Here is a 142,100-nt window from a genome sequence, read left to right on the forward strand (position 1 = left end):
ATTTGACGGGTTTTTTAACTTGTGAGTTGATCTAGCAGGGATTAACATGGCCTTCATTACTCTGCTGCCTAAGGTTGAAGCTCCCGTGGAGATCAAACACTTCCGGCCGATCTCATTAGTACACAGTATACTTAAACTTATCACCAAAGTGCTGGCCAACCAACTACAATTACACATACCATCGTTGGTCCATAACATGCAGTCAGGTTTTATCAGAGGCCGAGCTATTGTCGAAAATTTCGCTCTTGCGTCTGAATTGGTACAATGTGCACAAAAAAGACGGTTGCCTTTGATGATCTTGAAACTGGACTTTTAGAAAGCTTTTGATAGTGTGAGCTGGGATAGCATTCTAGCTGTGCTCTCTCACCGAGGCTTCGGCGACAAATGGGTTGCCTGGATTGATCTTATCATGCGTTCCGGACAAGCAAGGGTACTGATGAACGGGCAAGTTGGGGAGATCTTCCGCTTCAAACGAGGCGTTCGCCAAGGTGATCCACTGTCTCCATACCTTTTCATTTTGCTGGCCGACGTTCTCCAACGTATGTGCTGCCAGGCTTTTGAGCAGGGGCTGCTTCTACACCCACTTAATGCAACAGGCTTCTTTCCTGTATTACAATATGCGGACGACACACTAATTCTGCTCAAAGGTGAACTCTCTCAAGTTGCAGCTATTAAGAATATATTACAGGCATTCTCGGACTTCTCTGGCTTGCAAATCAACTACCACAATAGCACTTTCGTCCCAATAAACATGGACGCTCAACTTATTTCTCAGTCTGCCGCTTTACTTGGCTTCCCCATTAGTGCAATGCCATGCTACTACCTTGGACTGCCGTTATCCATGAAAAAGCTATCGGCACTCTCTCTAATGCCGGTGATACAGAAGGTGGATCGTCGGCTCGCAGGTTGGATGTCTACTTATCTTTCTTGGGGTGGCCGCCTTACTATGATCAATGCAGTTCTCTCTTCCATTCCGAGCTACTACATGGCAATTTTAAAATGGCCGAAAGAGAGCATTGACAAGGTCGACAAGCTCAGAAGGAACTTCTTATGGAAGAAATCGAACTCAACTGCTAATGTTGATTGCCTTGTTGCCTGGGATAAAGTCATTCTACCAAGAGTCAATGGTGGTCCGGGCGTCCGTGACTTAACAGCTCATAATGATGCTTTGTTATGCAAATTTCTCAGTAAGGTTTTGCAGTCCTCTGATGTTCCTTGTTACACCTGGTTAGCACGGCAATACACATCAAGAAATATCTCTCATGTCTCTCGGGCAAGCGACACACCAACTTGGAAAGCGCTAGTTCATTACATTCAACTTGTTCAGGATTCCACTGTGTGCACGCTCAGGAATGGCTCCCACATCTCCTTTTGGTTCAATCACTGGTTGCCGGATGGAAGATTATATTCAGTTTTCTCGACACTCTTCTCCTATGCGACACACCGCTTCTCCACGGTTGCCTCACGATTCTCTGGGAGTTGGTCCCTAAAACTCCATTCCCACTTATCGGACACTGCAATCAGAGAGCTCCAGAACCTACATATGAAGCTACTGAACTTTCAGCCGGTTGCCTCTGCGCAAGATGTTCGTACTGCTTCTTTGAGCGGCAAGCCTGCAACAACCGCCTTTTTCTATTGGCTGCTCACATTCAGAGGTGTTATTTGGGGTCCAAGTAAGTTCACGTGGCATTCGGTTATCCCCTTAAAGCACAAAGTTTTTCTCTGGTTAGCCTTCCATGGCCGTCTAAACACAAGAAACAACATGATCAAGAAACAATGGAAGAATATTGATCACGGGGACTGCGATATCTGCCCGGCTACTGAGAGTATTGACCATGTTCTACTTCGATGCTGCGATGCACATTACCTCTGGTCTGACCTGGACTGATCAGCCAAGCATCTCGCGCTAGTAGTTCTTACTCCTTCCTAGAAGAACAAAATGAGCAGGACCAAAACTGGTTTATCTTCTTTGCTGCGTGTGCTTCAAAGCTCTTGTTTGCTCGTAACATGCGAGTCTTCCGGAATGAACATATCCCAGTGCGCAACATCAAGCAAAACATAGTTGACACTCTCCGACTTTGGAGCTTTAGAACTAACAAGATGCCGCTCAGGCTCTACCTAGCTCAGTGGGGAGAAAGTATTTCCTGAGAATTACTTGTTTGTTTGACCTATCTTTTTCCTATTCTTCTTCTTTCTGACCTGTTTTTTCCGGGTCCTTTTGTAACTCAAACTCGACTCAATTCTGAGTCTTTGGAATATATAGGGTAGACAATTGTCTGACTTCTTATCAAAAAAATAAGTAGAAAGTTTCTACAGTTTTAGCCTATATATCCATCTTGCTGCATACACTAGATCCGTTCTTGGTGACCACATGAGTGTGGGGAGATGTGGAATTCTATGTCTGCTGGGTGTAGCTAGCTAGTTGAAGATGGTAGCAGAAGAATTATTAACCCAGTTTGTTTGGATGGCATGTTAGCTTGAGTTGTATCGTGTGTTTTGTTCGCTTGACGGCTTATAGTGACTTGGCACTCTTTAATAATGAATGACTTTGTGCATCAACTATATATTATAGAAATACAAAATGTATTTATTTTCATAGAAAGAAGTTAACCGAAACAACCTGGCCCAGACCTAATATTGTATCATCTACCCACGGATTCACCCAATAGCTCGATTCAAGTATTCAACCTGCATGATTAGTTTCAGGACAGTGGTGAACACTGTTTATCGTAACACCTAGCAATTTTTCTTGGAGGTGACCTCTCATTTGGCATATATTTTATTTTCTACACGGGCCAGGTCTCTTACATGGCTAGAGATCAAATCAACTTTTTTATCCAATCAAGGTGCCGGTCAAACCTCCTTGTTAAGTGAAAAATGAGTCAAGGGAGAACCTAAATGAAGTAAACGGACCTAAGGTGAAGGAGAATGACGACTCAAACACAAGATCACGATAAGAAGAAGTAGGATAACCCTGCGATAGTTTTTGGAACTATACCCTCCTATATATATTTATGATCCCTCAAGGCCATCCATGGCAATTTGTCATGGACCATTGAGATATCATAGAATTACCTTTTACAATATATGGGTGTGTGTAACTCATTCACTTGACCCCCATGAAAGAAACTCATGGAATGAGCCTAGAACTTGTTTGAGTTATAGTCTCAACACTCGCGCTCAGAAAGAGTTGTTCGGTCCAAGGTCAAGGGTTGAGCCTAGAACGACTTTGAATGCTAGGCCTAGACATCGGGAAAGTTACGTTTGGCTCGAAGTCGAGTGCAGGCAATCAAGAAATAGTAGAGGAAAACTCTCGGCTACTGGCCCCACTCATCAATTGAGTCTGCCGAATATATTCAAAATATATCGTCGTGTCAACTTGTCACTTGTATACTTAGAGGATATTTTGTAGTCTCATCTTGCTTTTTTTAATTATTTTTTAGTTAATCACATCTCCAGTTTCACAAAAAAGTGAAGCTATGAATGTCCCGCTTCACTAAATCCATGGAGCCGAAACTGAGCCGTACCAAACACACCCCAAAGTTTCCTCATCTGTTACACCTACCACACTACCGTAGGTAGACTAAATGTGATGCCAATTAACTGCACTAAAAGATTTAGAAAATGATCCCTAATCTTTATTTCTTTGAGCTATTTTCTTTCCATGCACGTTTATGGGGCCACATCTGGTTGTGTGACTGAACATCTGTCCACCCTTGTGTACATTATTCTCTGAATATTTACATCGTACATATGCGAGTGTACGTTAAGTAGGCTAGCTGTCAGAGATCGAAGGACGTACGGATCGATCGAGTACCATGCATGCATGATTGGTGCGTGTCCTGCGTTGGTTGCATGCATGCATGCAATGCTGCAGTGCACCAATAATTAAGAAAAGCGCGCACTCGCGTACGTTTACGTCGACCCTTATATCTGCACGTTAGCTAGCTTACTGAAGTGTCGGCGCCCAAGCTACCTAGCGAGGGAATTAGTGGTGCTCCGTGTGCTTGCATGCATGCATGCATGTGTTAGCAGAGTTAATTAGATCGATCTCTTATCATTGCATTGGCATGTTCCGAAGATCCAGCGGCCGATAGATGTTAACCTATATATCTCCAGCATTCACGTGCCTTCATGCATGGTGCATCCGTCAGCTGGCAAGCTAGCTAGCTTCTGCCTGCACGCATTCAGTGTCATCTGTCCTTAATGTTCGATCATATCCGTTGATGTGACGTTTAGCACCCAGATCGAGTCTCAAGGAGATCAGAGATGATGCCAGTCAGACCATAATGTTAATTCTGCATGGCCGACAGTTAAGTTGGAATGATTGTTAAATAGTTCGCAATTATCAGCGCAAACTGTGAGCAAACTGTACGCCGCAGCTAGCATAGCACTCCTGCATGCAAACGACACGATGGATTAATATGATTGCATTTACAGATCGATCACACCCCTTTTGAGGCCGTCGCAGAGTGACCCGGCCGGCCGACAGATTTTCAGAAATCCACGCACGCATGCGGTGGCTCCACGTACTCGTAGTGTACTTGCGCACGGCGTACATGTATATGCACAAAAATCTCTCAGTTACGTGCTGCACGTGCACAAGATAATTAAGGGCCGTGCATGTATAGTACGTACTGCATGCATGCATGGGCTGGTGCTCGTATAGTACTTGGTACGTATGTATACCTGCAAATGCATATGATGCACTGTAGGTACGTACGTGTTGTTTGGGTGACGTCGGCGCGCGGCGCAGTTTATCCATGCACCATGCACATGCCGTCAGGGGCCGGCCGGCCTGAGCATTCGGCTGATGATTGTGGTTGTCGAGGGAGCGATGCGTGTCGATCCACGCGTGCGACGACCATTTTTTTTCCACATGAGCCCGTTTGCTCATCATAGCTAGAGCCTAGAGCCATGTGCTACCGATGGTATGTACACCTCCGTTGAATGACTCAAATTCGTCTAGAAATGGATGTATTTATATACTAAAAAATTTCGACACTTAATATGATACGGAGCGGGTAGTACATCTAGACTGAAGAGCAGTTCTTCAGTTCAAACAAAATCGAGAGCAGGCTCTCATTTTCGTCGGAATGTTACATGCTCCCTCCGTTTCGAAATGTCTATGTATTTATATTTGGATTTGTCTTAAATCAGATTTTATCAACGAGTTGACTGAGCTTGTAAGAAAAACACCAATGTACTCCCCTCTATTCCGAAAAGTAAGGTGCATATTATTGTTCCATAAGACCAAGGCGTCTCTCTGCTGAGTGAAAATCTCCAGAGTTTAGACTATTTTGCTCCTCTGCACGCTGTAATCGAACGCATGCAATGTCTGTTTAGTTGCTACCTTAGGCAACATGCCTGAGAATGGCCTGAGTCCATTTCATAAATTGCCTGGTCAGGCACATGCAATATAGAATGGTGTGTTTGGTTGCTATCCTGGGCAGCATGCATGTGTGGCTAAAACTCCAGTCCTTGTTTGGATGAATTATCTGCCTGTGATTACATTCACCACTTGTTACATGTGGTGAGGTTACCCTTCATCATCATTGATAAATACCAATACCAAGTTGAACTCACATTTTCCACATAAACATAAATCAACACATAGGAAACTAAAAGGTGCTATCTCCTCTTAGGACTATTGTCAAATATATTTTTATATTGTGCTTGTTTGGTGTTACATGTTGGTGTTTTATCTACAAACTGCAACGAAATCAATAAAGTTTGTGAACTGAAAGTAGCATAGATGGTTACGTTTCTTTTGGTGTAACCAACCCATTCAGATTAAAGTCTTACTTTGACATGGGCATTCATTGATCTGAATTTATTTCAGGATTTAATCAGCAATATTCTTTCGGCGGTTTGTGACGTACACATCAATAGCGAGATGCTTGTGCACGTGGTGACTTCGTAAACTCCAATATCTGCTAGCTCAATCCCTTGAAGGTGCTCATATGGGTAGGTAATGTGTTTATGATTTCTTCAATGAAATCAGAGGGAGCGCCCTAAAAAATAGGGGTAGACATGTGTGTGTCCATAGGGTGACCGTATGTGCATGGTCGTGAGACTCTACGTGTACTGTGTTTCTTGAAGTCAAGGTTAATAAAATTTGATCTCATATGTATATGGAAATTAAAAAACAACATGGAACATCTAGCTAGGTAGCATCCACCGATCGAGCGTTTGTTAGGATGCAAAATGATCGATCTCGATCGTGTCGGCAATTAACATATTCACGGGCGCAAAGAACACTCTTATACGCGCCACGCCATGACTGACACGAGTGCCTAGCTAATCTGATTAGTGCCAACAGGGTCCTTCGATCCGATGCACATGAATGCATCGTGGGTGCACCTAACTACCAATTAAATTGATCCGGTACCAATGTAGTAGTAGCATCTGTAGTTTCCAACTCATCGGCATGCATGCCTGACCCAATTTGAACATGCAGGCATAATTTATCCTAGTTCCATATCCACGATTTCAAGGACGTACTGAGCACATTTTTTGGAAGTTCTGGCTACCCTTCAAAGCTAAGATCCCTTTTAGCGTCATTTTCCCTAAAGATAGGCTTGTTAAACGAAATTTATCCTAGTTCCATATCCACGATTTCAAGGACGTACTGAGCACATTTTTTGGAAGTTGTGGCTACCCTTCAAAGCTAAGATCCCTTTTAGCGTCATTTTCCCTAAAGATAGGCTTGTTAAACGAAATTTGGAACGGCGGTATATAAACTTTGTACATTTTGTAATGAGAAAAAGACGATTTAACACCTCTTCATATTGGTTGTACATCATTTTGCGTCCATGTCGATTGGTTAAACAATTGGGATGGGAGTATGAGATGTTGTTTTCGCAACTCAGACGAGAATAATCTTTATAACCTTAATTTAACATACCACCGCCGACTGATAACACTAATATGTTTGGAACTGGCTTAATGAGTTGTTTGATGGGATGGGAGTTTCGCTTTTCTGTTGCGCCATTTGGAATTGCCGAAATGGCATTGTTTGCCGGTCATCTACGTACCAAGGCTACCCACTGGATACACCTTTGTTCTTTCCTCCTCCCTGTGAGTCGGCGAGAGCTTTTGGCTATCGGATGCAAACTGTCTAGAGATGGTGTCTTGGGATATCTTGAACCGGACTGGCTAGCAGTGTACTAATCATTTGCAGTGACCAGTGATACATAGACTTGCTATGTTAGACTTTTTCGCTGGCTATTTTTGGTACCCACATGCTCTGTAATCCATGATATTGTATGACATGTGTTTCTATGACTGTGAAATAAAGATGGTTGCGTGCATCGATTGATCATTGGTGCAAAGTCTGTGTCTTTCCCCTTTTTGAAAAAAGAAAAAAAAAACCACGTAGTTACGTAAAAGTTTGCTTCTAAGGAGAAAAATGATAACAAAGAATAAGATGACTCTTCAGAAAGGGCCAGCTGGTTATATACTTTTCTAGATTCAAGCTCTGGAATTGACTTTACTGTGAGTTTGTTCATTTTTATTTTCTCTTTGTGTTGAATCTTGTGTACTGACCACTTAGGAGACACACACATTGCACAGTAGATGTATACAAACAATTGTATCAACCTTAGATATGCCATATGCCCTCTTGAGTTTTGCACACACTGGGATTTACCAAATATAACGTAGGATTTTTTTTTGTTGATATACTACAAAGGGGTCCCTACTATAAAGCATGCATCATATGTGAAGGTATGGACATCCAAAAGAAAAATAGGGCCATTGTGTCCTTTTACTTTGCACAGAAAACAAATTGGCAAAATTTTTGCATCACATTTTTAGCATAGCATAGCATGCCTTATAATAATAACTTATTGGAAATACTCCTGCACGGCTGTTCGTGTTGGACAGGTATCGCAAAAAAGGCTTGCCTCGATTCCTTTTCTCTTCAGCGTATATCGACTCCTCCACTCCGTTGTGCCCCCGCACTGTCACCTCTCCTAATCCCCGTGCGGTTGGTTCTCTCCTTTCATCCCCTCCTCTCCTAGCGGCAATCCTCTCCATTCGTCTTCACCTTCTAGCTCCTTCTCTTTTCCTTGATGATCTAGTAACTCTTCTAACGTGAGGGCCGCTATCTACATCATCAAGTAGTAAGGGGTGCCTCTCCAATCAGGTTATTTTCCTCCACTGGCCACCAACACTAGTGCTGCCACTGACCTCGACCCCTCGATGTTGTCGAGAAATCAGTCATGCTCTGCCCCTCCCACCTTCCCCTCCTCCACATTCCTCTCACTCGAGCGTCTGGTCCCTAGCTTCTTTTTGAAAATGGAAATTTCTTATTAAGTATACTGATCTCAAACGTTCCGAGTGATACAACATTGAGTATCAAACTCTAGGCCTCTCGAGCACACGTTACTGCTAACAACATGTAGCTTGCAGCCCGGGTGTACGTCTGGATGTCCCAGGTAACAGTTTTCTTATTTCCCTGCTTTTCCAGCATGACTCCTGTACAAGACCAACACGGCCATGGAATGTCCCAGGTGTTACATGTAATGCTGTCTCATGATTGAATTCAAAAAAAAAAAAAGGTAAGTCTCTTGGTACAAGACCAACACGGACACAAAGTACCACCAAAGTTCGCTGATCAGATTTCTCATAAATCCATATATTAATCTATATAAAATGCGGACACATCGATCAATGCGATTTACTAGAGATCTATTATGTATTAAAAGCAATATGAGAAGTACCGAGGGAGGCTCCACATTGATCCACATCACCTCAATTATTCTGGGCGTTGGATATAAGATCTAACGATCAATATTTAATGAGTGGGGTATACTAGATAGGCTAGGAATAAAACATTAAATTGGTTTAAGGCCCACAAGGCCCAGTATGATATGATTAATGATAATTAAGTTAATATTTATTTTTATTGTACCAACCGAGTTAGTTGATTCATATATTACCGACTTTTCGACTAAATTTTCCATTATTTTTCTACACACGTCATGAAAATATTAATTACTAATAAATATCTCCACAATCTATTATATACTAAAATCAATGTGAGGGGTACCAAGAGAAGGCTACACATTGATCCACATCACCTCAATTATTCTGCGCGTTGGATCTAAGATCCAACGATCAAGATTTGATTACTTGGGTATACTAGATGGGCTAAGAATAAAACATCAAATTGGTTTAAGGTCCACATAGGCCTACTATGTTATGATTAATGCTAATTAAGTTAACACTTATTTTTATTATGCTAAACGAGTTAGTCGGTCAATATATTACCGATCTTTCGACTTTATTTTCTATTATTTTTCTGCACACGTCATGGAAATATTAATTACTACTCCCTCCGATCCATAAATCACCCATTTGGCACTAAGTTAGTACAAATTTTGTACTAAGTGGGTGACACTTTTTATGTATCGGATGGAGTAATAAATATCTCCACAAACTAAAAAAATGACTAAGTCTTATCAAAATTTAAATCCAAATATCTATAGAACAAAAACATTAAATTCACATTATGATTTATTGTCATTATGAAAACATATATACTAATATAATTTAGCACGCACATAATCTATGAGTGCAAACAATTGATCCATCAATTACTACTCATCTGAACTTTAATTTAGTGTACGGATGTTATATCATGTGTAATCAACCATATCAGAGAAAGACCAGAGATTGGTAGGTGATCTGAAGTTTCATTACAAATACTAAACTAACATCAATTACAAATGACCAGTCAATATATAATAGAAGCACAATACGAGGTTTTGGAGAGAGAACATCACGTTGATCCAAATTATCTATTGTTAGTTAGATAAGTATGGGCTAAACACGACCTCCATTTTCCCTTTTCAGCGATTGTTAGTGTGATCAACAATCTCAGGTAAAAACCAGTGGTTGGTAGGTGAACTGAACTTTAATCACAAATACGCTAATATAATCTATAAATAATTCAGAAATCTGATGCAAAAGTCGGTCCACCAGCCGACACTAGATTTAATATTTAGTTCTGCATTTCGATAGAAAATCACATATAGATAAAATATTGTCTCACGTCTTAAAACATCACTTGACTGTATATAAATTTTACTTTTTATATATTAAGTTGATTAATTCTGTCTTTTTAATGACCAATTATATAAATAGTATGACAATACATAACTGCGTCAGTTAGAAAAGCTAAGACGAGTACACATCTTTCCGGCGCAACGTAGGACTAATAAGGCATGCATTAGGGGACATGCATGATGCATCCTCGTCAACCAAATGGAACGATAGCCTAGCTATCCCCAGATCGATCGGTTGCCTCTGCACATGCAGTAGCACTGGTACTTGAATGTCTGAAAGGACGCACGACTGCATGTTTAAATTATCCCCTATCAATGTCATCTACTTGAATGTCTGAAAGGAGTACCTGATTAATTAATCATCGGCATCTGTGCACTGTTAACTCATGTTCCCGGCCGGACGACGTAAACCTTCCAGCCATACCTCGTAAACTATCATTTTCCACGAATTATTGAATGTGTTAGACTGCAATTAACGTCACTAGTGCCATATACACACACACACTATAATAGTATGGATAAATTAAGCACCGGCCATATATTTTACTATAAATTTAAATTCAGAGAGCTCTAACTTTTCAAATGCAAAGTACTCTACAAAATACACATGTATACTTGTAAATCCACAGTTGTAATGGACATGCATATCTTAACCAGTCGCAAGGGCGCGTGCATATCGTTTGGCTAAGTATGGGAAATTAGGATTAATTAAACATGAGATCGATCTGCGCAGCTAGTCCTGAGAATCTATAAACTAGGGGGTTCATATCGACCTTGTCAGGGTAGCCACGATCTGTTCTGCTACTTATGTGATTCTGACATTCATGTATGATACTTTCTCAGTCCAACAAAGAATGTCTTAACTTTAACTAAATCTGAATGTCTCTATACACTAAGTCATGTTTAAATACATTCAGATTTTAACAAACTTGAGACATTTTTTGTTGGACGGAGAGAGTATTAAACTATGTATATATGGAGTTCGATTTAGAATAATTAAACGATAATTAAACGATTGCCTTTTTATTCATGTTGTATGCACGTGGAACTGCATGTAACAGCTACGGTTCAAGGAAGAGTGGGCGTTAAATAATATACACAATAATATGCTTACCCTAGATAATGTGCTTACTGCCAGTCTGATATGGCTCAAGATCTATAGTTAGAGAGGTTTAGAACATACATAGTTCATTATATTAAATGTACATTACATCACTACTCCAGAAAACCCCTCTAGTGGCGGTCAAAAAAGGGGTTGGTGGTGGTGATCATGCCTGTCACCAACTCTGCGTCACTGGAGGTTTTAGTATCGGTGGCGGATAAAATACCCGCCACTGCTGTACTGAGATCACCAATGGCGGGTAAAATACCCGCCACCGAAGACCTACAAACCCCCACTGTAAATTCCTCCAGCACCACCCGAAAAGTGCGTGGAGTACATCAGTGGCGGGCAAATTACCCGCCACTGGACATTTCCAGTGGCGGTCTTTGGCCACCGCCACTGGAAGGTTCCAGTGGCGGTGGTGTATAACCGCCACTGGTACTATTTTTCCCCGAAAATAAATAAATGAATTATGTATAAAAATAAATATTCCTGTAGCACAGAAATAGCAGAAATACAACACATAGCAGGAATACAACAGTATAGTATACAACACCAAAGAAACAGAATAGCAGCAAATATATTACAAAGTTCCACACGAGTTAAACATTCAAGTCACATGCATGTATACAAAGTGTTTGAAAGAATAAGCCACAACTAGAAGTGTTCCACACAATTTAGCCACTTTTGGCGACAATCCCGCCCCCGTAGTAATCCCCTCTCGATTTGAAGACCTCCTTGTTGAGACTTTCGCCGATGTCCTACTGGGTCTCGTACACGAGAATTTCTGAGTTGTGCCCTAACTCGGCGTTGGCCAGAAACCAATTCCTCACTTCTTCGAAGGTCTTCTTCCCCTTCGGCTGGAAGTTGTTGATCATCTGCTGAATAGTGCTCGTGCAGTAGTAACCACAGTAGACGGATCCTTCAGGCTGTTGCTCGCAGGGGAAGTTGAAAGTGTGCCTGAGGGGAGCGTCACGATTGCGGCTGAAGCTAGGCATCGCGTACCATTTCACCGCGTCGCGATAGGCTGCGTCGATGACATATTTGATCGGCTCAAAGTCGCGTTGTGCGGTTCATTCCCCTTGCATCGCAGAGGATCAAAATATGTGACCCCTCCCATATGTAGTCAGATGGCGATTGTCACCCAATGGTCGCTGTTTCACAAAAGGACGCATATTGTATTAGCCAAATAATATAACAAGTAAGTCTTCCGACGAAAAAAGATGTATGCATTCACGCGAATTGAAAACACCTTACTGTAGATGGTACAATATCAATACAAAACGGCGGTCTTGGTGCTTCAACATGAATTGAGTGAGGTATTCAATCGCCAACCTTCTACTTTCGGTCAACAATGGGTCTGGACCAAGCAAAGTGGCGTTGAAGAGAATGGGGTCAGCGACGGCCATCCCATATTGCTTCACCCTATAGGCCTCCCTCGTGTAGTGTACACACCACGGTCTTAATATGGCGACATCGAAAATGATGTGCTCGGTCCGAAACGCTTCCCGGGAACCGAAGGTCACCGGGAGCGTGATTCGCCCCATGGGCTGCACCACTCCGGGATTGATCCTCCGGAACGAGTCGGTGGGCTTCATCTGCTCCAGGGAGAGCTGAAGCTTTTCCACCAGCTTGGCGGACAGTAGGTTGAGGCTTGCCCCGCTGTCCACCAGTACCTTGGTCACCGTCATGTTGTTTATGATCGGCGACACTACGAGGGGGAGCACACCTGAACCCAAGGGACGGATCGGGTGATCGTATGAGTTGAAGGTGATCGGCACATGCGACCACCTCAACGGCTGCTGCACCTCCACACTGGGGAGGAGGGCGCAGACCTCACGCGTGAGCCACTTCACGGCGGCGTGAGACGTGAGAGCATACGCTCCCCCGTGGATGCAGGCGATGTCGCGAGGCTCCTGGAAGCCGGGCTCGTCGGCGTCGGCGTCGCTGTAGACATCCCCGTGCTGCTCAGCGTGAGGCTTGTCGCGTCCCCGGGGAGGCCGGTCCTTGCCGCCGCGGGCCTGACCGCGACCCCCTGCGGGTTCTCCTTTGTCGCCACCGGCTGCGCCCGGCCTGCTCCGCCGCGGGGGTTGTTCGGGCGGTCCCGGGAGAGGTGCCCGATGTCCCCGTAGTTGAAGCAAGCCCCGGCAGCGCGGCGCCCCTCGGGGCACTGCTCGCGCTTCTCCTTGATGGTCTGGAGAGTTCGGCAGTCCTATGCATCGTGGGTGGCGTTGGTGTGGATGGGGCAACGCGCGGCCGCTGCCGGCTTGCTGCCCGATGCTCCTGCCGCCGCCGCCTTCTTGGCGGGCCTCTGGGGAGCCCCCGGCAACGCGGCACGAACTTGCTTCCCGCCGGGTTTCCTGGATCTCTTCTTCCCGGAGCCCTCTGGTGGGTTTGCCGCTGCTTTGGCGGCAAGCTCGGGCGCCAAGCGCCCTTCCTCAGCCATCGCGCACTTGTGCGTGAGAGCGTAGAGATCCCTTGTGGTCCGGATCCGGTGCGTGTTGAGCTTTGCACGCATCTTCAGGTCGCGGACGTTGATGGCGTACGTGTTAATGATGGCGGCCGCTTCCACCTCAGGAATGGAATAGGAGAGGTTGGAGAACCTGTTGGTGAAGTCCCGCAACGTCTCCCTCGGTTTCTGCACAACCGTGTGCAGTTCCGCCATGGTTCCCGGACGCTTGTAGCCGCCCTGGAACGCGTTCACGAACTGCTCACGCGGGTCAGCCTAGGAGGCTATGGACCCGGCAGGCAGGTTGAGCAACCAAGTCCTCGTTGATCCTTTGAGGACCATCGGGAACCAGTTGGCCCCGACCTTGTCGTCGGCGCCAATGGCGTGCATGCCCAACGTGTAGGTCAGGAGAAAATCCTTAGGGTTCACGGTCCCGTCGTACGTCCCGAGCGTCGGCGCTCGGAACTTGCGAGGCCACGTCACCCGGCGCAGCCGTCCTCGGCACCCATGGGAGCATCCTCTTGCTCCTCTGGGCGCGGGCGTTCTGCCTCACGCTGGTGCCGGCGCTCCAAGCGCGGGCGGAGGTCTTCCTGCTGACGGGCATTCATGACGCCTCGCGCGTCACCCCGTGTAACGGTCGGTGACGAATCCGAGGACCCCACGGGATCCTCGCCTCCTTGCCCTCCCAGCAGGGGAGGGTATTCTCTGTGCCCCGAGATGCGGGGCGCGTCTCTGCGTCCCGGGTTCTGCCCCCGGCGTGAACCAGCCGGGGCGCCCTCGCCTTGCGGCAGCTGGGCGACGAGTGCAAGGAGCGCGTCTAGCTCCGCACTCCATGTTTCATGTGACGGCGTGCCTTGCAGTGGCTCGTAGCGCACCATGACACGTGCGGCTATGATGTCTACCGCTGGAGTCTGGGCAGGAGGCTGCCGATTCTCCGACCGGCTGCCCTCCGCCCTTTCACTCGGTGCCCTCAGGTGAGTGGGGCGAGACTCCGTCGGCGTCGCACGCGACGCACTGTGCTCATGGCGCAGGTGAGTGGATTCGCTGGCCGGCGGGTGCGGCATTATGGCCGCTCGCGCGGCTGGCTCAGGCGCTGGGAGCCGCAGGCGGTTGTCTACCGGCGGCCGAGGAGGTGGAGGTGGCAGCTGCTGTTGCTGCCGTGGAGAGGACCCCTGATCCCCTTGTTCTTGTGACGCGCGCGCAGCGTCATGGGACCGGGTGCGCATGGCGATAGTGGCGCGCAAGTCGGCTCGAGGCTCGTCTGCCTTCTTGGGCGGCATGGCGAGCTAGTCGTTGAAGATGTCGTAGGCGAAGAAGCCGGTGTTGACGACGAGGACGCCGGCGGTCATTCGAAGCTCTCTGCACGCACCCCTACCTGGCGCGCCAGATGTCGGAGCACGGTCTCCGGCACCGGGGATGCCGAGCACCGACTTTTTGGTTCGGTGGGGGGAGAGGGGAGCGTTCCAGCGATCGCCGGCGTGGTGATGGACACGAAGTGTAGACACAAGAGTTTTACCTAGGTTCGGGCCACCCGGAGGTGTAATACCTTACGTCCTGCTTTGAGTTGTATTCACAAGTTTGACTGCGTACAGCTAACCCGAGGAGTTCCCGGGTTGGCTACTTAGGTGAACGCTGTGCTATGTTCTACTCACTCAGGTTCCAACTGAGCTGAACCCTTTGACCGGTGGCATTGGTCCTCCTTTTATAAACAAGAGGATACCACAGGTGCCTATGCATGCAGGGTGACACGTCCCCTAGACACGTGTCACGGCTGTATGGAATACAATTTTACTCATCCGTGCTGGACGCCATGCAGCGCCCAGTCCACTGTACACGGTAGAAAAATGGTTCGTATGGTAGTCGCCCTAGCTTTGCTTAGCAAGACTAGGCCTGCCGATAAGACTCCTGTCAGTGCATTAAATGCACTGCGCCCGCCGTCTTGTCTTGTCTTCACTGTTCTGCGGGTCCCGCCTGCATGCCCGAGCGTGGGTTGCTGGGGTGCACCTTCCCGACTAGCGCACCCGCTAGTTGCCGGGAGGCGTTCCTTCGGCTTCCCGGGACCGGGGTTCCCGGAGGCATTTTGTACCCGGCCCTTAGCTTTAGCTTCACTAGAGGGCGTCTCATTGAGGTAGGCTTCCCAGGCTCGTCGCTTCCCGGGAGTTCTTCCTGATGGGGTTCGTCACTGGCGACCCACGCGTCCCGTATCAGTGGGACTCCGTGGGCCACTGGTACGACAGGGTGTCTCAGAAGCAACTTCAAATTCGGTTTATTTCATCCAAAGATCAACTTGCAGGTATATTCACAAAGCCTCTCCCCACACCGGCGTTGGAGCATTGTAAACGCAATCTTAGTCTTGTTGATCCAGGCTAAGATTGAGAAAGGGTGTTAAAACTAATTAGAGATATACTAATCTAGTTAGAATCCTAACTATATAAGTTACGGATAGAGTTAGACTTGTATTCAAACTGTAAGTTGTTGTTATCTCACTTGTATGGAATATATAAGGGAGAGAGGAGCCGGCCGATTGTGCTGTGCTGATTTTCCCAGTAAGCCAATCTCCTCCGATCCATTGTTTTTCAGTTCTTGCACTTGTCGAAAGCTCACCTAGCTGGCTGCTTGATACTGTGCCTGGTTGCTTTACCTGCGTGCAGAGGAGGCGCTGATTGCCAGCAGGCAGGGGCAGGTTGACCCACACGGCGTGCTGACCAACTGGGACGAGGTACCCCTACTCCGGGCGGGAAATCTTATATCGTACACATCGACAAGTCCTCCATGCGACCATGCCGCCGGAGCACAAGGACCACCGCGCGTGGTACTCCACCATCCTGGGCTCCTGGTGTCCGTAGCAGCAGCCAGCAGTTCGCCGCGGAACGTCCGTGATGCGCCGCGGCAGCTATACACGTACGATACAGCGCTCCATGGCTTCGCGGCCACGCCATAGTTGCCAAGTTTCCGGGTCGAACGGGTCGAGGGACGGGAACGAGGGTCTAGAAACGGTGTTGGCCAAAACTAGGGAACGGTCAGGGTATACATCTCTGGATCGACCGATTCGATAGAGGGACTCGATCCATAGGATTTGGGGACGACGACTCGGAAACGATTAGCCATAATTAGGAAACAGACCATGCCTAATTTCATTGATTGATCGGTCCTTGCTTGACTGCAGCTATGATTGGAAATCAACCTTAATTGCCAGCAGTAGTTTCCTTAATCGGTGCTTGATTGCATGATTTCAGCTAAGATTGAAAACGAACCTTAATTAATAGGTCTAGGATTAGGAAACCTTCTTCACGCCCCCGCTGTACCTCGTCGAAATGGCTCCTGCGCAGAGGCGCGTCTCGCCGCTCGCTCGCTCGTCGACCAGATATACGGAGTCGCGTCCCGGCCATCGACTCATGTCGTCCTGCCCATCGACCCCGACCCTCGATTCGGGTCGACGAATCGGATTCACGGGACGCGGCACCGTTCCGCGTTCCCGGCTTCTCACCACGCTCTCCACCCGCAAGCTCCGGGCGCTCCGCCGCACGCCGGGCGTCGTCGCGGTATACCGGGATCGCCGCGCCAAGGTGGCTCTGATACCACGCGCTCCACTGACTTCCTCCGTCTCAACCCTGCCACGGTTGAGTAATTTGTATCCACTAGCTGCATCGCAACAACTCTTTCTTTACTATATATATATATAATGATACACATGTTCGGATGTATTCTAGAAAAAAAACCTGCCACGGGACTGTGGCAGGCAGCCAAACTGGGCGAAGGCGTTATCATCGGCGTCGTCGATGGTGGAGTGTGGCCCAAGAGCGCCAGCTTCAACAACAACGGCGCATGTGAACCTGGCGGTGACTTCGACCCCTCCCCGTGCAACCAGAAGCTCGTCGGAGCGCGCTACGTCAACAAGGGTTTGGTCGGTGCGAACCCCAGCGATGTCCTCTCCGTCAACTCCACACGCGACACGGACGGCCACGGCACGTACACGGCGTCGACCGCCGTGGCAGCGCCGTGCCCAGTGCTTCTTCCTTCGGCTACGGCCGTGGCACAGCTCGTGGAGTTGCTCCACGTGCCCATATTGCTCCTACAAGGTCAGTTGGGCCGAACACACGGTGCAGATGTCCGACGTCCTTGTCGGCATGGATGCAGCGATTGCGGATGGTGTCGACATCATCTCGCTGTCGATGGGCTTCGACAATGTGCTGGCCATTCGCAGCAATGGAGCGTGGCATCCTCTTGTCTTGCTCAGCCAAAAACAATGGGACGAACCTCGGCACCTTGCACAACGGCATCCCTTGGGTGCTAACTGTTGTGGCAGGCACGGTGGACCAGCAAATGTTTGCCAGCACCGTGCGTTACGGTGATACGGCTAAGCCGGCACCACGTGGTATCCGGCGAGTGCGTGGGTTCTGGACACATAGTTGGTCTACGAAGACACTTGCAACTCAACGGCTCTGTCAAATGTGACATCGATTATCATTGTTTGTCATGACACTTCGGGATGGTTCGTCTTTCAGATGGGCACCGTAGCCCGGTCCGGCGCCAGCGGAGTCGCCGTTATTAATCATGCGACGACAACGTCTCACCTCTTGCCTACCTAAACATGCCAGTTCCAACCATTATTAATCAAATCCAAATAGGCACCAACGCTGCTGAAGTACATCAATTCAAGCTCGCATCCGGTGGCCACCATGATTTTCCAGAAGACAATTCTCTGCACACGGCCACTGCCAAAGGTAACCTCCTACTCGTCCCGTGGCCCTTCGCCAAGCTTTGATGTGGTGCTCAATCCGGATCTAATGGTGCCGGGAGACGCCATACTCGCTGCCAGGGCGGCCATCGGTCCATTGACAAAGATAGTTGGAATTGATCTTGGATCCGATTTCGTCATGACGGGGACATCGATGGCGTGTCCACATGCCATTGGCGTGGTGGCCTTGCTGCGCGCAACACACCCCAACCAGCAACGGCGGAGCTACGAAAAAATTGGTTACATATTAAAAAAAAAGCTATACCAAAAGAAGGTATCTTAATATATGTAATATTACTACAAACAAAAAAACCTATACCAAAAGATGCTACCTTTGGAGACAAGAGATGTTCAGGATTACATACTTGAATATTTGATACTACAAGTTAGCACTTGATTCAATTCAAATAGTTGAGTGCAGGGACAGAGATGGGGGAGGAGGGGGGGGGGGGGGGGGGGGGGCCCCCGCCCCCCCACCCCCCAATCGATCTTTTATGATATTTAGTACGGAGTATTGGATATCATGACCGCGTGGTCAGCGGTATGTCAAGGATTTCGAATACTACGATCTTGCTATCCCAATCAATTGCCTGTGGGCACATGGTGAGCTTCATGAATACTCCCTCTGTCCCTAATTAATTGGAGCCGGTCTTTTTGCAAAAAAAAACCTGTAAATTTCTGAAATAAACCTGCAGTCCATATCTTCAATTAAACGTGGACTGCGCGTTAATTTCGAAATTTTACATGGTTTTTTTTGCAAAAGTTTCAATAATAGAACGTGTGAGATTTTGTGAAAAAAGCCGGCGCTAATTAATTTGGGACGGAGGGACTACTAATCAAGGATATCTAATTTTTGCTACCTAGAACTATTTAGCTATGTTCGACAGGTTATGTAAACTTTGACCATGATATCTTGTCACTTTAGCTCGGTTATGATTAACGCCGATGTGTATGGATAATTTTAACTGCGTGCGCTAGTTTGCTTCTAGAACTTTTGCAGAAAATTATGGCTGGCAAGGCTTGATTGCAATTGAAACTGACAATAAACCATGCACAGACCTGAATATCGCATTCACGCGGCCACGTTTCCTAACCAAGTTTGGCCGGCCAGTACAAGATAGATCCAAAGCAGCCTGACGACAGGGTCCAAAGCTCCAACAGTCCCCATTGCATCAAACGGCTGATGCCTGCACATAAATTCTCCAGCTTCTTCAGTTCGTGCCGGCCACCAGATTTGTTCCTAGTGCGGTGCAGGCCAAACCTCCCCGCACTTTGAAAGAGGAGCGCCCATGTCGCACTCAATCCCGAATCATACGACAATTTTGCTTGCTGTACAACAACGCATGCAACCATCGCTATGCTAGTTAGTCCAAGCCGCCAATTCACCCCTTTTTGCAAAGACCGGCCCGGCGGCCGGGCTCGCTGAAACTACTTCCAAAAGCGCCCAAACTTTCAGACCTCTGAGATGCAACTCAAGAGTTTGGTATCTACCTTTACATGCTGCTACCTGAGCGAACAGTATTAGCTGAATGGAAATTTTTGCTGCCGTCGGGGTGATCGTCCCACGCTCAAAATTGCTACTAGTAGCCAAGCAATTCAGGCACTGGCACTCAGTTCAAGGCAAACTGCAACCGAAGAACTTTGCCTTTTCGGGTTCCCGGAGATCGGCTTATGATGATACAGCTACAGGGTTACATAATTCACCTTGACGCCTTGCTACTGTCAAGAACTCAAGATGCATATTTACTGTACTACGGGTTACCCACTGTACTACTGGCCTCTAGCTATGCAGTCAACTGCGCTAGTGTACACCTGGAATTGCTCTCCTGCCTGCCTTAATGCCTTTGCTAAACTGCGTGCACCACAAAGTTACCGCTATCCTCGCCGTCATCATCACCCCACCTGCCGGAGCTCGACATGCTCCTCCGCCGGCTGCCTTTCTTCGCCTCCAGAAGCGGCGTGCCACCGCCGTTGACGTAGTCCAACTGACACGCTTGCGCCTCGGCGTTCGACATCCGGTCGCACCGGGTGAGGTGCTGCAGGACCTCCTTCATGGACGGACGCGTCGACGGGTTCTCCCCCGTGCAGATCACGCCGAGGGTGAAGACAGCCAGGATGTCCGGCAGGTAGGCCGGATCACGGATATGCTCGTCGATGGCATCATTGAGCGGAGGGCCTTTCTGGTACCGTCGCCACGCCCATTCCGCCAGGCAGAAATCGGCACCACTGTCGTTGGCGACCTTGCCGGTCGTCAGCTCCAGCAGAACCACCCCAAAGCTGTACACATCCACCTTCTCATTCATCCTTGGCCTGTGACCATATTCTGCAAGCAATTTGCATCCGGTTAATTACCAATGCTGTCAAGTTAATTAACATGGCATACGAGTTGAAATGATACTAACTGAATTTGAGGGTGTCTCACTCACCTGGGGCCATGTACCCGAACGTGCCACCGATGGCCGACACAGACTCTGGCTCGCCGAACTTGACGAGCATCCGGGCGAGCCCGAAGTCAGCGATCTTGGCATGGAACTCTGGGTCAAGCAAGATGTTGCTGGTCTTGATGTCCCTGTGGACGATGGACTGCGCGCAGTCGTGGTGCATGTAGCTGAGCCCCTTGGCCGAATCGATGGCGATGGCCAGCCTCGTGGGCCAGTCCAGAGGCGCCGGCGCGCCCTCACGCTCACGGTGGTGTAGCCACCGGTCCAGGCTGCCGTTCTCCATGTACTCGTAGACCAGCAGCTTGGCGTCCGTGCTGGAGATGCAGCAGAGCAGCTTCACGATGTTGTTGTGCCGGATGTTGCCCAGCACCTTCACCTCTGACTCGAACTCCTTGTCGTGCTTCGCGTCCATCTTCTTTGCATTCCATATCTTCTTCACGGCCACCATCCCGCCGCCACCGTGCTCTTCATCGCGGCCACGGGCAGGGAGGTGTATGCGGTACACCTTCCCGGACCCGCCGCTGCCGATCACATTTTCTTCTCTGATGTTATTGAGCACGTCGGACTCGGTGAAGCCCACATGGGTGAACTGCGTCATCTTCCAATCGGTCACGTCTTGGCTGTCTTTGCGGCGCCGGAAGAGCAGCCACGCAATCCCCACGCTGCCGATGAGCACGATGGCCGCGAGCATAGCGAACAGGATGATCAGGCCCTTGGAGAGCTCGTCACGGGCAATGCTGCCGCATGCCGGGAGGCCTATGCCGGAGTCATGTTTGGTGCAGAGCCCAACGTTGCCGAGGAAGCTGTGCTCATATGCCGCGATCTGCAGCGAGAGCGGCACCTCGCCGATCAGCTGGTTCGACGACATGTTGAGCAAGTTGAAGTTGAGGTTGCTGAAGTCTGAAGGAATGGCACCGGTGAGTTCATTGTGGGACAGATCAAGCAGCGTCAGGGACGGAAGCAACCCGATGCTGGAAGGCGGAATCGCTCCAGAGATCCTGTTGCCGCTCATGTTGAGCGAATTGAGCTTCTGCAGCAAACTGACCGATGTCGGTATGGAACCACTCAGTCTGTTCCCGGCAATTAACAGATCAGAAAGGTTGGCAAACCCGCTCATGTTGGCCGGCAGCTCCCCGGAGAGCAGGTTGTTCTCTGCCTTGAACACGTGCAGCCCGGTCGCGGATGTCGGGAACGAGCCGGAGAACTTGTTGTTCCCCATCTCGATTCTTGTGAGGTTTTCGGATATCTGGGCTGGCAGAGCACCGGTGAAGCCGTTGTTCTGTATCATCAGCGTGGTCAGCATCGGAAACGACCACATCTTGGCCGGGAACTCGCCGGAGAAGCGGTTGTTGTACATCATGAGGTTATTCAGCAGGACGCAGTCGCCGAGGCCCGCCGGCAGCTGCCCCGAGAAGTCGTTGTTGAAGACGACGATGTCGTAGAGCTTCCCGTTGGCGCAGAGCGACGCCGGGAGAGGGCCAGAGAGGTTGTTGTTGCACACCTCAAGGTTGCCCAGCGGCGAGTGCTTCCCGAGCTCCTTCGGAAGCTCGCCGGAGAGCTTGTTTTCGAACAGCCGGATGTCCTTGAGATTGGGGAGCGTCGCAATGCTTGCCGGGATGGTGCCGGTGAGCTGATTCTTGTACAGGAACAACAGGGTCAGGTTCTTGTGGTTACCGAAGTCTTCCGAAATCTGCCCCGTGAGCCGGTTCGTGGACACATCAAACTCTACCCAATTCGCCGCCGCGATGCTCCTCGGCAGCTCCCCGTTGAGGCCATTGGTGAAGAGGTACACGAGCTGGAGCTTCGGGTGCCGCCAGACCCACGCCGGGATCTCGCCCGTGAGGTTGTTCGTGGACAAGCCGAGCACCGTGAGCTCCGTGAGGCTGGAGTATGCCTCAGGGATCTCCCCGGTCACGTTCATGTTGGACATCCAGAGGTAAGTGAGGTTGGTCAGCTGGGCAAACTCCACGGGCGCCGGCGCCGGCTCGAACGCGTTGAGGGCGAGCGTGAGCTGCTGGAGCCCCTTGAGCTCGCTTATCTCGCGCGCGGGGTAGGATCCCGTGAACTGGTTGGTGTCGAGGAGCAGGGACTTGAGCAACGGCAGCCTGGCCACGGCCGGGGGCAGGACGCCGCTGAAGTGGTTGTTGGATAAATTGAGGTGCTCCATGGCCGGCGAGAGGATCAGGTTGATGTCGTCGGGGAGCGCCCCGTCGAAGGCGTTGTAGGAGAGGTCGAGGAAGCGGAGTTTGGAGCAGCCGTAGAGCGCGGCGCCGGGGAAGGCGCCGGAGAGCTTGTTGCTGGAGAGGTCGAGCCGGGCCAGGCTCGCCAGGTCGCAGAGAGACTCTGGCACCTTGCCTGTGAGGTTTAGGCTGGGCAAGGTTAGCCCAGTCACGACGGCGCCCTGGCAGGCGACGCCGGTCCAGTTGCGGCAGTGGTCGGCGTGGGCGGCCGGGTCCCAGGACGCGAGCTGCGAGGGGTTTCCCCAGGCATTCTTGATGGCTAGGAGGCTGGCCTGGTCGCCGGTGGTGGGCTGGGAGAGCGATTCGCCGGCGAGGAGGAGGAGGAGAAGGGGGAAGAAGGGATAGGTGTTGGACATTATTTTTCTCCCGAAAGCTGACCCGACCGAATGCTGCTGGGCTGAGGTGGGCGAGAGTGACGAGTGGACGGAGGCTCATATACGTGTGAAAAGGTGGAGGTGCTAGTCAACGAGTCGTCGGTCTTCGGCGTGGGGGCGAGCGCGCGCTGCTCCTCTGTGGTGGAGATGGAATGATTTGATTATCGTCCACCGAGTCATAGTCGATCTGGTTCTCATCTCTGTCTGTTAGTGAAGAACAAGGCCCAGCTGGGCTTTTTTTTTCCTTCGAGTTTTAGATGACGATTCGCTGCCCGGCATGCGTGATGGATTAATGTGTGGTTTATTTAGGAGGGTAATTGGCAAGATAGCAAACTGGTCACATGACATTGTTGCTCGTTGATAGATGGGTTAGTACTTGGGATGGTTACAATTGCACGAGTGTTTATCAGGAGCTGGTTAGAACAGGCAAAAACTCGCGGTAAGCTCGTATAGATGGCATTGACTCATTTTTAGTACTTTATCATCCATGCATCATGTAGATCTTACTTCCTGCGTCCCACGTTAAGTGTCTTAAAATTGTCCAAATATGAATGTATTTATGTTTAAAATCGTCTACATACATCTAATAAAAAGTCATTTAATATGAGAAAGAGGAAATATCTGACAGTGAAAAGATTTTTCTTTTTTTTTGTGTGTGTCCACGTCTAGCCACATCATTTAATTAGCAACTCGTAAGCAGCATCTGCTTGTTTAGTCATGCTGATTAGTTTGACGTTGTGGATAGGATAGAGTTTCAGAAGGAGAGGGAGAGCGCGCGCTATTGGCCAGTCTTTTAAAATTAATTTCTCCGTCTATAAAAGTGTGGTCAATTTTATACTAAGTCACTACAAATTTTGTACTAAATGAACGATACATTTTGGATCGGAGTGAGTACAGTATATCACCGACTCTTCGGCCACACCGAAGATATCATTCAGTTAGCTCAGTTTGCAATGACACGCCTAATCCATCAACTGGTTAGTTCAGTTATCTGTTGGAGCAGGTGAATAGGTGATCGTTCCAAGACGAAAAAGAAGGTTCCTTCAATTTTTGCTCGCCAGTCGCCATTGCCAGTTCATCCCCATGACTTGTTTGCCGTGCCGACCTTACCTTCCTTGGCACTATGCACGTCGATCAGATTTGTAGAGCCTACCCTGTGCTGCCACTGCTCCCGAGTTGTTTAAGAGAGAAAAAGATTTCATTTGGTTCGATTGATATTTCAGTGGTGATTTCCTTTCAAAACAGTAAATTTGACCAGAGATATCATTTTCGTCAGTTGGTTGAAACCTGGATCGAGACTATAATCCTATTTGGCAGAGCTGCCTTTTCTATGAAAGAGAGTTTTCTGCCGAAACCCGCTCGTTTCATCACGGGGAAAATGCACGTGTTCGCTTTCGATGATCGGTACACGCATGGTTGAGTGACTTCAAGGAGATTACAACGCGATCTCTCTCTCAAAAAAAGAGGAGATTACAACGCTGGGAGAGCTTTCTTTTCCCATGGCAGTCGAGTGAGCTCCGAAAATGCAGTGGTCACAATTCACGCGGCGAATTTTGAGACCAAGCGGCCATCTCATCTAGACGCACCCGTGTGAAATAAACATGATCACGGATTCACGGTTCAAACATAATCCTAAGGAAATAAAAAATGGTTGGGACAGTGAAACCACCAACAGGACAATGGAATCAGGAACGGAGATTATATTTTCAACGTTCGGTTCTGTGCACGTTCACGTTGCTTGTTCGAACGAGTACATCGACGCTTCCAAGGAAAATCAAAAGTGGGTCATAACTGCCGGCTGTCGAGTGCACGGGTCGCCATGCATGCGAATCGAGCGTGCTAAATAACAACGGGGAATAGCTGGCAACAACGCTAGCTACAAGTTCAGTGCATCGAATCTATCCGTTTTACTTTTAGCACTCGTAAAGCTAATAACCGGGGCCCGAACACCTGGAAGAGGAGTCGCACTGTCAAACTTCGGTTGAAGACGATACATGTGGATTATCATTCTTATATTGTTTCTCTTTTTCAGTGGGGCTCACCAAACATTAACTGACACGAACTTGAACAAATTAAATAAATACTCGGCGCGGGGGTCCATGATCAAAGATTGCCATGGACTCAACCGGTCGATGCTCGCGTCGATCTTAATCTACCTCCCCTTTTTCTCTTTTTGAACTCTGTGCTCATCTGATGCCAATTAACACTAACCAAATGATGCCTTTTAGCTGTGTGCATCGATACGGTCTACGTTGTCTAGCGTATATTGGCTGCTACGAGTGGCGATTAATTTGACTAATGATCAACGGGCGGCCAACACTCGATTGAACAAACCCACGATTGGCATGCCAGGACCCCAGGAACTTCTGCTTTAGCAAAATAGCAAAAGTTGATGGCCAGATGTTGTATGAGCATATATCTGGTTCGTGCCCGAATCAGAATCGCCAAACTTGTTTACTGAGACAAATATTTGCTAAGGTTTGTTTTGGTTGCCCAAGTTTAGCTAAAGAGATTGGCAAAAAGAAAAAGGAGGTACAGGATGGCCAAAAAGCATCATCAAATTGTTAGTTTACGAAGTTTTCAAGAAAATGGCCAAGCTTCCATATGCACAAAAACTTGTTTTCTTAGATTAATGACTAATGACGTTTGTCCCTTTGTTCTCGTAGAAATTGTATACGTGCCCATTCCAAAACTGAAAACGTCCACTGCCACCTCAAAACCAACCTCGCCAATTAGCATGTCACGTGCTCTTTACCATTCCGGTTATCATTTTTCACGTCACATGGTCTTTAAAATAGAACTTTGATAATCTTGGTAAAAAAATAGAACTTTGATGATTAATCGCTACTCCCTCCGTTCCTAAATACTTGTCGCTGTTTTAGGAACGGAGGGAGTATTTAATACTCCTATGGTACTAAAATGTCATGAAATCATATATTGTAAAAGTAAGTTAATCTACACATAAAATTTTCAAGTAGCCAATCAAAATATTAGTCGCTGAGGATGAAAACGAGTCATGTCAATAATGAGGAATGTCATGGTCCATGCAACCGGAGTAAGGACGCTCCCGAAATACTCCCTCTGATCCTCAAATTAAGGTCTATATTGTTTCCTTTGACCGAGCGTTTGACCAAAGATTACTCCATCAACATGTGACTTATGCGATATAAATCATAAATAAGTATTTTTGAATACGAATCCAATGATATCAATTTTATTTCACAAAAATATATATTAGTAGACTAAATCTTGGTCAAAGGCTCGGTCAAGGAAAACAATATACACCCTAATTTAAGGAACGGATGGAGTAGCCAACACAAAGGTTTTTTGTGTGTACATACCGGCTTTATTTTACTAGGGAGTACCCCCACAGGCCGGTTTGCTAGGATCACCCTTCTAAATGAGATGTGGAACTTGTTGCTCATCTGGAGATGGGAGTGTCGGCCAAGTGAGAAGTCATAATTGCAGAGATAGCATATTTTTCTAACAGTGCGTTTGGATGTAGATATTCAGAGGTGGAATACGGAATTGGTATTCCCTACCTCTGAATTCAGCTGTTTGGATGGCCTGGAATTAAAACACGGAATCGCTCCCCAATTCCAGATTAGCTTTACTCCCTCGGCCCACGTCTGTCCCCAATTCCGACCCCTCCTACTCCATTATGCCTGGAATTCGGCCGCAGCGCCCCGCACCCCATCACTTACCGATTCATTTCACTCCAGAAAAGAAGAAGAAAGGGGACTCGACAGGAACTGCTCGACATCCCCAGCGCGCAGGTCGACGGCGGCGGCCGGTCGCAGGTGAGTTCTCCTGCTTGAGCCCTCCTCCTCCCTTCTCTCAACATCTCCATATCCCTACGCTGAGCCACCCACATCCCCTCCATCTCCGACCGCGCGCCCATCCCTGCAGATCTGCCGGGAGTCGTCGTTTCATCAGCGCCGCTCCGCCGCCCTGCGGCCAACTCCACCTCGACGCGGTCCGCCTCCCACCGAATCCCCTCTGTTCCCCCACCTAGGGATGTCAAACGGCGCCGTTTATGGTCCGCCAAGCCCGTTTACCACGTTCCCCAGGCTGTTCACATCGCTGTCACCGGCTGATTTTGCACTGCGCTGAAGATAAACAACGCTTGGCGGACAGTATACGGGCGTCGTTTACAACCCTACCCCCACCAACCCATCTCCTCCATTTCCGGCGGGAGCGAATCCCATATGCCCCCTCCCTCTGTCTCGTGTGGTCGCCGTCGTCGTGCTAGTCGGGCCTGTGGCCGGACTTGAGGTAGGCGGAGCAGGAGCAGGCGCCGTCTACAATTGAAGGAAGGCAGGAAACTCTACCATCGGTGAACCTCGGCGACACGTACTGGAGTGCTTTGATTCTTGGTTCAGATTTGTTCTTTTGCTCGGCTCTGTTGTGTTGTGCTGTAATGGAGATCATGTATGACTTCTCATTGTTATTTATTTTGTACCGATGTGTAATCATGGAGAGACATGTAAATCTTGTGAAAATTTCGTTACGGTACAAGTATAATAAAGTATAAGCTCGATACTCATAGATATGTACAATTCCAGACTTTGTCCATCCAAACGGGAATTGGAATTGGTGTCTCACTCAGATTCTATGAGCCAATTCTATGCACAACCAAACAACAGAATTTGAATTCCGGTCCAATTCAGTTTCCTTGGTGATTTGGTATTCAACCCAATTCAATTCCAAGCCTCTCGATATCTACATCCAAACAAAGCCTAAGGTGATGGTTGTGTCCTCCGAGAGATTTTCTCCCCTTCTAACCATGTAGGGTTGTTCTTACCCTGTAAGACAAGTGGGCATAGACCCACCTTATCTTAGCCTCATGAAGTGCATAGGCAATTCCAGCCTTTAGGTGATTCCGTATTCCCTATAAAAATTCGTCAACTGAGCCAGGAAGATAGATCAAGGCTATGCATGCCAATGCCATCAGATATGATCCGGACGACCATCATCTTCAATTCATGTTTGTGTGCAGACCAGTGGGAATTTCAAAAGCAGAGATGATATGTGAAACAACATTAATTGCTCATCTATCTATCTATCTAGGTTGCGAAGATTCTAGCATCGACAACCGTACAACGAGATCTAGGACCACCACCCTGTCCCCATGTGAGAGGATGGTGAAGAAAGTAAAAGAAAATCCAGTGTCTCCGATGCTGACCGAATCCAACATACTATAGCATCTTGAGCACACCCGATTTACCGAACCAAATGCTTTAGAGATATCAACTTGAGGAACAGTTTTGACGAAGTTGTGACTTCGACAATGCCCAAGTTGATGGGCTTTGTGTTTAGGGAGAGCGACATGCGTGTGTGTTGGCGATCCCGTCGGCTAAAAAGGACACAGGGGACACAGTTTTACACAGGTTCGGGGCCCTCGGAAGGTAACACCCCTACGTCCTGCTTGTCTGATATGATATTGATGAAGAGATTACAAGGTGGCCGTGAAGGCTCGGGTGCGTAGATGAGATCTGGCGAGTGCGTCTAGGCGGCTTCTATGTGAGATTGGATCTCTAGGGAGAGAGTTGTGAGTTGTCCTCCTTGCCTCCCCCTCCTGGTCTTTTATATATGCAGGAAATTAGGTCTCAGGTAAATTCCAAGTCGTTACATCATGAAGATATACTATGTTTAAGTTTCCTTATCTTGAGTTGCAAGATTAAACATCTGGACTCCTGAAGTCGTAGTAGGCCTCCAAATGGGTTTCATGCTGGGCCGTAGTGGGTATACCAAAGATGAGGACCCGAGTGGTCATAACCACGTCAAGTTTCTTCTAGGAAGATGTTTTTATCATTTATTATGAAAATATAAAATAAAATTATCGCCAACACACCTGTTTTCAATGAACGCACTTTGGTTTTTGCACATAATCCTCTATATCTAAGTAGAGGCAATCCACTAGCCTATTTCTCTCAACATGCAGCCTATCTACCTCAACAATTTGCCACATCATCATTTAGGGATCAATTATCACTAATCAAAATCAGCCATACGATAATCTCTCGCTTGGGGCCACACAAGCCACGCAGTTGTAGCCCGTTCATATCTCTCCTTTTGGCCCATTTAACACCCGGCCCACTTGCACATAGCCACATTACACACACGTAATCCCCAGGGGCAGCGCGAGGTCGTGGTCCTAAGCGCCGCCGGCGCCTCCTCCTTAGTCGTCGGCTTGTCGCTTCCCTGAGAAGCCACAGAAAGCGCCGGGCGGGGCTGCCGGCTTCGTAGCAGGCGGAGCCGAACCCGAGAAGGCTCCCGCGGGGCAACGGAGGAGAGATCGAGAGAGTAATTTAATTCGATCCGTTGGCTTCCTTCTTGACGTTGCCTCTTCACTTTCTTCTTTGTATTGCTCCACGGTCCACCATGTTCGATCCACTTCAATGCCAAGTCTTTTACCTTCTGCGTAATTCTCTATAAATACTGTTCCTACCTGTGATGGCATCGTCACTACGACCTTTGTGCACGGCGGCCCTGCGTGCTTCTCTCGTCTTCTAGCCTTCCCCTCGATGACCGCCAACGCCCCTGCAATACCTCCCTTACTCGCAGGACAATCGAGGTCCAGTGATGATGATGGTGTATCTTCCGCAAGCTATGAGTTTCCAAAGGAGTGGCAGGACGGACATGCACCAAGGTAATGCTCCAACTCCACACTGCAAAGTGAGTTTTTGAGGGGAAAGGGCCAAAGATTTGTTGGGTGGGCTAATGTTGCATTCTTCCGTTAGTTGTTCCAACAGCGACATGAGTCTGCGATCGGATTCCGTGGACCGTGGACGAAGCAAAGAAACGGAGGCCAAGGGATTTGCCCAGAGGACCAAAGGTAAGGGAAATGTTGCAATCAAATGTTCTTTTGATTAATTACTTTGTTTCTTTTTGTTAGGAAACTTCGTTTCTTTTATGTACTTCAGAATCGCAAATGTTGCAATCAGAAATTCTAAAGCCGGAAACAATAACCGCTTCAATTCTTCAATTTTGACAATTACAATTTTTGCATAAGATAGTTATTATATTTTTCACATGTTGTCAATCTAATCTGGAGGCGAGGAGGGGAAGATAACCTGGTATTTTCCAACTTAATACCATAGATCCATAAATGAAAGTGCACTTAGTGGGTTAGCATTTTCTACGATACTGCTATTAACAGTTGTGGGGGCATTATAGGGTATATGTACATGTATTTTAAATATTCACATACATGCCCATGCGATTCTATCTAAGGCCGTTGCCAGTATATAAATGTGGCGTTGTTGTTTTAACATTTTTGTTTTAAATATCACATAAATTCCCCAACCAGAAAATATATTAATTTATTTTATTTTTTGAAAAAGAGGATAACCCCCGGCCTCTGCATCGATTGATTCACACAACCATAATACTAGTGAGCTTTGCATCAAAAAGGAGTATATATTAATTTAATAACCAATTCAAACTACATATTTCAAAACTCAATTATGAGCTTTGCACCATTAGGTGCTATTTTTTTGGCATTTTGCATGATTGCATCTTAGTGTACATTGGTATTCCACAAATTCCCGCAGCAACGTGCGGGGTATCATCTAGTTCTAGGAGTGATGTCAACCTGTTTATCATAGGCCTCTCTCAATGTATTGTCCCTTAAATTTGAATATTATCTCTTAGTATATAGTAGATTAGATTATAAGGTACCGCAATGCATTTCTGTTTATCTAATAGTTCTTATTCAATAGATTTGTGAGAGAAGTCTAATGATATTTGAAGTAGTTTGCGTGAAGAGACATATTTTAGTATTATAAGAGATGGTTGCACCCTCTTTTTCATTAACTATATGCCACGTTGACAAAATGCGGACATGAAAAGTTGAGAGAAGATGCTACATATGAACCTGTGGAGAGTCCTAAGCTTGGAGAAAAACCTTGAAATACTTTGATTCCGTCTGTTTGGACCCAGCTAAGACAAAAGCAGTTGTGGGCTGATTGTGTTGGGAAAGCTGGTGTGCTACGAAAGCGGATGCAATGAAAGTTGGTCGTTTGGTGTCAAAGATATGAGGTGGTTGTGACCTGTGGAGAGAACCAGGTGGACATGACAGAAGGAAACAAGGGTGGGATCGGGGTATAGAGATAATGGTCATATCATATCCTTTGTAATTTTCATGAATTGTCAGAGCTAGATAATGCATAGGATTTTCAAAAGGTACTCCCTTCGTGTGATAAATATTGGCACGGTTTTGAACTAAAGCCAATCTTCATGAAACGAAAGAAGTATGAAAGTATCCCTACTAATGCTTTGCCAAATATAACCAGAAACTACTTCGATTGTGGTGTTACAGTATGGCTTCGTTTGGATGTAGACATTTAAGGTCTTGGAATTGAATTAGCCATAATACCAAATCAACTTTTTTTAATTAAAAATTGTAATACTCACTCCAATTCATATTAGTTGTCGAAATATTACATGTATGTAGACGGATACATCCATCTTTGAACAAATTTGAGACAATTAATATAGATCAGAGGGAGTATCAATTTTGTTGTTTGGTTATAGAAAATATTGCTAGTTGAAATCGAGGTAGCAACAAGTTTAAAACAAAATTTTGGATGTCCATAGAATTAAATTTCGCCAGAGCTTGCCGGGATCGGTCGAAGTGGTCGCCGAAGTCCATTATGTAGTCCATCATTTTAAAACAATAGTCCAATTCCATCCGATTGTCAATTGGCCGTGGCGGGTCGTGGTGGGGGCAACCATAGACCAATGGCTCCAAGTTGGAAAGGAGCACGTCACTCCAAGTCAAAACAAAAGAATTTGTGCCTAATTCTAGTTTTCAACGTGGACATCTTAACAATAGAATCCGCAAAACTAATTTCAATTTGGAACTAAGTTTCAATATGTAGGTCCAAGCTGTGTAATTTTTTTTATCTTATTTGTTTTGGTTTCTTTCTTTAATATAAAAACTGACGTAAAAACCCAACCAGATAGAAGTATTCATGCGATTTTCCCAAGTAGGAAAATAGGTGGGAGCTGGTGTGTGTGCTTGGAGATTCGTGCTTGCCATCTGTCCTCATCCATCCAAGTCTTCCTCCCCGTGTTTGCTTCCAGTTCCACAGCTTGCACGGTTGAAGGCGACCTCCCGGATCTCTTCCTCTGTTGCTGGAGCGGGTGGAGGCAACGAGGGTTCAGATCCGGCAGATTCTTCTCAGAACCCAGCTGAATCATTCGTCAGGTGTTCAGTCGGAATTCGTTTCGGATTCGATTGCGTCCTGACGATCCTGCTCCCGATCATTGTCTCCCCGACACCCTCGAGCCAGACCCGAGGGGCTTTGGCTTGACTAGTCCTTCGACCAGTTCCCCCTCCTCGACGGCAGCTTCTGCCCTGTTGAAGTGGAGATCCGGGCTATTGCCTCTCGGTAAGCCACCGTGGCACAGGCTGTGGTCGGTCTGATTCGTGGGGGAGCGGCGAGATCCCGTTCCGTTCGGACCTCCGCGCGTCAGTCTCTGGATTGCTCGTGGATCTCGTTGCATGTTGCTGATGTGGTGTGATTAATCTATACTTACGTAGGGTTTCTGCGGAGACGCAGGCGCCGCGCCTGCGTGCGCAGAGGCTCGGGGTCGGCGGCGAGATGAAGGGCGCGTCCGTCCCTGCGGTCGTAATCATGCCTTCGCCGATCTTTCTTTGGCGGTTTAAGGTAGGTTAGCCTTTCAACCTTTCCTTTTCCCCATTGTGGTGCCGAATGGATTAATTCCAAGTGTAAGTTTCACGCACCTGAGCACCGATTTCAAATGGTCTCTGCTCGTTATACCCATTATATACATTTGCCTGTATAGTTGATGTAATGTACCTGCTCCTGAAAATGAGTGGATTAGTACCATCGTTTGGATGAATCACCTCAAGTCATTTATGTAAAGTTGATCATAGTTAGGAAGCAAAGTCGCCAAACGGATGTGTAAACCTTGCAAATGGATGTCAAACTCACTCGATGCCTGGTCTAGGACGGGCCTTTGTCCATCACAGAACAGTCTAACCCTATGATTGTAGTGTCAATATTTCACGCACCATGTTGCAGAAATGCCTGCTAAGTTTGTTACAGATGATAGAATGGCTTTTAAGCATTGTCTTGTTGGAGCTGCTACTTATTTCCTTCAATGAATTATTCTTGAATTTCCTCCAACAGGCGCAAGTATATTATATGTCCTTGTATACTACGTGTGTTAATGTTGATATACTTCACTACTTCATTACTCCTTTATTCTGTAAAATGTAGCCGAGCCGATCATACTGAAAATACCCTGTTCTCTTGATTTTGTATCTACATGAATTGCATTTCATTTATTAGATTCTCATGAATCTGTACTTTTCCAGGCTATATTGTTTCTCCTGTGGGGCTTGTGCTGTTGCAAGGTCAGTCTTTCTATGATCCATCCATGATCTTTTTCTTATGCATGACATCATTGTGTGGTAACCAGCAATATTCGTGGGATTACAGATAGGTTGGGATTCGGTTATGAGAATGAGTGTTGATCTGCGAGACCTATTTCTCTACGAGGCTTTCTTATACTATAATCCTCTTCTTCTTGTGGTGAGTTTATTTTATTACTGTATGTGGGGCATGCTCAAGGTTAATAACTGTTAAGACAGAAAATTAAGGCCCTCCCTGTGCATCTATGTAATTGTGCTGTGTGTTCTTATTGTAGGCACTTATGATTTGGTTATGGGGAGTAAATTTGTGGGTCTTTGCACAATCTTCAGTGAATTATGTAAAAGTGTTTGATCTTGCGCAAACACATCTATCACACAGAGAAATGTGGAGGGTATGCCTACTGAACTCTCTTAATTGTGATTGACATTCCTAAACATTACTTGAGTTTGCATTTGCTGAAGTTCGCTTTCCTTTTAAATTTGTACCGAGATGTCTATCGATAGGCAACATAGACTGGTCGTTCCATAGAACATTTGCTGCATACAACTTAAGTAATTTTTATGACAGAGTTATTGCAACGGTGCCTGAAATTTGCAATATGCATCTTGCCGCGTTTATGTTGATGTTAACTTCCAAGTCCACAACATTTAACTTAGTTGCAGTCCATTATATTTTGCTGTGCAAGTATACTGGTTGATAATGCCAACTGTAAAATGAACATGCCTCGGGTAATTATTCTTGAGAATAACATGCGCCTGTTGCATCTTGTAATTTGAGTGCTGAGTGGCCCTCTTTTGGACCTGGCTCTCTCTTTTCTTTAATCTGTTCTAGATGCATTTTATTTTATTTTCATTTCTGAATTTATCCATGTTCTTTTATGTTGATGTGATGATGTATGACTTCTAATATTATTTTTACCTGACATATTATTCTGCCAAAGTAACTTTTTTTTTGTTTTATCGACAGTGTGCTACTTGGCTTACTTTAATTGTTCCCACCAGTATGACAGCCTACCTATATCTGTACTCTCATGGGGAAGTGTCGCTTGCTGCATCTCAACCAGTGTAATATCCAGCCCACTAAGTTGTTCAGTCCATGCTTTATTCTTGTATGAGCTCATGAGACCTTTAGGGCTTTACATTGTGCGAGAATATTATTCCAGAGCCCTCACAAGGAAGATTATATACAATGAGAAAAATATTGTTGGCACAGTAAAGTTATTGTCCCATTGAGTATCTTTGACTGTATATGCAGTGTTAATTGATGGTCTGAACTTATGTCCTGTCATAATAGAAGATCTAAGTGGCAGTTTGTCCATTATATTATTTTCTAGCACTTTGTTGTATATACCCTTATATTTCTATTAAAATTGGATCGATTGTCCTTAATCTTATCAATAGAGGTCCATTTGATACAATAGTAATATATGCACAAGACAAAAATTAATATATATGTACTCTTGGGAAAAAATATGCATACACATATTGATGCTGCTTGTAATAGTAAAGTGAATATGAAATTCTGCTTGCATCATTCGCTTATTCCTCCTCAACTTGTAAATAAAAATACCGTGTTGTACATTGTTGTAGTTCTGTTTTCTATTGTGATGCATTACCTTTTAAATCCATAGTAGTGAAATTGATGTATCTTTCTGATACTTTGCAGGTTCTTTTGTATGCTATCCTTCTGATGATCCTCCTTTCTCCTTTTGATATGTTTTACTTATCGTCACGCTTTTACTTTCTGAGGACGGTGTGGCGTATAATACTTCCATTACAAGTAAGTTGTAAATGTTGTTAGTAATGGGCACCATAGATTTTGCTTTCAGCTATGCTAGAAATGGAACAGTATGTTATGGTCCATTGAGTTTGGCCACCAATCATATCAAATCAAGTTTTAATAATGGCTTGTTCCCTTGTTTTGCAGGCAATTACATTCCCTGACTTCTTTTTGGCTGATATTTTTACATCCATGTCAAAGGTATCCACTAATTTATTTGAAGTGTTGGTTGTGCCGTTGTGGAATATTTTATTGAGCTTATGACTGTTGGAACAGTCATGTTTAATATTACAATATTACACTCCCTCCGTCCCATATTAAGTGACTCAAATTTTCCCAAATATGGATGTATCTATACCCAAAAAGCGTCTAGATACATGTGATATTTTTTCACTTAATATGTGACGGAGGCAGTGTGTTTCTCGTCTTGGCTATAACTTAACATAATATTTGGAAAAAAAAAATCTCCGTGAAAAGAATGTTACATGCCATTTCTGAGGTTTGTAGGAAACTTTCTAGCTTCTTGGTCGTTATGTTTTGACATTCTTAAATTCTATATTTCTAGCATTTCTGCTTAATTCTTGCGTTCGTTGACAGGTGTTCTCAGATTTGGAACGTTCAGTTTGTCGCATGGTCAATCGTCAGGTTAGTTTCTTCATTTCATTTTTTCTATCTGCAAAGTTTCGTTGCTCGCCACTATTCTCCATATTACTTGGTACTTGCTAATACTGTGTTTGGAATTTTATGGCTAGAACTATCTAGTTCCTCTATAATATTTGTGTTATTTTGATGTTTTATAGGTCGCAACAATCGCGTGGTTTGAAGCCGATTCAATTTGTGGCAGCCACTCCATAGCTATTCCTCTAGTTCTTGTACTCCCTTATTTGTGCCGTTTCTTCCAGTGTCTTCGACAGTACAAGGATACAAAAGAGAAGACTTGTCTTCTGAATGGTATTTACTCACCACACTACAGCTCCGATCGTTCATTTATTTTAACTCACAGTTGACTGGAATATTTAAAATGGAAGGAAAACGGTACTAAAAATTTACTATTGTATGTTTATATACCTTTTTCTGGAATCATTTACCAACATTTATCAACATTTTTGTCCCAAATCCAGCCCTCAAATACTCGACAGCAGTCCCGGTGATTTTCTTATCGGCTCTCAAGTATCATGTATTCCCTGAGCAGTGGGTTAGCTTTTACCGGCCCCTCTGGCTTATTTCAGCTGTTATAAATTCACTGTATTCCTTCTACTGGGATATAAAGCGCGATTGGGACTTGAGGTGCCTGTCTTTGCAAAAATATGTTTTCTACTCCAAGATTTTTTACACTACTGCTAATTAGGTTTTCTCTATCCTTCCAGTGTTTTAACCAGGATTTTCATGTTCAAAAGTCCAAGTACATGGACTAATCTTCTTTATGGGCGGACCTGGGTATAATCTTGAACGTATGCATGGTTTAAGCATAGCCTACTTTAATACATTTCTCACTATTTCTGTTGTGATTGCTCTGCAGGTGTATTACTGGGTGTTAGGCAGCAATCTCGTCCTCCGCTGTACATGGACATACAAGCTTTCAGCGCATCTGCGGCACAACTACCTGACAGTGTTTGTGATAACAGCTTTGGAAATGGTGAGGCGGTTTCAATGGGTCTTTTTCCGTGTCGAGAATGAGTGGAACAAGATGACAGCCAAGCAAAATTTTGAAATGTCGTCTGATATGCCTTCAGAAGGAGACAGGCTACTGGAGTCTAGTAGTCACACAGTATGAACCGTAGAGCATCATGTTTTGTGACAGCGATTCATCATATTCTTTTTGATGTGACCCTTTACAGGCTTAGAGCCCTTTTACACTGGTGATGGTTCTGTTTTGTTTGCAGAGCTCAGAAGGTGAAGGATATACATGATAGGATTGTAGAGAAGATGAAATTATCTTACCCTACATATGTGATCCTCTTGAGAGGTTGTTTCTTGACACATGAAAGAACGGAAGTAATACTGGAAATTTAAAAAATCTTACATATTTATTTGTTTGCGCATTGTCTTGAGATTGTTTTATTTTCTACTAGTATTGCAACTGAACAAATGTATCTTGGGTAGTCCTCTGCAACAGAACAACTAGTGCTTGCTTGCACGCAACTGCAATGTGAACAATTTTCTTTTCCATTTTTCTATTTGCAGTTCGGCTGTCCAGATCAAAGAAATGCGCCATTTGCACAAGGTACCTGATGATCAAATTGCACCTAATAAATTCATTACTCCTGTATTTGTAGAAAAAAAAAACGTCCTACCAATCGATGACATGCTACTGGCTATAAGAATGACATGTGGGTTCCACACTTCCACGTGTCATTGAGATATCCAAAGGAATTTTTCTTCCTAATCTGGCTAAAAATTTCCCCAAAACCAGAAGTAATCCTCCAGTTCGACTAGCCAGCCAGCCAGTGCTGATAGGTGCCAATACATAATGCTATACTGCTGGTGTAGTCCGTTGATTGACGACCGCTGCACTGATGATAGGAGAGGGAAGTATGGACTACAGAGCACTACATGTCAAACGATTCTGGCCTAGCGTAAACACTAAACTAAAACAGTGAAGTGATAAGGGATTAATCAGTCGCCGTACCACAGGTTGTCTGGCCAATGAGGTCCCATCGATCAAGACATTGACTTGCCATTCCGTGCTCGCCCTTGTAAGTCAGCAATGGCGGGCGGCCGCCGGCCAGCACCATGGCAGCTTGCAGTCACTCCACGACAGCACGAGCGCTGTGGTACCCTGCACAACACTTACGTGCTCATTCATGATCCTGGCACGCTAGTTGTCGTGTCAACAGTTCTTCCCGTGAGCGATCCAAAATAAGCAGGATAAATTCGGACTTTAAATTGCCGATCGCTTCAGAGTAAGATATGGTGCTTTGGCAACTGGATTTTGTGTGTGTGCGCGCGCGCGCGCGCTCTCCCTGAGATGTTGGTGTCCAATTTGATTTCGCAGTTTCATGTATGTGCCTATGATTTGTTTCTTTCAGATTTGAAGCGCGACGGCCATCGTTCTCCTACTCGAAGTCTAGCTAAGTTTCCATATAGTATATATGCCAAAGTTAGCTCGGGCCTCGGGAGATGAAGTTTCCACGGGAAAATTAGCATAGAGTGCCTTGCTTCGTGGGGGAGTAACGAATAAGCTGACGGATTCGAGCACCGCACAAGACTTTTTTCCCTCGTTAGCATCTTCATGCCACTTACGTTGAGTAGTGCGTCGAGATGGTAGCGTTCCACTGCATCAATAGTTGTTATATTTTTTTTTCTCACAAACCTTTTGATCGCGTTTATGTAAGTAGGTATTTCTCTCCGTTCCTAAATTTTTATTATTTTATTATATTTTTATTTAAATTTGAAATAAAAACCATGACAAGAATTTAGGTAGTACTGCAAACGTGGGGTTGTAACTAAGCACCAGTGCCCCACTTTTGTTGTTTTAGACTAGTGATTACTGATTAGTCATGATCAGTGTGCCAGTCCATGAACACATACTATACTTGTTTTTGGTTAAACCGTAGCACGTACCGAACCAGGATGGAGTATACTGCTAGGCCTTTGAACCAGGTAAGGTCTGAGACCGAGGGCTACTAGGTCGTGGCGGCTTGTGGGCGGCAGAAAACAACTCTGTGCGTTGAGATTGTAGTGCTGATTGCCTGCCTCCAATCTCCATCCATGCATGTGTACAGTGTCGTCATGAGTTGTCAGGACTGCATCCTTTCTTCAGTCCAACCGTTGCTTTCTTCAGTTATCTCTTCGCAAGCTGCATTCGCGAGCGAAGCGTTATCAAGCAATCTCAGACGTTCATTTCAAAGCTGACGGTCCAAGCTGAATTACCATCACTGAAGTTTATTGGCTCTGTCACCTTTTGTCTCTGAAACTTTATCTTTTAGCTTTTACTGCTTTCTGGCCTATATAAGGCGATATATGCTCTGATCTGGGACATCTTTGATTCCCCTGTGAACCCTAGCTGCCATAGATGCGAGCAAGATATATATAAAACAGCAAAAACACCGAAAGATCCCCCAAAAAATTACCAAAAATAGTTCTGTGTGTGTGATTTCTGTTCTTGTTGCCCTGTTCTGTTGTTCGATTCCATCTTAGATCATAACAGTGGTATCAGAGCCACTGATTCTCGGCCTTAGATCGGTTCTTGTGGTAGCTTTGGACAAGGGTTTGAGCACGAGTTGTTCCGTAAAATTCCGGAGCCTGATCTATCCAGGAAGGATTTAGGGGTTTGTGGTGTTGGAGTGCAATTGAGAAGGTTGGATTAGCACACTGCTTTTCATGTAAAATCCCCTCTCTTTTGAATCCCACCCTCCCATCCCATGACGAAGACGACATCTCTGATGGAGGCGATTGCTGAAGCTCTAGACAAACTCACTGCTTCCCTGGATGATCTCAAGACACAACAAGCAGAGTATGAACAGAAGCAACATGCCAAGCTGCAGGTACATCAATCTTTCAATCATTCCATCACTGATATCTTCAAGCATCAACAGGAGAATTTGGACTTGCTCACTGCTCGTCTGAATTGCTTAGATCTGCCTCCCGACACACCCCTGCCACACCCACCACCAAACACACAACCAAACCCACAACCAAATCCATTACACCAGCTTTCTCCCAACCAAACCCAAACCCAAACTCCCCTGCTTTCTCCCAATATCACACCACCACCACTTCCACTCAGGGGCGGAGCTAGTCATGCTCTCCCTGGTGCACGTGAACCAGGGTCAAGGAGAAAATTAGTAGTGAGTAAGTCCTATATCTACATAGTGAACCAGGTTATATTAGAAAAGGTGAACCATGCATCCATTATTTTCCTTAAATTTGCATATATTGATGTGTGGATGTTAATGTTGTGCACCTGGGTTGTTTTTCTCTAGCTCCACCCCTGCTTCCACTCATAACCCTACCACCACCCCAACATCCACCTAAACCTGTTGGAACTGCTTCCTTACATGATGCTAGAGGACACCAATTACACCTGGATGGCACACCTATGCCCAAACAACACAATCAGCAGTTGACAGCAAAAGCTCCACCTTTCTATCCCCAAAATTATGTAGCTATTGTTCAGTAGATGATGAAGATGAACCTAGAGTTCCGTATCCTCACAATGGTAGAAACAACAAGAACTTGCATATTCCACATGATCAAACCAGGTTGCAAACTGTGTTGAAAGCTCCCAAGTTGAATATTCCTGAGTTTGAAAGAGATGGCCCTGATCATTAGATACAAGTTTTAGAGCAGTACTTTGATGCAGCCAACTTACCTATAGATCAGAGAACTGAGTTTGCCATCACCTATTTGAAAGGAAGAGCAGCCCGGTGGTGGAGAGGTACAGGATTTTGAGCTCATAGACTTCCACTACAAGAAATATCATATTCAGTGACAGATAGCCCATGACAAAATTGCAATCCGTCACAGAAAATCTTTTTTTGGTGACGGCATAGGGTAGCCCGTCACCTAAGATTGCTAATGCGTGAAGGAATTTAGAGCGTAATACATTCAACCGTCACCTAAATCAATAGAAAAAAACTTGAAAAATGAAAAAAAATTTGCCTTGCCGCACGGATCGTAACCAGGACGTCGAGGGAGTTTAAAGGTGGCTTACCACTAGGATAGTGTTGTATTGTTGCTTTGTGTAGAAGTTCAGTTGTTTTGTATGTACCACGTCAATAGAAATAAACTTTAGAATGAAGGAAAAATTGTGTTGAAGTGGGATTCGAACCCAAGACATAGGAGGAGTTTAAAGGTCACTTGCCACTAGGCTAGTGTTCTGTTGTTGCATTGTATAGGAGTTTAGTTCTTTTCTATGTACGAAGGCTGACTGGATCGACGGTAACGCCCCCCACCCACTCCATTTACTCGGCGCACCCACCTCTCTCTCCATTCCTATCCATTCCTCTCTCGGTGAGTTCTCGCCGAAACGAAGCCGCGCAGGCGGGCTCGTGCTGCCGTCGCCCAAGTTTAGCCGCCGCCGCCACGCGCGGGAGAGGGAGGGGAGCAAGATCCGCCTGCCGTCACTCAATCCCCCGCCCCCGCTCCTCCTCCTCCTCCTCCGGCCCCCTCCGTCCCGCACTGGTCCGACGGTCTCCTCCGCCCCGCACTAATCCGACGGCCACCTCTGCCCCCATTCCGACGGCGGGCTCGAGATCCTAGCTTTACAACACGGTATTTCACTTACGGATTAGCCTTTTGGTGATAGCCATACAAACGTACAAAAGTATAACAGGTGATGAAATTCAAACATCATGACTGAGAAGGGGCAACATATTTCTTTCTAGTTGGAGGATCAATCTTGAGCTACTGTTCAAACCCAAATAGATGAAGTGTCCACTGCAATAATGGAGAAGTGCTCCGGTTACATGCCTAGTAGTTTTCGTACAATCACAATTCAATACTTCAGGTAATTATTAACGAAACAAAGTACTTTCTGAATGAAGTTTCAAGAAGAATATATACATATATGATGTTAGTAAATCCAGTGGATAATGAAATTGACAAAGCACCAGAAAAAAATCCAGTCCCGGTTCATATAAAATATTGAGGTACTTATTATGCAACCAATTTCAACATTTCTACAACACTGATCAAAATGCACATGATGGTTTCACGCAGATAATACAAAATTATTAAGCACATTGAAGAATAACACAGCCAGCGATAAGAATTATCCCTTACATGCCGACAGGCCAAAACCACCAAAATTGATATAATGAAAACCAAGACCTTACTGGGCAGAATCTGTCTAACCATGATTTCTCCATTTGGATCAACACCAAAATTGATATAATGAAGACCAAGATCTTATTTGGCAGAATCTATCTAAAACTATTTTGACTGGTATGGTTTTCCTATTTTGAATGGTTTAGAATGATTTTTTAGAGTATTTGTAGAGCTATGTACTGCAATAAATGTTGCTTGTACTGTAATTCTACTTGTTGCACTTTTTTTTGGTGATATGCTCTGTTCCGTAAAGCATGTGGTTCACTAGCGGAACCAGGATTTTTGTATGACCGGGGCTAAATTTTCACGGCAAAAAATCAAAATTAGTTATACCGAAATGCATATACTTTGATATGAACTAGTTTTATGTTTTGCTACACTTAGAAGTAGATGGCCTGGATGCTAGTAGTAGCCCTTGTCAATCAGGAGAAGAGTCCACGCTATTTTTTCCAGTACTTATGTAGTTATGTAGCTATGTAGTTATGCAATCTCATTGGAAATGATCTAAGCCTTCCCAAGAATGTGACCATAATGTGAAACTTAGCAGTAATCGCATACACCAGCTAGTGTTAGCTATGTTCCATGGAGGTGCAATTCTGGTTTTTTTTACGGTCACCATTCAAGTTGGGTTGTAGCTATAACCCCTCTTCTCTTGTTGTAATCAGGGTTTCTCAACAAGCACCTGTAGCAATGGAGGTTCAGGTTAGTTCTTTATTAGTATTATACATATGAATTAAGCTGAACTTGATGTGGGTAGGAATGGAGGATCAGGTTAGCTATTTATTAGTTATACATTAATCCCTTTTTCTAGTGATGCAAGGGCCCGTGCGATGTGTGCAGGAAGCCAAGCGGACCATGTATCATCAAGCCAAGAGAAAAGAGCTTCTTTTGCATCCATCCGACGGAACATTTTGAGGACCATGCGGTACAGTTCATTTCTGTTTCTCCTAGTTTTTTTACGCATCATTAAATAAGTTTTTATTTGGGAGTAAGAGTTAATCAGTTTCCATTTTGGTTTTTGTTAATGTTAATGTTTGTTTTTGTATGCATAAGCAGATCATTCCGTGCTATATCCGCAAGCAGATCAACAATTGGATGTCCAACATCGTATCTTTGCTGGATAAGGAATGGTTTATGTACACTGTGCAAGTTCAAGTTTTTCGTCAAAAAAAAAAGTTCAAGTCACTCCCAATGTCACTTTCTTAAATGGGAAGAAGTGGCAAGACTTTGTCACTGATCATGGTCTTGCTCTAGGAGACACTCTGACGATCAAGTTTCCGAAGAACAAAGACGAAAGCATCTTCATAACTGACTGCATAACAGCAAGGGACACCGCAAGGAACGACTTGATAAGACAAGTTCGATTAATTGTTCTTTGGTTTTATCTTTTATAATTTCAATTGTTGAAATTTTTTAATTGTTATTTTAACCTTCAGTCTCTTAATTTTTTTTGTTTGCAGTCTCTAATGCAGCTTTCAACACTGATGTTGATTACAAGCTTGCATATGTTTGCTACACAAAGGGCATCTCTCTTTCTGATGTTGAGAAAGAGAATCTGCTCAAACACATCGAGAATAGTGGTTTTGGGGCATCAGCATATTTCGTGCACCGTATAACCAACACCAACAAGAAGGAGGGCTTGGTAAGTTATGTCATACTCTTTTTAAATGCAAATCACATCTGCTTGTGTTATAACGGGTATTTTATTTCAGAAAGTTCCAAAAGCCATCACATATGCTCTTAGGACACAAATCAGAGGCGAAATGATTGTATATGTCAGCAAACCAGAGTGCGAATCAACATTTCAGTATCGTGTTGACATTGATGGGCATAGGCAACAACAGGATGCACTTTGTGGACAAAGTTTGTTGCGAAAGCCAAGTTCAAGACAAACGAGCTCGTTTCATTCATCATCTATAAGGAATCAGCACACATAGTCATCAGCGGCGAGAAGCTATAAGATAGATGTTCGTCTAACTATGAGTTGTTTAGATGTGATCTGAATATATCATAGATCCTCTGAATATTAGGTCATGGTAGATTATGCTAATGAAAACTAAGCCTTTTGTTCTTTGTTGTAAGGTTGTTCTTATGAAAACGTATTAGGGGTTCAATTTGTAATGGTAGATGCACTTTGAAATGGAGCTCCCGAGGGGGCTTCTGCTCTAAGTTTAGTGTTTGTTCTTCTGGAATTTTATTCTGTGTAATGGCAGATGGGAAGAACTTTAGTGTCCCTCTATTATTTTTGTTGTTTGCTCACTTGTGGATTACTTGCTGGTCTTCAGAAACCTGTGATCTGAATATATTCATGTGGATGTGCAACTGATTTATGTCTATTGCAATTGGGCAGTGAGTATGTTAGTACTATGTTAGTTCAAGTAAAAAGGAAAAACTATGTTGTCCTGGGATTTGAACACAGGACGTGAGGGACGAACAAGCTCGCATACCGCTGGGCTAGCACTTATTTGCTGCTCTCTATAGTAGTTCAGCTATTTTGTTCACGTCTTAGAGCAGTGCGTAGCGAATAGAAACCCTAGCCTAGCCCAGCCCAGCCCAGCGCCTCCTCTTCCTGTCCACACGCCCGCACCCTCAAGGCGCACGCAGTCCTGATCCCATCCCCTGCGCCGCGTCCCCGTCCCCTGCTCCGCCGGCACTGCTGCATCCGTGCTTCCCCCGAAGGCGTGCACCGACGGTGTTGACCCCGAAGACTGCCCTGCTCCCGCTGCGCCCAACCTCTTCCCCAAGTTCTCTGTGCAGGTATTGTTTTCTTTCTTTCCCCAAATTCCCTATTTACAAATTTTCAGTTTTATAGCATGACACCGATTGTTCTCTGAATATTTTTCACCGAGACTTACACATATGATGATGTGTTTGCATATTTAAAAGCAAAAAGGATCAGAAAGCTGAATTTTAGTATCTAAGTGTTCAAGTAAATTGAACGTATTGTCTAACTCGTTAGGTATAGCATCTTTTGTCTGTTGTACTAATAATGCATATACATATATATACACGTTACCAATGGGAACAAAGTTATGTTGTGATTGCTATGATATGCTTTATATGAACAATATTTAATTTCTTAGGTTTGGTGTGAATTTGGTCGTGTAGATTGTTATGCTAACACATTCATTTTCTGTAGGCGATGGATCGAAAGTGGATTACTCATGGGACCAAGTTCACGACTCCTTACTTCAAAGGTGTTAGAGAGTTTATGCAGTTTGCACGAGAACACTGCAAGGAAGGTGAATCAATATTGTGCCCATGCACTCGTTGCCTTAATATTTTACATCGGAATCAGGAAATTGTTGAGAGGCACATAAACTGCAATGGGATGACCATGACCTACACAAGGTGGGGCTGTATGCGTTGAAGATGCTCGTGGAAGACACAGATGAGCGAACGCTGGAATGGGACAAGGACGAGCGGCATGGCTCCAGGATTTGGCGATGCTGCGGTTGGAACTAATGCTATGGCGTGCAGAAGCAAGGCGGCCAGTGCATGCAGCGAGAGAAGCGTCCAGCGGTTCGCACGGCTAGAATTACAGGCGGCAGTTTCAGCGCCAGAGGCGCCTGTGTTGTGGAGACAGAAGTCATGAGAGGAAGAAGATGAAACAATATGCACGTGTAGCCAGGGAAGTTTCGGTCTGGAGTTGGCCAAATGAAAAACAACAGAGAGGGAGAATAAGAGGGAGATGGGTTTGGCCTACACGTGAGATTGAGAGACGAGAGAGTTAGGATGGAAGCGATTTCAGCAGCCCAAAGGCTAAGAAGCTTTTCCTTTTAATAACATATAAAGCTTGGAAATCCAATTAAATACCAAATCCAATCAAAGCATAAAATATTGGTAACATTCAGAGATGCATATTGGAATATGGAGAATTAAACCAAACAAAATATCGATCAACTTAGAGCAAGTATAAATCAAATTTATATCCCAGTCAGTGTTGAGTCAATTTAAAACCAAAGAATCAATAAATTTCTAATTAAGCTTTGTTTAATTCAAAGAAATTTTCAAGTAGTCATTTTTAGGAAATTGATTTTGGAACTCCGAAAACCGGTATGTTACAATTCTACCCCCCTTAACAGAATCTCGTCCCCGAGAGTCGGGCTCACTGCGGAATAGGTTTTTGATGGCTTGGGCTTACATGAAGCGGCTTGATGAACTTTCTTTATTTTGCCTTTAAACTGTCTGCTTACTGTAGCATATCTCGTTTTGCCGGACCAAGTTTTAATGTTTCAGCACAATGTACAAATTGTTTCGTTATTAGTAATGGGACCGGGTGGCCTGTGGGCCTCCTGATACTCTATAAAATTTGGACCAGCTGAGGTCTGAGGCCAAGGGCTGTTGGGTCGTGGCGTGGGTGTGCATGTGGGCGGCAGAAAACAACTCTGTGCGTTGAGATTGTAGTGCTGATTGCCTGCCTTCAATCTCCATCCATGCAGCAGCTGTGGCGGGGGAGCCCCGAAACGTTTTCTAGGGTTTTGAGTGGCGATGGCGGCGCTCGAGCGATTCTAATCTCCGGGGCGCGTTTTCTTCTGAATCTCCAGTTGTCTCTCGTCAATTTTCCTCCTTTGTTTCGCTGACTCGGGGCGATCACAGGGGAACCTTTGTGTTCTTGCCCGCCCTTGGTGTGTGGGAGGAAGGAAGCGGGGAGGTCCAGCGAGTTGACGGTGGAGATGGCGGCGGCTTCAAGTAATCAGGCGACGGAGGGGGTGGAGGAGATGTTGGAGCGGATGAATCTGACCGAGGCAGAGCTAAAAGCGGCCAGGGTAGAGGATGGCGATGTGGACAAGGATCTCCCGCAGTGGGCAATGGCGGGGAAGGTTCTATACGTTAAATTTCTTAGTGTGCAGACGATCGAAGAGGCTCTACGGCCTGCATGGGGAAACCCAAGGGGTCTGGTTTTTCGATCGATCGGATCAAACATGTTCATGGCAATTCTGGAGTGCAAACGTGACCGCGATCGCATCTGGGAAGGATCGCCATGGACAGTGGGTAAGCATGCAATTGTGCTTGAGGATTTTGATGCTAGATCGCGTCCTGCGGATCTAAGGTTCGAATGAATTCCAATGTGGGCAAGAGTTTTGAATTTGAGGTTTAATCTGCTGAGTCCGCCTTGGATTGGTAGAATTGTCGCCCAGATGGGTGATGTTATTAAAGTTGATACTGATGAGAAAGGTCGAGCTTGGGGGGCTGCCTTGCGCGTACGAGTTTGGGTCAATGTTGATGAACCACTACGACGATGGGTGCTAGTTGACTCCGAGAGAGATAAGAAGGTGGAGTGGTATGACGTTGAATATGAGAATCTGCCGTATTTTTGTTTCTCGTGTGGCTTACTGGGACATGCAATGCTTTTCTATCCAAAGCCGACGGCAAGAGACAAGTTTGGCAGGTTGCCGTATAGGGAGACGTTGAGAGCCCAGTCTGTCAAGAAGAGACCTTGGGGAGGAGGGCATAGCTTTTCACACTGGGAGCAACCACGAAAATCGGGGCCTGCTCCAAAGGGACCCAACGAGGGGGACATGGAGGCTCAGGATGAGTTGTTGAATATGGGGAGAGGTGATGCTTCTGTACGAAACTCGGGGGGAAGGGTTCAGCAGACTGTGCAGAAATTTGACGCTCAAGTCATGGGAAATCATGGTCAGAGAGGCAAAGGAAAATCTGCTGCACAAATTTATCGTCGAGTCGAGCAGGCAGGTGGCTCGTCGAGCACTGCATCAACTCCTGTGTTTGGGGCACTAAAGCAGGTGGATCCGGAGTCGTTTGGGAAGAAACGGGTGAATCTTGCCTCACCCGTTAAGTTGACGGGGGAGAGGAGGGATCTGAAGAAGTCTAAGAACCTGGAGAAGAATCTGAACATTATTTTGGCGGAGGCTGAGTCGCAGCCCCGCCAAGAGCAATGAGTTGCTTGTCGCTAAACTGCCAAGGGCTTGGGAACCGAGCGGCAGTTCGGGAACTTCGCAATATTGTGAAGGATAAGGCACCCACTCTTCTTTTCATGATGGAAACGAAAATTAGAGGAAGTCGTGTGGAAAGATTTGGCAAATTCCCTGGGCTTTGGAGGGAGTTTTGCAGTTGATAGTACAGGGCTCAGCAGTGGGATTGGCTTATTCTGGAGGGCCGACGCCGTGGTGGAGCTGAAGAGTTATAATTCCAATTACATTGATGTGATAGTGAAATCTATAGGCAATGATGCTGTGCCGTGGAGATTTACTGGCTTTTATGGTGAGCCGCGGAAGGAGAATCGCCATCAGAGCTGGACATTCTTACGTCGCCTGTCGGGTGTGTTGGCTTATCCGTGGCTATGTGCTGGCGATTTTAATGAGGTACTCGCGTGCTCTGAGCATTTTAGTGAGGCAGATAGAACGGAGGGCTAGATGAGTGCTTTTAGAGAATGTGTTGAAGATTGTAATTGAAGTGATTTGGGATGGTCCGGAGGGCCCTTTACATGGGACAATCGGCAACCAGATGCATCAAATGTCAAAGCTCGACTTGATCGAGCGTTTGGGAATGAGGCACTGCAACTCTTATTTCCTATAATTAATGTGCGTCATGTTTCTTTTGTGGAATCAGACCATTGTGTTGTTCTGGTGAAAATGCAGCATGCGTCTTGCTCATCTTCGAGGAGTCGTAGTTTCAGATATGAAAAAGTTTGGCAGACGCATGCCGAGTATGATCAAACAGTGCAGAGTTTGTGGCGCTCCAATGCTATGGACGGTGGGCTCCTAGGTCTCAATAACACGCTAAAAAAGATGCAATCTGGGCTAGACAAGTGGGGTGCCAAGGAGTTTGGAAATTTTAAACATAAGCTTGCTCAGCTGGGGCTCAAATTGGAGAAAGCTCAGTTGAGCTCGATGGGCCGAGGCCCATCTGCGGAGGAAAGGCATTTGATGGTACAAATTAGCAATACCCTCGCACAAGAAGAGACCTGGATTTGGCAACGATTCAGAGTTCAATGGTTGAAGGCTGGAGATAGAAATTCCTCTTATTTCCACGCTCACGCGGGCCAGAGGAAAAGGATGAATAGGATCTCCATCTTGAGAAGGGATGATGGAACAACTTGTGAAGATCCAGCTGAAGTGCATGCAGAAATACAACAATTTTTTCACGGCTTTGTATACTTCGCAAGGTGCTCCTAATATGAATGCTCTGCTACAGTTTGTGCAGGAGAAGGTGTCTGAGGAGATGCGGCAAGCTATGGATAAACCGTTTACTGAGGAAGAAGTTCATTGTGCACTTTTTCAGATGGCGCCGTCAAAAGCTTCGGGAGTTGATGGGTTCAACACAGGTTTCTTCCAAAGGCACTGGGATTTGGTGAAGCCGGTGTTGGTTCCTGCAGTGTTGGAATTCTTGAATGGGGGTGTCCTGCCAGATGAAGTTAATGACACAATGATTGTGTTGATCCCTAAGGTACGGCATCCACAGCACATCAAGCAGTACCGGCCTATCTCGCTTTGCACAGTAATTTATAAAATTTGCACTAAGGCGGTGGCAATCCGAGTTCGGACGGTACTGGAAGAATGTATAAGCCAGGAGCAAAGTGTGTTTGTTCCCGGACGGTTAATTACTGACAATGCTCTTGTTGCCTTTTAGTGTGTCCATACAATGAAACGAAGAAAGAAAGCGAAGAAGGGTAAATGTGCAGTGAAACTTGATATGATGAAAGCTTATGATCGGGTCGAGTGGCCGTTTGTTGAGGCAATTATGTTAAAGCTGGGTTTCTTGGAGAAGATTGTTCAAATCATTAAGATGTATTTCCACTGTCAGATTCTCGGTTAAAGTCAATGGAGAGTTGCTTCCGCATTTCTTCCCATCTCGTGGAATCAGACAAGGGGACCCGGTCTCACCATATTTGTTTCTTATGTGTGCAGAGGGCCTCGCCGCTCTGCTGAAGAACTACACTGGCGGATTCATGGATCGTGGAATCAGGGTGTGCAACCGAGCGCCGTGGATTACCCACCTGTTATTTGCGGATGATAGTCTGTTCTTCATCAATGCATCAGTTGAGGGAGCTAGGCGCTTAAATAATATCTTATAGATGTATAATGAAGCTTCGGGACAACTTGTTAACCGCGACAAAAGTAGTGTTTTCTTCTGTCCTGGCATTCTGTAGGCAACAAGGTGTTTAGTCAAGGGGGAACTTAATATTCCAGTTGAGGCTTTCAATGAGAAATACCTTGGTTTGCCTACTGCAGTCGGGAAGCTTACAAGTGGATCTTTTGATTATATCTCTGATTGTGTCCGAAGTAAGGTTAATGGCTGGGCGGAAAAAAAACTTTCTTATGCCGGCAAGGAAGTGCTCATCAAGGCTGTTATTCAAACTATGCCCACATACAGTATGAGCTGTTTTTTGCTGTCCAAGGGGACATGCCAGAAGCTGACTTCCATCGCTTCTACTTTCTGGTGGAGTGGCTCGCTTTATCGAAGGGCCATGCACTGGATTTTTTGGGATAAACTGGCAAAGCCGAAGTGTGCTGGAGGTATGGGCTTCCGAGATTTGCAGCTTTTTACTTTAGCTTTGCTTGGTAAGCAGGGGTGGCGGCTGTTAATGGCGCCAAACTCCTTATGTGCTTAAGTGCTACGAGGTAAATACTATCACAATGTTGATTTCATGGAGGCGGTTGCTCCCAGAACTTCCTCAAAGACTTGGCGTGCGATTTTAGCAGGGCGACGTGCCCTCGAATCAGGACTCATTAAACGGGTCGGCGATGGCTCTTCTATCTTGATCTGGAACGATAGATGGATTCCGGGCTCCATCTCGATGAAGCCACTTGGAGGATTGCAAGCAAGCAATGTGGAGTTTGTGAGTGATCTGATCGAGCCGAGGTTGTTCAAGTGGGATGAACAGAAGATCCGTGGCAATTTCCTTGCACCTGATGTGGATCTCATCATGCAAATTCCGTTGCGGCTGACTGCTAGGAGTGATTGGCTAGCCTGGCAGGGTGAGAAATCTGGCCTTTATTCTGTCAGATCGGCATACCGAAGTCTGGTGGCAGTGCGTGACTGAACTGAAAGTGCCGAGAGTGGTGCGGCGTCGATTTCGATGGCCAGCGATCAACAACATTGGAAGCAATTGTGGAAAATGGATGTTTTACCAAGGGTCCAGGTCTTCTGGTGGCGAGTGTTGCGAGGTATCTTACCCGATTATGCAACTCTAGCCCGGCGGCATGTCAAGGTTTTAAGCACATGTCCTTTGTGTAAATCTTCAGCAGAAACACTTTTGCATGCAATGATGGAATGTCCCCATGCATGTCAATTCTGGGCAGCGGCGAGGAATATGCTTCACTTACAGACTCCACGGCTGCATCCGGATACATGGACAACTGATATTATGTGTCTCCAGAACTTTGATCAGGGGAAGAGGGAGTTGATCATCTCTATTATGGCAGCGATCTAGGATTCTAGAAATCGATGGGCGCATGAAGATACTGGCTTTGATGCGGTTAAGTCCATTGAATCAATTACAGAGTCGCTATCTCTGTTGGAGAAGAAGGTGGCTGAGAGCTCGGGGAAGCAACCTAGGCCGGCATGTACCTAGCATGGACCGCCAATGGGAACTATCAAAGTAAATGTTAATGGTGCGATCAATGAATCTGATGGCCGGGCGGAAGGTGGGATGGTGATCCGGGGCAGTGTTGGCTTCATAGCGGCGCGATGTCGTGTTTACCAAAAGATTACTGATCCTTTGATCATCGAGGCTTTGGCCTTATGGGACGCCTACATTTTTGCCAGGGAGAAGGGTTTTGCATTTGTCATCCTTGAAACGGATTGTGCTGACCTTGTGCGTCTCTGGGTAGAGAGGAGGAAGCATCGAGCAGTTATTGCTCCTATCTTGTGTGAAATTGAGGAGTTAAGTCAGTCTTTTACTGGTTTTGAGATTTCGTTTGTTAGGCGTCGGACGAATGTGCCAGCGCATGAGTGTGCTAGGTTTGGAACCTTGAACGGCGTTGCAGAAGATTGGGCAGATGTTGCACCTAGTTTTCTTTATCACGTCTGCGAACTGATTGTAAGCAAGTTAATAAAGTCGTCCCCTTGAACTAAAAAAAAATCTCCATCCATGCATGTGTACAGTGTCGTCATGAGTCTATCAGAATCAGAGTGTACCAAAACCAGTAGCAGCTCTCTCACGAGTTGCAACCAGGTGCCGAGGCCTGCCAACGGCGAACGGTTTTGTACTTCGTCGTCAGATCTACACCGATTATTAGTCATTTCCCGCTAAGAGCGGAATACAAGAACAGCGGGCTTCCACGCGGCCCACCCTGCGCCCCAGGCAAAAGAAAAAAATAAGACACCGGGCCGGCGTTTTTGATGGTGGCGAAAGATCGCCAAGCATTCCAAGCTGGGCCGTATTAAGAGGTCGAAATCTGGGACGGAAGGAAACAGAGGATTTTGTCTGCTCCGACGAGGCACGTCACGAGTTCAGAGATACTCGCACCACCAGTAAAAGAACATCAGTGCAGCAAATCTCTGAATACCGATCAAGGCTGCACCGTCTCATTCCATAGGCGGGCAGATCGCAAAGAGCACGCGGATACCGTCTTAAATTATTCCCCATTAATTAATCCTGAGCAACTACAGGGCAGAAATCAACATCGGAGACAAAGGGACACACAGGCTATAGGGACGGGGAGGATCTCACGACTTGGTCTTGAAGGGCACATAGGTCTTGAGCGAGTCCCGGACGCCCTGGATGGATGCGGCGCAAGCGGCCATGGTGACGAGGAAGCAGACGAAGCTGAGGCTCTGCAGCGCCACCCACTTGGCGCCGAACCGCGGGATCTGCCGCTGCCGGATGTACATCTCCACGGGGAAGAACACGGTGAGCGGCCAGAACGCGATGCTGCCCAGGAAGCCCAGGATGCTGTTGAAGAATGGCATCAGCAGCGCCAACAGCGTGATGAGCGCCACGAACGCCGTCCGCCACACCAGCCGGAACAATGCCGCGCGCTCCCGTCGTACCAAGCCAGGGATCCGCCTGGCCACGTTGCCTTCCACGGCCGCGAACAGCGGCTGGCAGAAGACCTGGAAGCCGCCCACCAGGTGGACCACGATGCACACGTTGGCCAGGTCCACCAGCCAGTAGGGCTCGTAGAAGCCGAACCCCGTCAGGATGTTCCCGCTGGCCCCGTTGCCGAACGCCGAGTAGCCCAGGCACCCGCACAGCATGTAGAAGCCCGTCGTCGTCGAGATGCCCATCAGCGTCGCCCGCCGCATCGTCTTGTTCTCCCCCGGCGGTGACCGCAGCGTGTCCTGCATTTTTGCATTGCCGATCATGCATCATTCGGATGAAGTAAAATTCAGCTCCAACAGCGTAATAATATGCAACGAGGCTTTGATTCTTAATTACCTGGATTTCGATGAGGATGATGGAGTAGGAGTAGGCGAAGGCGACGTTGCCGAGGGCCTGGAACGTCATCCAGATCTTCTGCGAGGCGTCGACGTCCACCCCGACCTGCGTGCCGGTGAGCGACGTCTTCCCCGTGGGGCCCGAGATGGTCTGCGCCAGCGACAGGCCGACGGCGATGCCGGCGTAGGTGAAGGACATGACGGCGGCGACCATGGACAGCCAGGACAGCTTGTGGAAGTTGGGCACCTGGCAGAAGATGACCTGCACCACCCCGAAGCCGATGATGTAGGCGCTCAGGGGCTGGCTGCAGTCCGACTTGTGCCCGCGCCAGTGGTAGCAGTTGGACTTCTTCAGAGCACTGCACGCATGCATATATATATATGCGTGTCATCATCAGACATCAGTACAACTGGGTACTAAAGATAATCATCGATCAGTAAAATTGGATGGGACTTACGCGGCGCTGATGGACGCCGTGATGGTGTAGCCGATGCCGGTGCCGAACATGTTGACGTACTGGCAGAAGCCGCAGAACCAGACGTGCCACCCGCCTGAATGCAATGCACAAGGTAGGATACAGTGTTACTTACACGGAGCTCGATCTTGCAATTGATCGTGTCAAGTAGTATTGCTGAGGTTCTTAGTACCTAGGTAGGCCTCGACGGCCTCGGTGTAGGTGTAGTTACGCTTGCCGGTGACGGGGTCGCCGACGCGGTAGCAGTCGGCGAGGAGGCCGCAGGTGTAGAAGGTGATGGCCGCGAAGAGCACCAGGGTCAAGGGCCCGGCCACCCACCCCAGCTGCGCCATGGCCCAGGCCAGCGACAGCACGCCGGACCCGATCACCGCCGTTATGATGTGCGCCGCCGCCGTCCATACCGTTCCTGCAGGCACGGCATACCACAAAAACAAGGAGCTGTCAAAATTTGATGAATTCTATGTATGCTATCCACAAAGTGGGGCTCTGGTTGGAATTTGGCAATTGCATTGTTTCATACAAAAAATCTGTAAAATGCATTCCCTCCGTAGTCCTTCATCGTTACTTTGAGTTTTTAGGTGAACTGTTTGGTGTATAAATCAGGTAATACAATGGTTCATCAGAAGATTCAGAAGTAAGAGCTATCCATCATCTTAGGGCCATCAGCCAGCCTACATACAAACAAAGCTGTCGCTCTTGTTGACGCTGACGCGTACATGCATCAAACCGATCGATGCATAACCAACGCTAGTTAAGCAAGGCAAATTAAGAAAGAACAAAGTCCAACGCCTGGCTGATCTCTTCCAATTCCTTTCGGTGCAAAAAGAAGAATTGGCAACATGCTCGTGCTCGGCAACACTAGCATCTACGAGAAAGCTACGGGAAACCATATCAAAGGACCAGATCATAGATAGCGCGGCAGCTATAGTGAGACCAGACGTATGGCACTGCCGCCCCTGCTTCATTTTGGCAATATTCATTCAAGGCGCTTGGTCTCAATCGGCCACCTGCCTGTGCTTCCATGGCAGCCGTTCTTTTCTTCATGCATGGTCTCTTTGACCTGTGCTTATCTCACGAGGCACCTTTTTGGAAGACGTGCCAGCTTTATGGAACTGGACCGCTCTTATTTGAGTACTCGTGGCGTCTAGCTACTGTCGAAATTAGGGCGAACAGTACTGAGGAAGTTATGAAACTTGTTTGTAACTTATTAATCCATCTAAAAGAACATTCTCGAAATGAAACTAGTTTATCAGTAATCCAGGTAGACTTCTGTGTTGTACGGCAGTGTGATGTCAACCAGTGGGGGAGCTTCACGTTCGAATTAGAAAACTAAACCAAAATATAAAAAAGTACCACTCCAACATACGGAGTAAATAGAAGCACAGTAAAATGATAAATTAAATGCTGGACATTTAGGATCACGTAGATGACAATTATATAAATAAATATGTAATATATATGCTTATCTAGGCCCTGCCCCCAGCATATCTCTGCCAGTGACTTCAACTATTTTCGTTGAAGTGGCAGCAGTGGCCATCGTTCTACGGGGTTTTTTTATCACTATATATGTTTTTCTTTCTCTTGTAAACCACTGTTTTTTTCATGTTTCGTTGCCTTTCACAACTTTTTGTAATAATGGTTTGTTCGTACGTACTTCTACTTGGTGCACAGGAAGTACTGAAGCTAAGGGCCTCTTTGGATAGTAGGATTCCCAATTATTTCCCGTTTACTCGAGAGATTCTTTCTTTTGAGATCATGTAGGATTCAAATGGAGTACATATCAAATAGTTGAGCACAGGCCTAAGCCAAGCCAATGTGGTGGTAGTACTAAATTTCCTAAATCTTAACCATGGAACTATGGAAGTAGCCATCCAATTGAAGCACTTCCCCGTTTATGCTAGGCATCGGTTATAAATTTCCAGGATGGATATATACAATGCACAGGTAAGGATTAACTCGTTCTGCAAAACAATTATGGGAACAAACCCAAGAGAAAAACAAGAATCAAAACGTGATCGCCAGAGATACCCAGCGATTGTTTCCTTTTTTGTTCATGGAATAAAATACTACCATTTCCGTGTGGAATCTACGACACATGAATCTGCATGCAAATATTGCCCTAAATCACCGAATTATGCATTAACATATAAGTAGATTTTTTTGGCAATTAGTAACTTACGACAGAGATTAATCCAGGCGCTAATTAACGGAGTACATATATATGCAGACGCCGCTGAGGCGACGCCATGGATGAGTCCAGGGAGGCAGTAGCTCAGAGGAAGCAATTAATCAATTTCATTACCAGCGCAGCCGTCCAAATTAATTTAAACGTGTCAGCACTCAGCACTAGCGGGCTAGCATGCATCCAACCATGAAAAATGTAACGCACATCCGTCATATATCCATATGCATGAAAAATGCATGGTATGCACACTCCATTCCAAACCTGGTAGGAATTAATTCCGTGGGAATTCGCATCCGGTAATAAATGCCTACCTATCCTAAACCCGGCGCGTCGTCTGCACGCGTGACGACGGCCTCGCGCAGTCCCAACGACGGAAACGGAGCCAGTTTCTGCCTTTATCTTTCATCCAAAAGTTTGTAATGTTGTTGAATCTATGCTGTATCCCCCCAACACCCACCGCCCGGCGGAAACCAACAAAAATCAACCGATCGATGGCGCGCCGCACACGGAAGAGATGAGGACAAATCTCGAATTTGCATTGCAAGCAGGGAAAACGGGGGGTATAATTGCGTTGTGTGTGTGTACCTGTCCTTGACGGCCTGCCGTCGTCGTCGACGTCGCCGTTGCTGCGGGGAAGGTAGGTCTGGCGGCCGTCGACATCCAAGGCTCCGGCGGCCTCGCTTCTCCCTCCTCCTCCCATGCACGTACTGCTAATCTTTTCCCCGTCTCTCGATGGATCTCTATCTCTCTCCGGGTCTCTAAGTAAACTATAGAGAAATCTTCTATGCGTATGTATGTGTGAGTGGCGATTGTGGTTTCCCTCTCCCTTGTTGTGGTTTGCTCCTCCGAATGGCAGAAGAATCAGGAGGAGTCGCGGTGGTGTGGTCGGGAGAGGGAATAGGAGAGGCCAATGAATGGGCCATATATACAGGAGCAGGAGCCTGGAGGGGGAGAGGGGCCTGCTAGCTAGCGTCACCCCTGCCTCGCTATACGTGGAAAGAAAAGCGACACAAAACAGCGGAAACGGTAAATTCGCGCCGGAAAGGACAAGTTGATGCCTCTCTGCTGCTAATTTACTCCGGGTCTCTCGCAGTTGGGTGCTAAGGCGACCGGCCGCTGAACATTAATTGTCGAATTGTACTCCTTCAAAAAAATTTATAAGATAAGATGTTTTTGTTTGTCTCAAGTCAAACTTAACCGATTTTTTAAAAAAGTACTCCGTATGAAATAAGTTAAAGTGAATATATATATATCGTGGTGGATTAGCACGAGTAATTTAGTGTTGTAAGATGTTGTACCTAATATTTTACAGGCAAAAAAGCTAGAACATCTTATAGAAAGAAGAGATGAAGGGAGTACTATACTTGTTGTGCTTTTGTATTCAACTTAAACTTGAAGGTTTTTCTTTCTATAACAATCTATTGACGTCAACCTAATGAATTTGGAATCTGAAAACCGAAGATTTAAACGTTCAACTCGAAATTAGTTGGGAAAACAGTTTAACCATGTGTGTGTTTGGGTGGGGGGGGGGGGGTTGTAACCATGCCACGACAGCAGAAGAACATTGATATGTCGGATTTGGAACCGACAAACCCAAAATACAAAGATGAGTGTCAAACTGCCGACACACTAGGAGCCTGCTTCAGAGTTCAGACCATAAGACTTGCTCAGACGGCACACCTTATTGGGATGAGAAGCATCAATGAAACCAGATGGTTGCCGAGCATAAACGCCATCTTAGAGAGCTCATCCGACATGAATACAAAATTTGCATTGTTAAGGCAAGTTATGAGCTCAGTCCAGGCAACCAGTTTAGGTCGACAAGATTACGAGTGAAAGACACATTCGAAAAGAAGTAAACTAGGACCTTTGTCAAAATATCACACTTCCTGATAACTATGAGAAATAAGGATGTACTCCCTCCGTCCTGAATTAACTGATACAAATCCACGTCAGTTGATTCGAAACGGAGAGAGTATATTGTTCTCAAAGAAGTGGGCACGTTCCACACAATAATGTTTTAAGTTTTCTTTGTCGGTAGAAATTATAAAAAGAAAAAGAAACATAGAATCACATTGTATTTGCTCCACCAAATATCAAAGCCGTGGTGCTTGCTCCATCCAATATTGAAATTTGGGTCTGTCGAGAAGCCCCTCTTGATGTGGTGGTAGAGTCGTGGGTGCATGAGTCCATCCGTCAGGGTTCAAATTCTGGGGCTCACAATTATGTTGTAGGGGTTTTCATTACACCTGTGTTAGTACTATGTGACCCTCATAGTATAACATGAACAAGTAGGACTAGGTTTATTGATCAATTGTTTGGGAGGCAAATTTGAGTAAACCTGTGCATCAAAGCCGCTGTTACCTCAAAATAATTCTCAGATGCAAAGAAATCGCGTAAAAGACCGTGATGTTGCAAGGTACGAATAATTTATCACTCGAAAACGAAGGAGTAATAATTTTACCACCGCAATTCAAGTTCAGCAGAAAGCCTCAACGAGAGCTATAGACAAGTTCCAAAATACGTTCCACAAACCATGGGGCTAAATTCTGGTTATGTCTGATTGAAGGGACACTGGCCTATACATTAAGCTAAACACGAAAGGAAGCTTGTCAAGGAAAACATTTTCAATTCTTATCTGAACTGAAAGTTTCTGTACAGGAAGTCGGGACCAACATCTGTAGGGATAGGATGCTCTCAAACTCTATCACTTTCCCCTCCGTTTTTTGAGGGATTTCAACCGGAGGTAACTCCGGATAAAAACCCTCTGACCGACGATGATCTCTCAGCACACACATGCATTATTTTCACAACATGCAAGAACCCCAATGCATCGATCACGACTTGGTCTTGAACGGGACATAGTTCTTGAGCGACTCGGTGACCCCTTCGATCGACGCGACGGCAGCCGCGAGCGACACGAGGAAGCAGAGGAAGCTCAGCGTCTGGAGCGCCACCCACCTGGTGGTGTACTTGTGTATCCGCCGCTGCCGGATGTACATCTCCACGGGGAAGTAGACGGTGAGCGGCCAGAACCCGATGGCGCCCAGGAAGCCCAGGATGTCGTTGAAGAAAGGCATCAGGATGGCCAGCACCGTGCTCACCACCACGAACGCCGTCCTCCAGGTCAGCCTGAAGAAGTTGAGGCTGAAGCCGAACCGCTTGTTATTGCCCGCCGCCGAGACCCGGTGCTCGCGGACGATGAACCCGGCGTTGGGCCAGCGGGCCGCGGCGTAGGTCTCGACGGCGGCGAAGATGGGCTGGCAGAAGACCTGGTAGGCGCCCACCAGGTGCACCACGATGCAGACGTTGGCGAAGTCGATGAGCCAGTAGGGCTCGTAGAAGCCGAACCCGGTGAGGATGTTCCCCTTGGCTCCGTTGCCGAACGCCGCGTAGCCCAGGCAGCCGCACAGCATGTAGAACGCCGTCGTCGTCGACACGCCCAGCAGGGTCGCCTTCTTCATCGTCTTGTTCTCCGCCGGTGGAGACTTCACCGTGTCCTGCAGTTTCAGTTTTTTTCCAGAGTTAGTAACCACTCACTAATTACTGAAGAAACAACTCTGAAGTCTCAACTTTTTTGCTGAACTTTCTGATATATGCAGTCCATGTGTAACCTGGATTTCTATAAGGATCATGGAGTAGGAGTAGGCGAACGCGATGTCGCCGAGCGCCTGGAACGCGAGCCAGATCTTCTGGGCTGAATCGACGTCCACTCCAACTTCAGTGCCAGTCAGGGTAGTCTTGCCGGTAGGACCAGATATGGTTTGGGCCAAGGAGAGGCCGACGGCGATGGAGGCGTAGGTGAAAGACATGATCGCGGCGAGAATGGAGAGCCACCAGAGGTCATGGAAGTTTGGGACCTGGGAGAAGAAGATCTGGACCACCCCGAACACAACCATGTACATGGAGTCGTACACGCCGCAGTCCGCCGCGCGCCCGTTCTTGTGGTAGCAGTTGGCCTTGTTTATAGCCCTGTTTGTTCACCGTCAGAACCAAAATCTCGATCGAAAGCTAGTGTGAATAATTGAGTGGAAATTTCGTGAACAGATATGTGGATCAACTTACGCGGCGCTGATGGATGCTGTGATTGTGTACCCAATTGCAGTTCCGACCAAGTTGACATACTGAAACACACCACAGGCCCAGACCTGCCAGCCACCTGCACAACGACCAACATTACTCAGTAATCTCCAAGGCTGAATTCAGGAGAAGTTCCTGGGTTCAGTTCATGAGACTTACTTAGGTAGGATGCGACGGCGTCCATGTAGGTGTAGTTCCTCTTCCCGGTGACCGGGTCGCCGGTGCGGTAGCAATCGGCGAGAAGGCCGGAGGTGTAGTAGGTGATTGCCGCGAAGAGCATCAGAGTGACCGGCCCGACGACCCAGCCGAGCTGCGCCGTCGCCCAGGCCAGGGAGAGCACGCCGGAGCCGATGACCGCCGTGATGATGTGCGCGCTCGCTGTCCATACCGTCCCTGCTCAACAAATTGCACAAGCTGTGTCATCAGTTATTGTACATTTCCATCACTGTAAATTTGTGATTGCACCTGGAAGTTTAGGTAAACCACAACATTGTAGCACAGGCGACAGCTCAAGTAAACTTACAGGTAACACACACTCTCTCTCTTTTACAGCAAAGCAACTTAATTTGCACTAGAATTGTACAATCATAACATTCTTCAGTTTAGAGGACTGAAAAATGGAAAAATATTCAAACTACAAAATTGAGTAAAAGTCATTAATTTAAAATGGATGTGCAAATGCATGCACACTTTGGACAAAAGACTCAACCCCCATAGCCACACAGAGACAAGTTGAAACAAATCACTGAGACATGGAGACCCCTTCCCCCGAGGCCGCGAGACAGTTCAACACAAGGCCACACGAATGTCCCTTGCTGATGACCTCAAAGGCCCCATGATCTGCTCTTGGTTGGTGTGCTACTGTGCTACACCTACGATCTCTGACTTTTCGCGCAACGCCGGCATAGGGAACTTAGATATAGTTTTTGTTCCCTTTTTGAAACTTGAAATATACTACCGTAGCTAGGCTAGAAGGATATCCTATTCCTATCTCCATAGCCAATGCAAGCACAAGAAGTTGATCATGCACGCACATGTAATTTGATCAGTTGCCGTCAATTTTTCAGAAAAGAAGACACAAGCTGTGTATCTAAAGTCAAAAACTATCTGCTAAAAGTTGTTTTTTTTTTCTAAAATAAAAGGTGAGAAGGGGACAACACAACATACTGACTGTTACAACCTATGTTTCAAAATGACTTTTTGGTACGTAAAAATAGCATACCAAAACTTCTTATATTTTGAAACAGAGGTTGTGCTGCTAATTAGTTCACAACTTAATTTGAAATCAACCCACAGTTCTATACACACAAGAAGGATGGCATGCAGATAGTGGTTGATTCAAAGTGTGATGCAAATCGGACCCAACTTGTTTTGTTTTTCGTTTTGTTCACTAGTTGTGATTTGAATTCGTAATTGAAACTTATAGGCGAATAATAACTGATTTCGCCGTGCACACACGGACCTAACCCAACCTAACCACGCCATCAGGCAGAGGCGTGTATAGAGGTGTGCGCCAGAAGGTCAGAGACGGCATCCCTACGACGCATCAACTGTCCCATCGGTGAGCTCATCCGCGCAGACTCTCCGGCCCATATCGCCGGCCGACCAAGCAGGCCGATACCGAATAGAAAATTTCATCTCTCCTATTTGGCGCATAGGCCGGGCCTGGATAGCATCTGCCGCCGAAAGAATCGAGAGGATATTCATATATGTAGACTAGACGACACAAAGTCATAGGTGTGGTTTTCTACAGCACATATACGAGATTCCCATCACATCCTGTACTAGCCCGGCCGGTAGACCCCCATCAACAGAAGATAGATTCGTACAGGTAGTACTTCCTTTCCATAAAACTGCCCAAGGAAATTAACGGACTGGAAATGGAAAATGATTCGACTCGGCAAGAAACAGCCAGGAAGAACAGCCAAAGAGGGGCTTTCAGTCCACAATATGAGTTGTTGAGATTGACAAGTTAGGACCAGCTAGCGCTAGCCTTTGGAAAATGCAGTATCATGCATGACCTCATTCAGTCTGATCATCGAGACACCAGGCCGATATCTTGAGAGGAAGCGCTATCAGCATCTCTTGTCAGAAAAGTTTGGGGATTTTTTGCCAACTTGTGCAGGCGAAGGAATCAACAACAAAGGGAGTAGTACCATATCACACATTCACACGCACAGCTCCACAGAGTGCGGCATAGCATCCACGCTGCCCAGAGGCGACGCAGCCAAGAGCAATCTTTATTTCTCTCCCAGTGAAAACAAATGAGCTGGTGCTGTCACGGCAATGGCTGGTAGAGCCATGCACAGCACATTGAACAGCTGTGCGTCCGTTTCCGTACGAGCTTGACCGTAAGGCCGGGATGCGACGGACGTCTCCGTTGGACCGACATGCGACCCATGCTTTGCGCCATGTGACGTGAGTATTCACCGGCCGGGCCAATCAAAGAAATTAATTAATCAATTAATTAAGATACTCGTCTCGAGACAATTCTATCCGGATTTCTTTCTTTTCTTTTTGTTGAGAAAAGACAAATCTAGCTGGAACGTGCACGTCTATGGTCTGTTCCATTGTGGCGCAGTCCCAAACATACCAAAAACGTCCAATCTGTTCTTGTTTCTTGGTCTCTCCTTTTTGGGTCTTCACGTGTGTCGTCCGGTGCGTTCGATTTTGAACGGAGCTAGAGCCTAGAACCAGAGGAGGCGCGCCCCGTTTGGACTGGGAGTCGGAACTCGGAACACCCAACAACCAAACGCTAATCTCCAGATGATGACCAGAGTCCATAAACGCAAAGCATCTGTGATGTCCATAATTCTTCCGCCCAGGGCACAATCCAACCGAAAACGGCTATTACATCTTTCCAAAACAGTCCTACTTCCTTGATTCCTTCCACCTGTAACCAGGTCTAGTACTCGTACCTCTTTCTATCTCTACCTCGCTGCTCGCCCAAACCATATTATCTTTCCGCCTTTGTTGAACACAAATCGACGGTCAGACATCCGCGGGCAGGCACCGGCGGAGTGGAAGGAAATTCCGAACGAACTCACGTGTCGACGCCAACACACGGAGGCACGCGACACGATCGGGCATGGCGACGACAAACACAGAAAGAAGCTGGGCTTGCACGCGCGCATGCCATGCCTGTACGCGCTTTGTGCATATGGACTAGTTTTGTAGCAGAGACACGCGGCAAAAAATGCTAACAGATGAGACTGAATTTGAGCTTCAATTGGTCGTGTTTCTTACCGGTTCGCCTCGGCTTGCCGTCGTCGTCGAAGTCGGCGTCGCCGCCAGGCAGCTCATACGCGAAGTTTTCGCCGGCGAAGGCGCCGTTGCCGTTGCCGTTCCGCGCTGCCATCTCCACGTCCTTGGTCATCTTCTCTCCGTCTCTATCTGCTTGCTATCGGTAGGTGTGGTTGTGGAGAACGAGTGAAAGGTAGTCCAAGATCCTCTACGACACCGGCTGTATATATATTACCCGAGGGGCGTGCTGATTAATCCTAACATTTATTCCCCAATCATATTTTTTTTCTATCTGATCATCAAAAGACACATGTGCCTCCCTCCACGGCACGGTGGTCCTTTCTGGCCCTCCACAAAGCTGTCAACGTATTCGAGGGGGAGGTCCAATATGGCTCGGAATAGTAGTATTTTATTAAGTTCTTAACCGGCCCAACGGATCTTATCGATCTCTGTTCACTTCAGATTTGGATTCAAACGGCACGTGCTAAAGGTGTTTGGGATATATGGCCAGAGGATACCATAATGTGTTAACTTTTTTTTTCGAATTACGTAATATTTTACCTACGAAAAACTAGCAAAAGAGCCGTGCGTTGCTACGGAATAACGGAAAATTATATCAAAACGTCAAATCAAATGTTGATGTGTTTCATGGGCACATATGTATATAACGATTATGATATGTTTATTTTCTAGGCTATACTCTGATCTCTTTCTCTTTTGCACATGTCTTATTTCTATATCTCGTGTAAAGAGAAAGTAACACATGCTCAACTCTTCTGCTCTCTACCTTCAGGTTATCGCTGTTCTCACATACACCACACTTGAAAAGTCATGTGTGAGCATTTTTTAACTTTTTTGCTGAATTCATGAAGTGATTCTCAATATAATCATGAATAATGAAAAATATGTAGCAATGATAACGTTTATCACTTCCATCCGTCCAAGTCGCTCGACCTCCCGTGTGGTGATGATTTAAACAACAAGCATCGGTATATCGATCAAGACAGCAAGCAGCAGCAGCCATCATATAAAACAAGCGGCAGTATAAAGTAGCATTCATGCTCTCCTATTACTTCTACTCTCTACTTTATTTCTCAAATCACTTCTCTCAATTTTTCTCGCTCTCCTTATGACTATTCTCGATATCTACCCAGAGTGCAAACTCCTCCTCTCCCCGTCCCGATTCATCCTACCACCGAACATTGTGCGGCCGCCCGCTTGTGCGCACCACCTCCGCCCATAGATTCCCGCTGCCCGTCCGCTCTCGTGCGCCGCCTGCTCCCACTTGCTTCCCGGTACATGTGTGCACCCTCTCACAGCCTTGTCCGCCTGTTCGCCACGCCCGCGCGCCGCCCACACATTGCGTCCGGCCACTGGTCACCGCGCGCCACTGCCCGTCGGGAGGGCCACCAATGGCCCGCACCGACGCGGTCCCTGCTGCCTTGCGCGAGGCCACCGCCATCCCGGTCTCAAGCTCATCCCATCGCCGTCCAAACTAGTCCTACGTGGAGCCACCGGTGCACATGAGTCGGTGGAGGCGACGGTCGGGGGCACGACGGAGCCACGGGTCCGTCGCCGCCTTCCACACACGGACGCCGCCATGAGCTGGTGGAGGCGACCAAGAGCGGCGGCAGGCGCTGACGAGATCCGGATCGGGTGGTGGTGAGATTCGTAGGATAGGAGGAGCGAGGAGGGCTTTGTTGTTGTTTTTTTCTTTTTTGGGCGGTACGTGTTTTTTCTGCGCTTGAGGACCACGGGAGTCGGAACTAAAAGACGCGTGGGGACAGCGGTGGCGGATTCGTAATTTCGGTGAAGTGACGTACCGCGACGACCGTACCATCACCACCAACTCCAATTTAATATATTGTATAGAAATTACCTTCAAACAAACAAGTGTCCAACACGCACAACCTTGGGAGGGAAAACGTTGAGGAGATCGACAAGACAAAATATGCTTAAAATTTAGAATGATTTGGCAACTCAAATTCTGATATGGAGTAACTTGTATGATTAAAAGATTTAATTTACTAAAACAACCGTAGAATGTAGAATACCACTTATTTACACGAAAAAACTCTCTAGCGTTCGTCCATCGCGTCCTCCCTCCTTCTTCCTTAGTCGTGTCCTGCTCCCCTAACTCCTTCCCTTCCTCACTCTAAATCCCTCACTTGCTTCTCCCGGGGCTCTCCTACTGCCGCAGCCCCCACACCTCGTCACGCTGCGGCTGTCAATCTCCAGCGAGGAGGCCGGATCTATGCTGTCGAGGCCTCACTAGCTATGGCATGGTTAAGACCGGATCCGCACCATGGGGGAGGTCGCCGCCGTGAAGCTTGCCGCCAAGGATCCCACCACCTCGCGTCTTGGAGGCCCCCGAATCGACATTCTCATCGCCCGCCAGCCATCAGGACGTCGCCGGAGCCGCCGTTGTGGATCCACCATCAAAGAAGGAAAAAAAAAAGGAGCCGTCTCCGCCGTGGATCCATCGCCATGAAACTGTCGGGGGAGAGCCAACGACGCCAGTCAGTTTTTTCTTTTTATTTTTTCTGAAAAAAATAAAATTTTGAAACTAAAATCTGAAAATTAGAAGTTCAAAAAATTAATTCAAATCAAAAGCTAAAAATCAAAAGTTGGAAAAAATAAAAGTTCAAATCAAAAGAACAAAACGTAGGCCAAAAAAGGCAAAAAAATATATATTCTGCCAAACCATTTTTGGGCCACCGGAATCGTCTGCTAGGTTCGTTCCTGGTAGCTCCGCCAATATCACCCCCCCCCCTCGTATCTGCGAATTCTTGACATTGCAAAAAGTCAAAAATGTAGTATTAGGAACTTGTCGTAGAAACAAGGGAATACCACTTCAGGCGCAGCTCGGATTACTCGTTTAACTCTAAAATCCATCCCCACATTCACTCAGCTCTGCCTGCTTTTGGCTGCCACGTCAGCTAACACGTGTTTAACAGACTCGAATTCAAAATATTCTGAAATTTAACAGTATGCTAAGAAAAGCATTTATGAATTATTTTAATAGAAACTCTCTTTGAGCTCAAATTTGAACCTCGAACATATAGCAAATTTTGAAGTGAAAAATGTTTCCAATTTTTTTTACAGAAAATCATAAATGTTATGCTGAGTAAACTTTAAAAATTCAGCTAATTTCGAAAAAAGGTTTAGAAGAAAAATATTATTTCGTTCTAGGGTTAAATGTTAATGAAAACAAGTTTCTAGTAGAAAATGGATGGTGCAAAATGAGAGGGTGAAGGTGGATGCCCAAAAGTGGAAGAGGGCAGCAGGGGACTGCTACCAATAGCTGGTTAAATTTTGTCAGATGTGTAAAAAAACAGTATAAATCCGATGACTACCGTACGTGTGAATCTATTGGAAACAACTTCTCTAACATAATGCAGCAACTCCTCGTAGAGGCATCGGAGAGGAAGCATGGCAATCTCTAAAGTTTTACATGCGTCACTCAAAGACGAATCGTGTTCAGATTTGTGGAGCAAAGTAGGAGGTGAGGAGCTATGGCCACGCCTTAGGAAGACGCAGATACGCCTCTTTATTCATTCCATCCCTACCCTCGCCTCGGCTGTAAGCGCTGATGAATGAAGGAAGGCACCACACATCCACCCACCTTCATGGTTCAAAAGCTCCGGCTCTGGCCACTGTTTCACCTCTGCCTGCTCCGGCTAGTGCGCCGCCTTCCACGAGGCCATTGGCTCAGCTGCGGGCATTTGTGCTGCTTTCGCCATAACAAGTAGCTGAAGTTGTCGTCATCTCTTTTGACGAAGAAACCTTGGAGAAGCCACCTCGCCAAATCTGCAGTCATCGCAAGCGTCTTGAGAAGGAAGAATGTCGGCCACTATCGCCACACCGTCACCTGCGCCACCGCCCGATTGGGGCTGGTACGGCCCTTGACGAGCCTCTGACCCTCCAGCACCACCATCGCCACCGCCTCCGACGCCATCTCTACCATCGCCATCGCTATGTCCACAAAGCGTCCTCCTACTCCTCCACCCCATTAACTGGCGTCGCCTAGACTCCTTCTCGGCTGCGACCGACATATATATATATAGCACGATGCTCACCATGCCGTCGAGGTCTACTTTATGTTAAATAAAGTTAGCTTTCTTAGATTATGTATCCAATGCAATGTATGTTAGATCTTGAATGGAATTAATGTGTATGTTCGATGTTGATTGGAAAAATGTAATGCATGTTCAATCTTGTATTTCTTTTTGAGGGAATTCAATCTTGTATTTCAATCTTTCTATGATATTAATCCAGTATTATACCTATTTTACCATTGTAAAAACAAACGTCAATGGTGACAATTTTTTTTTTCCGCACATGCTTCATCTCTGAGTGTCCTAGTGAGGAAAGCGTTAGAAAATAGCGTTAGTACAATGCCGCATTCTAGCAAAAAGGAACCTCTGACATTTCATGAAAACTACTCTCGCATCCATAATAAGTGTCCCTGATTTAGTACAAATTTAGTACAAAATTGTAGTAAATTAACGATATATTAGAGGGAATAAGTGTCAAAGGTGATAGCTCAGGTCCAACGCTCGTGTTAGCGATGAGTATCTTTTGCGTCTTTTTGCGTCAGAGGGAAGGTTTTACGTCCCGCGGGCAACCAACGCAACGAAGATGCACCGGGACAAGTTGCGTCAAATCCAGGGCACTTCCCGTTAATTTTCTACTACACTATTCCATTTTTTACCTATTGAGAAACACCGTACGCTTGCGATACTTCAGACTTCAGCTTAGAAAATTTGGGAGCACGCGGCCGTAAGTGACTCACCGGGCAGGATTCAGGATGGGAGAGCGCAGAGGCGGCGGGTCATGCAATATTATTGTTTTAAGTTGATGATCCCCTACAGCGAAATACTACAGTTTTGCCTAGTGCGTGCTACTACTACACGCTGCTTACACACCCACATAGAACAAATCTGTTCTTTATAAGTTCTTTCAGCGTGTCACGCAAATAATTGAAGTAGCTGTGCAACGTGAAGCATAGAGGGGCAACTTATTGATCGCAACAAGGGAATCTCTGGCTACAGGACGCCGGATATGACAAGATAATGAGAAAACGTAGTCATCCATGTTACGTGGTCAAGTTCTTCAATTCACACTGCTGCCTGCATGCTCCGCGTGCCTAGCTAGTTAATTTGGCCGTTTTGTTGCTGTGCCGGCACTGATTAGTGTTGCATAAAAGAAGGAAACATGGAGCACCAGTCTAAACAGATCAGCTCGGCCGTGTCATATACTATTGCGATGAGAAGAAGAGCGAAACGGTTTAAAGTATGTTATGTGTAGATGAAAACTACTTCTGGACATTGGGTCATATTATAAGCTTTTACATCCCCAGGTTTTGAGAATGGAGAACAATCTCCAGGGTTTTTTCTACCTTGTGCTAGTGTTTTGTTTTCTAAAAACTTCTGTTTTAGCAATTCCTGCCAAACCGCATGAAGGGTGTTAAGACTTAAGGGGACCACGCGTTAAGTAATCTTATGTTCTTGACATAAAGACACCAATATAACCTTGATCTTTAGGTCCACGGAGAGAATGTTTCACTTGGCAGTCTATACTTATTTTTGTGGTCATCGTCTTCCCAAAAAAAGAATCTGGCCCCAAATAATACAACCGCGGGAGAACCCTAATCTTTTTTGACGAACCTGGCAGTTGCACCGACTTTTCAATTAGAAAAAAGAATAGGAAACAAGTTCACCTAATACAGCCTACAGCCACTTGAAACAAGCTTCAGGGAGCACAATTAGGAGGTGGAACAAAGTCAACTTGAACATTAAGTTGGCCTGAAAAATAGACACACATGCTACCTCTCTCTCGCCTCCACAAGGAGACCGAATTCATCCTCGATCAACCTATACAGAGAAATGGCACCACACTCTTTTTGCTGGAGAGAATGCTAATCTTCATGGTGCACAGCTACCTTGGTTTGCGCTAACCTTTATTAACGAGCTCTTTTACTGTAGCCCTCAATTACTATAGATCGTCTAATTGCCTCAATCTAACGGTTAATACGATTTGGCACTCCATTAGAGGCTCGGTACCAACACAAAAAATCACGGAGTACCTTGATTTAAAGGGCAAAACTGTAATCAACACATCGTTATATTCTCTCGTGAGGCCCTTTTTCTTTCTGGCAGGTACACCGAACAGTTTGCCTAGAGCTCTTTTACGGTACCCCGGGTTTAATATGGGCCATTTATTTGTCTCAATCCAATGGTCAGTACCATCTGGCACTCCTTCCTTAATCTCACGGAGTACCAGGTAAAAATCCACCGGAGTACCTCGAGTTAAGGGCAAAACTGTAATTGTGTGGGATACTTTGGTCTTTTCCTGTGCTCAACCGAAATTTGATTTGCAATTAATTAAAAAATAAAAAGCTTTGCGTTCTCTTCGTCTGACCTAATCCAGCCGCCGTTTTCTGAAAAAATGAAAGCCACAGCCCAGCGGCCATACCGACGGACGGACGATTGTACTCGCGAGTACAATGTTGATTACCGCACGAGTAAAATCTCTCTCTAATTAACTCATGGCCAGAGATGAATGGCACGCAAGGGATTAACTGATTTATGAAGTTGGGATCTTCCTTACGTATGTAATATTAAGAACTTACGATTAGGACATGGCAACATGATTTTACTGGTTCGCCTCCTGATCAGGCAAAGGTTCAAGAAGAGGCAGCCGTTAAATCTTCATATTCTCTGGCCATCGGCGGATCTTGCTTCGACGAAGCGGCCGCCAAGGGCACATGGCAGAGTTGGACCTATGCAGTTATGGATTGGTGGCGGCGGCGGCCGCTCACCCACCATCTGCAGTTCGTCCGATTCGGTAGAAATCAAATCATCATGCGCAACCGTCGCGGCTCATATGTCGATTCCATGACGTTTTGTGCTTTGCTCGAATGAAGAAGAAGATTGTTTTTTTTCCAGGTACAAAAGATTGTTAAAGACCTAACTACCCCTACGCATCAAGGGCCAGATTTAGACGGTACTCCTTGTCACCAAGATGGAGTACCAGGGTACCGTAAAATTCCCCTTTGCCTAATTTCATCCATGATCGCACATATTACCGAACGTGTGGCCGCTGGCGTGAAACCGCAGCTTTGTCCACGGCAGAGAAGACAACAACAGCAGCGGCAGAAGCGACCACTACCAAGGATTGAGGAGACAGGATGAGCGGTCAGATTCTCCACCGGTGAGTCTGCGCACTTTGTCCATGGCAGCCATCGGCGGCGATGGCGAACTGTAAATCAGAGTGGTCAGAAAAGGAGCGAGAAACGGGGCGCCATCGCAGGTCGACGGAGAAAAGCAGCGACGTGTGCGGATCGGAGAGAAGTGGCTTGATGGGAGAGGATCGGAGGAGGTAGCCTCCAGCAGCCTGCCATGGCGTGCGCCCGTCTGGGAATAGGAAGGGGCGACCTGAGGAGGACAAAGCGGTTCCTTTTTCTTTCCTTTTCCCATCGGACGGCAGAAAAAATAAATTAATTTCCATGCATTAGGAAGGAAAAAGTCTAAAATACCCAGCTGAATCAATGGTCAAATTTAATTGGTACTCCACCTTTCTATATAGAGTACCGGGGTATTGTAAAAAAGCTCTTATTAACAGTCTTGTAAGGTGCCAAAACAAGACAACGTGAAAGTGAAATGTTTTGATATGTCATGTCTGTCTTGATTCGCAGCAGATTGGTCATTAAGCCAATTTTGCACTTGAATATATAAATTCAAGTCGTGAGATGCTTTATTCCTACTCCAAACGAAAATATAGAAGCTCTCCTACTATATATTAGAAAGTCCTAAGATTCTTGGCACATTATATTTTGAGATAGATGACCACATTTTGCATGTGTACGCCTGGTCCTTTATAGATTAGGAGTAACCAAAAAAGCAAGTATGCTAAAATATTTTAACTTAAAACTAGTGTTAGTGTAAACATCACCACATTCGTGTAAACGGTAAGCAGAAAGATCTGAACCTTAATTACTGGAATTATACCCCCAAAGTTTTCATTCAAACCATTGAGTTGACCAAGATATACAGCAAGCATAAAAGTAAGTAACTCCGTTGTTTCATCTCAACTTTTCGAGAGAACAGGCAGCAGATTGCTTAAACATTCCATTATGTTTCCTTTTCTTTTCTGAAAACGCATATCATCCCATTTGATAGAAGAAAAAGTTGTAATAAGCTTAATTAAGCACCCCATCTCTTTGAAATTATTAAATGTATACACTCCAAGATTTCACACTACGTAGTACTCCCTCCGTTCCATAATTCTAGTCGAAATATTACATATATCTAGACACATTTTAGGAATAGATACATCCATTTTTTTGCAAATCTAAGACAAGAATTATGAAACGAAGAGAAGAGAGTACACACCAACCGCAAGATTTTGTAAATCTGGTCTCTTTGGTTTCGCCGCCCTTTATTAGTACTCCTTAGTCATTTCATAAGTTCTCTTTGGAGGGTCCACACGGCAACAAGGACAAACGATTTTGACATCTAACACATTGGTCAACAAATGCACTTTTCAAAGTAAGTCAATATACGCATATTAGTTGCAAGAAAATGCAGCACAAGCCAAACACCAATTGAAACAAGGTCATATCTGCTACCAAATCTGTTCCTAAATGTAAGATGTCCTAACTTTGTTTTAAGTCAAACTTTTTAAAGTTTGACCAAGTTTAAAGAAATACGTTCTAATCTTTACGATATCAAAATAAGTATACCAGGAAGATATATATCATGAATGATTTAATAATACTAATTTAGAGTTATACATGCCACCCCTTCCGGTCCAACTTAACTGTCACAGGTTTAGGCAAAGTATGGTGTCGAAAGCTGCTTCGGCCTGAAAACATGTGATTATACATCTGCTCGTGTGCAAACTGGTCGTCTTCAACAGATTGTTAACTAGCAAAATGAAGGTAGGCAATTAAGGGTGGTGCCGAGGAGCACGTGCTCTCGGGTCCACACAAAAAATTCGAAATGTCATATTTGAATGTAAATGTGTGTACCTTTGTCATTTTTTTACATGGCATAAAAATAGTTTTTTCATAAAAATTGCAAAAATGCGACCGAAATGTGTTCGTATTTGTGTTCAGAAAATTCAGAAGTTGTTGACACTTTAAAATGCCTTTCCTTTTTCTTTTTACTGTCCATCTCAATCGGGAACCAAAACTCCGCGTCCGAGAACTTAATCCCTGAACTTAGTTGTTCCCCTAAAAAACCCGAGAGTCGAACAAGCAAGGCAGCACTCAACAAGCCGCACCTGCTATGGCTGCACAAATATAATAAGCTGATTTGACTGACAATTTCCATAATGTCTCCAATGTGACTTTTGTTCAGAAGTAGCCTTCCAATCAGATGGATGCCACAAAAATCGGATGAAAAATACAATTTATACTACAACGACGCGAAACCCCATTCTGTAATCGTACGGGACGCTCCAAGTTCGTGAAACAGACTGCCTGCCTGAGTGGAGTGACAAGCTGACAGTTTCATTGACAGCGAGTTTAAGACTCGGCTACTGTCCTTTTTCTGCTGGAAGTTTGCTGCAGCAAGAACAAGATGTTAACACCTGACATCGATAGAATGCGCAATGCTGACCAAGAGAGTGACGAGTAGTTTGCCAGCGCCTGATTTATAAGGGTGCATCCCAATCATATACAGGGATAGAAAGGCCGGAGCTTGGAACAGCCAAGCACAGTCCGGTTGCAAGCGCATGCTTTCTGATTTGCTGTATGTGCTGCCACCCACTTAAACTTAACATGAATAACATAAAAATAGAGAAAACCCTGCTAAGCTCTCTGATTTGCCGGAGGATCGGCGCGATGCTTGCCCTTTGGTTCTGCTGCATCTTCCCCGACGATATCATCTACAACGAATCTGACACAATCTGTCTCTAGGATGATCTGGGCACCAACATTAACCGTGCTTATAAAGGTTTTCGGTCTTGTTTTTCTTATAAACTGGATCAATTTGTTCTTCTGGATGAAACGCAAGAACATACAGGGACGGGGTGAGAGGTCTGTTTGAAAAAAAAAACACATGGGTAGTACTTTCTCTGATTTATATTATTTGACGCAGTTTTTTTCTAGATATGTCATGTTTTTGTAGGTACATGTGTATACAAATCTGCGACAAGTAATAAGTAGTAGCCATTTAAAAAGAAAAGTGATATCACTTCGGAGACATCCGATAAAAGAAAAGCTGGTAAGGCCTAACCGAGCTAGCTGGGCCAGATGTAACAAAGCCCAGCCCAGCCCAGATGGAACGCTGAAATTTCGATTCGAGATCCGTACGGTATGCTGACAAAATCTGTAGTAGTGATATAAAGTCCGACCGGTACGTGCTGTCAAAAAAAAAAAGTCCGACCGGTACTGTCCTAGCCGCCAGTCGGTAAATCCCATGGCAGCGGCGGCGGCGGAGGCGGAGCCCGCGGCCGAAGAGGCGACGCTCAGCATCTACAAGGCGGCTCGGCGAATCAAGCGGCGGGGGAGCACCCTGTACAACGCGCTGCGGAGCGTGGCGGAGGACGCGGCGTTCGTGGCCGAGATCGCGGCGCTGTGGCCGGCGCTGCCGCTGGTCGCTAACCTCCGCTGTGGCCTCTGGTACACGCACCCCCGCTCCCTTGCCGCTACCTGCTACTTTAAGTCCACAGATGGCCACGCCGGTAACTGGTCCTTCTCCACCGCCCGCCTCAATCTCCACCTTGCTCTGCTCGCAGGTAAACATGCCTCTTGCTCCCTCTGTTCCTTGCACCGCCTGTAGCTCCTGTCCGGCACGGGCCACAGGCTGGTAACGATTTGTTAATTACTTTCCTCCTATCTATATTATTTGTCGGAGCTTTGTCTAAATACGCATATATTAGTATTAAAATTGCTGCACGGATTGAAGATGTTCTCTTCTAACTTGATTGATTTGTAATTTGGGGCCATTCTGAACTAAGCTATGCTAAAAGTTTGTGTTCGGTATCCAGAAATAGGATTAGGGTCTACAGTTGCAAATCGCTAGAGGTTAAGATGCTGAAGAATCAGCTTAGGGCATCTCCAACAATCTGTTTGTTAAATTGTGAGAAAATTTGTCCATGTCATCTATCAACAATGTATCATGCAACTACTCCAATGGAGTGTATGTAAGTTACCCAATAGGAGGTGAGAGAACATAAACATTACTCTCACTCTACATTGGAGAATATAAATATCTCCACCTTGCTCTCTCACCTCGTTTGTTATTTGCCACATCATCAAAACATCCTCCCGTAGAAAATTTACCAACAATCATCTTACAACTATTGGAGGTTCCCTACAAGACATCAAACAGAACAAGCAAACAAAAAGTAAGCAAGACGCACAGCTTGACCGTCGAGGCCCTCATTCATCCACCAAAGCAATCGAATACCTTTTGAGGATTAGCATAAGTTGACGTTAATTTGTTTTGTTGGTGTTGTTCGAGCAGGGGAAAGAGGAGGGTGCATAATAGTTGATTCAACAAGGAAAGGGAAAAGATTTCCTGATAGCATGTCAAAGACCATACCCATTTGGTGCTCTGTCCTGAACCGAGCTATTCAGAGGCATCGGCTGCGGGCTAGCAACCAAGGTAGCAGAACGAATTCTGAAATGGTTGGTATATTGATTGCTGGAGTTCTGGAAATACCTTTATGTCCTGCTAATTTCAATTGTATGCATTATCCTTTATGTTAAGTCTTCCCTTTGCTATTCTTGAAGTTTGTACAGTAAATCACAAGTTACAAAGTGCCTGTTTTGGTAGTATCCTTATACTCCGTATATTATATTAATTTAAAGTCTGGGAGCATGTCATTGCTCGAGAAAGCTACACTGGCAAAGAATAACATAGCTAATGTCAAGATTTAAAACGCCATTCACTTTATTATTACCAAATACCAACATTACTATTTTGGATGATAAGTGGCAGCCCCTTCTATAGGTTGGGTTACAATATATCTTCCTCTTCTAGTAGTTGATCCTTCATTTTTTTTCTGTTGCTCATTGCTCTTTATAAGAGTAATAATTCTGTGTTCACTTGTTCTCATAATATTTTCTGATTTTGTCTGTTAGTCAGCGGCTGCACCAAACGGGCATGGTGAAAAGAATTCTGGTTCATCAAACTGGGATAGCTCGGTGCATCTTCCTGTGTGGGTTTTAGATACCGAGAAAAATGCTATAGAGGGGCGTATTGAAGAATGGACGGACAGATTCGAATCGTGTGGTGCAGACATTCATTCTCTTGCATTAGGTTTGCACAAACCACTACGTCCGCTGTGGGTTTCACAAAATACACGTATATGGTTTAAATGAAGTTCCAGAGCATGAGTTATGGGAATTCACCCCCGTCATATTAGTTTCAGCATCTGCATCTTGTGCAGTAGCTACACAAAGGATGTCTTCGGAGTTCAGTTGGCACTATATTCCTGGTGCAGGAGATGATGAAGAGAGCTGGGCACGTGGTCTAACTCCTGCGTTATTCTGGAAGCATTCATACGATCTACTTGATGGTGGACCAGATCTTTGTAATCAGTTAGTTTCTGATATTGTTGAAAAGGATAGGGTTTATCGTTCACAGAGAGGTGAGCATTCGCCCCAAATTACTGTTAACCATCTAAAGTGTTTGGGTGATGATGGTCCTTACTTTTACGACGAACATACAATCATTACGAAGCCTATGAACTTGGACCCTTCTACTATCACTCCAATAGATACACCATGTTCCAATAATAGTCATCTAGTCTTCTGGATTGGGACATCAAACCTTGCAGTATCATCTACTATCCAAGGTATACTGATTAGCTGGACACTATCTTTTTTGCAATGCTGTTACTTTAGAAAATAAAGGAGTTCACACAGGACTTGATGATTTTTTTTGTATATCCCTTTATGTAGTTGCAGATGACTTGGCTGATGTTGACTGCATACTGAACTGTGACAGCACATCAAGATTACCTTCGAGTTCATCAGAAAATTCTTACCTTGAGATAGCTATCGTGGTATGTACTATCTTTTATACCCCCTTGTGTTATCTCTTCATGTAAGCATTACCAACTTTAATACTTCAATTCTGGCAGGGTTCCAAGAACGACCGGTTTTCTTTGTTGAAAAATCTTCCAAAAGCAATTAATTTTGCACAGAGAAATCTCATAGCAAGAAGAAAAATACTACTATGCTGTCAAACTGGTAAGTTAAAAAAAGTTCACGTGCTCAAGAAAAGCTTGTATTCATTTTCCTTGCATCGCGGAAAATAATACCATTATCGAACAAATTTTTTGTTATGAAATAACCGCTTATAGAACAGTTTTAAAAATGCCTGCATCGAAACTTGTATAAGAACAACACCGTTTTGGTTGTGGCATTGTCAATGGGGTGCTCAAGAAAAGCTTGTATTCATTTTCCTTGCATCGTGGAAAATAATACCATTACCGAACAAATTTTTTGTTATGAAATAACCGCTTATAAAACTATGTTTTAAAAATGCCTGCATCTAAACTTGTATAAGAAAAACACCGTTTTGGTTGTGACACTGTCAATGGCATAGCAGAGGATACTGCAGTAAATGGTGGCATGCTACTATGCCCGTGTCGGTGGCCACACCACGGATGGTCATCCGGCACAAATGAATAAACTATAGACGCCCATGCATGGCGTGGCGAGTTCATGCCACATCACCAAGAATAGTGTGGCATGCACATGTCATTTTTGGGAGGTTAGGGTGGGAGTTATATTTTTAAAATATTTGTTAGAAAAGGGTTGTTTACTAAAAGTTTTTTGTATGTCTTTTTTTTGTCCTGTTTACTTAGCTCTCTTCTTACTTTCCCTTTCAGGAGAAGATATAAGCATTTGTGTCGCCTTGGCAATAATTACACGATTATTCAATGACAGTGGTAAGCATAATCATGAATATAATGATAATTATATTTATTTCTAGTTTTAAAAGGGAATCTAGTCTTGTATTACGTATTCATTTTATAAACCATGGTGGCATGATATAGTAATTCTTTTATACGTATTCATTTTATAAACCATGGAAAAGCATAGTGATGTCTACCAAATTTTCATGAAGACTAGTTAGGTGCTATGTCAAACTATCTATATTTGAATATGTTAGAGTCTATTTTTCATGCATTAATGGTTCCTTATTTATCTCAAGGATGCTTTGACGATGGCGATTATTTTGTGAAAAGAGACATCACAAAGTTGGAGATGCGGAAGAGGCTAGTATTCATTTGCAAATATGCTATCAATGCGCGCCCATCTAGGGGAAACTTGAGACAGGTCTATGGTTTCCTTTGCAATGAAAAGGCACAGCTATGTTGTTAGCTTTGTGGTCACAATGTGGTAAAAAAAGAAGAAGCTTTGTGGTCATAAGCTATTGCTTTTACATCCCCTAGCAAAATGCATTTGTGAGGTATCTATATTCTGATCAGCTGCCACGCAGATATCGAGCATCAGTACGTTTGGTCTTCTCAGTTGATTCTACTGTATTCTCGTATCATCAGTGATCTGCTAGCCTATGTAGAATTAATGGTCCCAAGTTAGCTTTGGAATTGCTCAAACGGTACGGAGATGATCACATACTGACCTGCACATATCTTCAGGAAAATGAAGACCAATTTTGTAGTTTTGATGGCAAATACAAGCCGAAACTGCCTGTTTGTTGAACTGATTTTTATACTTGTCAGGAATTTACAAAAAGCATATCTCTTTGAGAATTCAAATTGATTGAATATTTCAGATATCGTGATGAAATATGGGAGGACAATTTTATTTTAGTTTGGCATTCATCATTTTCATTAGCCCTTTGGGATTTTAATTAGCAGAGCAACCTTTGGCAATTGGTATAGACCTTCAATGTTTTTTTTTCATTGCATTATTAAGATAGTATCCTAGAGAGAACAAAAAGGAAACTCGGCCTAATGAAAACCATAAAAAAAACTCATATACAAAATTCACAAGATGCATCTCTTTCTTAGTTGCAGCTTGTGATTGTCACGCTTGACAACAGGTACTGCGCCGGTTGTTTCATACTCCTCCGATTCATAAGGACAACAGGTACTGTCCCGGTACTCCTCCGATTCATAACTCCGATTCATAAGAAGTGTCAAATTTTGTACTAATTTAATACAAAGTTGTAGTAAACCTGAGATAATTATTATGATTAGAGTACCATAATTACCATTGTGACCAAAATAGTATGTCTATGTACGGAGTAAATAGGTACAGGTACAATTACAATCTGCAAGGATACTAATCGACGTCCCATCTGACTACATTGCGACATAGGAGAATCAAATTTTGGTATTAGAATGGTAAATCGTATAAATTGTTTTTTTAATCATATAAATTGTTTTTTTAACCCTCGTACAAATTGCTTGTATGGAAGGAAACCTTTTAGGTTAATAAACGAAGGCCCAGAAGGGCACTTATTGTTTGGAAATGTTTTTTTAGGTTGAATTTGGCACAGTTTGAAGGAGTAGTAGTGTAGTACATTGTACTCCCTCCGATCCATAAAAAGTGTCGTCCATTTTGTACTAATTTTGTACTAAGTGAGCGACACACATTTTATGGATCGGAGGGAGTAATACTCACCGTTACCAACATGAGTAATCTGTGATACATTATCTTCGGTAAAAAAAACTAAAGTCATGAATACATTGTTGTAGATGATTAATTTTTTTTATGGGACGGCTAAAACATGTTCTCATGTAACATGGGAATCAACGGCTTATAAAAATCTTCCTTCCTAAAATAATAGGAGGATTTTAGGATACGATACAATATATCAAAATACATGATAGTCATGATTTGATCAATGAAGATTTATAGGAATACGGAAAGTTAACAAAGAACATGAAGGTTTTTTTTTTTTAGGAAAAAACTGTAGGGAAAACCCACATTTGTGGGTGGAATCATGCACACACAATGTTTCACGGAACATAAAAGGTTTCCATGCCATATTGCCATGGTACACTATGCTGAATCAAAAACAAACTCTTACACTAAATTGCTCACGTACCTTGTAAAACAAGAAAAATAGACCCTAAGCATTCCGCGTCCGGTAGCTTTAGGAACCCAAGATCTATTATGAATAACTCGAATCATCTGGTACACTGACAGTAAACGCATCCTCTTCTATTACCTGTTTACCTCGTGCCCTCAAGCTCTTCTATTGCAACTAGTGAGGCATGGCCGGCCTCCTTAATCCAACGTTGCATGGCCGGCCTCCCCCTCACTTCCACATTGTGTGTCTTAATCAAAATAGAAAACCACCAGATTTAAGATAAGAAAGGAATCACAAAATCCCCCTCACTTCCACATTGTGTGTCTTGTTCAAAATAGAAAAGCACCAGATTTAAGATAAGGAATCACAAAATCCTGCTCTTGCATCTTGCCAATGATTTTCACATCGTAATACCAAGAAAAAACCACGATGGCAGCCTCATGCCATCGTCTGCTTGTCCTCGGACACGATTCATCTTTTTGGTTTCCTGTGAGCTCATTGGCTGTGATGAGGGAGGCAAAGAGAGAAGCGATGTGGTGATGAGAAGTGGGGGAGAAAGATAATGAAGACAGGCGAGAATAGATCAATCAAATACAGAACTCAAAGCTTGGATCAACCCAGTCGTGAAATTGTTAGCATGGTAGGTGGACCACGCCAAAGGTACAAGAAGGTTTACCATATGCACGGCTTACACATGAAATTGGTACAGCCCAGTCATGCGTTGACTAGGACTTAGATTTTGTTAAAGAGTATTCTATCAATCGAGTCACAATCTGTCCTTCCATCGATACGTAACAGTACATTTAGACAAAGGCGATAAGGAGAAACGGTGTACAAACTTCATCAGACGTAAAAGCACCAATATACCTACACTCTTAAATATACGAACTTGGCGATTTGCTCTGAGCTAACTTGCTTTTGCTCGGTTAAAAAATCCTAATCCCATCACGCACCAGGGTTATACGAGGGGCCACATTTTAATCTGCCACGGTCATTTGGTAAATCGAGTACACAAGCATAACTGACATCACCGGGGAACCCACATAGGGCAAGTAAACATTCATAGACCTTGACAAGTTCAGATGTCAATGACTATGTATCCTCAAGCAGGAACCTTCCACTTTGGAGTACTCAATGGCAGAACCGAATCACAAATCACAAAACGGAGAAGACAAGAAAAGAGCAGTACAGCAAGTATATCTCATCGTCTGACAAAGTTCCAAAAACTGAGCACACGGTACTACAAATGCCTCGACATAACAGATGATGACATGAATTCAGTCTTTTCTAGTTATAATTAATAAGCATTCAGCAGCATTGCACCAAAGATACGGTCCTAAACAAACGAAAGGTTGATAGAGAGCAGATGAAGATGTTCTTATTTCTTCTTGGCATCTCCAGCCTTGGTCTGGAAAACACAGGACAGAAAACAGATTCAGTCAACATGCGGGACTAAGAAAGCATTTCGCAGTGCAATGGGTAACATAAATTTGAGAAATGCTGTGTCAAAACTGACCTTCTTGACACCACGGATCTTCTTTGTCCTGTTCTTCCTTTCCTTGATCTGCTTGCGTGACTTTTCTACCTTAGTTGCAAGACCATTCTGAAAAGAATACAATATATTAGTAACTCCAAACATTTGAAAGCACGAGCAGCCAGCCTATAATAACATACAATGTCATGTTGCCCCTTATATGGAAAGATGCATGTTGCATGTATCATGAAAGAGTAAAAAGAGGGAATTTGGCACTACACTTCAGTCTGAAGGAAGAATAAATTTTTCATCAATTAAAACAAACCAGTAAATTTTTCATCTATAAACGAGTGGGCAAATTATTTAGTAAATAACCATTGCATCTTTGGGATGGGTGCTTTTCTCAGAACCTATAGCGTAGCGATTTTAGCAATCTCCACAGACAACAAGCACAACATTCAAGAATAAGAAATATGGCTAATTACAAGGTGCACCAAAATTGCAATTGTTGTACTTCACTATCATGATGCCATGGCAATAATGCCAGCGACCGTAATCTAAATCTCCAAAAATATATATTACATATCTTAAATGAAAGACACACACTTACTCAAAATTTTGAGAACATATTTGCATAGAACTCTCAAATGCATAATCCAGCTTACGTAACAATATCAAAAGTTGATATTGATATTTATTTAGCAACTTCTCATATGCACAGTCCAGCTTATATAAAAAATAGAATTGAGGTCATACAAACTCCAAAACAATACAGGAATTAGTGGGATCAGATATCAATACGAGTTACAAGATTTTCAAACAGTGGGCACGCAACACGATAACAGATGTGCATCATCTGAACCATACTAGCATACGAAATGTTATCCACAGGACACTTTGGGATAAACACAATTACAGTTCATGTTACTTAGAGCAACGACAACCATCCAACTAGCTCAGCAGCAGCATGGTGGTGACAAGAAAAAGGCATGTACCATGTCAAACCTTTTGTTAAGCAACTAATGTACTATGTATATCATCAGCAAATGTGCTATTGACATGTATTTATTGGTACTTATAAAATGATACGGCCACTTGCACTTTGCAACGCGAAAAATAAAACCTTAGGCCAAAAAACATAAGGCACGGTTTGGTTCAAGGTATTAGGTGGGTTGAGATCCATGGCTTGCAGTGTTAGGTTAACCTGATAAATTAATTTAACACTGCAAAACCAAAGTTAAATATCAAAGAAACGTAGAATATGGATGCTAACCTACATAATCTAGCCAGACAATAACTCTAACCAAAGGACTAAGATGCTACACTAGATCAATTACGCGTTACTCCATGAAGATCCCTGAGTGATCACAGAGGAAACAATTCGAGCGCGCATGCATAAGACAACGCAGCACAACAGCTCAATATGAAGACTCAACGGGTGCGAAACGAAACATACCCTAACGAGACGGTACTTGGGCTCGAACTTCTTGGCGGCTTCGAGGTTGTCGTAGATGAGGCCGAACCCGGAGGACTTGCCGCCTCCGAAGTGGGTGCGGAACTTGAACACGAAGATGCAGTTGGGGTCCTTCACCTCGTATACCTTGGACAGTCTGTCCTTCAGCTCGGCCTGCGCACCAACAGATACAACCTTTAGGATCCGCCATGAAATGCAATACCGGGAAGGAACGAGAGAGGAAGGGGACGAGATCTCGCACCTTGGAGACGTTGGCACGGCCCGGGTGGATGACCTCGAGCACGAACTGCTTGCGGGAGAGGAGGCGGTTGGTCATGAACTTGCGGGTGCGGAGGGTGACCGCCGATGTGGCCTTCGAGTCCGCCATGGCTGACTGCGACCTCGCTTCGCGGAAGGCTGCCTGCGGAGGAGGTGGCGGCGGCGGCGGCGCGAGAGGAAGAGAAGCGAAGGCTAGAAGAAAGAAGAGCGGTGCGTGAGCACGTATATATGTTGGGAAACCCTAGCGAGTCACTCGTTCCGTGAGTGGGCCGAGTTGGACCATTGGCAGCCCAGATTAGTTTTACGTGCGTGCTGGGCCTTTAGTAGATGATTGGTTTTGGAAGACTTTTTATAAAGGCCCAGTTAATTCCTACAAACACAAGAACGCACAAATAGGTAAGTAATTCCTACAGGAAACGCTATCCCGGGATCACTGCGTGAGATACTCGTCCGTGGGCCTGCCCAGCAACTGCGGTACCCCACGGAAACGATAAACCTAGCCATGATGGCTTTTCGAAAAAAGAAAACTGAAATAGAAGTTCATCTGAAGGAAAGCACTGGGTCCTACTGTGGACACGTGGGTCGCAACGACCGTTGCCCCGCAAGGCGAGCTACCCGGACAGGATTAGCCCGGGAAGTTCCCCCGGTAGGGCCGAGACGAGTTACTCAGCCCCCGCGACCAGGGCTCTTCCTCGCAAGCTCCCACCTGGCCGCACAGGTGAGGAAAGTGAAGCACAGTGAAGGCAGTACATTAAATGCTCTGGCAAGGCTAGAGCGGTGGGTCTAGCCCGCCCCCGCAAGGCTACGGCGGTGAGCCTAGCCCACGTTTTACTTTCTGTAAATATTAGGTTACCGTCTGCATGAAGGACAGCGTGGCTTGGCTTGGTCCAAGCCACTTTTTCTGCTTACTCAATACCCAAGTAGCAGGCGTGTCTGCCTGTAGTCGTGGCACCTATGGTATCCCCTTGGCGATAAAAGGAGAAGCAATGTCACTTGTAGAGGGGTTCCGAATCATTAGACACTTAGCAGTCCAAGTAGCATACCTCGGGAACCCTCATGGCAACATGTAATCCATTCAAAACTCAGCAAATACGAATTAGAAGCAGGATGTAGGGTATTACACCTCCGGGTGGTCCGAACCTGGGTAAAACCGTTGGTGTCTCACACTTTGTGCCTCCAGCCACGCCGGCGTCCGTCGGAGCAATCCCCACAACCCACCACCGAACCAAAAAAGAGGGTGTTCGACATCCCCGATGTATGAATTTCGGGCTCCGACATCTGACGGGTTGCAAGTATAAGTGGATTGCCTGATCCTTTTCATCAGATCGGTCTCTTGGTTGTGTTGGCTAGCGCATGAAACTCTTCGGTGGTATCAGAGTCAAGATGCCTCGATTGTAGACCTGGTTGCCGACACACTTTTGATCCACCTTTAGGCCCGCGGGAGCCACACGATCCTTACGGTCTCTTAGTTGTGTTGCCTAGCGCATGAAGCTCTTCAGATTTCTCATACCATATTTTTTTTCTTTATACAGCGGTGAGCATTTTTATTGGTACACTTGAACGTATTTTTATAAAGTGATGACCATTTTTTGAAGAAAAAAACACTCTACTTGAAAAGGAAATATTAATACCCCACATAACTGGCCTATGTGTCGTGCTGGTAATTTAAGATTCTCTACTCTTATGAAATGTCCATATGCTACAAGGCTTTGGCAAGAGATTAGGAATGAGAATGACTGGGGCCTGCCGGATGTTGTGTTGTTCATGAACTAAGGAAGGGATTTTATCCCTTCTTGAAAGATTCAAGGTGGAGCAGGGTGTTGTGATACTTGAACAAATTTTCATGTATTTAAAAAGGTGATTATATGTTTCTAAATAGATGTTCATGACTTCTGGAAAAAAAATGGTGTTACTATATTATTGAAAAAGAATACTCATCCGGTGGTGGCAGGTTATTTATGTGTCTTTCAGCCTTCTTTTTCCATGTACTACCTTTGTCTCAAAATAAGTGATTTGAATTTGTATAAATTCTTATGCAATATACAAATCCACGTCACTTATTTTGAGACAGATGGACTAGTATTTCTAGTATGTTGGGAAATGACTAATGGGTAAAAAAGAACACTATGAACAATCATCAGTTTCTCACGCTCACGCCAGACGCTGCATTTTGTCAGACATGCTGTCCGCAACACCAACCAAACAAACCCATTGTACTAATCGTAGAGGACTAGAGGAAGGGGTCAAGCCTCCATTTCAGGAAAAATGTTTAGATTCCTCACTCGTTGATGCCCCTCTGGCAGTGAAGCCGTCGATGCTCACTTGTGTTCTAAGTTACAGTACAGCCAACTGAACCCCAACTTTTTTGTGAATCCGATGCTAAGAGTACACCCGGATTATCCTCAGACACGAGGCCGGACATAGTACGATGTTTGAATCGTGATGCAAAACCAGGAATTAATATGGCTTGACTTCGTCCCAAATCCAAAGAAAAGAGAGGTAGTACCATTCGATGGATTTGTTGAAATTCCGTGGCTTTTGCCTCTTGTGCCGTCGTGCGCAATTTCAGCTGAATTCCACGGGACGCATTTTGGACGACAAATTCCACACCAAATAAACGTCACCTGCTGAGGGTCTACTCTGAGATAACTTGCACTGCCAATTATCCTGCCTCCGCGTATGAGTAGTTCCCAAGTATGTAAACCAACTTCAGACAAAACAAACGCAGCACATTATCCAGTGTACTTGGGAGTCAAAGGTTCTAATCTCATAATATCTCCTCCTTTGTTTACCATTTAATTTTGGCCCACTGGAAAGTTATTGCGACTAAGCTTGCCACGACAAGGTCGTGCGGTTTGCCTTTTGCTCTCGAAAGTCCGTTGCCACTCCCAATTAGATGGAACCGGGGGAAGAAACTCGTTCCTTTGAGTGCAGGTCTAGTGAAGAGCGAAGGTCGAGTCTTGGTCCGTGGATCACACCTCGCGTTCAATACACCAACCCCCGTGTTGTTTTCAGTTTGACGGCGCGCATGTCCGTTTCCATCCGGGCGTCGGCGGCGTCCGGAGGGAAACAAACGAAACTTTCCTTGTATGTATCTATCAGCTGCGCGGCAGTATGCATGTCCTCTTTTGCTCTTCCCTGGACAGGTTGAAAGAACCCGCAGTTGAGAACATCACTAGAGTACAATCTTTTCCACTAGAGCGACGTAAGTTGGTTCTGCACGAAATGTCAGAAAAGTCAGAAGGGTAGGTACGCTGCGAGCAACTCGATCGATGGGTCTATCCATTGTCCATAGCTCGATCGCGGAGACCGATGATATAAGATTTGTGTCAATTCACCGTATTTAAAAAAAGGGATTCGGTCATCCAAGAACTTTACTCGCTGATCATTATACTACTTAATTAGTCACCTATATGTCCCTGTCTCCTTCCAAGAATGCAGCGGCGAGGTGGAAAATCTGGATCTGCTGCAGATGGCCAGCTACTCTTAGACAATATCTCTAGCGGATGCCGCAAATAGCTGATTCGGAAAATATTTACGGTTTACGAGCCAAAAAATGGACTGAACAGATACCGTATAACGGGTCGGCCCGAAAAATCAAGTTTGGTTTACAGCAACACGCAATCTGCATGTATATATCCCGCACCGGCTACGGTATTCGGTAGTGAACCAGAACACTCTCTGCCGCCGTGAACCAAAACCCCCGACGAGTGATTCCCCCTTCTCCTCCTCCACCTCCGGCAAGCCATTCCCGCCCCCACCGAGCACCACGTGGCCGATGAACTGCTCCTCCTCCTCCGGTGGCCGGACGGCTTCCCCACGCGGCTGGGGAAGCCCTAAGAGAGGCGAGCGCGGGTGGGAAGGAGGACAACGAGGCGCGCCGTGCACCGCCAAGTGGGCGGGGCTCGCGGATCGCGCGCTAGCTCGAGGAAGCGCTCTGGCGGTGCGAGGAGGCGTATGGGGGGGGGGGGGTTCATTCTCACCGCCGCCCACCGCGCCTCCATCAACAATGTGCACCTCAACGTTGCGTTGCGCTGGAGCGGTCCCGACAGGACGCAGAGGCGGCGAAGGAGAGGAAGCTGGACGTCATCACCGGTGTCGACGAAAGTGCAGCGTGACCTCCGTAGATAGGTGTGGGTGGCCTGGAACTTGCATGTTCCCTTGGTTTTATGGAGGGGAACTGATGTTGCGGACCAAAAGGATTGATGCTTGGATGATGAGGATGCAAATTGGAGTCATATGGAGAAGATGCACGTAGGTTCGTGCCAGCAGTTTGGATGTGTTGTTACTTGTTTTATTTTGGTTTTCTGCATTTGCAGTTGTCATTGTAGAGTTGAATATGGCTGTAAAATTTGATGGACGACTGGGCTCCACTTTTCAGCGTGTTGTTTGTGAGCTCCATGTGTATGTATATATGCATATATAGCACAAATGGTGTAGTAGAGAACGGCTAGTAGCAGCATCGATTTTGTTTAAAAGAAGCTGTTGGCTTTGAGCTGCTACGAACCGGCGAGCTTTGTCTGGGCCCCAGCAAAGTGAACAATAATTTTATACATGTGGAGCCGTGGTAAGTATTTGAGCCGGGTCCTCAAATATTTTCTTAGCACTTGTACGGGCAATGGCTAGACCCGGGTCCTCAAATACTTATACCCTTCTTAGTTATGTGTTTTGACCAACGTTGGCCATAATCTAACGGCTTATTCTTCATCGTTAGAGATGCTACAAGAACACGGTAAGATTCAGTTAGCTAGGTTCAAAAGCAGCCTATATATTGCTTAAGTCATTCAGCATTATAACTTCAGTGCAAGATGCCTATATATAGTTTTAAGTTATTGGCATGTGTGTGAGAACATAATAAACATACATTTACTATGCCACATTGGATTTTTGACTACACGACAAGGCTAAGAGATGATCCAATCCAACCTTGGTGAAAAGGAGGGACTAGATATTAATAGTGTCATTCTTGGTTAAAGACTTGTCTTAACGAAACCAAATACGTCAACTTTGTAAAAAAGAAGAGTATTTTGTAGGACCTAGAGAGGCTTAACATCGTAGCACCGAGAGAGGCTTAGCAGGTTCATCCACTGTTTAGGACCCCTGGCACACATGGGCATGAGCCGTCGGTAATGTTTTGTATGTGGCATGATTCTTTGGATTTCAGTAATACGTGTTGGCTTTCCTTGAAAAGTAAAATTTGCTCTAAACCTTAAATTTGTACTGCCGGTGCCATGATTTTATTGTTCCCGCTCCGGCAAACTGAAATGCTGGGTTCAGTCACCCAGCCCAGTTCACCCTGTCCCCCTCCTCTCTCATTTGTCCCGCGGCTCATAAGGTTCCACTTCTTTCTAGGTCTATACCATTTATCTATTCATTTTTTCAAATATTACAATCATGATGGAAAATAAAGAAGTCAAAGGCTCCCCTGTACTGCTCCTCTATTTGGTCGGCTCTCCTCTGTTTGACTAATTCGTGTATGGTTTTACTGGTAAATTAGGGTTTTGTGTGATGGATAAATTACAAGATTATCGCTTTATTTTGATGGTTTAGATTTCTGATTAATTTAATTGTGCTTGAATGACTTATCCATTTGTTGTTTAGATCGCTTCAATTAATCATTTATCCAACCAAATTGTTGAATGTGAGATATATTTTCCAACTCTCTCCATTCGGACTACCACATTTTTTTTAAGCAATGTGGCCTTCCTTGGAAGTGTGGCAATATGAGTTAGCATCAACCAACAATCCTATGTCTGACCAGGGCCACATCAACAATCCGGAATTGTATTTTTCCTTAAAATCACGAATGATCAGGAATAACAAGCTCAGAGAGGTGATTTTAGGAGTTATGGAAATGGAGATTTGATTTCGATCGACTCTGTGATCTGAAGGTTTAAAATAGACTTCAATTTGAATAAATCTTTGCTTTTTTCTTCCAAAGATATGGTAACCTCCCAACTTTTGTATCGACCGATGCTCACGGTCAGCATAAACCTTTACTTATGAGTTAAAAGTGCTCCCAGTCGCAGCTAGCGGAGACCACGTTCTTCTTGCCGAGTTCATACACCAAGCATGTATACGCATCAAGACGCGCATGCCCTGTCTTTCTATAAGAAAAGGTTACAAGCTCTGATAAAAACACGTGCAAACTGCAGCACACCTGCCATTGATTATTCGGTTAATAAAGTTAGCGCGGGCACCCATAAACTTAACTGACTTGTTTTGGAAAAGTCGAAATGCATCCTGTTTTTCTGGTCTGCTCCCTCCTTCCTGGAAAAATATCATATTGGATTTTTAATTTTTTTCCCAAATTAACTGTCGCATTAGGTTCCATGAGATGATTTGCCTGCTTTTAATTGTCTCGGCATGCACAGAGCGGGGAGCTGATTGGACTTGTTTGCGGCCACAGAATTAATTAGCGCAGAGTTAATTGGAGTGCGCGAGGAAAGAGAGCCTAGCAAACCGAGCGGCAGTTATGGCTTGCATGCAGGATTGATTGATTATAAACGTTTGGAGCTGTTCTTTAAGCAACCTACTAATATTCTGTTCTCTGTCTTTTACTGGATCAACTTCTGGGCTGGTTATAAAAGGAGGGTGATCGAGATAAGCTGCGGGATGGAGCAGGCTATCTTTCGTCACATCTCAAGTATCTCGGGCAAGCACAGTGGACGTCAGGAAGCTTCTGTACTGTCTCGAGTTGCCGCTGACGTAGGAAGAGTAAAATACACCATTAGTCCATAAACTCGGTAGAAATGAACATTTTAATTCACAAACTGAAAAACGCACACATACACGTCTAAACTGGGATTACTATAACACTTTAGTTCAAAAACGGTTTGACGGGCCTAAACACGCCACGTCTGTTTCAACCAGTTACGCGGATAACTACTCGATTCTTGCAAAATGACAGGGTTGGTTAAAATCCATCCCAAGGTCCCCAAATTGGCGACAAAATCCACAAATCGGAGCAATCCTAACCATAGTTAGTTTTCTCTCCTGCGGCACCCATGCCCTCTCTCTCCCTCGCTCGCAGCTGCTGTGCCCTTGCGCACTATAGTTGTCGCCGCAGCTCTCTGTTGACCTGGCCGGCGGCAAAATCTCCGTTTTTGCACTAAAGTGTTACAGTAATTCCAGTTTAGTGATTTATGTGTGCGTTTTTCGAGTTCGTGAACTAAAGTGTTCATTTCTGCCGAGTTTATGGACTAGTTGTGTATTTTACTCTCTTATAAATACTTGTGCTTTAATATCAGCTGATGCTCTGTGACGCTCAGTGAAGTCTCTACTTCCAGTTGTTTGTTTTTACATTTTTGGACACATAGATCAAACTAAACCTTGAACCATTGTTTCTTGATCACTTCGCATTTAACCACACATTGAGTACACTGTTTATATGGCTGAAAAAAAAGAATGTACATGTATTATAGACGTTTTACTTTGTTCATCTACTGCACTAATAATACGTGGGTTATTGGCTACTTTTTGTAGCAGAGGCATGAGCAGAAGTGCCTCTTGCCTGTATCATGTGCTGAAAATGTTGCAAGAGAAGGAGTATTACACAAGTACTTTTTGTTGTTGTTCTTGTAGTTATGTGTACGTAAGATACAATTTAAATATGGGCATTGTTCTGCATTACTATCTCATTAGTCTCTTAGGTGAGAGAAATGCATGGTGTCTGAAGTTCAGTGCTTATGCAGGGCCATCAGCTTACTGTGATCTATAGCTTTTTTTTAAAATGTACTGTGATCTATAGCTTTGTGGAACTACGAACTGCAATTGAGTTTATTATATTTATAATCGTCGAGGTCCATGCGTGGGGTCATTGATTTGATTACTCCCAGCTCAAGGGAGGTCATGCCTGATCCTCTCCCTTGTTTCTTCTTCCTTGTCCTGGTCTTTTCACCCAAAACTTGTGCCTGTGTGCTCCTCTCCTGATACAGTTATAAAGCATCAGAACCCCACAAAACTCATTTGCCTAACAAGGCAACATTTGTCCCCACGTCGATCGTCCAAACCCTTCTGGATAGCAGCTTAACTCGATCGTTGGTACTTCAGTACTTCTACCCTCATACAGACAAGAGGTATATGGGGAAGCATAAGCCGGCTAGCTAGCTAGGGTCTGAAAAAGGCCGGCTTGCTAGCTAGGCTGCCACGGCTTACTGACATTTGTTGAGTTAGTATTACTTCTTTTTGAAAAAAAAATACTGCTATTACTAATTACTTATTCTTACAAGAAAAGAAAAATTGGCCATAGTACACCGTTATTTTCTGACCTGCACCGAAACACACCACCGGATTGCGCCATTGCCCGATATCATTACAATTCCGTGCTCATTTGTCATAACACACGACCTGGCCTAAGACGGAAAATTTCACTTTTTCCATAATACCCCAGAATTTCCTCTAATCCCTTTTTTTTCTTCCCCTCTTGTCCTTTCTCCTCCCACAGAGTGTAGCAACGGCCACGAAACCTAGCGAGCTGTTATGTTATATCTTCTATGAGTTAAACATGTGTTCAATTTGAAGTATATGCCTGAATTTTAAGCCTATGATTCTCTGGAATGATATAGTAATTTGACTTGATGCTAAATGCTGACCAATTTTGTAATCAAATAATGCGAAAAGTTGACACTTACTAGGGCCGAAATTTCACATAGAGAAAAAAAACTGTTCGAAGATGTCATCCCCCAAGCAATAAACGTCATCCAAAGGAAGAAAAAGAAAGTCTCACTTTCTGTTTTGAGCCATGCGGTGTGTTGTGACAAATGGTCAAGAAATTGTAATGATACTGATCAAAAAGACGCAATCCGACGGTGTTTTCGGCAAAATCCAAAAAATAACGGTGTGGCATGACCAATTTCCTCAAAAAAACAAAAAGCCCAAAGAGAAAGGCGCGTGAGAAAAGGCGAAGGCAGAAGGACACGACGCCTCGCATTCAATTCGGCCGCACTCCACGACGCTTCGTCTACCGCCCGATCGATCTCATCTCAATTCTGAGAAGGTGAATATCAGGTGAAAACCCTCATTCGGTGCAAACCGTGAAAACTCCACCAAAAAAAGTTCAAAAAATTCTCAATAAAATCACATATGTTAGAAAAGTAATGCTAGAAATATGTGTTAAATTTCAAGTCCAAACTCAATTTCATTTGGTAACAGCGAAAAAAACAAATTCTGTATGAATAGTGATCTTCGAGTGTTTGACACTATTCATTGTAAATTTCTCTTTTTAATTCCTTTCAAATGCTTTTGATTCTGAACTTGAAATTTTTGCAGGTTTGTAGAACATGACACTCCCAACATATAGTATTATTGTAGAATTTTTTTGAAAATTTTAAACATAGATTTTATGAAGTTTGCACGGTTTGCAGTGAATGAGTGTTTTCACTGGATATTTCGCCTTCTGGGAATTCAACAACAGACACCATCGGAGCCTTCGGAGGCAACCAGGCAAATATCGATCGACTTCTGCCTGCCGTCGCCTCGAGCCGGTCCGGCGGCCCTTTCGTAGTCGCCAGGCAATTCGTGCTGACGGTAGCCAAGATTTTGCCGGCGTAATCCTACGTGCAGCCTACAACCGAAATCCCGCACGATAAGCCCGAAGCTTTGGACTTTGTTCGGCCTGCCCCGTCCTAGCTAGCTAGCACCCCTAGAAGGCTAGAGCCCCTACACGCCTGAACAGAAGACGGCCGAAGGGACAGTGCAGTCCCGCCTTGCACAGTTGCTCTAGGTAGTCCGTGCACCGCCGGCCCACCACCAACCGCGGGCGAAGGCTAAAGGGACCGAATCCCCTGCCGGGTTTCGTCCTCGCACTTCGGGCCTGTTTGGTTGCTATCCTGGACTCCATATGTCTGACCTGGAGCCTCCCTGAGAGCTGCCTATGTGTTGTTAATTGCGTGCCTGAAAAGCTCCCTGGCTCAGGCCACCAAAATCGAGCGCCTGAGTCCGGCTTCCTATCAAGCGAGCGTGCCTGAGCCCCTACCATCAGATGACGTCGTGATCTGCACAGCCGGGGACCAAAAGAACTAAGCGATTTCTCCGTGGTGACAACAACGATTTCATGCCCCTGCTTCCGCCTCCAAGTTCTATCCTTGTTGCCATCACTGCAAACGAGAAAAAAACGATGCCGTGCAGCCGCTGGCTCCGACCATGACGGTAACTTGCAGCCTGCGACCCCTTTCGCTTCTTGTATAGATGCATCCATCGGTTTTTTCTTGGATGCCATGGCCGCTGCAGCTGAATTGCTAGTGGAGCGGTGCCCCATGATCAATTGGAGTTTTGCACTTATAGGATCCGTCCGCATGATTGATTTGTGTGCTCGTGGCTAGTTCTGCATGTTGGGGCTGTAATTGAAGAGTTGTGCTTGTTAATTTTACAAAGAGAACGAGATTAGATGGGTGATTCCAAGAATTTTTGTTAGGTGAATCGTGGAATTGAAATCGATCTGGGAAAGGAAAAGGGGCTGAGCAAAGCGTATTTCTCTTCTGTACGTTTTCTCAATGTTGAATGTTTAATACTCAGTTTACGCTTTTCCTCAGGCATAGGGTCCCAACCAAACAACTAATTTTGCTCAGCGTGGCCAGGCTGAGATTATCTAACTCTCTCAAGCTACTTCCGGTCACCATTTGGCCAGGCAGCAACCAAACAGGCTGCTCTTCTTCTTCCACACAGCGTGTAGTTCCACTGTTGCACCCACCCATCCATATGGTCAAGCGCGCGCCGGGAGTTCTCCATCGACGGCCCCACCCGAAAGGCCCCCCCACCAACCCACCCCGGAAAACATGTGCGATCACACACCCGCGTCTTGTGCCACGATTCCCATTCCATGCACCACAGTCACCGTACCCCGTGCCCGTGTAATCGCAAAAGCGGAAAAGGCACGCGTTAAGTAGTTTATACAAATCGCGGGGAATATAGTCACCAGCCAAATTAAACCCCCCACGCGCACGATGCTGCATATAAAGACCCCGCGAGCTACACGGCTGCTCTCCCTGTCTCTCACTCGCCGTGAGCTAAAAGGCCGCCAAAGCTGCTGCCTCCCCATGGCACTCGCGCAACACCAGCAAGCCCCGCGCTGACGTGCAGAGCGAAGCTTCAGCTTGCGCTCGATCCACACCCAGCAGACTGGCTTGGCTGTCTCCAACAACGTGCCTGCACGTACTTACTTATTAGCCCTTTTTCAGACTTTACACTACACATGGAGAGCGCGATGGAGAAGGTGTGGGATTCGGGGCGGCGGATGAGCCGGAGCATCGGGCGGGGGATGGGGATGGAGACGTGGGGCGTCGACGAGGCGTTCCTGCACGGCGGCGGGAGCAGGGGCCGCGCCGGCGCCGACGACGACGAGGAGGCGCTGCGCTGGGCCGCCATCGAGCGCCTGCCCACCTACAGCCGCATGAGGACCGCCATACTCTCCGCCGAAGCCGCAGCTTCTGCGGCGGCAGACCAAGGCGATGGCAACAAGCAGCAGCAGCAGTACAAGGAGGTGGACGTGCGGAAGCTCGGCGCGGGCGAGCGGCAGGAGTTCATCGAGCGCGTCTTCCGCGTCGCCGAGGAGGACAACCAGCGCTTCCTCCAAAAGCTACGAGACCGAATCGACAGGTACCTCCATTAGTCCATTTGGCAGCTTGCTTCATTCAAGTTTATTTTTTTCAAGTTTCAGCATATATAATCCGCTGGTTAATTAAGCTCCCTGGCCGTGTTTGCGATCAGTAATTTTTAAAATTCGTTTGCGCGGTTAACATCCCGGTTAATTAAAGATACTCCGGTGTTTTTCTGGTTATTTTTTTTGCCGTACAAGACTACAGCTTCACGCCGTTGCATGGTTAAGCACTGCATATTAAGCGTACGTGTTCTTTTTCGTGGCCGCAAGCACACTTGCTATCTTCTATTACAAGTGAAAAACACTCGGAGATGTACCTTTCAACTGTGTGTAATGCGCACTCGATTCATCAAGAGCATGTATGTACGGTACTACCGGTCCCCCTTTTCTGATACCCCCGAAGACTGAACGAATATGACCTCGATTCAAAAATTGCCATCCTCTTCTTCTTCTTCTTCTTTTTTTCAGTTATAATTAAGGGTAAGAATTATTGTTATTACCTACGCACTTTGAAGTCTGGGTAGAAGTAAGACTCAAGTCTGATGGAATGTACGGGCAGGTTGCACCTATCGTTACCTAGTAGGAAAGTTCAGTTTTCACGTGTGTCGGGTTGATCGGGAAGTTCCTCTAGATGTGGTTGAAGATGTACGCATATGGCGATAGATCGGCAGATGCCCGTCTCTGTCTTTTCGCTTTCTCTGTCGCTCCGGAGCAAATTAATGGACTAGGTGCACCTGCATGTCACGATGCCATTGCAGTAGCAGCTGAACAAATCCAAATCAAAGTACGGGAGCCAACGACCAGGGATTGGTTAATTACGTCACCCTACGTGTGCATGACATCAGCACACCAACTGTTTTATTTTCCTGATTAATCAATGTCTCAAGTCTATTAATTCAAGACCTCCATATAATGAGCGCGTCTCCTTTTGTTATAACTTTACTGTGATCAATCCGGATTGCGGATTAGCGAGGACCGAAGTGGTTGTGTACATACCCATCCCACCATATTTTAAATTTGCAGTTGTCCACTTATACTAGCACTAGCTGCTCTTTGAGACTTTAAATTTCTGGTTTTTTATTTCTAAGACTACGGGCAAATAAATATTTTAAGGTTGATGTTAACAACCGTTCGATCCGGTCATTTGGATTTGTGCAAAAATCACGCAAGTACAAAAGATAAAAAATCTTAATTGAATGAATATAATTGTCGACTGATAAATAACTATTTCTACGTCCATTGAGAAATAAACACTCCCTTAATTTTTTTCTGTGGGATATTTAATTAGCCAGTATACTTGTATTCGCACATATATATGCTTTAGTTCAAAACTTCAAATGAGGCAAAACAACGTTAAGTTAATCCTAATACCCAAGTGCGCATTTGTTCTTGAGACTATTTTACACATACAGAAATGGTAGCCGAGTGTCATGCCGGTTTATCTTTCTTAAAGAAAAGAAAACGATGCACTCTCTGTGCTATTCCAAATGGGAACATTCAGCCTGTCTCTGGTCCCAAGGTTGCTTAAAGTTGACAGCCAAACCTACACTACGCTGCAGCAGCTAGCTTTGCTCCAAAGTGCATGACTGAATGATGGAGCACCAACAGTAACGCATATCATTTCCTTTTCTCGCGTGACATAAATATAGTAAACAAATAGTCGTTGACCAAGCTCAACAAATACTCCAGTGATAGTGAAGTAAATCGTTATAAATTCAACATTTAACTGTTGATATTATTTTTCCGAAGTGAAAATCGTATTGCAATGCAATGCAGGGTGGGCATCGAGCTCCCGACGGTGGAGGTACGGTTCGAGCGGCTGACGGTGGAGGCGCGGTGCCACGTGGGGAGCCGGGCACTGCCGACGCTGCTGAACACGGCCCGCAACATGGCGGAGGGCGCCCTGGGCTTGCTGGGAGCGCGGCTGGGCCGGCAGGCGACGCTCACCATCCTCAAGGACGTCTCCGGGGTCATCCGGCCCTCCAGGATGACGCTGCTCTTGGGCCCGCCGTCTTCGGGGAAGACGACCCTGCTGCTGGCCCTGGCCGGCAAGCTGGACCCTACGCTGGCGTGCAGCGGCGAGGTGGCATACAACGGGTTCCCGCTGGAGGACTTCGTGCCGCAGAAGACGGCTGCCTACATCAGCCAGACCGACGTGCACGTCGGTGAGATGACCGTCAAGGAGACGCTCGACTTCTCTGCCAGGTGCCAGGGCGTCGGCACCAAATACGGTATTACGGTGCACCAACCTTTTTTTTTCCTCCTCGAAAAAGAGGTTAACCTCCTGCCTCTCCATCGAAAGAAGCACAGAGTCATATATTGGACCACTTTTTTGAGGGTTTCTCTAGAAAATCGCCTTCCCCTTAGTTTCCAGGAGAAGCCGCCTCCTAGATTTGGTTAGCCTTTCAAACTAGTGTAGACTAAATTAGTTTGAAAGCCTGGTGGTGAGGACAGCTTTCGAAGAAGCCGGTTTTAGAAGCCGAAAAAAACGCAACCATTGCTACGGTGCACCAACTCTTAATTAGCCATCTTATCTTAGCTAGCTCTGAATTGCGTCGAAAATCAGCCTAATCCATGGCTCTGCTGGCAAATATATTTTTGTTGCAGATCTCCTGACCGAGCTGGCGAGGAGGGAGAAGGAGGCTGGCATCCGGCCGGAGCCGGAAGTTGACCTCTTCATGAAGGTAATGGAAAGTAGTTAAAGCTTGGCGTGCATGCACGATCTAATGTTAAATATGCTTTGTTCGTAAGCTTAGTTTTTCTGTAGAAGGCTACCCCAAAGGTCAGTATTGTCGTGTCGATAATTAATTTACATGTCACATAATTTGGTCCGCAGGCCACTTCAATGGAAGGAGTCGAGAGCAGCCTTCAGACAGATTACACACTCAGGGTAGGAGACCTACACCTTTCTGAATTTATTGTCTCCTAGTACCTTTCTTCTTCTTCCGAATTTCCTCGGGCATTATTTTCTTGCTCAAACAGAACACTGTAGTAACGCCGACAAGATATTCATCTACTCCCTCTAATCTATATTACTTGTCACAGATTTAGTACAAAGTTGTACTAAATCAGTGACAAATAATATGGTCAGACGGAGTAAAAAAAAGCTTTCACCGTATAAAGAAAACATAGACAACAATACAGTGTATTAACTTAGGCACAAGATTTCCCTTGGGAGATCCAACCAGGTCATCAAAACGTGTCCCTCCTCACAGCGACGACACAGTGCCAAATTGCATCGGTGTAAAAGCATCGTCTTAGTCTCAAAAAAGAAGTAGAGTATTCTATTTCTTGATCATGGACAGTTCTAGTCTCCTCAAAAAACTATTCGAATCAATCATGGACTGCACCAAAGCAGATGTCGTCATGTCGACATCGGTGCACAAGGTCCACATGAAGGGAAAAACAACAACCGCGACTATCTCCACTGAGTCGTCAGTGAGTAGTTGAGGCTGAGCCAGAAGGCATGCGGCCAGGATAAGTACTCGAGTAGCAGCAGTAGTCGTCGGTAGGATAGTCGGAGGGGGGTTGGTTTGCTCACCACTTCTCCCTCTTTTGACTACGAGTCTACGACCTAAACCCCGAAGAACTCAGCTCCTTCTTCGCCTGCTCGGGACACATCTCCACCTCCGTTGGTGGGGCCTCGTTGTGCGTGGCTTTGGGGACTGGGGGTTGGTGGATGCACGCACCAACCGGACCTGATGCCATAGGCGTCACTGGGTGATCATGCCATGCATGCCACGCTCATGACCTGTTTGCTGTTATGCCCAGCCAAAGTTCCTGCTTTTTTTTTCCTGCATAGGTCGTCACATAGTTTACATGGCCAAGATGATGGATGGTAGGTGAAGTCTTGAAAAAGGGTTTTGGCGGGTGACAGTTGCTTTCAAGCCATCAACCCCAGTTTGAAACCGGTTAACCAACGGCTTGATGAAATGAAATGAAATGAAATGTTGTTGTCATTATATTGACTTGTGTTTGGACGTGCTAACGAAATGTCTTCTTTTTGTGGGTCTGCTTTTGTGTTTTCTCCGGAGCAGATACTGGGGTTGGACATATGTGCGGACACTATTGTCGGCGACCAGATGCAGAGGGGGATATCTGGTGGCCAGAAGAAGCGCGTCACCACTGGTAATTAGCAACAAGCATAATCTCATCATCATTATGTCACACAAAATGATAGAAAAAAACCTACCGACGGATGCAATGCACGAAACGATGCTGAATGGGATCTATGCAAAATTTTCAATACCCTCCTGAAAGGAACTTTCCCAAACATGTTGGCCTCTCTAGAAGACTACGAAGTTTTTTTTTCAAGAGCAACCCAGCGGGTGCATCATCTATTGAAGAAGAAGTGCCGTAGCGGCAAACAACGCCACAAGGTGGCAAAACAAAAAGAAAGATTACATGCTAACAATCCACCTACTCGCCACAAGGGCCGGAATGAGGGTACCACTCCTGAAGAGCCCCGCCTGAAACCAACGACCCAGCTCCTCTCTCACCCTCTCGAAGATCCGCAGCGCCGACGGGATCGCCCCATTGAAGACCACGTCATTTCAATGGCACCAGATGGTCCAGAAGACCAGGGTAACCATCGTCAAGACGTCTTTCCGTTCACCCTGAGAGGAGGGAAGGGCGGTCCACCATCCACGCAGGTCCATGTCCGCGCTCGGACACCAATCACCATGGCCCACCAGGGCGAGCACCTTTAGCCAAACCTGTCGCGAGACCACGCAGCCCACCAGCAAGTGAGAAATACATTCCCTCTCCTGGTCGCAAAGGGGGCATTTGTCGAACCGCGGGAGTCCGCGCTTCTCCAGCCGGTCAGCCGTCCAACAACGATTACGAGCCGCAAGCCACGCGAAGAAGCAGCACCGCCCGGCGCCCGAGAGCCCCAAACCACCAACGCCATAGATCACGCGTCAGGCCGGCAAAGAGATTCGCATAGGCCGATTTGACTACGAAGTTTAGGTAGTCTATATCAATATATTAAATTGGAGTTGGTGGTGATGGTACGGTCGCCGTCGTAGGTTAACTTCGTTAAAATTACAACCAATATGCCACTGCCTGCTATTTTTTTTTCCTCCAGTTTTTTTCACGATTTCTCCTACTCCGTTTTACAACCGACGCCACCGCACCCGCATGCCGACCTCGACGGCGCGATGAGTTGCCTACACAGAAAATAAAAATAAAAAGTCTATGATTTTGTTGACCCGTAGAAACGTGTGGACACACCTGCCAGTAACTATATAGTTTCAGCGTCACATCGTGTGGTACTTCGTACAGATGAACGGTACATTTGGCTTAGGGATGTGTCGCTGAGCTGAGGTCCACACATTAGGGGCATAAACTTTTGGTTGGGACGCACCCTGCAGCGTACTGCCATTGCATAGTTGTTGGATGGTCGTGACCACTCTTTCGGCCTTTCCTCTTCCAAGTGTACGAAAGTACGCTACAATCCAACTTGTACAGCAACTAATCATGACCCTGACATGCTAAGCTAGAGTTTCTAGCTTTCTACCCTATTCTTTTAGGCTTTAGTAGTCTATGACGTATAAAGACTGCATCATGGCAATTTACAGGGTTTCTAGAGTCAATGCGAAAGCTCAAAAAATGGACCATAACTTCTGCTCTTCTGGGGACAAAACATGGCCGATTGTTGTTGAGGGCTTGAGGCTACTGAATTGCATACTGGTTTATTGGAATGACGGACACAGTAGTGATGGCAATTTTGTTATTTGCATCTGTTGCTAACCTATACATTTCTGCAATTGACTGTTGAAAGTAGAATCTGCAAAGGAACCTATTTCTTAACTAGCTTAGAAATTGTGCAGCAACGCTAAATTAGAGAGTTCAACCGGTTCAGGTGGATTTTGTGTTGCTAGGCTCTTCAATCTTCATGTGATTGTTTAGTATCAAACTATATTTATTTCTTCTTAATTGAAAAGACCGAGCTCCTCCCAGGTTCTTCGAATATAGCACAATATTTTTCAAAACAACCAATATGAATTCACATACTTCATACTTTTGTGAACATTGCCAGGATGCATGATCTTTGAAAACATTTTTCTTCTTTGGATTGCAGGAGAGATGATTGTTGGTCCGACAAAGGTGCTATTCATGGATGAGATATCGACTGGGTTGGACAGCTCTACCACCTTCCAGATTGTCAAATGTCTGCAGCAAATTGTGCACTTGGGCGAGGCGACAATCCTCATGTCGCTCCTTCAGCCAGCCCCTGAGGCTTTTGAGCTCTTCGATGACATCATCCTACTGTCAGAAGGGCAGATTGTTTATCAGGGACCCCGCGAGTATGTCCTTGAATTCTTTGAGTCATGCGGATTTCGCTGCCCAGAGCGCAAGGGCACCGCAGACTTTCTTCAGGAGGTAACATCAGGCAGTAGCCTAGTTATCAGTTACCATTTTCCTGGAAGTCCCATATTATGATTTGCATGAAAGCATTGTATTGTCTATATCTCAGGTAACATCAAAGAAGGATCAGGAGCAGTACTGGGCTGACAAGCAGAGGCCTTACCGATATATTTCAGTCTCAGAATTTGCACAGAGGTTTAAACGGTTTCATGTTGGGCTACAACTCGAGAACCATCTCTCGGTGCCATTTGACAAGAGCCGCAGCCATCAGGCTGCTCTTGTCTTCTCCAAGCACTCGGTGTCAACTCGAGAGCTCCTCAAGGCATCCTTTGACAAGGAGTGGCTCCTCATAAAGCGCAATTCATTTGTGTACATCTTTAAGACCATACAGGTGGGTACAATTTTCCTCTCTATTAGTTTCTTAAAATCCACAGTGCACATGACTTGACATTGTTTCTTGGTGAACTCCAAAGCTAATCATTGTAGCCCTTATCGCGTCAACGGTGTTTCTAAGGACCCAGATGCACACAAGGAATTTGGATGACGGTTTTGTCTACATTGGAGCATTGCTTTTTACTCTGATTGTGAACATGTTCAATGGTTTTGCTGAGCTCTCTTTGACCATCACAAGGTTGCCGGTGTTCTACAAGCACCGTGACCTCCTCTTCTACCCTGCTTGGATCTTCACGCTACCGAATGTCGTCCTCAGAATCCCATTTTCCATTATTGAATCTGTAGTGTGGGTGGTTGTCACATATTACACCATGGGATTCGCCCCAGAGGCTGACAGGTATGCATGGAATAAACTTTTGTTTCAGGAATCGGGAACTATCAGTTTTGTGACCGCAAAATTGCCATCTTTGTTCGTAGATTCTTCAAGCAGTTGCTGCTAGTGTTCTTGATCCAGCAGATGGCAGGTGGGCTTTTCAGAGCAATTGCTGGCCTGTGCAGATCCATGATCATTGCTCAAACTGGAGGAGCCCTGTTCCTTCTCATCTTCTTTGTCCTTGGAGGGTTTCTTCTGCCAAAAGGTTGATTGCTTGCTCATTTTCGCTTCATATTGCTTCCTCAATTCAATACCTCAGCTTTGCTGACTAGTCCTCTGTTCTCCACTGTTAACAGACTTCATCCCAAAGTGGTGGATCTGGGGCTACTGGATTTCACCATTGGTGTATGGATATAATGCTCTAGCAGTAAATGAATTCTATGCTCCTCGGTGGATGAATAAGTTTGTAATGGTTAGCTCACTATAGCACTGATCTTTTACTGGTTGACATGTATGCTTTTTTAACAAGGGTGTGTTTCACGTTGATAGGACAAGAATGGTGTTCCTAAAAGACTAGGTATTGCTATGCTAGAAGGCGCCAACATCTTTACTGACAAAAACTGGTTCTGGATTGGAGCAGCAGGCCTGTTAGGTTTCAGCATCTTCTTCAATGTGCTCTTCACTCTGTCCCTCGCGTATCTGAATCGTAAGATACTGAAATGTTAATCTTTAGTGCCTTCTAATCATAACTTTTTGATCATTATGTGACCCACTTATTATTTAATTGTTAGCTTTGGGCAAACCACAAGCTGTTATATCTGAAGAAACTGCAAAGGAAGCAGAAGGCAATGGGGTCCCCAGAGACACAGTAAGAAATGGCAGCACAAAAAGAAATGGAAGCACGAAAAGAACAGGCAGCACAAAATCGGGGGATGGTGGCAACAGCAGTAAGCAATTCTGACCGGAAGTCGTAATTAAATTTGACAAAATAGGTGAAAGTTTCTAAAATTGATAATTAATTCTGTAATTGTTTCAGACGAAATAAGGGAGGTGAGATTGAGTTCTCGTTTGAGCAATAGTTCATCAAATGGGATTGCCCGAGTCATGTCCGTTGGCAGCAATGAAGCTGCTCCAAGAAGAGGAATGGTTCTTCCATTCTCTCCTCTATCCATGTGTTTTGATGATGTGAACTATTATGTTGACATGCCTGCAGTGAGTTCAACTATGCACAACTTTTCTCAGCATTTTATCATGTTCGCTTATCTTACCTTCCTACTCAATTTAAAACCTGGAATATTTATGAGTTTTGTTGACTATATAGGAAATGAAACAGCAAGGAGTGACAGATGATAGGCTCCAGTTGTTACGTGAGGTTACTGGATCATTTCGGCCTGGAGTGCTAACAGCACTCATGGGAGTCAGTGGAGCTGGAAAGACGACTCTTATGGATGTTTTGGCAGGAAGAAAGACCGGAGGTTACATTGAAGGAGATATCAGAATTTCTGGTTATCCGAAGAATCAAGCAACATTCGCAAGGATTTCTGGCTACTGTGAACAAAATGATATCCATTCACCTCAGGTCACGATTAGGGAATCTTTGATATACTCCGCCTTCTTGCGTCTTCCAGAAAACATCGGAGATGAAGAAATCACTGATGATATTAAGATTGTAAGTAAAGTCTTTTTTCCTACGAATGCTATATGTTTAACTGCTTCCTAACTTGTCTTGCAATATCAAATCATTTTGCTACTTCAACAGGATGAATTAAGCATTTTCATTAGCTTGCTGTCATTACCGTATACCTTTTAGATCTTGGTGCAAGTCCATTAGATGTTTTGGGTTTGATAATTATGAAAAGACACGTTCATATAATTTAAAACTTTTTGTTTACTTTATCGAGCTTGTATCTAACATGTTTTAATGGTTTCAGCAATTTGTTGATGAAGTTATGGAGCTAGTGGAGCTTGATAATCTGAAGGATGCCTTAGTTGGCCTGCCAGGAATTACAGGACTATCAACGGAGCAAAGAAAGAGGTTGACAATAGCTGTGGAGCTTGTCGCAAATCCATCAATTATTTTCATGGATGAACCGACATCAGGTCTTGATGCAAGAGCAGCAGCAATTGTCATGAGAACAGTGAGGAACACAGTTGACACTGGGCGGACTGTGGTTTGCACAATACACCAGCCAAGCATTGACATCTTTGAAGCTTTTGATGAGGTGACTACTGAACATTGAATAATTGACTCTTAAGTGGTGGTTCAACCATTTTGAGCAAGTAAAGGATAACTCGAGTTTTTGTCTGTGCAGTTGCTCTTACTGAAAAGAGGTGGCCAGGTGATATACTCTGGGAAATTGGGTCGTAACTCGCAGAAAATGATTGAATACTTCGAGGTACAGTTTTACATTACTATGATTCTTTAGCGGCACATGTCATATGAATAACTAAAAAAATTTGGCGTTTTTATCTGATCGGTTGTTCAATGCGACCAGGCAATTCCTGGAGTGCCTAAAATCAAAGATAAGTACAACCCTGCAACGTGGATGCTTGAGGTCAGTTCAGTTGCTGCAGAAGTACGCCTAAATATGGATTTTGCTGACTACTACAAGACTTCGGATCTGTACAAGTAAGCAAAACATATTTTCATGCATGGATCTCTACTGTGTTTCCCGAAGTGCTTAATTGCTTTATAATTTAGAGTAAAAATAATTCTCGTGGAATTCACCGGCTGTGTTCCCAGGCAAAACAAGGTATTGGTGAATCGGCTAAGTCAACCAGAACCAGGAACATCAGATTTGCATTTTCCTACGGCATACTCTCAATCCATTATAGGGCAGTTTAAAGCCTGCCTCTGGAAGCACTGGCTGACCTACTGGCGCAGCCCGGATTACAACCTTGTCAGATTTTCCTTCACTTTGTTCACAGCCCTGCTGCTCGGCTCCATCTTTTGGAAAATTGGCACCAAGATGTAAATACTGTACTTATTTCCACCTTTGACTCCCTAATCCTAATGTAGCAGCATCTGAAATTTTGGTGCCTTATGATGCAGGGGAGATGCCAATACTCTTAGAATGGTCATTGGAGCAATGTATACGGCAGTAATGTTTGTCGGCATCAACAATTGCGCGACCGTTCAGCCAATTGTGTCGATTGAGAGAACTGTTTTTTACCGGGAGAGGGCTGCTGGGATGTATGCTGCAATGCCCTATGCCATTGCTCAGGTAAAAATAAAATAAATCAAAGCACTATGACAAAACAGTGGTAACTAGACTAGTAAGATTGTTACCGTCTTCTCCGAGTATCTTAAGTCTTGGTGCATTGCTACAGGTTGTCATGGAGATACCATATGTGTTTGTCCAAGCGTCATATTACACCCTCATCGTATATGCCATGATGAGCTTCCAGTGGACAGCTGCCAAGTTCTTCTGGTTCTTCTTCGTCTCCTACTTCTCCTTCCTCTATTTCACCTACTATGGGATGATGACTGTATCAATCTCACCAAACCATGAGGTTGCGGCCATTTTTGCTGCAGCCTTCTATTCCCTCTTCAACCTCTTCTCTGGCTTCTTCATTCCAAGACCGGTGAGTTGTTTTCTTAGATCAGACAATTGCTGCTGTTACTTCTTTCTTTAACAATGTCAACTACTTATCTTGTTCTTGGTTTTTCCAGAGAATCCCCAAATGGTGGATCTGGTACTACTGGATTTGCCCTCTGGCATGGACAGTGTATGGGCTCATAGTGACACAGTATGGAGACATGGAAGAGATCATCTCTGTCCCGGGACAATCCAACCAGACAATCAGTTACTATGTAACTCATCATTTTGGATACCACCGGAGCTTCATGGCGGTTGTTGCACCGGTGCTCGTGCTCTTTGCAGTGTTCTTCGCGTTCATGTACGCTCTCTGCATCAAGAAGTTAAACTTCCAACAACGGTAGGAGCAGATAAACAGCAGACATGATCTGGCAGGGAAACTAGTTTTTTTTTTAACCGACCCCTTTTTTGTCGTTCCATTTTTGGGTCTATTTATGCATTGTCGGTGTAAATATGGGTGTAGTTTTTTCGTTCTACACATAGCCAAATACGGTGACGTTGCACAAAGCCTTTCAGGTTTGTAAGTGTATTGCATTGAAAGATCATATGGTGAGCAAAATTTAATCACGTGGCCTATTCATCAATTGGACTCCTGTCATCAATTTCGATTGGACTTGTGTCATCACAAGCTCACAATCAATTTTCAAGAGCAGTCAAGGGTAGCAGTTATTTTCTTTCTTTTATACCCCACACATTTTAATTTTGAGCTCTTGAGATTGCTTTTCATATATTTATCACATAATAGGTTTTTATTTCTGTATTTTGAAGAGACATGCTATGATGCTATATTGGTGATGTAGTGAATTACATAGTTAAAACATCCTATTTGCGGAGAAGGTAATTGTATATTTTCTTACGCTCATTTTGGCATATCACTACGGTAAGCTATCTTTCATAAAGAAAGAAGCAACAACTGCAATGAAATATTTCTTTCTTCTATTTACTCACACTTAAGGATATTTTTATAGTATTTTCTGGATAAATAAGCAAAGCTACTCAACAATGATTGTCACATAAATATCATATGTACAACAACATTTACATCCTCACTAGAGAGGATAGTGAATTTTTTTTGATGTAACAGTTCACCAATCGACAAAGAAAACCAGTGAACAACATCAATAGCAACCATCAAGCTAAAAGATGTTTTCTGAATATGCTGTACAAAAAAGAAAACCAATTGGGAACAAAAATTATCAAATGAGTTAATTCCATCGCTTCGGAGTATTTGAGATTCCTGGTGAGGAAGTTGCTTGTATGATAGTGCTTCTTCGCGTGCTTGTTGACGCTGTAACAGGACAGTTTGTAAAGACTTTGCAATACTGTATATGCATACTTCGTACATAGATTTGAAAACTTTTCACTGATTCCAATTTGCCTGAACCCAGTGAAGTTCAATCTTTCAATGATGTTTCTGTGTGCATGCTATACTGTATCACGTACACATTTTAAGTTCAGTTAATTCAAATTGTACCCAAAATGTTCTGCCATGAATATTAGTTCATGGCAGGGTAAATACTGCACAAACGGTCAATGGTCCAGCACAGGCCAAGTGCCAAACTGTCAAAGGAGATGGAATACTAGAATACCAAAATATGCCACAGATGCGAGAGAAGACCTTTAATAGACAGAAATGCTGTGTACTCATGCTGGATTTCATAAGTTACACTGCAATTCGCTCCCATGGGGAGTCGAACTCAGGACCCAAGGAGTGCTACTAGAGCCATCTAATCATTACGCTAGGGGTCCGTTCACGACTTGTCCCCAAGATTGAAACTCTGTTTCTAACTATCCAGCCTGACTGAAACTCTTAAGGAATAAGGATAACATCCAGCCATATGCTAATAGAACTAAGTATTCCGCAGTTCGTGAGATACAGTAACCTGCAGTGGACACACGTCCATGACATGCTCCATTGTATTGGCATGTTGTCTCCTGAGTAGTGGTTTAATTTCTTCAAGTGCTATATCTACATTGTTTTGGGTTACCAGTGAAACAATTTGAAATATTGTATGCAAAGATGAAGGAATCCCGTGGTTTTCCAATCAATCGCCTGATTTAGCTGATTTATGCGCAAGCATTACCAGTTATAGTAGCTTCATTTTCTTTTCATAATTATGAAGTTCTACTGGAAGAATGTTTTTTACAATAACTAGCAGAATACTCATGCGCTGCTAGTTTCTACGGACTAAAATTCCGAACATTTCCTGGAAGTAGACGACAGGTTTTAAATCTTAATGCTGGCATGGCATATTTTGTTGAATCAGTCTTTTTCGCCACATCGCGTATAAAGGGAATCATGCATGTCTAAAGAGGATGTTGCACTATTATCTAGTACTATCTTATATTGTATAATCCGTATTCATTCTCATCTCAATGTGCCAGATCAACATGTGACACAAAACAAGCGATGAAGTCCGAAAGTGACGGACCACCGCCACCAATTGAGTCCTTTGTAGAAGTAAAGATAAAGAAAGGAAGCACGGTCCGGCCATAGAACTGGTTTCCTTGTATTGACACTTCTATAGAAGCATTATAAGATGTTGCAATGATATTTCTATTACTTCCTTTACTAAGATATGTAGATTATAAGCCATTGAACAGCTGATTTAACCCCTAAAACAGTAACCAAATTTGCTGTGGAGGGCACACAATTTCAAAGAAACAAGACTTGACAAGTGATCTTACCTGGAGATCTAGGGGAAGAATCCCTTGATTTGGGCCACAAACTAGATGATGGAGTCGTTTTTGGTGTTGTTGTCTTCTGGATTCTAGTGGCCACCTTATATCTGTATGACAAAGAACGAGTTCTTACAAATAAAAATTGGCCAGAAAAAAAGGCTAATGGTCAATTGAACATATGGAGATAATTCACATAATGTTTTGACATCATAGCGCCTAGTCGCCTACTCACCTACTCTGGTCACATGTATTGCTTTTACTTATCCTTATCAACAGTGCACTTTAAATGGTAGAGAATGATAATACGAAAGGAAATTCGTCCCTCTTAAAAACAAGGAAAAAGATAGTACTAACGGAAAAACTACTGTACGGTGGAACCATGAGTTCATGATGTAACAATCCAACTGGAAGTACTTACAACTGATCTTTTGGAGCATTATGTGCTTTCTCTTGTTCTTTCTGAGTGCTACATATTTTTTCCTGCTCCGGGAAGAGAGCAAACTCAACCACACTACTTACTGAACCATCGGTTTCTGTACCCATTGAAAGGCCACTATCTGATATGTCGCTTAATCTCTCCTCTGAGTCAGCATAGCCAAAGCCGGCAAGCTCAGGATCAGCTAAATGTTGACCCATCTCACCTTCTGAGTGCTTCGAAACTACCATTATTCCCCTCTGCTGCTGCATATCATCAACAGACTGCATAGAACCAGCTTCAGAATGCATGTCACTGATCTCAGAGAAGTTATCAGCATCGGAGTCTGCCCTGATGCTCATTGCCTTTCCACTAGATGCCGTTCTTCGATGTCGGATTTTGCTTCCTAGAGATGATATGCCTGGGGAGGAGGACGAATGTTTCAGTAAGGAATCAGCATGTTTCGGTGTCCTTATCCTTGGAGAGTGAGTCTGTAGCTGATTGATTTCCTCATCCTTCTTTGCGATCTTATCTTTCAGCAGTGAGAGCTGCAGGGTGGAGAAGAATATCAGAGTAATCCAATTATGTAGTATATCTAGTGGTAAACTGGTAATAATTGTATTGTAATTCCTTTTGAAAGATGGAAAACAACTGTAGTAATGTAGTTGTATCTCATGCTGAGGTACTTTACATCGCTTACAGCATCTATTGTGTTTTGCAGATGTATAATATGTGTAGTAGAATAAACCTGATCAAGAAAAGTCGGTTGTACATTTGTGTTGCCATCGTATTAACAATAAAGTACTCCCTCTGATCCTAAATTCTTGACTCAAATTTGTCCAAATATGGATGTATCTATTCTTAAAAAGCGTCTAGATACATGTAATATTTCGACAACAATTTAGGATCGGAGGGAGTAGTTGGCAAAAGGAAGACGGAATTTTCACCTGTTCCTTAAATTCTCTGATATCTTTGCCCTCTTTATTGGCTTTTGCAGCACCTAGCTCCACTCCAGACACTCTTTCAGCAAACCTCAAAGTACTTAAAGTCTCTGAAAAGGATGAGACTTCTGGATTGATCTGCACAAACATCAGGGTCTTTGCATGGCCACCTTCAGATAAAAACGTTTAGGTCAAAAGAGTATAGACATTTAAAACAACATTATATAGTGAATCAGCAAAGGTAACCACCCAAAGAACTTTGCAGGACTTGTGTAAGTTTGCTGTTCCGGTATGGTATATGAGCAGTCTTTTGTGATAAGGAAAATATGACGTCTCCAAGGGCAGACAAAGATTTGTTGATGTGTTGTGCTTCTTTGAGTCTATCGCCTGTAACAGCAGAACGGTCCACCCTTTCACTTCCAGCAAGATCAACAAGATGTAGAGCTCCATGCAAAGTAGCTCCACTTTTCAAATCTACACCTTGAATGTGTACAGTGACAACACTGAAAAATTACTCCGAATGAGCCCCTGTCTAATAGAATCAGAAGAAAATAAGTACTGGAATTATGGAATAGGATAATTAACCTGTGAGATCTGCTGCTTCTTTCGTTCAGTGCCGTCGCACCCACAGCTCTGTTCTCAAGTCCTGTTCTCATTAACTCAATAACATCAGCAGTCGAGTTGACAGGACGCATTGTTGCGTCAGGAACAGCAAGCCCATGGAGTTTGCTGGCATTCAAAATCCCTATTGTGTGCAAGTTAAGGGGAAAGAAATAGTATGTTCTTTACATTACTTAAATTTGCAACCTTGCAGAGGTTAGAGGGGATGTGTTGTTATAATTTCGGCAGGTAACTAGTATTTCATTAAAATGTCAAATCAAGTTCTAAGTTTCTATATCTCCTCATTTCAAATGAGTGAATGTATAGATATCATACGAGATCAATATGCATAAAAAATATAGTTGAATTCCATAAACTAATTGCAGAACATATACAGCATCATTTAATTTTATTGAATAAATGATTCCAGCAACGTAAGCCTGTGGACAAAAGGATATTTCTTCTCTGAACCATTGCTGCCTAAGAGATCATGGATTTGCTCGTTGTATATCTCAATCATTTGAACATTAACTTCATACATTATTGTATCTCTTCGATTGTGTGATATAATGAACAGGTCATTCAGAGCTCTGAAATTGACACCCAATTCCTTCTCAGTTGCGTATTCGGGTCCAGTCTGAGATATTTGTTGAAAAAAAGGCACAATAAGCACATCATAACTGTCAATAAATAGTGATTGTTATTATCAAACAACCAAGTTAGAGGAAGAAAGAATATTGCGATCTCCATACCATTGTGTAGGTTTTTCCTGATCCAGTTTGACCATATGCAAAAATGCACACATTATACCCATCAAGAACTGATCTAATTAGTGGTTGAATGTCCTTGAATACCTCATCTAGAAAAAACTATAAATAAATAAATCCACATACACCATATATTACCACTGCAAAAATATGATCCCTGAAGATGCAATAACAACAAGTCGCATTTTCATTTGTACCTTGAGAAGCAATGGGACCAAGAACTTTGTTAAATTTGAACAACTTGCTCCCTTCCTTTCCAACTTTTGCAGGGTTTGCTAAACTCAGTTCACCATTATCACCGATAAATTCAATTGTACTAGACTTTCGAGCCTCTCTAGGAAGAAAAGGTCTTATCCGGCAATAGACCCTTATATTTCCTGATCAACAAAATAAATGCTCTGAGAAGCTGATACAATAAAGATCAACATGTAAAATAAAATTGATGTTGCTTGCATAGGCACCTTTTAATTCCTGAACCTCGTTGAACAATTTTCTGTTTTCTTCAAGAGTAGCATGATACTTCTCTGCGGTATTTGTCAATACCTTAAGCCTTTTTCCTACAGTATTGCAATTAAATGTAAGTAATAAAGCGCCTACACAATAAGTAAAAAAATTAATCATCACATTTGTTCATACCAAGGCAACTAAGTTCTTCAGACCATCTTTTCTGGCAGTTCTGGGTTTCATTCCTAATGGAAATAGAAGACAACCTCAAATCCTGATACGGGAAAAGTTTTCACTTACATTAATGATTTACCAATTCTTAAAAAACCTCAGAGGAAAGATGATGTGGTTCAATGAATCGATACCTGAATAATATGTATTTGTAGACTTACAAATCGCTGCAGCATGGTTTCCTTCTGCTCCCAAGTTTGGATTCTTGATTCCAACAATTCCTCAAGATATCTTCCTCTCTTTGTAGAATCTTCTAGCATTAGTTCTACTTCCTTTATCCTCTGCTCGAACTCCATATTTTCCTGCAAAGCCATAGTCTTCAATTCTTGAATATGTCTCTCATGTGATACCCTTGCTATGGCAAGCTCCTGCCTGAGTTGTGATATTACATTGCCACTGATCTCCTTATCCTTCAGAAGCGTAAGTACATCTTCCTTCTTAGATTCTAACAGGCTGTGACTCTCTTCATATGATGATTTCATAGCTTCTAATTCCAGGTTTAATTTCGAAATTGTATATTTGGTGTTCTCTTTCTCCTTTGTCAACCTAATGAGTTCATCCTTGTACATAATTGGCTTAGCTATATGTTCATCTGCCTTTCTGTTTTCATCCTTTCCATTCTTCATGATTACCATATGTTCCTTCTCCTTTATCAACCTAACCATTTCTTCCTTCTCTTTCATTAATCTAATTATGTCTTCCTTGTCAGTCAACAATCTAGCCATTTCTTCCTTATCCTTTGTCAGTCTAGTTACATCTTCCGTGTCCTTTATCACCTTTGTCAGATCATCCTCAACTAATCGTCTTTTCTCTTCAAATTTGTCTTTCTCCATCTGAAGAAGAAAACGAATTACTTTTGGAAAATGCAACAAACAAACTATAGCGATTATTTTCTTATATGGTTAGCAGTAAGAAGTTATTTATCCCTGGTATGCAGAAATTTGAATTCTTGCTTTTTTTTGTCTTAATGTAAGACAGGCAAAGCTTTTGTGTCAGAATTACTGAAGAAAGTGTTCCTCTTGTGAGGACTGAAATAGCAAATGTAGACCTTATGCCAAATTAACGATTTGAGAAGAATACTAGCTAAATGTGAGTAAATATATGCAAAAGGTGGTAATATGAAGAAGTAACCAACGTTAGGTGAGAAATCAACCTTCATCTGGCCTGCAGGGTCTGCACCAATCTGGAAAACGATTAAGAAAACAATATAAGGAAGAATATCAGCCATTTAAATTGATATTGAAATCGCCGTCACCAAAACTTACATGTGCTTTTCCATTTGTTGCACTTGAGCTTACTTGTATTTGATTTTGCCCGCTTGTCCCACTTGCTAGTGCCTCAAGCACCCTTATCCTTGATCTATACTTCTCTTCACGTGCTTTCATAAGGTTATTTTGCTGCAAGCAAGTTACAATTTACAACAAGAACGATCTGAGAATTTGATTAAAGAAAGAAACAATCTGAGAAATAACAAGTCTGAACAAATACTTCTTACATTTCTTATATGTTCTGCCTGCGTAGAAATACGCCGTTCAATCTCTAGTACGATCTTTCGCAACAAGCAAGCAAGATTCTGTGTAAAGGACGAGTATCCTCATATTCAAGGGGGTCAAAAGAATTCAAAACCAAAATTATCAGAGTATAGATGTATGAAAGGAATAAACTAACTGTGTTTCTTTTGAGAAGCCTACATAAGGAATTTCGCCATTGTTCCTCTCAATAGTCTCATCAAGGATGCCATTCACAACACTCAAAAGTGACTGAGTAGGGGCATTCTGCAATATTAATTTTGTGATGAAGAGAACTAAAATCAAATTTAATGCTAAAAGAATTCTAACGAGTATATTCTACTACCCAGTACTTACGTTCAAGCTGGTGGATTTCATCATATCTGAAATTCTAGAACTAGGCAGATCAGAATAGCCTCCTAGTCTCAGTTGGAAGACTTCATGAAAATTGCTTCCAGCATGCCGTGAAATAGAAGATATAGGAGATGATGGTTCTACAGTAAGAGAAGCGGATGTTAACTGAACACCGAAGCTGTTTCATAGCTTAACAGCTATACTCATAAAGATCAATAACTATGGTTTGAGTGTTAAAATTATAGACTTATCCATTAAAATTATGAATTCTTTTCTTCAGATATTGTCAGTCTTCAGGAATAAAGGAACATCTCTGTGCGGTACTCGAGTTATTCATAATTCGTATAGCTAATCCCCTGCCCAAAGCTTTGACCATGTAAATAAGATCTCACCTGACATAGCTGGACTTTTGTAGACCTTCTGTAGCAACATTTCCATTTGTTGACTCTCATCTCTTGCTTCAGAATTTTGTGTGGCCTGACCATTCTCCCTTCTGGGAAATTCCATGTTGTTCACACTGCCATTTTCTGAAAGGCTACTAATCCAGCCTTCGTCGGCACGGGACACAAATTGATCCCTTAGTTCAAGAATACAGGCAACCACAGCTGACATTGATCCCTAATTTATAATCAACAACGTTGACAAAAAAAACCCGAATGAGACCAGGCAGATAAAGCTTTCTATCATAGGAAGAACTGTAACTGCAGACATTTTCCTTGGAAGCATTGCAAAACTAACAACTAGTATTGTGAGAACATTTGCATAGCACTGCAATAAAATACATTACATCACACTGAACACTGTGCACTAATATTTTATTAACTTTACAAATAAACAACTGAAAACTCAGGCAGCTTATGTTTAGTTTGGTGATCATCTAAAAAACCCATCATACGTTTGCCATTTGTACATAAGACGAGCCAATGCAATTTTAGTACATTTTCTGCCCAGAAATTACTGTTGTAGTTATAGACAACAACTTGCAATTGTTTCATACCAATAATATTTTTCCATTGTTTTAGAACAAATTGAACTTAAGGCTCGGCAGGTATGACAACGTGGCATATGCACCACACTAGCCAAGTCAGATCTTTATACTTCTATAAAAGAGCCAATTGGTGGTGGTGGTCCGTCACCTCCCTGCCTTTTTCTATTTAAAAAAAAATTCTCATCTCTTTCTAATATAGACAATTAAATCATTAAGATAGTGATGATGTTTTGCCACCAAAATTAAGATAAAATAACTACGGAGCGCCATTGATGTATAATACTCCCTCTGTCCCGGTATTGGGGACCCCCAACGCATCCCTAGGTTGAAGATTTGACTAATGTAACATGATTCTTAGATCGCAAAAATTATACCATTAGAAAATAGATCATTTGACGAAGTTTCTAATCATATAACTTTTGTGATACAAAACTCATGTTAGATTAGTTAGATCTTCAACCTAAGAATGTGTGGGGGCCCATATACCGGAACGGAAGGAGTAGTATTTTTAATCTAGTTTATTTTGAACAGTCTAATTTGTTTTATGTGTATCAACGCACGGTCACACGGGCATTTTGCTAGTATCTTGTGAGTTTGATAACTGAACTTCGTAAGCCACATTCAGGATCCACTAGCAGATGAATTCGGAAATGACAGGCATTAATTACGTCACTTGGCCACACAACAAACCGTGCAATGACAAACAGCAACAGCCTATAGCGAAAACGAACTCCAAACTTCTTCAACGCGAAGCTCTACCTCACAGCAATCACATCGGAGTCCCTATCTACGGGTAGGGTCAACGGGCAATTCAAGACATCAACACTGATCAAAATCAATCCAATTGCAGATGCAACGTAGAAGGATTGAAGGACACGTACCTTCTCGAGGTCCGAGGCGGTGAAGCTGGGAAGACCCATCCGCTCGGCGGTCGTGAGGAACCGCCCGACATCGCACTCCGCCGCCGCTCCGCCCTACAGAAGCAGCAGCAGCAGCGATCACGACCAGGCAAAAATCGCAACGGTAGAGAAGCGCGCGCGGCCAGGGGACATGTACGAGGGACGGCCTACCTCGTCGCCCGAGGAAGCGGGGCGGGTGAGCCTGCGGAGTGCGGCGCAGAGCAGCGCGCCGTCCGAGAGGGCGGCCCTGAGCTCCTCGTCCGAGGCGCGCGGCGGCGGGAGCGGCAGCGACGACCGACGGAGCAGCGCCCGCAGCCACGCGACCGCCTCCGATCGCCGCTGCTCATCTGCGAGGAAAGAAAGGAAAAAAAAATGGTTGAGCGAGTAAATTAATGACCATCGTCTGCGGGGCCGACCATCATTTGAAGCTCCAGAGTGTTTTACGGGATTCGGCGGCGGTGGCGGCGGACATGGAAACCGAGTATAACGCCGATGGGCGGCGCCCAATGAGATTGGGGGTTGGAGCCGAGAGACGACGGCAGTTTGACCAGACGAGGGAAGGAGGGAGCGCGCAACGGGAGAAGAGGACTGGGGGTGGGGAGTGGGGCAACGTGCGGGGGCGATCGATTGAAGACGCTGCGTACGCTCGTCCCATGTTTTCTTCCTAATGTACCCGCGGTTCTATTATTATTAACTTGGTGTCACGTTAGTTCCAAAATTATAAAATTGCATGCACATTTAGATTTTAATTTTATTTTAAATGGATCACGAGAGGTCCTAAGCTGGTTCGGGTGTGTTTCAGCAAAAACCCCTCACGGAAGGGCATCTCTCTTATTTCACCCCTCATTTTCTGCTAAATTATATTACCATTGGTTATGGTTCGTGGGCCTCATTATTGAAGTGTACTGGGTCAATAAACCACGTAGGTGGGTCAAACACACCAGAACTAGCTTAGGATCTCGCGTGAGTCACTTGAAATAAAATTAGGATCTAAGCGTGCAATTTCATAATTTTAGAATTAATAGCAGTAGGACCGCGGATGCATTTATCTCACTACTAAAATGAAATGACATGGTAAAGATGGTAACGAGCACGCATCGTATCCAGTGGGGTTTTACTCTATTTAGAGTAAGGGCATGATACATATAATTCCCTGTAGATATGTAAATAGGTAAATTGCGCGCGTTTATAAAAATATACAACTCATACCAACTACTCGTATAATGAACTGATAGTCACGTCCTAAACTCTCTTTAGAGCAAGAATAATAGTAGTAGTCAACGGTTGGGTATAAGCCATTTATAACCAGTCTAATACTTAGCATGTACAATACTGAGCTATAAAGATATACTCCCTCCAATCCTAAATTGTTGTCAAAATATTACATGTATCTAGATGCATTTTAAGAATAGATACATCCATATTTGGGCAAATTTGAGTCAAGAATTTAGAATCAGAGGGAGTAGTAGTTTACTAAAACATGGTCCATATCTCAGTCTCACATATAACCTAGGAGCTTGTGCTACAGTTGGCTATTAGTTTGCAGCCTACTTGCTCTCCTCTCCTCTCCAATTAAGCACAAATATTATATTTAAATTGTTAACAGCTTATAGCCCATTATTATTCTTGCTCTTGCCTCGTGAAAAGTTGGACATTGTCGTTCAGCCCCTTGCTCCCTTTGGATTCCTATTTCCTTAATATCCCTCGCGTAAGTCGTGACTCAGAACCTCCCTCGAACTTGCGAGCTCCTGATCCTCCATGAATGCTGTCGGCGGTCACTCCCAACACCATACGAGGCCATCAACCTTGCCGCCGGCCGCCTCCATGTCTCACGCATCGCGCTTTCGCCCTCTCTTGGCACACGCATCGCGCTTTCGTCCTCTCTAGGCACCGACAGTGGCTTCCAGGCCTTGTGCCCTCAGCCGCTTACAAGCCACACTCGCACTAGTGCCGCCAACCGCCTCCATGCCTTGCCCGCTCCAACCATTGTCGTGCTTGACCCTGCATAGACACACACCATGGACGATAGCCATTGCTCACACGAGGATGAGAGTAGTATCGTACGCGTTTACCCTATCGGGTGGCGGGTATGGAAAAAAATTATGCCTGATTACGGGTATGGGTACGGTGATGGACATGTAAGTTCAAAAGGAGCGGTAAGGGTATGGGATGGCTCTACCTGCATCCTAACCTGCCATTTGGCAAGTGTCATCTTGACGCTAGACCTTGGTTAGGTGGCCAGGGAAAAATCGGCCACATCTAGCTATCGAATCTAACACTACAACACAAATGTCTTGTAGAGACATTTTCTTTGAGACGGTACACTCTTTGTCTCTACCAATTTGCTGTAGAGACGATTATGAGACAGAGTTTCATGTAGAGGCAGGCATATGAGGCGTTGTAGAAAATGTCATAAATATAAAGACACTAGTTGAGACATTACGGTGTAAAGACATTTTTCGAGGCATTTAATAGATTGTCGCAAAATTCATATAGAGTCATTGTTTTGAGATACTTGATGAAATGACCTTATGGTATGGTTAGATACACTATTTGAGACACATCTTATGTTGTGTAAAGACATTCTTAGACTACTCATAATAATTTCACTACGAGTATAAGCAAGAATTGGTATTAGGTTGAGATGGTTAAGTGAGTGTGTAGTTTTCCTTAAGGTCTTGAGTTCGAGGATTGGTTTCAACATGATTTTTTCAATGTATATTTTTTAGTTGCTGAGTATATAGACACAATGTAATGTCTTTCAAAATGTCACATCGAATGTAGAGACAATATAGTGTCTCTATGAAATGTCTAAAAACTGTAAAGACACAATGAAGTGTCTTTACAAAATGTCATATTGAATGTAGAGGCAGCATAGTGTCTCTACGTTATGTCTAAAACAATAGAGACGTTTTATCAGTGTCTCATCACACATAGCGATACTGTCCGTAGTGGCAGTTTTGTGGCACTGTACCAAGTGTGTTTAGAGTTATGTAGAGATAATTATAGTGTCTCTACGAGCCAAAAATATTGTCTCTATGGGCTATTTCTCTTGTAGTGTAATCACGGTAAAATAATCCTATAGGTAATAAATACTTTTACATCACAACATTTAAAAAGGGTATGAAAAAAAATTAAGTATGCAATAAATTCCCATTAGTTGCAACAAACTCTTGAAACAAAGCTCAAACATATGTAAAAACAAATCAATGCATAGAATAACTTGAAACATGGTGGAACCTGCACACCTAGGTTCAAGTCTCTGACTTGACATGGGTGATCGCATTTCCCTCAATTTATTTCAGAATTTAACCGACAATGTGCTTTTAGTGGGAATGACTCCGACTTGACATGCGTGATCGCATTTCCCTGGATGTATTCCAGGACTTAACCAGCATTGTATTTTCAGTGGGAGTGATGTACTCTCAACAACGAAACGCCTGTGGTATTTCGTCAATCTCAAGATGATGTTCCAGACCAGTATTTCGAATGTGCTCGTAAGGTAGGATGGTGAGTGTGCGTGCATGTTTGTGAGCGTCTGCGTCTATACGGTGTTATCTAAAAAATAACAACTTGGAACACCTTCGCAAATATCAAAGAAATCTCATATTCACTCCGTTCAATAAAAGATGTCTCAAGTTTGTCAAAATTTGAATGTATGTAGGCATGACTTAATGTATAAATGCATTCAAATTTAATCGAAGTTGTTCCCTCCTAATCTACCGGTGATCAAACCCTGGATTTAACGTCCTGGTGTCATATTAAAAACGGATTGCTCATTTCGTGATTGACGACAGACCCGTCGATATTGAAGTTTTCGTAGTTGTATCGGCAAATCTAATTTTCAGGTTCTTTCCGACTCTAATCTTCGGCTTCGGTAGACTCGATGTGTACGAGTGTGCTTATAAGACGGTGCGAGTATATATGCGTACACGTCTAGAGTTATACTTCCGTGATGTTTAAAAAATAAACAGGAAACTTGCAAAGAAAAAAAGATGAGAAGCGCACCGAAAGTACAGGTTTGGACGGTGGTAATTGAATTGACAGCTGAAACCGCCCCATCTGCCTGCTTCGCTATCAAATCGCACAGGTCGTCGATTAACAGGGACACGGATTAAACTGATTCCACGATGCTGAACAAATCGGCTAACAGTGTGAGGATCTTGTTCATACTTTAGTTATCAGCTTACGTGTGTCCATACTAACTCCATTTTCTACTTGTGACATGTATTGCGATTTGCGACATGTATTCTGTATGCCTGCTGTGTCCAGCAATGATGCTCGTAGATTGGGCAAAAGTTAGGTGCACGTGTGATAAAATTCAATAGTCGTGGTCTGCTCTTGACCTTGGCCAAGCTGTTCGAAGTGTAGTTTTCTTTTAAAACCTCAAAAAACACAAATTAGCTAGTCTGCATTTTATATATACAAGAAATAGAATTATAAGGACACGTCAATAGTGACTATAAGGACATGTCCAATAGCAAAACTTAGTCACGTTTTCTCTCAGCCACTCACGTCTTCTCTCCTCCACCTCACGTCTTCTCTCAGCCACTCTTTTGTCAGATAGAGTTAGGCCACGGAGTTAAACTCCATTATAGATCATCACAAACAATGCAATGGCATCACGGAGTACTGAGCCTAAGAAATCGTTTATTGGAGCGATCGATACTTCGTATGAAATGGTGTATTCTCTCTCTTCTACGTAATGACCTACGGAACAGCCTATTGCGGATGCCCTAACATGCATTTCAATTTCAGTGAAAAAAAGGTACTATGAGGCTTTCTCTTCCTTTCCGAAAGAAAAACAAGAGCATGAAGCGCATATCGATGGATAATGCGACAAAACTCCAAACAAATGGACTACCGAATGCCGCCGAAGAAGATTCCCGCCACATCATGTCCTCTGCACAAACTAGATCGGGTGTGATCCCCCTAGAGAGGAAAAAACACGGACATATATACTACTCTTAAAAGAGCGGAAGATTCTCACCATTGCCTAAGGCCTCTGTTTCAATATCCAAAAACCTATTGCACCTTTAGCAGCCCAGTTTCTCAATCCTTCCAAGACGACCACCTTGATTGACTTCCTTTGCCTGACATGCAAATTGTGACATCGTGCGGGCCGGCTAGCCATTATGACGTCTTTTCTGCATTGGACCACCGCCCATAGCCATAGCTGCCACCGACATATGTGTCCATCTGGAGGGGTATATCACCATCCATCGCAGGGCCATAGCCCATAACACAACATAGAGATGCATGGGAAACCCTCCACCATAGCCAACCGGGGTTAACAATCCCTGTGACTCCCCATCCCCTGCCTCCTCCCATGGCTTGAGATCAACACCCACTTTGAGCACGAGAACAACTCCACCCCATGGAGTTTTGCTTCACCGATACCCGAGGCCACCACCCCGCTATTCACTACTCGACAGTTTTGATGAGAGGACGGATCTAGAGAGCCACAGCTTTGGCTTCCTATGCACTAGGGAGCCGACCTCCTCCACCCCATACTGTAGGACCCACTGTCCACTGACCACAGCTAAAGTGAAATCTCCTTGTAGTTGTACTTATGTATGTTATATTTGTCTTTGCTATCCGATGACATGATGATGTCAATTTTAGTTGGAATTTTCATTTCAAACATCTACTATGTGATTGCTAGATGAAGTAGTTGATACGATAATACCCACATTTTTTTATAAATAAAACCTTATTGTACGAACAGAAGGTTTTAAATCGTGGTTCGCGGCGAGGTCTAGCTACAACTATGGCAGCTACATAATCTATTTACAATTAGGCCTGGCGGTTTGGGTTTTGACCGATTATGCGTTTTGGTTTTTAGTAGTATGGTTAATGAGAAATGTCAACCGAAATATGATCGATTTTTCAGCCAACCTACAATTTGGTTAACAATTATTTCGCTTCGATGTTTGCTTTTAAACCGATATGACCAAACCGAACTGACTGGGAACACAAACAACGGTTTCCAAATCAAAAATTTCAGTAGAGTTTTCAACACATAATTCACACACAATAGAGCTTTAATTTTTTTTACAAAAGTTGCTACTAATCACATTGCGGGGATCGCTAACCATGTGGTTAGCCCGACTCAAACAACATTTATGCCAGGACGACACATCTTAGAAGGTGTGGTTGTTCTTCATGAGACCATCCATGAGCTTCATCGGAAGAAAATGGATGGGGTGCTTTTTAAAATTGACTTTGAGAAGGCCTATGATAAAGTCAAGTGGCCATTCCTACAACAAGCACTCCGCATGAAGGGATTCGACCCATTGTGGTGCAACTGGATTTCGCAATTTGTCCAGGGAGGGAGCGTGGGAGTCAAAGTTAATGATGATTTGGGTCATTCCTTTCAAACTCGCAAAGGATTGAGACAGGGCGATCCTCTGTCCCCGATCTTGTTTAATATTATTGCGGATATGTTGGCCATCCTAATTTCTCGTGCCAAGGAAGATGGTCAAGTTGGAGCTCTAGTTCCTCATCTCGTTGAGGGAGGTGTCTCTATTCTTCAGTATGCGGATGACACGATTATTTTCATGGAACACGATTTAGCGAAAGCCGTTAATATGAAATTAATCCTTTCTATCTTTGAACAACTTTCTGGTCTTAAAATCAATTTCCATAAAAGCGAGATTTTTTGTTTCGGTAATGCCAAAGATGAGGTGCTTAGCTACAAGCGCATCTTTGGATGTGAATCTGGATCTCTCCTGTTTCGATATCTGGGAATTCCAATTCATTATCGCTCGCTTCTTAATAAGGAATGGAAATCTGTAGAGGATCGCATTGAGAAAAAATTGGGTTGTTGGAAAGGGAAGTTGCTGTCCTACGGTGACCGCCTAACCCTCATTAATTCGGTGTTGACTTCTATGCCCATGTTTATGTTATCCTTTCTTGAGATTCCCGTTGGAGTTTGTAAAAGATTGGATTTTTACAGATCTCGTTTCTTTTGGCAATCAGATGAGCATAAGCGCAAGTACAAATTGACCAAATGAAATATTATTTATCGCCCCAAAGATCAGGAGGGCTTGGGCATTGAGCTTCTGAAGTTTAAAAATAGATGCCTCCTTAGCAAATGGCTGTTTAAGCTACTTAACGAGGAAGGTATGTGGCAAGAGATGCTACGAAATAAATACCTCCAGAATAGCACTCTTTCCCAAACGCTGGCCAAACCGACTGACTCGCAGTTTTGGAAGGGTCTCATGCATGTTAAAGATGATTTTTTTAATCGCGGGTGTTTTATCCTTGGAGATGGGACTGGAATTCATTTCTGGAAGACACCTGGCTTGGCACTACGCCGCTCGCCTACCAATATCCATCCCTATACCGCATTGTTCAGCATAAAAACATTTCTATTGCCGCGGTTTTTCAGATGATTCCTTTGAATATTCGCTTCAGACGAAATCTCATTGGGGATAAATGGATAAGATGGTTGCACTTGGTCCAGCGGCTTATGACGGTTAATTTGTCGACTGAGCCCGACAAATTTGTTTGGAGTCTTACTCCCTCGGGCGTCTTTTCTGTAAAGTCTATGTACGCGGATTTTATGGATGGGCAAACGGTTTTTCATCGAAAATACATTTGGAAGTTAAAGATTCCCTCCAAAGTCAAAATTTTTATGTGGTTCCTAGATCGGTAGGTTATTTTAACTAAAGACAATCTTGCGAAGCAGAATTGGCAAGGGAGTTTAAAATGTTGCTTCTGTGATGCTGATGGGAGCATTCAACATCTTTTTCTCTCCTGCCCTCTTGCTCGTATTATTTGGCGCATCATTTTTATTACTTTTAATCTTCCACCCCCGACATCAATTACTAATTTGTTTGGTAACTGGCTTAATGGGGTAGAGAAAAAACTTAAAGCTCATATGCGGATGGGAGTTTCGGTTTTCTGTTGGGCTATCTGGAATTACAGGAATGATGTGGTTTTTAATCGATCCATAGTTTACAACTTTTTGCAGGTTATCTTCAAAGCTACGCACTGGATCCGTCTTTGGGCTTTCCTACTCCCTGTGCACCCGGCTGGAGACGGTATTTCGGGTTATCTTCAACCGGACTGGCTGGCGGTGTACTATAGATTCGTCATGATTGATGTTTTTAGCTGGCTTATTTTTGTATCCAGGATCGTTTGTCGGTGACTTGTAACACCTACTCTTTATAACTTTGGAATAAAAATGGTTGTGTGCATCGATTGATGCAGATGCCAGGATTTCGACCCCTTCTCGAAAAAAATAGACAGGCTGACGGATATAAAGACACATAGCACAGAGGCCGAGAGAAAGTCAGATTGGTGCAGGCGAGGGCAGCAGGAATTAGAAGTTATAGAAACGTGCATACTTAGAAGTTATAGAAACGTGCATACTGCATGCAAATTTGCGACCGTACGTGCCTATTGCATAGTGCACGGGAGATACTAGTGCTGTAGATAAACCATGCAGAAATAACCTGCTAAGACCAAAAATAATAAGATGATGTAAGCAGTCTATAAAAATTTAAATATTGTATCTTCACTTAGTTGGAGTAAAGAGAAAAGTAGAGAAAAAATGTTGATTACTATCTAATATGAAGTAGCCAGCTGCAGCACGTGCTTCTAGACACTCTATGAGACTACAATACGGGCCTGCTCATAATAAAGTATTACATTCTTGCAACCAATTTATTATACATGCTACCTGTATGTTAGTTAAAGATGACGTGACAAAAGTTTACAGCCAAGCAAGCCACTTACGATCCAAACCAGAAAACATGACGGAAATAACTCATCAAACTCGATCTAGCACATGAACAGCAGGCTTACAAAAGGAGGGCACAAACTCCAGTACGTATAAACTAGTAGTACTAACAGCAGGTACGGAGGATAATCGGTGGCTTGCAATTCGAAATTCAATTTATGTGTACTTTTCGTAACTCGTACGAAGCAACCAATATCTGGACGTAATATAATATTTTTAAAGTAGCATGCTGAAATCATGGCGGATCCAGGTTAATGGGGCTGATGCCCCCGCTCAATTATTATGTTATACTAATGTAAATGTCAGATTTTCATCATTTATTTATGTACCCTCTAATTTAAGTTATAGCTAATTAAGAATGTTTAAATTGCCCCCTCATAATTCTTCCTCTGGCTCCGCCCCTGGCTGAAATGTACTTATATGTGTTTGATAAGTTAATATATATTCAACGAAATCACGCGGGACATCTTGAAATTTCTCTAAACAAAAATCTTTGTCATCATTGGTAGGATTAGGATCCACGCTGTCGATTAAATTGGTCAGCACGTCACGGAGACAGATATTTTTATTCTCTCCCCATCTTGATTGAATTGGTTATGGCCGTGATTGATGAGCCATTCCTCTCTGCCGGTGCCGGGAAGCTACCACCACTTGGATTGTATAACAAGACGAGATGATCGCTAAGCGCTAATCAATGAGGATTAGAAGGTGGCTAGAGGCATGATCATTATTGTTTTCAGGGGGGAAGACAGGATTGATTTAATTTTTTAGGACAAAAAGACAGGATTAATGGAACTAGTGGCGAACTGGCGACTAGACGCCGTCACATGGCCAACGTTTACGGCAAGGATGACATGTACACCCAGGCCCAGCTCGGAATTTCTTTTGCCGCCTGTTTGCTTGACGTTGCCTTTTCCAGTTGCTTCAGAAAAAAAAAATACGTATGTTAATTACTTTCTTCATTTTTCTATACATATAAAATGTTTTAGCTTTGTTCTAAGTCTAGCTTCTTTAAGTATAGTTTCTTAAAGTTTGATCAAGTTCATAGAAAAAACCAACATCTAAAATTTTAAATTAGTTTTATTAAACCTTTCATGATACGTGTCTTCGTATTATATTCATTTGATACTGTAGATATTAGTATATTTTTATATAAACTTAATCAAATTTTAATAATTTTTTCTTATAACAAAACTACGACATTTTATATTTGAGTGTTGGCATATGACTGATGATAGTGAGAAGAAAAAACATACATGAAAATGAAAAGGAATACCTTGTTGTCAGGCTTATATCAAAGTTTTATCAATGCCAAATTCTGTCACAAAATATTTTATAAGGAACAAGTAATATTTAGACATGTTGTAATATAATAAAATCCTTACATGGGCCGGGCCGCAATCCTACGTGGTAACAACCAAGTCAACAAATCCCAAAGACCGGTTAAATCGCCAACGAGGCGTAGCCATGCCAACTAAGCGCCGGTCAAAGAAGTCAAAGGGTCAAGCCTCCCATACCATGGTCAAAGGAGTTAGAGTAAGGGCCAAGAAAGCTCTAGGAGTGAATTTACCACTTTATCCTCACTTTCCCTCTCCCTCAAGAGTAGCCATGATCTTTTGTCATGGACCCCTATGTTATAAAACCCCCCCCCATGGGGGCATGTATCATTCACTCTCCATTGGAATAAGATCAAAGGGGAGAGGGCTAGAGCAACCTAAGGAGCTTGCTCTCGAGTGCTTGGGTCGAGCCTAGTCTCGACTCGACCTCGGGGACGCGACTTGGCAAGCCTAGTTTCGAGGTTCCGGGCCGTCTAGTACGACCCCGACTCGAAGTAGAGGGATCGGGTTAGAGTCTCAAGGGTATCCCAATCTCGCTACTTGGGAAGACAAGTTCGGTCCAAGTCTGAGGCGGTCCCTAGAGATCTCTCGCCATAGGTAATTTGGGAAGACGAGTTCCGCCCAAACACTTGGCTAACGACCCCTTCGAAGCCTCTCCTAACATAGAACTAAGTCGTACCCGCAGGGTCGACCGAACCTATTCAAAAAATATCGACGTGTCAACTTGTCCCAAGTGTACGGCGACCTTCGCTATAAGGCCGGCGTACCTCCTACATATTATTCTCGCATTTGTGCCATCGAGCATTGGCACCCCGTACTTCTGTTCTTTTCTAGAACAACAGTGGCGCCGACCGTGGGGAACCCTCGCCGCAATTGAAGATTTAATGGCACCGACGAAGCCTACTTCGTCGGGTGTCCAACTTGCCGCGAAATCTACACGGTTACAAACGAAGAAAGCAAGCGCCTCAGGAGCTGCCGAGGAAGGAGAAATTCTCACCAATCCGGACGCCGCCGCAAGCATGGGCGCCACGACGGAGGTCGTGGCCGCACCCCCGCTCCCGGCCGTTCCCGAAGGAGCCGAAGCACTCGGAACCGTCATAGGCGGTCCTTCGGTCCTCACCGACGTGGTGGCAAGGATCAACGAGCTACCCGCGGTTACCGCCCCCGCAAGGGACGCGGAACTCGGTATGCCTCATTCAATGGGCTTTGCGCTGCCTCCCCTGCAACCGGTAGTAACCTTGCCCTCGGAGCCTACGAGGGGAAATAATGTGGCGTCAGGAGGATCCGCGCCGGAAAACCAAGAAGTCCCGGCTTACGACCACTCCAACCCGGGACTACCTCCATTGGTGCTCGCTGCGATCGCCCATGGAGATCCTTGGTACCACCCATATTGGAGACTTCCGCCGCACGGTGCTCTCCAAGTTGCACACGCTCCAAACCAGCCTCGCTTTGCGAGTGCCCCGCAAGTGCCCCTTGCTCCGCGGAGAACGAGATTCCAGCGTGCACGGAAACGAGCAAGTGGCGGAGTCTGGAGCCCTTGCCGGGGGTGAAAGAAATCCTCGCCGACGCTCTGACCCTCCAAGAAGACGCCGAGATCCCTCTCCGAGCGATCCTTCTAGCGATGAGAGTGACCTCGACGAAGGAGGATCTCGTCGCCGGAAAAACCAGAAGGGCCGACCATCTTGTAACCCGCTCACGCGGGAGATCCAAGACGTGGCTTTCCCGCCAAGGTTCAAGCCGCCGACGATACGGCCATACAACGGAGAGTCCAACCCTCTTCAATTCCTGGACGTCTACTCCACCGCCATACGAGCAGCGGGTGGAGGCCCCACCGAGATGTGCAACCTTTTCCCGCTCGCGCTCACCGGGATGGCGCAAATTTGGTTTTATAACCTGCGGAAAAATTCCGTGCATTCGTGGGAGCGCCTCCAGGAGGTCTTCATCGCCAACTTCCAACGAAATTTCAAGGAACCCCTACAAGCTCACGAGCTTTACGCCGTGAAACAAAGGCCAAGAGAGTCTCTCCGAAGCTTCTTCCATCGTTTTGCGAAGGTCCGAAGCCAAATCGCCAACCCACCGTCGACGATCGTGATGGACGCTTGCATGCAAGGCCTTCTCCAAAGAGAAGTGAATCGCGCTCTAAGTCAAAACCCGCCAAAGACGACCGAAGAGATCTACCGGATCTTGCAAGAATATGCTTGGGGCGAAAATGGAGACATCGCCAAGAAGTACACGCCACGCGCCACGCCCGAACGGACTCCTTCATCAGATCAGCCCCAGGCATCCGCACCATCTTCCAAGAGGAAGAGGTTGCGAGGGAAGAGGGCGCCCGGCGATCAAGCTCAAAAGATCTTTGCCGTCGAAGGGCAAAACTCGTCCCAAAAGTCTTGGCAGCCCAAGAAGCCTCCTCGCCCCGCCGAGGGAGGCGCCGGGAGATGCCTCATCCACAACTCGGCAAGCCACATCACCAAAGAGTGCAATACCCTCATCGCAGCTCGTGAAGAGTTCCAAGCACGAATGCAGGCCCGACGCAAGGACGAGAAGGCGCCCGAGGCCCCGCGCCCCGCCCATGTCATCCTTGCCGACCCTGCGTCCAAGAAAGAGAACCTCCCGTTTCAAGAACCCGCTCACCATATCGGGGTGATACTCGGGGGCTCCGCCACAGGCCGGGGGTCAAAGAGACAACGCAAGGAGTATGCGCGCGAAGTCAACGTCGTTGGAACCTTCACTCGAAGACCACCACCCAAGTGGGCAAGTGTACCCATTTCCTTCACCGAGGAAGACGCTAAGCGGATACGCTTCCCACACGACGATGTCCTCTTCGTGACGGCCATCGTCTCAAATTGCGAGCTCAAGAAAATACTTGTGGATGGCGGAAGCTCCGCCGACATCTTATACCTGAACATGCTAAAAAAGCTGATGGAGCCACAGGGAGGATACAAGAACGGTTCCTTGCAACCGTCGCTTTACCCCCTAACCGGCTTCGTCCCAGGCAAGTCCATCCAGTTGCTCGGCCAAATTGACCTCCTCACGACCTTCAGAGATGCCACTAATCATCGGACCGAGCTCGTGCGCTTCGACGTGGTGGACATGGAGGCCTCCTTCAACGCCATCCTTGGCAGGATGACCCTGAACCACCTCTGCACTGCCGTTCACCACAACTTCCTATGCATGAAGATCCCGGGCCCAAAAGGCGTTATCACGGTCCGTGGCGAGCAATCCTCCGATAGAAAGACGCTATATCGCCACGAGACTTAGTGCGCCGAGAAGGGAGAAGCGTCCAAAAGCGTCCACATGCTCTCAGGCACAAGGTAGTCCAAGACCGATCACCCGGAATGCTACATCCCTAAGCCCCTTCCCGAGGGAGAGCTTAAAGAGATACGCGTCTCTGACAACGATGCCACGCGCATCGTGATGATCGGAGCCGACCTCTCGATCGAACTCGAGAAGAAGCTCATCGACCTACTCCGGGAGAACTTCTACCTATTTGCTTGGTCTCCCTCCGACATGGGAGGAGTCTCACGTGACATCATGGATCATCGACTCGCCGTAAGGCTCGATAAGGCGGCCGTGAAGCAGAAACTCCGGAAACTCTCCACGGAGCGAAGCGAGGTCATCAAGCAAGAAATTGCGAAGCTCTCCGAGGCCGGACTCATCCGAGAAGTTTGGCACCCCGAGTGGTTGGCCAATCCGGTCTTGGTGAAGAAAGAAAACGGCAAGTGGCGGATGTGTGTCGACTTCACCGACCTGAACAAGGCATGCCCCAAGGACGACTACCCTCTGCCGCGGATCGACCAGCTAGTTGACTCCGTAGCGGGATGTGAGAGGTTAAGCTTCTTGGATGCCTATTCAGGGTATCACCAAGTCCACATGGCCAAGGAAGATGAGGAAAATACCAGCTTCATCACTCCCATTGGCACCTTTTTCTATCGCAGAATGCCTTTTGGTTTGAGGAACGTCGGTGCGACCTTCCAACGCCTCGTCAGCCTTATCCTCAAAGGGCAATTGGGGAGAAACGCCAAAGTCTATGTTGATGACGCCGTCATCAAGAGTCAAGCAGCGAGTACCCATCCTGAAGACCTGCAAGAAACCTTCAACAACCTCTGCAAATACGGCGTGAAGCTCAATCCCGAGAAGTGCGCATTCGGAGTTCGAGGAGGAAAACTTTTGGGTTTCCTCGTCTCCCAACGGGGGATCGAGGCCAACCCGGAAGAAAATCCGGGCCATCCTAGAGATGGAGCCTCCTCGCTCCATCAAAGATGTGCAGAGCCTAGCAGAGAGGATGGCGGCATTAGGACGATTCGTCGCCCGATCCACCGAGAAGGGCCTTCCTTTTTTCAAAGTCCTAAAGGGCCTCAACAACTTTGAGTGGACTAACGAAGCTCAAAGGGCCTTCGAGGAAGTCAAAACCTATTTGTCGACTCCTCCACTCCTCACGAGCCCGAAGCAGGGAGAACCTTTGCTCCTGTACCTCGCCGCGACTCCGGTCGCCATGAGTGCAGCCCTCGTGAAGGAAGAAGATGGGTCACAACGCCCGGTGTATTACGTGAACGAAGCTTTGGGAGGAGCGAAAGGTCGATACACCCAGATCGAAAAGATCGCGTACGCCCTCCTCATGGCCTCTCGAAAGCTCCGTCATTACTTCATGGGCCACACCATCATGGTGCCGACGACGTTTCCCCTCAGAGAAGTCTTCGGCAACAAGGAAGCCACCGGGAGAATCGCCAAATGGGCAACGGAACTAGCTCCCTTCTCGTTGGAGCTTACCGCGAGAACGGCTATAAAATCCCAGGTCCTTGCCGACTTCGTGGCCGAGTGGCATGCGTCGCAAGCCCCGCCTGAAGAGACGTCGCCCAGGGCCGCCCCCCCCCTCCGAACCACATTGGATAATGAGGTTTGACAGCTCCAAGCGCCTCAACGGTGTTGGGGCTGGAGTCGTACTCATCAGCCCCGAAGGGAAGATCCTGGAGTACGCCGCCCACCTCGACTTCAATGCAACCAACAACATGGCGGAGTACGAAGCACTCCTTCTCGGACTCCGGTTGGCTAAGGCCATGGGTGTTCGACGCCTTCTCATCGAGGTGACTCCCAGCTGGTGATAAACCAAATGGACAAGTCATATCAATGCCTTGATGAAAGGATGGAGAAGTATATTGAAGAAGTTCGCAAGGTGGAACGGTACTTCCTGGGCATGGAGGCACGACGCATCCCACAAAGAGAAAATCACCTCACCGACAGATTGGTCCGAACGGCCGGTTCCAAGGAACCTCTGCCACCCGGCGCATTCTTCGAGGTGATCTGTGCCCCATCCATAGGAGAAGAAGTCGATGACTCTGACGAAACTTCAAATACCAGCATGGTCATCGACAATCCACCCTCTTGGATGACACCAATTATCCTCGCCTTGAAAGGAGAGGTGGATGAGGAGGCGGGAGGCCCAAGCGCCAAAACTTTGCTTGCAAAAGCAAAGATGTACGTCCTCCTCGACGGCATGCTTTACAAGAAGGGTGCGGCCGCTCTACTCAGAATGCATAACCCCCGACAAGGGGGCTGAGCTCATCAAGGAGATCCACTCTGGAGTATGCGGCCATCATCTTACGCCAAGAGGCACCGCAGCGAAGGCTTTACGATAGGGATTCTATTGGCCCACCATGGTGCAAAACGCAATCGCAATATTGCATAGATGCGAAGCTTGCCAAAAAATGGCTAAGTCAATCCAAGCGCCGGTGACGACCCTGAAGAATATCCCAATAACTTGGACATTTGCACGCTGGGGAATGGACCTTCTCGGGCCTTTCCCCGCATGCATCGGGGGCTGCAAATACCTCGTGGTGACGATTGATTACTTCTCCAAATGGATAGAAGCTGCGCCACTCGGCAAGATCACGTCACAGGCCATCTAGAATTTTTTCTGGGAAAACATCATATGTCGATATGGTGTCCCATGAGAGCTAACCGTGGACAACGGCAAGCAGTTCGACTGTGTGGAATTCATTAAATTCCGTGAATGCCTCGAGATCAAGCTGCACTTCGCATCCGTGGCCTACCCCAAGAGCAACAGCGCATGCGAGAGAGCCAATGGACTAATCCTCCAAGGGCTCCGCCGAAGGGTAGAACACACGGCCAGCAAGGCAAGAGGAGCCTGGGGGCACGAACTCGCCAGCGTGGTTTGGGGCATACGCACCTCCGTAAGCCGTTCCACAGGCCGAACACCATTCTCTTTGGTGTATGGCGCCGAAGCAGTTCTTCCCGCCGAGGTAGAGTTCCGCTCACCTCGGGTCGAAAGACTCCAAGAAGCTACTCCACTCGCCTTCATCGAAAATGAAGAGCATCACAAGACGGCCGTCGATCTCGTGGAAGAAGCTCGTGACAAAGCCCTCATGAGGCATGTCATCTATGAGCAGAGCGCCGCACGCTTCTACAGCGAGAACGAGCTTTCTCCCAAGGAGACCTCGTGCTAAAAAGGAACATCGACCCAAAACTCCAGCGCAAACTCGACCCTAAATGGGAAGGACCATACCGCATCGCCGCGGTATTGGGCAATGGTGCATACCACTTCGAGAACATGGAGGGGAAAAACCTCGTCCATGTTTGGAACGGCGACAAACTCCGGCATTTCTACGCCTAAGGAGGAACCTCAAGGACGACCCTCGCCACTCCCGAAAGAAGACTATCAGCGTCCAACCGCCCACTTCCCTACGAAACTTCGGGGGATCGTAAGCGCCAACGAGGCCACGTCTATATAAGGCTTGTAAGTGTCCATCGGGCCATACCTTAAGACAAGCAAGCGAGGGATCAATAAAAACGAGTCCTTGATAAAGAGTGACACGAGACACTCATACGGCCCACCGTCGTAAAGGGAACCCCGTTGAGAAGCAATGTCACGAAGGGACAATCCCCAAAATCGAGTTGCTGCCCTAGTGCCGCTCACCAAGGGACGCCGAAGGGCCTACGTTGGCTCAGGCATCACCTAAAAATATCTTCGGACATAGGTCGCCACCAGCGACCCGTTCCTTGGTGGATCCTAGCGTGCCTCGAGGCCATCCGCCAAGTAGAACCAAGTCCCCCGAGGGCCAGAAGCTTCTTAAAACACATTTAAGGAGAACCGTAAATAAGCGAGTTATGCATGAGCTTACTTACCTCGGAGAACCATGCTACCCGCGCGCGAGACGTCGCGCACGGGCCTGCATGATAGTAACCGCGTTAAGGCTCCATAATAATCGCGGGAAAGCATAGCTTCTTGAAGTCCGAAGAGGAGAAATTCCGCATGAATTTCCTTGAACGGCAGGTCGAAATGTCCGGATCACTATCGGCATATCGATAGCGACCCCCACCAGGGTACTAGGATCCATGGCTCGTAACCATGGCCTAAGGCACCGAAGCCAAGTCATATCCCAACGGCGACAACAATTGATTACGCGAAAGTGTGATCATAGCGAACGATCGCGAGCTGTATAAACTAAGGAAATATAGTACTTCGCCGAGAAGGAAATAGAGTATTCCAAAGAACACATGTTGAGCCAAGTTAACATTTTCGATAATGTTGGCTACATGGTGAAAACATAAGAAAATACATGCCGAGCTAAGTTGACATTTCCGACAATGTTGACTGCATAGCAAAGCATAAAGCATATCAAAAAAGCTGCCTTACAACCTGTATGTCTAAGCCTGGAACATGCAAGTCATGAGGCTATGTCATAAGTGGATATGCAACATCGCATAAGTAAGCAGCTGGGTACCTTGTCGCCTCAAAAGGCAACAAGACTCAAGCCCCACCGTCGCTCTCCTGAAGAGCAGGCTCAAGGCAGCGCATGAAGCGTCGAGCTAGAGCTCAAAGAGGAGTTTCCTGGTCCGCCAGAAACTTCTTCGCCCCGTGAGTCATCTCACCCTCAAGACCGCTCGTCCCGGCACCGCCGTCCAGGACAGCCGCGACTGCTGACAAAACAAGTCGAGCACCCGTACTCAGAAGGCACCTCTTCACGGCGGGCTCAAGAAGCCCCACCTGTGAAGTGAGCACCCTACTCGCCTCATCCGTCGTACGACACGGGGGAAGATCCGGCTGAGGGGATCCCTTCAAACAAAGTATCATCTCTCGAATCTCCGAAGCCTGGGCGAGCAGGAGCGTAACCACCTCCGGACGGCTGTCCGAGGGGGCGCGGGCACGAGGGGCAAACACCGGTCCAAATCCAGCGTCCTCGACTCCACCTTGAGGGAGGCGACCTACGCTCGAGCGTGCTCCACGTTGAGGCTGGCCACCACCAAGTCCTCATCGGCACGACGGGTCTTTGCGATTGCATCCTTCTGGCCCTCCTCGGCAAGGTGAGCCCTCGCCTCCATGGCCGCAAGCTCCGCCGACACCCGGGAAAGCTCAGTCTCGACGGCCTCCCGCCGCGCCTTCTCCAAAGCCAACTCACTCAGGGCAAGGGTAGCCTTCGAGGTCTCGGCATCCAAGGCCGCCGAAAGCACCCCAACCTGGGCCTTGACAGCGGGAAGAGTGCCCACAGCCTCGACCAAGCCTCTCACCTGGCAAAGGAAGAAAAATCATGGTTGCCGGCCGGCAAAATGGACCTAGCAAGAAGGGAGACGAGGAAAGCGGACTCACAAGCTCCAACGCCTCGAGCGGATCTCTCACTCCTCCCTCGGTCCTCGGAAGCGCCTCTCCCTCCTCCGGAATCGGGGGCTCGGCCTCAGGAGCATCAGGCGCCGCAGGCCTCGTACCTGAAACAAGACAGGAAAACCCCGTGAGAACATTCCCGAAAGGGAATTAACACGCTCAAAACGCGTGCACTCACCGATGACGGGAAGCTCCTCCTCCACAGGCCCACGAGTCAAAGAGAACACCGGAACACTCGCGCCGCTGGCTTCCGAGGAGGTATCCACCACAAGCTGAAGCCCGGTCCTCTGGGTGAAAACCGCACGCTCGTGAGGCGACGAAGGCAGGATCTTCTCAATGTCGATCTTCCCGGCTGCGTGCATGTTCATGGACTCTCTCAAGGGAGACCTCGACTCAACCACGTCAGCTAGGTCAGGAGAAGGAGCCTTCCTCTTGCGTGAACTCGGAGGACGAGGGATCTTGGGCATTGGGGCCACCGGCACACCCAACCCAAGCACGACCTGAGGTTTCACCTTCCCACAAGGATCTCTGAGGTGAGAACCAACGGTGACCATCGACGGAGTCACAAGACGAGAGTACCGCTCGCTGGCCTTGATGAGCTTCCCGAACTTGGGATCCGGGCGCATCGGTACCAAGTCGTCGAAGCACGCCACCACAACATTGTGGCATCCTCCCTCATTGATGGTATCGACGTAGGCCTGATGCTCCACTGAGTTGTACGGCCCGACCATTTGGGAAGCCCACTCGGTGGCCTTCTCTCTCAAAAAATCCGCTGGAAAACAAGCACAAGCACTAGCCAGGGTTAGTGTCAAGCAAACAAGAATACTTGAAGCAATGACTCAAGTATCACGAAACTCACGCTTAGCCTCGCGGCGTGGGTGACGGAAGGCCAAGGGGATCCCAAGCTCCGCCTGTGGTCGCGCCCTCATCATGAAGCGGCCCGCCATCACCATCTTCTCGAGAAGGTCGCGGAAGCTACGCTCTGAACGAGCCGACTTGATCCCGGCAAGCTCCCACTCCTCAACCAAGGACGTGCCCATGGGATGGATGACATTCCGAAGCCCCCCAGGCCCAGAGTGTCGAGGGAGCTTGCCGGAGTAACGCAAGCTCGTCTCCGAAACGTCGAGGAAGAACCACTGCGAGTCCCACCCATCGAACAGGCGCACCGCGCTCTTCGCCGGCATCAGGGGGAACTCGTCGTGGAAGCCAGGACGGAGCCTCACGGTGACCAACCCAAAAGCACTCCAAGTACTCTCCTCGGGGGTGCGACGCTCCTCCACATGGACGGTGAACAGCAACAAGAACAACCTCATGGTCGGAGGCTCCCTCAAGGCGGTCTCGCAAAGCCGCCTGAACACGTTTAGGCGCAGGATCGCCGAAGGAAGCAACTGCGCCAACTCGATACCATAGGTATCCAGGAACTCCAGCAAGAACGGGTGCACAGGCAAGCACAGTCCGGCGTGGAACCAGCTGGTGAACACGACTGATGAGGGCATCCCTAGTCCTTTATAGTCTTTGCCTAATGATGATCTTGCTGGTCAAGATAAACCCAATGATCTACGCATTGGACCAATTACATGAGCACGTGCCAAGTTATTAGAACAACAGGTGAACTCACTCCTAGCTGCACCTAATGTTTATATTGATGAGAATTTTATACTGTCTAAGTCTTTGTATCTTTCTGTGATCAGGTTTGAGGCTGAGGCAACCGTGGAGCGTGGAGGAGAGGAGGATGCGTGCGAGGATCATCAAGTGCTGTTATCCAATATCAAGATATGCGCGAGGGAGGAGAGGGAGGCAGGCGCACCACAAATGAAGATGGAGGATACAAAATGCTAGAAGAGCAACTTGTGAGCAAGGGGTAGCCAACGACAAGAATGATCTGCCCACCACAAGTTGAGTACGAGTATGAAGCGCACCAGGACAGCCCACGACGAGTCCGACACGTCTAAGGGGCGCCCGGACCTGCGAGTCCTAATTTAAGCCAAGTCCTATTCGAATTGGTTGTATGTGGTTAAGTCGAACCTAGTTTGAGTCTGAGTCCGTTTGTGTGTTTGGCTGCCCCTCGCATATATATACAAGGGGTACGCCTAGGGTTAGGGTTAGACCACGTTTTAGCTATTTTTGAGACTCTTGTTGATTGCGAGAAGCATTCATCTGGAATCATATACACCATATTCGTTTCGATAGGGTGTTTTTTATTTATTGAAAGTTCGAGCGTAATCTGTCGTTCCGCTGGGAATTGGAAGATTGCGAAACCGCTTGTGGTTGGCGGACTACTGCACAAGTGTGTGGTGTTGCGAATTTCCATTGGGTTGCAAGTTCGTTGTGCGGCGACGGGTGAACAGCCGGAAGATTTGTAGAATCATACAAGTTATCCACGTTGCTCTCTGAGAAGATCGGGCCACCCCTTATCATCTTGGTATCAGATTTCTAGTGTTTACTCAGTGAGCGTAATTTTTCCCGTAGTTAGATCTTTCTTCGTCCTATCCAGAAAAAAGCCATACAAAAATTCTAGGTTAAATTTTGCCATAACCTTAGTTGCACCGTTTCCTTGTGTTTAGTTGCTGATCTGAGTCCTTCTTTGAGTCGGTTTGCTCTTTTGAGTACGAGTATATCTTTTGCTCTACGGGCTGCTGTTGTTTTTCCATAAGAATACGATTGATTTGTAAGTGATTTGAGTTCCTGGAAAGCTTCGGCCGCAAGGAAAGAGTAGGGGAGAGCAAAAAAAAAAAAAAGAAGTCTGGAACTCTCTCCGAAATTTTTTCGAGCCTAGAATATTTTACCCTTCCGGGATCGTTTTTAGCTATCCACCATTGTAGCGGAAAAGTTGTGATCCAAAATTTGCTATTTCCAATTGTCGTTTGAGCAATCTTGTGCCCGTTTCCTTTGAGCCTTTGCTAGTGTCTCTCCTTGTGCATTGCAACACGAGCTTACCTCCGACGTATCTCATAGTTTCAGCTCTTCCATATAGTTGCATTTGCCCCAATTATCTCCACCGTGTGTGTTTCCCGTGTGAAGCGAGTCATACGATCAACACTAGGCGTTGTAAATTTGGTGTTGTTAGGTATCCCAACCAAGCTCCACCTTATACACCTTAGTTGTCGTGGGATAGTCTTGACCCATAAAATTCGCTTGATCACACACACGTGCGTGTGAGCCACCGCAGCGGTAAGTAGCTTTTTCAATTCACTTTGGAATGGTAAGATACCTTGTTATTTTCAGTTTTGAGTGAGTTGAGAGTTTCCACCTATATATCTACACTTGGTTGCTGCTGTTTTTGTTTCTACCATGTCTACAGACGCTGGTCAGTACGATGTGGAGAAGAAGCACGATCCTACAGCCCCGGTGCAGTTCTATCAATATGAGGCGCTTCGCAAGCACTTTGAGCGTCAACTCGGCCTCCAAATTGATCCCCTCGCAAAGCAAGTGCAGAACATGGAGCTGAAAGTGGACAATACCGAGAAGACCGTGAATGACACGCATCAATCTATCACCGCGTTGCAGCAGTCGGTTGGCGCGCTACAGCGATCTATTGGTGCTATTCAAACCACCTTGGAAGGGTTGCAAGGTGATGGTGAGAGTGTCCATGGTCGTGAGGAGGCAGATCGTGAGGATGATGGCGCTCGACGTGAACGGTTTCAGCAAGACAATCGTGATCGTCGAGTACACCAAAACATTCCCCATGGTCGCGGGATGGGTGGTCGTGGTCCGCATGGTCGTGGATTTGCTCATCGTGATGTTGACAGTGATTTCAGGCATCCACACCATCGTGATGATGATGGCTTGGGCAGGCCCAAGTTTACAATTCCAAAGTTTGAAAGCTCCACTGATGTTGAAGAGTATTTCAATTGGGAGCTGAAGGTTGAGAAATTATGGCGCATGCATGAGTACATCGAAGATAGAAAGATCAAGTTGGCGTCCTCTGAATTTGAGGTTATGCTTTGCTTTGGTGACGTGACACTTTCAATAGCAAGCCCGAGGCTGCTGTTTCTAATGCCAAGAAGCCGGTGCAGCCCGCTGCTAGTTCTGCGTTGTCCTCTACTTCTACCACCCGTAACAGGGATATCATTTGCCACACCTGCGGTGGACGAGGCCATATCCAGCGAGATTGCCCCAATAAGAGGATTATGCTTGTGAATGAAGAAACAGGTGAATATGAGTCCGGTGATGAGGTTGATCCTGAATCGGTTCTTGAGGAAGATGAGGAGGATCCCTATGGTACTGTTTATGCTGATGCTACACATCTTCCAACCATAGTTTGTACGCCGAAAGTCTTGAGTGTGGTACCTAGCTCGGCCGAGGAGCAGCGCTGCAATTTGTGTCAAACCAAGGCCGTTGTGGGACACGACAAGGCGTGCAAGGTGATTATCGATGGAGGAAGTTGTCACAATCTAGCTTGTAAAGAGCTTTGCACGAAACTGACGTTGAAGTATGTACCGCACCCCAATCCATACTATATTCAGTGGCTTAGTGATCACGGCGAGATGAAGATTAGCCACATGGTGCGTGTTGAGTTTCAGATTGGACCATATAAGGACACCGTCGAGTGCGATGTGGTTCCAATGACCGTATGTCATTTGCTGTTGGGATGCCCGTGGCAATCCGATAGAGATGTTCGTCACAATGGGAGAGCTAACACTTATAGTCTCCATTGGCATGGCAAGGAGGTGATATTACGTCCGATGACACCACAACAGATTGTTAATGAATCACGGCAGAAAGTTGAAGTAAATCGTGAGAATGAGCGTGAGAGATTAGATAGGCGAGCGACTCCACTTTCGGTGAGTGAGTGCCACAAGCCAAATTTGAGTGGTAAACAGAACGGTGAGGGAGAGAATTCCTTAGTAATGCTAGCCACCAAATCATATTTGAGAGAGTTCAGTGAGGATCCTACTTTGGAGCCTTTTGTGATTATGTGCAAAGGTGTCCTTCTTTCTACTAACGAGATAACCCCGCTGCCTATTAGTGTTTCTCATGTTTTGCACGAATTCGGCGATGTGTTTCCGGATGAAGTCCCCGCTGGTTTGCCACCATTGAGAGGGATTGAGCATCAAATTGACTTGATTCCAGGAGCGTCGCTGCCCAATCGTCCACCATACCGTACAAACCCCGACGAGACGAAGGAAATTCAGAAACAAGTACAAGCGCTTCTCAACAAAGGTTATATTCGCGTAAGCTTAAGTCCTTGTGCTGTTCCTGTTATTTTAGTGCCTAAGAAAGATGGTACTTGGCACATGTGTGTAGATTGTAGAGCGATTAATAACATCACTATTCGATATCGTCATCCTATTCCGCGTTTAGAAAATATGTTAGATGAGTTGAGTGGTGTTGCGATATTCTCTAAAATTGATTTGCATAGTGGATACCATCAAATAAGGATGAAAAAAGGGGATGAGTGGAAAACAGCCTTTAAAACTAAATTCGGTTTATATGAGTGGTTAGTCATGCCTTTTGGGTTAACTAATGCACCTAGTACTTTCATGCGTTTCATGAATCATGTTTTAAGTCATTTCATAGGCAAATTTGTGGTTGTGTATTTTGATGATATACTTATTTACAGCCGCACTGAATCTGAACATGTTGATCATATTAGACAAGTCTTGCAAGTGTTGCGTGATGCTAAATTATTTGGTAACATGGAAAAGTGCACATTTTGCAAAGATAGGGTCATTTTCTTGGGGTATGTTGTTTCTGCCCATGGGGTTGAGGTTGATGAATCAAAAATTGAAGCAATTAAAAATTGGCCTACTCCTGTCAATGTTAGTCAAGTTAGAAGTTTTCATGGTCTTGCTGGTTTTTATAGACGCTTTGTGAAAGATTTCAGCACCATTGCTGCCCCATTGAATGAACTAACTAAAAAGGGTGTTGATTTTGTTTGGGGACCAGCCCAAGATAATGCTTTTGATGAATTGTAGAATCGTTTAACTGCTGCACCTTTGCTTGTTTTACCTAATTTCGCTAAACAATTTGAGATTGAATGCGATGCTAGTGGAATAGGTATTGGTGGTGTTTTGATGCAAGAGGGTCGTCCGATGGCATATTTTAGTGAAAAATTGAATGGTGCACAATTGAACTATCCTGTTTATGACAAAGAATTATATGCTCTTGTTCGTGTTCTTGAGGTTTGGCAACATTATTTATGGCCTAAAGAGTTCATTATACATTCTGATCATGAGGCTTTAAAGTATTTGAAAGTCCAAGCTAAATTGAACCGGCGACATGCTAAGTGGGTGGAATTTATTGAATCTTTTCCTTACATTATTAAGCATAAAAAGGCTAAGGAAAACGTGGTTGCTGATTATCAATTAGATGTTAAAGTTCCTGGATTGGAGAGTTTACGTGATTTATATACTTCTGATCGTGACTTTGCTGCACCTTATAATCTTTCTAAGGATGGGAAAGGATGGGATAAGTTTCACATACATGATGGGTTTTTATTTCGAGCTAACAAACTTTGTGTACCCGAGTCGTCCGTGCGTTTGTTATTGCTGCAGGAATCACATGCCGGCGGCTTGATGGGTCACTTTGGACGTGAAAAGACTTTGCTTATGCTTAATGAGAATTTTTATTGGCCAAAGATGAGGCGTGATGTGGACAGGTTTGTCAAAAGGTGTATTATTTGTCGTAAGGCTAAGTCCAAGCTGAAGCCTCACGGTTTGTATACCCCTCTTCCTGCCCCTAGTGTTCCATGGGAAGATATTAGCATGGATTTTGTGTTGGGATTGCCTAGGACCAGGAGAGGACATGATTCTATATTTGTGGTAGTGGATCGTTTTTCTAAGATGGCGCATTTTATTTCCTGCCACAAGAGCGACGATGTGTCGCATATTGCTAATCTGTTTTTCAGGGACATTGTGAGATTGCATGGAGTACCAAGGACGATTGTTTCTGATCGTGACGTGAAGTTCATGAGCTACTTTTGGAAGACGCTTTGGGGGAAGTTAGGGACGAAGTTGCTGTTCAGCACTACTTGTCATCCCCAAACTGATGGCCAAACGGAGGTGGTGAATCGCACACTTTCAACGTTGCTGCGATCAATGATCAAGAAGAACCTGCGTGCATGGGAGGAGTGTTTGCCGCATGTGGAATTTGCATATAACAGGGCGGTACATTCAACAATGCAGCTTTGTCCGTTTGAGGTGGTATATGGTTTTAAACCCATTAGGCCACTTGATTTGCTGCCACTTCCAAGTCAAGAGCGTGTGAATATGGAGGCGTCCAAGCGTGCTGATTTTGTTCGGAAGATACATGAGAAGACTAAAGAAGCAATAGAGAAGAAGGGCAAGTACAATGCTGCATGTGTCAATACAAAGCGAAAAGAAGTGCTCTTTCAGCGCGGCGATCTGGTATGGGTTCATTTTCGCAAGGATAGATTTCCTGAACAACGTAAGTCAAAGTTGCTGCCACGAGGAGATGAACCATACAAGGTGCTTGCACAGATCAATGATAATGCTTACACGATAGATCTTCCAACCGATAAGTTTGGCGTGAGTAATTCGTTCAACGTTGCTGATTTGACGCCATATGATGGAGAAGACCTTGGAGCGTCGAGGTCGACGCCTTTTGAAGAGGGGGAGGATGATGAGGGCATTCCTAGTCCTTTGTCATCTTTGCCTAATGATGATCTTGCTGTTCAAGATAAACCCAATGATCTACGCATTGGGCCAATTACAAGAGCACGTGCCAAGTTATTAGAACAAGATGTGAACTCACTCCTAACTGCACCTAATGTTTATATTGATGAGAATTTTATACTGCCTAAGTCTTTGTATCTTTCTGTGATCAGGTTTGAGGCTGAGGCAACCGTGGAGCGTGGAGGAGAGGAGGCCGCGTGCGAGGATCATCAAGTGTTGTTATCCAACATCAAGATATGCGCGAGAGAGGAGAGGGAGGCAGGCGCACCACAAATGAAGATGGAGGATACAAAATGCTAGAAGAGCAACTTGTGAGCAAGGGGCAGCCAACGACAAGAATGATCTGCCCACCACAAGTTGAGTACGAGTATGAAGCGCACCAGGACAGCCCACGACGAGTCCGACACGTCTAAGGGGCGCCCGGACCTGCGAGTCCTAATTTAAGCCAAGTCCTATTCGGATTGGTTGTATGTGGTTAAGTCGAACCTAGTTTGAGTCTGAGTCCATTTGTGTGTTTGGCTGCCCCTCGCATATATATACAAGGGGTACACCTAGGGTTAGGGTTAGACCACGTTTTAGCTATTTTCAAGACTCTTGTTTATTGCGAGAAGCATTCATCTGGAATCATATACACGATATTCGTTTCGATAGGGTGTTTGTT

General features: G+C 45.4%; 8 protein-coding genes and 2 long non-coding RNA genes across 12 annotated transcripts; 5 read left to right on the top strand and 5 right to left on the bottom strand.

Moving 5' to 3' along the window:
• Positions 1-19,972: 19,972 nt before the first annotated feature.
• On the bottom strand, positions 19,973-23,461 carry LOC100844548 (receptor-like protein kinase 5). Its single transcript, XM_003563710.4, has 2 exons — positions 20,789-23,461; positions 19,973-20,685 (listed from the first exon to the last, which is right to left on the bottom strand). The coding sequence occupies exons 1-2, from the start codon at positions 23,397-23,399 to the stop codon at positions 20,210-20,212; spliced, it is 3,087 nt and encodes a 1,028-aa protein (XP_003563758.1). The 5' UTR covers positions 23,400-23,461; the 3' UTR covers positions 19,973-20,209.
• Positions 23,462-27,010: 3,549 nt separating this feature from the next.
• Positions 27,011-27,973, top strand: LOC100844855. Its single transcript, XR_137925.4, has 2 exons — positions 27,011-27,217; positions 27,327-27,973. It is a non-coding gene; the product is annotated as an uncharacterized LOC100844855 (long non-coding RNA).
• A 1,640-nt stretch (positions 27,974-29,613) lies between these two features.
• Positions 29,614-37,647, top strand: LOC100845061 (SPX and EXS domain-containing protein 5). Of its 2 annotated transcripts, none has more exons than XM_024457608.1 (14): positions 29,614-30,069; positions 30,161-30,255; positions 33,769-33,807; positions 33,893-33,985; positions 34,101-34,217; positions 34,793-34,888; positions 35,492-35,605; positions 35,753-35,806; positions 36,203-36,250; positions 36,406-36,556; positions 36,727-36,892; positions 36,973-37,042; positions 37,125-37,373; positions 37,489-37,647. In XM_024457608.1, exons 4-14 carry the CDS (start codon positions 33,911-33,913, stop codon positions 37,513-37,515), a joined length of 1,167 nt encoding a protein of 388 aa, XP_024313376.1. In that variant the 5' UTR covers positions 29,614-30,069; positions 30,161-30,255; positions 33,769-33,807; positions 33,893-33,910; the 3' UTR covers positions 37,516-37,647. The 2 variants fall into 2 exon arrangements, with proteins under 2 accessions (XP_024313376.1, XP_014751838.1); XM_014896352.2 differs by lacking the exons at positions 29,614-30,069; positions 30,161-30,255 and adding exons at positions 32,494-32,815; positions 32,968-33,094.
• A 1,956-nt stretch (positions 37,648-39,603) lies between these two features.
• LOC112270007 lies at positions 39,604-44,605 on the top strand. The gene is made up of 5 exons (XR_002962278.1): positions 39,604-40,092; positions 43,042-43,078; positions 43,217-43,301; positions 43,433-44,018; positions 44,089-44,605. It is a non-coding gene; the product is annotated as an uncharacterized LOC112270007 (long non-coding RNA).
• Positions 44,606-52,908: 8,303 nt separating this feature from the next.
• LOC100836716 (amino acid permease 1) lies at positions 52,909-57,271 on the bottom strand. Its single transcript, XM_003560617.4, has 5 exons — positions 56,969-57,271; positions 54,371-54,604; positions 54,181-54,274; positions 53,724-54,081; positions 52,909-53,626 (listed from the first exon to the last, which is right to left on the bottom strand). The coding sequence occupies exons 1-5, from the start codon at positions 57,081-57,083 to the stop codon at positions 53,012-53,014; spliced, it is 1,416 nt and encodes a 471-aa protein (XP_003560665.1). The 5' UTR covers positions 57,084-57,271; the 3' UTR covers positions 52,909-53,011.
• Positions 57,272-58,861: 1,590 nt separating this feature from the next.
• On the bottom strand, positions 58,862-63,961 carry LOC100845880 (amino acid permease 3). Its single transcript, XM_003563714.4, has 5 exons — positions 63,710-63,961; positions 60,623-60,856; positions 60,449-60,542; positions 59,998-60,355; positions 58,862-59,883 (listed from the first exon to the last, which is right to left on the bottom strand). Exons 1-5 carry the CDS (start codon positions 63,837-63,839, stop codon positions 59,221-59,223), a joined length of 1,479 nt encoding a protein of 492 aa, XP_003563762.1. The 5' UTR covers positions 63,840-63,961; the 3' UTR covers positions 58,862-59,220.
• A 10,120-nt stretch (positions 63,962-74,081) lies between these two features.
• On the top strand, positions 74,082-78,508 carry LOC100846184 (tRNA A64-2'-O-ribosylphosphate transferase-like). The gene is given in 8 exon segments (XM_014900095.2): positions 74,082-74,452; positions 75,184-75,347; positions 75,804-76,034; positions 76,036-76,519; positions 76,626-76,729; positions 76,808-76,916; positions 77,561-77,620; positions 77,887-78,508. Coding segments are annotated over 8 exon segments (1,641 nt in total). The 5' UTR covers positions 74,082-74,133; the 3' UTR covers positions 78,057-78,508.
• A 2,360-nt stretch (positions 78,509-80,868) lies between these two features.
• Positions 80,869-83,154, bottom strand: LOC100846487 (40S ribosomal protein S24-1). The gene is made up of 4 exons (XM_003563715.3): positions 82,927-83,154; positions 82,668-82,838; positions 81,254-81,340; positions 80,869-81,145 (listed from the first exon to the last, which is right to left on the bottom strand). The coding sequence occupies exons 1-4, from the start codon at positions 83,050-83,052 to the stop codon at positions 81,116-81,118; spliced, it is 414 nt and encodes a 137-aa protein (XP_003563763.1). The 5' UTR covers positions 83,053-83,154; the 3' UTR covers positions 80,869-81,115.
• Positions 83,155-93,872: 10,718 nt separating this feature from the next.
• On the top strand, positions 93,873-105,858 carry LOC100846792 (ABC transporter G family member 42). The gene is made up of 21 exons (XM_003563716.4): positions 93,873-94,538; positions 96,316-96,770; positions 97,147-97,223; positions 97,376-97,429; positions 98,577-98,667; positions 100,622-100,923; positions 101,018-101,299; positions 101,382-101,698; positions 101,779-101,939; positions 102,031-102,146; positions 102,224-102,380; positions 102,466-102,621; positions 102,711-102,886; positions 102,996-103,343; positions 103,606-103,896; positions 103,987-104,070; positions 104,170-104,303; positions 104,418-104,645; positions 104,727-104,898; positions 105,005-105,259; positions 105,348-105,858. Exons 1-21 carry the CDS (start codon positions 94,135-94,137, stop codon positions 105,615-105,617), a joined length of 4,530 nt encoding a protein of 1,509 aa, XP_003563764.2. The 5' UTR covers positions 93,873-94,134; the 3' UTR covers positions 105,618-105,858.
• Positions 105,859-106,217: 359 nt separating this feature from the next.
• LOC100837030 (kinesin-like protein KIN-14M) lies at positions 106,218-115,704 on the bottom strand. 2 transcript variants are annotated; one of them, XM_024457935.1, is made up of 21 exons: positions 115,547-115,704; positions 115,274-115,449; positions 115,085-115,177; positions 113,608-113,833; positions 113,219-113,355; positions 113,045-113,128; positions 112,849-112,926; positions 112,619-112,750; positions 112,489-112,536; positions 111,488-112,186; positions 111,315-111,396; positions 111,140-111,235; positions 110,876-111,055; positions 110,664-110,770; positions 110,370-110,548; positions 109,897-110,061; positions 109,561-109,814; positions 109,318-109,481; positions 108,374-108,918; positions 107,962-108,062; positions 106,218-106,561 (listed from the first exon to the last, which is right to left on the bottom strand). In XM_024457935.1, the coding sequence occupies exons 1-21, from the start codon at positions 115,572-115,574 to the stop codon at positions 106,479-106,481; spliced, it is 3,657 nt and encodes a 1,218-aa protein (XP_024313703.1). In that variant the 5' UTR covers positions 115,575-115,704; the 3' UTR covers positions 106,218-106,478. The 2 variants fall into 2 exon arrangements, with proteins under 2 accessions (XP_024313703.1, XP_010227618.2); XM_010229316.3 differs by having other exon boundaries at positions 112,507-112,536; positions 115,547-115,703.
• Between the last annotated feature and the right edge of the window lie 26,396 nt (positions 115,705-142,100).

This window comes from Brachypodium distachyon, chromosome 1 (assembly GCF_000005505.3).
Source record: "Brachypodium distachyon strain Bd21 chromosome 1, Brachypodium_distachyon_v3.0, whole genome shotgun sequence".
Classification (NCBI taxonomy): Eukaryota; Viridiplantae; Streptophyta; class Magnoliopsida; order Poales; family Poaceae; genus Brachypodium; species Brachypodium distachyon.

Coding starts and splice junctions, on each gene's coding strand:
- LOC100844548 (XM_003563710.4), bottom strand. CDS start 23,399: ATGTCCAACACCTATCCCTTCTTCCCCCTTCTCCTCCTCCTCCTCGCC. Junction 20,686..20,788: donor GTTCGGGTACATGGCCCCAG/GTGAGTGAGACA, acceptor AATTGCTTGCAG/AATATGGTCACAGGCCAAGG.
- LOC100845880 (XM_003563714.4), bottom strand. CDS start 63,839: ATGACCAAGGACGTGGAGATGGCAGCGCGGAACGGCAACGGCAACGGC. Junction 60,543..60,622: donor CGCCGTCGCATCCTACCTAA/GTAAGTCTCATG, acceptor GTCGTTGTGCAG/GTGGCTGGCAGGTCTGGGCC. Junction 59,884..59,997: donor TGATCCTTATAGAAATCCAG/GTTACACATGGA, acceptor CTGAAACTGCAG/GACACGGTGAAGTCTCCACC.
- LOC100846487 (XM_003563715.3), bottom strand. CDS start 83,052: ATGGCGGACTCGAAGGCCACATCGGCGGTCACCCTCCGCACCCGCAAG. Junction 82,839..82,926: donor GCCGTGCCAACGTCTCCAAG/GTGCGAGATCTC, acceptor GTTGGTGCGCAG/GCCGAGCTGAAGGACAGACT. Junction 81,341..82,667: donor CCAAGTACCGTCTCGTTAGG/GTATGTTTCGTT, acceptor TATTCTTTTCAG/AATGGTCTTGCAACTAAGGT.
- LOC100845061 (XM_014896352.2), top strand. CDS start 33,029: ATGAAGGGCGCGTCCGTCCCTGCGGTCGTAATCATGCCTTCGCCGATC. Junction 36,557..36,726: donor GAAGACTTGTCTTCTGAATG/GTATTTACTCAC, acceptor TCCCAAATCCAG/CCCTCAAATACTCGACAGCA. Junction 37,043..37,124: donor TTCTTTATGGGCGGACCTGG/GTATAATCTTGA, acceptor ATTGCTCTGCAG/GTGTATTACTGGGTGTTAGG.
- LOC100846792 (XM_003563716.4), top strand. CDS start 94,135: ATGGAGAGCGCGATGGAGAAGGTGTGGGATTCGGGGCGGCGGATGAGC. Junction 96,771..97,146: donor GGGCGTCGGCACCAAATACG/GTATTACGGTGC, acceptor TTTTTGTTGCAG/ATCTCCTGACCGAGCTGGCG. Junction 100,924..101,017: donor CCGCAGACTTTCTTCAGGAG/GTAACATCAGGC, acceptor TCTATATCTCAG/GTAACATCAAAGAAGGATCA.
- LOC100836716 (XM_003560617.4), bottom strand. CDS start 57,083: ATGGGAGGAGGAGGGAGAAGCGAGGCCGCCGGAGCCTTGGATGTCGAC. Junction 54,605..56,968: donor CGGCAGGCCGTCAAGGACAG/GTACACACACAC, acceptor CCGTGCCTGCAG/GAACGGTATGGACGGCGGCG. Junction 53,627..53,723: donor TCATCCTCATCGAAATCCAG/GTAATTAAGAAT, acceptor GCAAAAATGCAG/GACACGCTGCGGTCACCGCC.
- LOC100837030 (XM_024457935.1), bottom strand. CDS start 115,574: ATGTCCGCCGCCACCGCCGCCGAATCCC. Junction 111,056..111,139: donor CGAGGTTCAGGAATTAAAAG/GTGCCTATGCAA, acceptor TTTGTTGATCAG/GAAATATAAGGGTCTATTGC. Junction 106,562..107,961: donor TTCTTCCCCTAGATCTCCAG/GTAAGATCACTT, acceptor GTCCTGTTACAG/CGTCAACAAGCACGCGAAGA.